We start from the raw sequence: 144,179 nt of genomic DNA on the forward strand, positions 1-144,179 counted from the left end.
AGGAACTGAAGAATACAATTTTTTAATTAAAGAACATAGTAGAAAGAATCAAAAGTAGGCTAGATGAAGCAGAACATTGAATCAGAAAGCTAGAGGACAAGGTAGGAAAAAAAACTGAGAATGAGCAAGAAAAGGAAAACAGGCTCATAAAGAATGAAGAAATAGTAAGGGAAGCAAAAGACAGCATGAAATGTAAAAATATATATGCAATAGGCATACAAAAAGAAGAAGAACAAGGGACAGAAAATCTATTTGAAAAAGTAAAGATGGAAAACTCCACCATTTGATGAAAGAAAAAGTCACACAAGTCCAGGAAACACAGAGAGGCCCAATAAAGAGGCCCAAAGAGGTCCACTTAAAGACTATTCATAATTAAAATGGGAAAATTCCAAGAAAAAAGGAAAACCTTAAAGGTAGCAAGGGAGAAACAGGAAGTAATATACAAGGGAGCCCCAACAAGGCTAGCAGCTGACTTCTAAAAGAACCATGCTAAGCCAGAAGGGATTGGCAACAAATATTCCAAGTAATGAAAATCAAAACCCTGTAGCAGAGACTATTCTATCCATCAAGGCTCTCAATTAAAAGGGAAGGTAAAATAAGGAGCATCCCAGACAAAACAAGCCTTGAAGAATACTCCTCCTCCAAACAAGCTCTGCAAGAGATGCTAAAGGGTCTGCTTCAATAACAGGAAGAAAAACAGTGAGAGAAAGGAACACAAGTGCAATAAAAAGGCAATGAATAAGTACCTGTCAAAAATAATCTTAAATGTAAATGGATTAAATGCTCTAATCAAAAGACATAGAATAGCTGAATGGATAAAAAAAATCATGACTCCCATATAGGCTGCCTACAAGAGACCCACCTCAGAACAAAAGACCTACACAGACTGAAAGTGAAGCTCTGGAAACAAATATTCCAAGAAAATGGACAGGAGAAAAAAAAGCCTGGTACCAATACTCATATCGGACAAAATAGCCTTCAAGTGATGGCCCATAAAAGGAGACCCAGAAGGTCACTTCATAATACTCAGGGGAAGAATTCACCAAGAAGATATATACATTGTAAATATATATGCACCCAACAGAGGAGCACCCAAATACATGAAAATCTTAGAGGACTTCAAGAAGGATATTGACAGCAAAACAATTATAGTAGGGGATTTTAACACCATAGTGTCAAAAATAGATACATCTTCAAAACAAAGATATTGCAACATTGAACAATGCCTTAGATCAAATGGACTTAACAAATATACACAGAGTTTCTCATCCCAAAGAAGCAAAATACACATTCATTTCAAATGCCCATGGGAAATTGTCAAAGATATACCACATGATAGGACAAAAAACAATCCTCAACAAATAAAAGAAAACAGAAATCATATCAAGCATTCCATCCAACCACAAGGGACTGAAACTAGAAACCAACCTCAAAGGAAAAACTCCAAAACACTCAAACTCATGAAGACTGAATAGCATGCTATTAAACAATGAATGTGTCAAGAAAAAGATTAAAGAAGAGATTAAATGAAAAAGTTTCTGGAAACACATGAAAATGAACTCACAAGAATCCAAAACTTATAAGACACGGTAAAGGAAGTCCTGAGAGGGAAGTTCATAGCAATACAGGCCTACCTAAAAAAGACAGAATCAAATAAACAACCCAAAGCTATACCTAGAAGAACTCAAGGAATAACAACAAAGACAGCCCAGATCATGTGAAATGAAGGAAATAACCAAGATCAGAGTGAACTGATTGACATAGAGACTTAAAGCACAATTCTAAGGATCAATAAATCCAGGAGCTAGTTCTTTGAAAAGATAAATGATATCAATGAGCCTTTAAGCAGACTCATCAAGAAAAAAAAAGAGAGGACCCAAATAAACACAACTGGAAATGAAAGAGGAGAAATTACAACTGATACCACAGAAATATTAAGGATTGTAAGAAATTACCACGAAGAAATAAATGCCAAGAAATTTGAAAACCTAAGTGAAATAGACAAATTTTTAGAAAAATATAGCCTTTCAGAATTAAATGAAGAAGATGCAGAAAGCCTGAACAAACCAATAACAGCTGACAAAATAGAAGCAGTAATAATAATAATAAAAAAAAACTCCCAACACACAAAAGCCCTGGACCAGACAGTTTCACAGGAGAACTTCACAAAGCATTTAAGGATGCTTCACAGATTATTCCAAAAATCCAAAAAGATGGAAAGCTCTCAAACTCTTTTTATGAAGCCAGCATCATCCTAATCCCAAACACAAATAGACATAACAAAGAAAGAATATTTTAGGCCAGTATAGCTGATGAACATAGATACTAAAATTCTCAACAAAACATTGGTAAACCACATCCAGCAATAAGTAAATAAGATCATACACCTTGATCAAGTGGGGTTCATCCCAGGACTCAAGGATACTACAATATTTGCAAATCAATAAATGTAATGTATCACATAAACAAAATGTATGAAAAAAATCACATGATCATATAAATAAATGCAGAAAGAGCATTTGAAAATGTACAGCACCCATTTATGATAAAAATACTCAACAGGGTGGGAGTAGAGGGAACATTCCTTAACATAAAAAAGCTCATATATGATAGACCTACAGTCAACCTCATATTCAATGGACAAAAACTAAAATCTTCCCCACTAAAAGCAGGAACACAAGGTTGTCTGCTTTTACCATTCTTATTCAACATAGTATTGACAGTCTAGCTACAACAATCAAAAAGGAAACAGAATAAAAGGCATCCAAATTGGAGAGGAGGAAGCTAAATTGTCATTGTTTGCAGATTACATGATAGTGTACATAGAAAATCCTATATACTCCACCAAAAAACTACTGGACCTAATAAGTGAATTCAGCAAAACAGTGGGATACAAATTCAATATCCAGAAATCAAAGGCATTTTGGTACTCCAACAATGAAATACCTGAAACACTAATCAGGAAAAATTTCATTTGAAATAGTAACAAGAAAAATAAAGTACAGAAAATAAACCTAACCAAGGAGATTCAAGACTTGTATTTAGAAAACTATACAACACTGAAGAAAAAAATTAAGGAAGACACAAATAGAGACATGTACCATCGTCATGGACTGGGAGTGTTAATATCATCAAAATGTCCATACTACCCAAAGGAATTTATAGATTCATTACAATGCCTATTAAAGTATCATGGCATATTTCACAGATATAGAACAAACACTTCAAAAATTTATATGGAACCATAAATGATACCTAATAGCTGCAGCAATATTGAGAAAGAAGAACAAAGTAGGATGGATCAGAACACCTGATATCAAACTATATTACAAGACCACTGTAATCAAAACAGCATAGTACTGGGATAAGAGCAGACACATAGATGAACAGAACAGAATAGAGAGCCCATAAATAAGCCCAAGTCTCCATGGTCAATTAATATTTATCAAAGAGGGAAGAAGAAGCATAAAATGGAGTAAAAATAGTCTCTTCAACAAATGGTGTTGGGAGGTCTAGAGATCTTGTGAGCAGAGGGATACCCACTGTGAGGGTAGGAAAAGGGAGAACATTGGTCCAGGTTAGTGTCTTCCTAAGGAGACCCCAGAATGAAACATGACCAATTTTTTAAATTTTATTTATCGATTTGAGAGAGAGAGAGAGAGAGAGAGAGAGAGAGAGAGAGAGAGAGAGAGAGAGAGAGGAGAAAGAGGGAGAGGGAGAGAGGGGGAGAAAGAGAGAGAGAGATGATGATGATGATGATGATGATGATGATGATGATGATGATGATGGTGGTGGTGGTGGTGGTGATGTTGTTTCTCTTATTTATGTATTCATTGGTTGATTCTTGTATATGCCCTGACCATGGAACCCACAGCCTTGACTGGGACAATGCTCTGACCAACTGAACAACCTGGGCAGGGCTAAATGATATTATTTTGTCACTTAAACTTTAGGTTATTGAGATGATACTAAAAGGAAAAAAAGATAATTCCCTTGGAAAGCTGATTTACATGCACATAATCTTACATTTCAGAGCTAATGCTAAGATCCATATTCTATTACAGAATTTTGGGATGAATTTTAGAGAAAGAAGTTCTCTTTCTCCACATTGAATTCCCACTTTTTATATACCTTCCTATCACTGACACACAAACACCCATTATCTTCGAAGACTGATACATTGAAAGGTGTAATACTGTCTTATGACTTTTCAAAGACTGAATTTTCAAAACAAATTACAAGTTCTTAATAACAATTTAGAAAAATTCCAGACAATAGGAGCCACATGTAGAATTAGTTTCACTATTCCCTAAGCACTTTGTTGGGAAAAAAAAAAAAAAACAACAAAACAAAACAGAACTTTCTCCCTGTTCCACAGATTGTATATCTGAGAATTTGTTTTTTGATTAAAATTTTGTTTATTGTTGTACAAGTACCTTGTCTCCATTCCTCCCCCACCACTCCAAAACTGACCCACATATCCAAGCCTCCCAATTGCAAAGTCCCCTTTGTCTTTGTCCATGTGTCCTTTCTTTCTACATGTTCTTTGATGATCCTTCCCCAATTTCCCCTATTATCTTTCTCCCCACTGCCTCTTGTTACTATCAGTTTGTTCTTTATTTCAATATTTCTTGTCATATTTTGCTTGCTTCTTGATTAGGTTCCACTTATAGATGGGATTATATGGTATTAGGCTTTCAAAGCCTGGTTTATTTTATTTCACTTAACATAATGTTCTCCAGATCCATCCATGCTGTTGCAAAGGGTAGGAACTCCTGTCTTTCTGCTGTGTGTATTCTACTGTGTAAATGTATCACGCTCTTTGATCCACTCATTTACTGATGGGTATTTAGGTTGCTTCCAACACTTGGCTATTGTAAATAGTGCTGCTATGAACTTTGGGGTGCATAGGTTATTTTGAATTGATGTTTCAGAATTCTTAGGGTATAATCCCAAGAGTGGAACTGCTGGGTCAAAACATAGTTCCACTTTTAGTTTTTTGATGAAATTCCATACTATTTTCCATGTGGCTGCACCAGTCTGCATTCTCCCAACCATGTGCAAGGGTGTCCTTTTGTCCACAACCTCACCAGCACTTGTTTGTTTATTTGTTTATGAGGGCCAGTCCATCTGGTGTGAAGTAGTACCTCATTGTGGTTTTAATTTGCACATCTCTGATAGCTAGTGATACTAGGCATCCTTTCATATGTCTCTGGGCCCTCTGTATGTCCTCCTTAGAGAAGTGTCCATTCAGGTCCTTTGCCCATTTAATTGGGTTGTTTATCTTCCTGGAGTGGAGTTGTGTGAGTTCTGTACATACTTTGTAGATCAAACCCTTGTCCAAGTTATCTTTTGCCAATATATTTTCCCATACAGTTGGTTCCCTTTTCATTTTGCTGATGTTTTCTTTAGCTGTGCAGACACTTTGCATTTTGATGAAATCCCATTTTTTTATTCTTTCCTATATACCCCTTGCACTAGAGGACATATTGGTGAAAACATTGCTATGTGGAATATCTTAGATTTAGCTGCCCATGTCCTCCTCTAGATCTTTTATGGTTTCATGACTAATATTTAAGTCTTTCATCCATTTTGAGTTTATTTTGGGGTATGGTGTAAGTTGGTGGTCAAGTTTCACATTTTTGTATGTAGCTGTCCAGATCTCCCAATACCATTTGTTGAATGGGCTACATTTACTCCATTTTACCCTTCTGATCCCTTTGTCTACTATTAATTGATGGTAAAGACTTGGGTTTATTTCTGATCTCTCATTCTGTCCCATTGATATATGTGTCTGTTCTTATGCCAGTACCAGGCTGTTTTGATTACAGTGGCTTTGTAATATAGTATCATGTCCAGTATTTTGATGCCTACTACATTGTTCTGGTTTTGAAAAATTACTGCAGCTATTCAGGGTCATTTATGGTTCCATATCAATTTTTGAAGTGTTTGTTCTTTACCTGTGAAATATGTCATTGGTATTTCAATAGGGGTTGCATTGACTCTGTTAATTGCTTTGGGTAGTATGGACATTTTGATGATGTTAATTTTTCCAATCCATGAACATGTTATATGCTTCCATTTTTTGTGTCTTCCTTAATTTCTTCGGTGTTGTGTAGTGTTCTGAGTACAGGTCTTTTACCTTGTCGGTAAGGTTTATTCCTAGGTATTTCATTTTTTCTTGGTGCTCTAATAAATGGATTTTTTTTCCTGATTTCTGTTTCTGATATTTCATTCTTGGTATAGAAACATGCCTTCAACTTCTGAATATTGACTTTGTATCCCATTGTTTTGCTGAATTCACTTATTAGGTCGGGTAGTTTTTTGGTGGAGTCTATAGGATTTTCTATGTACACTCTCATGTCATCTGCAAACAATGATAGTTCTGCTTCCTCCTTTACAATTTGGATGTCTTTTATTCTTTTTCTTGTCTGATTGCTGTGGCTAGGACTTCCAATACTATGTTGAACTGAAGGGATGAAAGCGGACATCCTTGTCTTGTTCTTGATCTTAGTGGGAAAGATTTAGTTTTTGATCATTGAGTATGATATTGGCTATAGGTTTCTAATATGTGGCCTTTATTATATAGAGGTATGTTCCCTCTAATCCCACTTTGGTGAGCCTTTTTATGATAAATGTGTGCTGTACCTAATCAAATGCTTTTTCCATATCTATTGATATAATCTTGTGATTTGTATCTTTCATTTTGTTTATGTGATGAATTATGTTTATTGATTTGTGAATATTGTACCATCCTTGCATCCCTGGGATGAATCCCACTTGATCACAGTGTATGATCTTTTTAATGTATTGCTGGATGCAGTTTGCCAATATTTGGCTGAGGATTTTCGTGTCTGTGTTCATCAGTCATATTGGCCTGTAGTTTTCTTTCTTTGTATGTCTTCATCTAGTTTTGGGATTAGAATGATGCTAGATTCATAAAAAGAGTTTAGGAGTCTTTCTACTTCTTGGATTTTTTGAAAATTCTGAGTGGATAAGGGTTAGCTCTTCCTTAAAAGTATTGTGAAATTCTCCTGTAATACTGTTCAGACCAGGGCTTTTGTGTGCCACTAGTTTTTCTATTATATCTTCAATTTAACCAGCTGTTATTGATATGTTTAGACTTTCTTCTTGTTCTTCATTTAGTTTTGGAAGATTATATTTTTCTAGAAATTTGTCTACTTCATTCAGATTTTCAAATTTCTTGGCATACTTGTTCATAGTAATATCTTACAATCTTCTGTATTTCTGTAATATCAGTTGTAATCTCTCTTCTTTCATTTCTGTATTTATTTACCTGAGTCTCCTCTCTTTTTCTCTTGAAGAGTCTGCTTAAAGGCTTGTCAGTTTTGTTTATCTTTTCAAAGACCAGCTCCTGGATTTATTGTTCTTTTCAATTGTTCTTTAGTGTTATTTAATTTTGCTCTGATCTTGGTTATTTCCTTCTGTCTGCTCTCTGGGTTATGTTTGTTGCTGTTCCTCCAGTTCTTGTATATTTAGGATTAAATTGTATATTTGAAATATATATATATATATATATATATATATATATATATATATATATATATATATATATATATACATTAGGTAGGCCTGCATTCCTATGAACTTCCCTCTCAATCATACCTTTACAGTGTCCCATAAGTTTTGGACTGATCCGTGTTCATTTTCCTTTGTTCCCAGAAACATTTTTATTTCTTCCTTGATCTCCTTATGAACCCATTCATTGTTTGTTAGCAATATATTCAATCTCCATGACTTTGAGTGCTTTTGAGTTTTTTCCTCGAGGTTGATTTCTAGTTTTAGGCCCTTGTGGTCTGAGAAAATACTTGATATGATTTAGATTTTCTTAAATGGGATGAGGTTTGTTTGGTGTCCTATCACGTGGTCTATCTTTGAAAATGTACCATGTGCATTTGAAAAGAATGTGTATTTTGCTTCTTTGGGATGAAAGGTTCTATATATATATATATATATATATATATATATATATATATATCAGTTAAATCCATTTGATCTAAGGCTTTGATCAATGTTGCAATATCCTTGTTGATATTTTATTTGGAAGATCTATCCATTTTTTACAGTGGGGTGTTTAAATCCCATACTGTAAGTGTGTTGCTGTCTATATCTTTTTTGAAATGCTCCATGATTTTCCTTCAGTATTTGGGTGCTCCTGTGTTGGGTACACATATATTTATAATAATTATGCCTTGATAAATTCTTCCCTTGGGTATTATGAATTGTCCTTCTGCGTCTGTATTTATGGCCTTTGTTTTGAAGTGTATTTTGTCTGATATAAACATTGCTATTCCAGATTTTTTTCCTGCCCTTTTCCTTGGACTTTTTTCTTTTTTCAGCCCTTTACCTTCTGACTGTGTAGGTGTTTTTTTCTGAGGTGGGTCTCTGGTTGGCAGCATATGTTCAGGTTCTGTTTTCTTATCCATTCAGCTACTCTATGTCTTTTGATTGGAGAATTTAATCCAGAAACACTTAAGTTTATTATTGATAGGTACCTATGCCTTGGTACCTGTGTTCCTCTCTTTTGCACATTTTTCTTCCTCTTCTTAAAGCAGTCGCTTAAGCATATCTTGCAATGATGGTTTGGTTGAGTTGTATTCATTAAATCTATTTTTGTCTGGGAAAGTCCTTATTTCGGCCTCCATTTTCATTAAAAGCCTTTATGGGTAGCATCGTCTTTGTTGCAGGCATTTGCTTTTCATTACTTGGAATATTTTTTTTGCCATTCCCTTCTGGCATGTAGTATTTCTGTTGGGAAATAAGCTGCTAGTCTTTCAGAGTTCCTTTGTATGTTCCTTCTTATTCTCCCTTCTCCCTTTTAAGATTCCCTCTTTGTCTTCAAAACTTGGCATTTTAATTATGATGTGTCTTGGAGGAGGCCTTTGAGTTCATCTTGATTGGGACCTTCTGTGATTCCTGAACTTGAGCGGCTGTTCCCCTCTCCAGGTTCAGGAAGTTTTCTGTTATTATTTTTTTCAAACAGAGTTTCTATCCCTTGCTCCTCTTCTTATCCTTCTGGTATTCCTATGATTTGAATGTTATTGTGTTTCATGTTGTCTTACAGTTCCCTTAAGCTGTCTTCATATTTTTTTAGTCTTTTTGTGTGTGTGTGTGTGTGTAGCTGCTCTTCCTTGGTATGTCTTCATACCTCAACTTCCAGCTCATTCTTTTGTTTCTTTGCTTTATGCCACCTGCCTAGTATTCCTTCTAGTGTTTTAGTTTTATTTCAGAAATTGTATTCTTCATTTGTTCCCTTTTCTTCTTTATAGGTTAGATTTCTTTTTTCACACTGTTGTAGTTCCCACTGAGTTCCATGTTCTTGTCTGTGAGTTCCTTGAGCATCCTTATCACCATTCTTTTGAATTCTATATCTGATAAATTGCTTGCCTCCATTTCATTTATATTTTTTACTGGGAAGTCGTCCATTCCTTTCAGTTGTGGGTTTTTTCTTTTTCTCCCCATTTTAGTGACTCTTTTTGTTTGTTTCTGTGATTCCTGATGCTCTGCTTTGCCAGATGTCTTCTTAGGGTAAATTTCTGTGGTAGCTGTTGTGTGGGACTGAGAGGCACCCTGTCTTTGATCTCTCTGTATGGATGCTCAAGGATTGCCCTTTCTTCCTTTTGTGTGGGTTCTCATGTTGTTATTGGGCTTTACCTATTGGTGAATCCTTTGTTAGTGGATTCTCCCCTTCCACTGGCTTTGCTGGTATTCACAACTTCCACTTTACTTTATATGTGATCAGTGGCAGGGTTAAGGGGAAATAGAGTAAGACAGTGGGAGATTATTCTATGGGCTTGAAAATACCAACAAGTAGCAAACAGGTAGGAGATCCTTGAGAAATACAATGATAACCATGATATTTCACCCAACTAGCCACTTTTTATAAAAGTTGAGAAACAGTTAAGACTCTTATTAGGAGGGAAAAATGTGAGCTGACTTTAGGAAGCAAAGCACTTATGTGGGGTTAAATAGTGCAATACAGTGAAAGTAAGGTCTAGAAACCTGGTGTAGTGTGTGAGAAAATAAAATTAGTCACGACAGTAATAAAGCTTAGGAAGATGGTGAAATGGATTAAGTTCAGGGAAGGGTACTGTGTGGGATTTGGAATAACAATAATATGATAGAAAAGATATAATCTGGGTGTGTTCACAGTGGCATGGCTACAGAGAACACACATATAAAGTGAATAAAAAATAAAATTAAAAGACAAAGAGTAGTGGGTTATTAGGATATGAGTGAAGTGAATGAAGAAAGATTAAAATATAATATGAAAGGGAGACTAAAGAAACCCAAACAATGAACTTAAACAAATAAACAAAACAAAAATAAACAGAAAGAAGAGCATTTTAAAATACCAAAACAGTGAAACACAACTTCTGAAGGATAGTAAGGTGAAATTTGCCTCAGCTGTTGATGTTTACCTTCTGACTTCTTCCCTGATTTTAAACCTGCCAAGTGGGTGTTCGTGGATGCTGCTGGCAGAGGGGGAATGGGCTCCATTTTTTCCTTTCCCATGGTTCCACAAGAATGGGGGCTCAATCTGGGCTACAATATTCACAGATGCCCAGTTTTAGGCCCACAACCTCAGAGCATTGTGCAGACCACACTGTCCACTCTGTGCATATGCACCAGACCAGCACATATAATCCACCTCTTTTTGCAACCTTTTGATTTGTCCATGCGGTACACTGTGTGGGAGCAAATTGCACCCCTTACACTTCTCTCTTCATTGGCCTGGGTGCTACTCACTTGCAAAGGTTCATTCAGGGCAATTTAGTGCCCCTATTGAATTAAGTCTCTTTGGATGCTGCTACCTCTCTGAATCTTTGCTGCTGCCTTTGACCAATCAGTGAGGTGCCCTGAGTGTCAGAAAATCATGCCCTCCCTCCTTCCTCTTCACTGGCCTGGCCACTATGCTCTAGAGGTGCTTGCACAATGGCTGGGGGCCTTTTTGGAGACAATTCCTGTTTGTTGTGGCCAGCCATTCCAAACAAGCACTCAGCTTTCCACTCAAACCAACTCTCTCACCAGCCCACAAGTATATGGGTCATAGCCAGTTGCTGCCCATGTCTTCTCCCATCTCCAGGAGTGACCCAGCTCCCAAATTTCTCTGATACTTTCCCAGCAGTTGACCACAGTCCCAACCACACCCAACCACAGCACACCTCCAGCTATGTGTCTATTACTGCATCTTTATCTTCCTTGTGACTTTAAGTGCCCAGGTCTCTCCTGGTGCATGTCTGTGATTTCCCCGCTCTGGGAGGGGAGGGAACTGTTAAGTTACAAGCCCTGATCCAGCTCTCCTCAAAAACTCCTGAGGTGCAAGGCCCCAGGATCTTCCCATCAGCCAATAAAATCTCCTTACTGTTTTTTTTTAAGATTTTATTTATTCATTTTTTAGAGAGGGAAGGGAGTGAGAAAGAGAGAGAGAGAGAAATATCAATGTGTGGTTGTGTGGTTGTGCAGTTGCTGGGGCTCATGGCCTGCAACCTAGGCATGTGCCCTGACTAGGAATCAAACCTGTGATGCCTGGTTCGCAGCCCGTGATCAATCCACTGAGCTACGCCAGCCAGGGCTACTGTTGGTTTTTAAGCATCCTCTGCAACCTTTGGCTTCTAGACTTCATTATCAGCTGGGATTCTATTGGCTGTTCACTCTGTTCTTCAGAAGAGCAACTAGTTTTCCCAATTGGGTGCACAAGCAAGTTGGTTCAGATCCCATCTACCTCGTTGTCATCTTCCAGACCTCTAATTACAATACATTTTAAAATGTATGGATAATTATCCAAGTGAACATAATCTGTCAACCAAAATACCAAGCCATGTACTGTGGATGGCATGGGAAAAATTATTATTTTATATAGGTACAAAAAATCAATTCTTGTCAACATGGTCAATATAATATTTGGACTGTAGCTGAATTGACAAAAAAATTACTTTTGATTGCTGCTTGACATTTGTTGGGTTTTGAAATAGAGGGGAAGGAGAAGGCTCTGGGTAGAGATTCCAACTCACATGACAGGCAGACACTGAGATGAACAATCATTTGCTTAGCCTCAGCCCAGGAAGATACCAATTCCTGTTGTCAGTTTGTCCATGTTTCATGCAGGCAGTACAGGCCATGGGATGGAAGTAATTTAATTGATTTTGTTGTTTAAAGAATTGTTCCTTACTCTTTACTTATAGCTGCATTCTCAGCTGTGAGCACTTCAAATGACAACCTCAGTTTTAAGCATTTTAGATAGATCAGCTCAGCTTGTCTGACCAAAATGCTTTCAGGAGGAAGACTTTCAGTAAACTGTTTGACCCTATTCATTAATGTGATTGTATTAGATTTTGTGTTTGCCCTTAGGGTAAATGATGGAATTACTCCTTGAGTTTTTAACTGTGAGTATTACTTATGTATCTCCTTATGTAATGAGCAGTTCTCTATGACATTTCTCTCCCCAGGTCCTGGAAGCCACCAAGACTTTCAGGACAACCAAATTGTTCCATGGCCAACACGGGAACAGAAGCACACAGGTCTCCTCCTGATGGTCATTCTTATCTTCATGGATGTGTTCCCTGTCACCTGACTTTCTCCCTCAAGTCACATTCCATTCCTTCTCTAACAGTAAATTTCTGTTTTTCTCAACCATGTCCCCATCTTTTCTCTGCTAAACCATATGGTCACAACTGGACCAAATAATTAACTGACCGCTTTGTGGTTTACAAATTGTCCCATTAGAACTAAGAGAATCACTGGCTTCCACCCCCCAGATCTGTTTTTCCTTTGAAATCATAGAATAAATGGTTTTCCTTTTCCACAACAGCCTACCAATTAGAAAAAGGTTTTAGAATCTGACTGTTCAAATTCCATCTCCCCTCAGTAGGTGTTGAACCTTGGGACAAGTTGCTTTGTTGCGGAAAATTACTCACGCGCGGGGGGATGGCGAAGCACAATCCTTTATTACGCACATGGGCTCAGAGGGGTTAAATTCCCAAATACTGAGCAAAGGAGCTAAAGCTGGAGTTTCCTTTATATGCTTGCTACAATGCAAAAAGGGAGGGGGAACCAACTGCGGAAAGCAAGCATACAGAAGCAGAAGCGAAGGTCAGTATTTCGGCCTTAAGAAAACAGGTCCTTACCCTAGGAACGGCCACTGGCCAGCTTCTACCTAAAAATAGCTACTGTCACATTAAAACAAAAAGGCACTGTGAAATTTTGCAGGTGTTACAGAGAGCACCACCCATTAATGAAGCTGCAGGGCATAGAAGCTTTTTATGGGGTTTTCTTTTCCTGCCACATTCCCCCCTTTGATGCTATAAGGTGTTTTATCCCTTTTAGCATCACTATATACCTAGCTATAAGGCTGAGGTCCTTGGGAGGGTTACAACTGCTGATACTGGTGTTGGTACTGCTGGAGGGCTAGCACTTTGGCAGCTGCCCTATGAGTCACTGTGGCCCTAGGTTTTGGACCAAGGTCTGGAGGATGCAGGGTCCCATATGCCTGACACCTCCGGGTCTGGTATTCTATGGTCCTGGATGTTACTCCAGTCTGGTATACCTTCCCTCCCTAAGTGCAGAGGGATTGCTGTGGCTGAACGCAACCCGATGGCATGTCAGTGAAGGAGCTGAAAGCTGACCCTGGGAGATAGTAAGAGACCACTCTACCTTTGAGCATAATTCTATGCCCGGGGGTATTACAGTTGCAGGCTTGGGCTGAGAGAGGGGTTGCATTTGTTAAGCAAAGCATACAATAAATCCAAATGCAGAGACCAAACAGAGACAAACTATTTCTAGGGTGACCCGCTCCATGGGGATTCCATTCTGCAGGGGCCACAGTCACTAGTTTAATTCCCAATGCTCCTGCGAAGGTGCCAATTAAAGTCAGGTACCCTGCAGAACAATGGTCTATTCCTTGGTGTTTTCTATACTGGCTGGCATCCTCCGGTGCCTCAGCATGGGTATTCTAGGTGCAGGCCTAGTCCTCGGGTCTTCAGGATCTGCTGCTGTCTTTGGCTGGGCTGTAGTGGATCCAAAGGGTGACTCCTGCAACCTAGGCAATGCTAGCAGCAGTAAGTTTGTCTAGGGCAGTCCAGTTTCCTGGTGTCCGTACCTGGAGACTCTCCTGCCCTTAACTATATAGCTGCTTCCATCCATGTAGTGGGTGACATTAGGTTGAGCCAGGGGCTGGTCCTGGAGGTCCGGCCAGCTGACGTGGACCTTTTTAGTTACTTCAAGACAGTCATGGTTCAGCTCTCCAAGTTCTGCCGGTAAGTAGGTGGCTGGATTGACTTGTTTTATGGTCTTAACATGCACCCTCGGGTTTCCTTGGAGGATGCCTTGGTACTGAGTCAGTCTAGGGTTAGACAGCCACTTATGCCCCTGCCCAACAAAGAGGCTATTCACTGCATGTGGTACATGAAGACTGACTTCTTGGCCTAGAGTTAACTTGTCTGCCTCTTGCAAGAGGGTTACAGCAGCAGCGACTGCCCTCAGACAAGGTGGCCAGCCGGTGGCGACATGGTCTAACTGCTTTGACAAGTGAGCCACCGGGTGTTGCCATGGTCTGACAGGCTGGGTCAGGACCCAGGGGCTACCTTGTCTCTCTTGTGGGTATACAGATCAAAAGGCCACCTCGACTCTAACAGTCCAAGGGCAGGAACATCACTGAGGCAATCCTTGATATCTTGGAAGGCTTTTTCTTCATTTTTTCCCATTTTAGGGGCTTAATGTCTGGACCCTTTAAAGCCTGGCAGTAGGGCAGAGTTCCACAGCAGCAGGGTGTAGGCTGGCTTTTCCTCAGGAGAATGAGCATTTTTTCTCAGAAATTAGACAAGGTTCTGGAGGGTGTTGGCAACTCTGCCATTTTCTGTCTGTGCCCCTGATCACACCATGAGTACTTCCAACAAGCCTGGTTGTTGAGCTCTGCGCCTGGTGACACTGCCAGAGCTCTTGAGGGAGCTTGCAGGCCAATGGGGCAGGCGAACCTGACGGAGCACCATGAAGGGCCATGACAAAGGACTGCACAGACGGCTGTAGGGGCACTTCAGATACACAGCGCATGCCCTCTGCAACTTGACATGAAGAGTAGGAGTGTGTTCAGGATGTGCTTTTGGTGTTCTTTCCTTAATTCAGCCAGGTGCTTTAGCAGCATGTGCGTTCCCTCCTGGCACCATTCCTGGGATGGGCCGCCAGGAAGAGGTGGTCCATGTACTGTAGAGTTGTTAGGTCCGCCCCCCCTTAGCGAGGGGCTTCAGGTTTCCTGCTAGGGCTTCCCCAAATAAGGTTGGGGAGTTTTTAAACCCCTGGAGCAGTTCAGTCCAGGTCAACTGAGTCTTGACCTCTGGGTGCAGATTTTTCCATTTAATGGCAAAAATGGGTTGGCTGGAAGGTGCCACAGGAATGCAGGAGAAGGCATCCTTCATATCAAGGCAGGTAAACCATGTTGCTGTTGGGGGAAGCTGGCTCAGGAGGGTGTACGGGTTCAGGACGACTGGTGTAGGGTGATGGCTGCTTTGTTGACAGCCCACAGATCCTGGATGGGCCAGTACCCGCTCCTGTCTGACTGCCATCATGGGTCTGGGCAGGTGTGGCCCCATGTTATGGAGGCAATCTTCTTTAAGCTCCCACACAGGTGCTGTAACTTGGGGGACCTGCCTCCCAGTCACATTTTGGATGGGGGAGTCTTTCTTTATCTCTTTGGCCCAGAGCATGGCCACAGCTATTCAGCATATCTAAGTTACCAGCCGAAGGCTATAGGTATGTTAAATGACTATGCCATGGGTTAGCTGTAAAGCTGTTGCTGTACAAAACAGCCCTGCATGTTCTTGCTCTGTGTGTCCCTCCCACAACTCACACCTGGAGGCAAAGGGGTGAAGACATCTTAAAATCTCCTGGATGCCTTGAGCTCTGGACCCATTTTAAATGCCCATTTGGAGTCCCCCCTCTTGGCTGCACCCTGTAACAATTTCTCATTTTAGATATATACCCACTTTAAATTCTTTTAAAGGACAATGGATGAAGGTCTTATCTTCTTGTAACTACTTCCAGTTGGAAATGGACGTTGTCCTACCTACCCGTGGGAAAGGGGTGCCATGAAGGTGAGGTGCAACACGGAGGGAGCCCTTCCTGTAAGGGGAAGGACCTTACAGAATCCTGGTCAGTTGGCTGTCACCAGAAAGTTGCAGGCTTGTCCAAAGACTGGCATTACTGGTCCATTGGCATCCTGGTCATATTCTGAGGGCAGACTCCGAAAGATGACTGGAGCTGGACAACAACTGGAAATAGCTAAAACACCTATGTTTACAATACTTTTTGGTGGGAGAATAGATTCCTGGCACAATCTTGAACTAAGCTGGCAGAGGATGATGGGGCAATTTTTATTTGGGTGTCTTAGAGGGAGATGGGCTTTAAGGAACAAGTTTGCTGTTACTTCCAAAGATCTTGGTGATAATAGTCATCAGTGTAAATAGATTTTTGTTCCTGTGTTATTTTCTGTTCATGAACCTATATAGTAGTTATAATAAAAAATATTTAAATAGTTATTTTTTATGTTATACTCTGACCTTTCCTTTCCCCTTCCTTTTGCTACCCAGATATTTTAGGCAGAAACTTGCATTAAATAAAAAAAATCCCTTTCTTTTCCACTGAACTCCATCTTTGAAGATTTGCATGGTAGGCAGTGAGCAATAGGGCCCCCCTCCCCCACTGGTTTGGGTTCAGTAACGCTAATATAACATACTTTCAAGTTCAGTCATTCCTGTTCTTACCTGCCAATATCCCATTTGAATCTTACTTTTTCCTCTTGCTTGTGAAACTTTCCTATTGCTGCTGGAACAACTTACCACAAACCCAGTGGCTTAAAAGTCACAACTTTATTATCTCACAATTCTATAGGTTGCAGTTTTCAGTGGGTCTCACTAACCTAAGAGCAAGTTGGAGATAGGGCTGCATTCCTCTCTGAAGGCTCTAAGCAGAATCTACTTTCTTGCCTTTTTATCTTTGGGACACTACCTCTTTTCTTTGACTTCTGGTCTCCGTCTATTTTCTAAGCTGGCAGTGGCTGGTGAAGTCTTACTCTTTTGTTCTGATTCTTCTGCCTCCCTATCATATCATTTATGGACTATTGTTACTACATTGCACTCAACTGGATCAACCAGGTAATGTTTCTGTCTTGATTAGCAACCTTAATTCCATCTACAACCCAAATTTCCTTTTGCTGTGTAACCTAATATATTCACAGGTTCCAAGGATGATAATGGGGACATATTTAGAGAGCCATTATTTTGTCTACCACAGAACTCAATCTTATATGCCATTTTTGTCCCTTTTTGTCATGATTCCATGTTGTCTTTGAACCCATTAGTGTAATTCACTACATCCATTTATAATTATTTAACTCATGATGAATTTGACAAATACTTTATTGAAGTATACAACAGGGCTCAATCTGAGTACAAAAAAAATGAGAAGGATTTAAATAGACAGAATAGAGAAAAAAAGTCACCGGAGACAAAATTTATGGAAGAATAGTGATAAGAATGAATAAACTAAGCATAGAGTACTTCAATTAGAAAGCAATGAATTATAGAAGAAGGTGGGTGAGGTGAGGCTGGACCACAGATTTATAGATGATACTACATTGGAAAGATAATACATAGTGTCCGAGTGACAACCAAACTTAACAATAGGTAGAATAAGAACTTGTGTGTGTGTGAAATATTTTATTTGTGAGATGATAGGAAGGCTTTGTTACCAAGTTGTCTCTGCTAAGCAAATTAAAAATGCTTACAATTCTCTCACTAACAATGTATTTCTTTGAATCTTTTAAAATAGAACTACTTTTTTCTTAAATAGAAGTATTCCTGATATTAAAGAACATGGAAAACAAACCATGAATACAGTAAAAGAAAATGAAAATTACTCTACTAACTGACTTGTTTTTTCAGTTGTATCATGAATGAGGCCAGGGATGGGCATGTGGGCTGCAAGAATTTCATAAACAAGCTGTCAAGGGGAGTGAACACAGAGGTGGAGAGTGTCCAAGAAAAACTAACTTCTTCACAATTTTGCTGAAGTCTTTTCAGTTCTCATTCAGTAAGGAGTTTCCATTGTTATAAATTGAGCACTGATGTGTTAAGAATGATGTTATTCACCCTGACCAAAGTACTCAGTTGGTTAAAACATTGTTCCAATATGCCAAGGTTGAGGGCTTGGGACACAAACAAGAATCAACAAATGAATGAATCAATAAGTGGAACAACAAATCAGTGTTTCTCTCTCTCTCCTTTCCTATCTAAAATTTAATAAATAAATTTAAAAATGACAATATTCAGACAGCCCAGATTGAAGCATAGTGAGTCTGAGATTACACAAAGAAAAAGTTAACAGTGTTGTCTCCTCATTCTTTCTGCATTATCACCAGAGTCTCATTGCAAATGAGCCTTGTGGCCAGAGGAGGGAACATCTTCAAGTGAAGGAGAAAAAAATCTATCAGTCCTTTGATAATATCTTTAAACTGTTCAAATGAAAATAGCAATTTGAAACTTTTAATATCCCAATGATTAAGATAAGATAATTTGGAGTAAAAAATATTAAGAGAAAAACTATAGTAAGGATTATAAATAAGAATTATTTCACAGGTAGAGAATGTCCTCCAGAGCCCTGACAACTGTCCTCCATCTGTGCCCATAAGAGACAGACTTCAGGGTCCACCAAAGTATCTGCGTTGAAGCCAGGGCCTCATTACATCTCAGGCAATGCTCCCAAGGAATACTTTGAATTCATAAAAATTCACATAAGAAAAAAAGTCTAATATTTGTTGTGCTAGGTTCAATGGAAGTTACTTTCACAAGTTCTATCATACTGTATTGCTTTTTAATTCACTCAATAATCCTATGAATTAAAAATTGACATTTATAAGTGAAAAACTTCTGTGACTCCTAGATCACCTAAATCTGTCTTTACTCAGTCAATTATATAAATCTGCAGCCTTGGGGCTGGTTGTACAATTATGAATGAGAAGCAGTGGGGTAACACATTTTCTAGATGAGCTTGACTTTTCAGGCTTTCATGTATTTTCCAACCTGTTAGAGACAATATGCTTTGTTTATGGTTGGATGAGAATAAAGACTATTTCTATTTTAAAAGTTATGCCCAGATTATCGCCCTGGCTGGCATAGCTCAGCAGATTGAGTGTGGGCTGCGAACCAAAGTGTCACAGGTTCGATTCCCAGTCAGGGCACATGCCTGGGTTGCAGGCCACAGCCCCCAGCAACTGCACATTGATGTTTCTCTCTCTCTCTCTTTCTCCCTCCCTTCCCTCTCTAAAAAATGGAGAAATAAAATCTAAAAAAAAGTTATGCCCAGATTATCACAAGAGTAGATAGCAGCTTACATTTTAAAAATATTCAAATTGTGAATGTGTCCACAAATGTAATGTGGTTCAACAATAAAATGAGACTACAATATAGCACTAACTTCTAATATGATTTAACAGAGCTCCCTGAGCTAAAGTAGAAAGTTTGGTTCATCAAATTTCATTCCTTTCTTCTGGTTCACTAGACTCAACCACAAGGCCATATGAGTCTTAGCCAGGCAAAAGATTCCAAGTGACAGGTGCCATGTCCACATCTGACACATAAAGGCCTCCCTTCCTTTTCCTCTGTTCCATTCTATCATTTTCTCACTAACTGGGTGTTCATCCATGGTGACCCTGGAAGCCCCTGTTAAACAAAGATAATGGGTTCCATTAACCTCAGTCCATGAAACTCTATAGGATTTTGGCCTGTCTTAGTCCATCCAAGCTATAAAGTACCATAGCTTCAGGGTGGGAGTGGGTGTTGCTTAAACAACAGAAATTTATTTAGCAGAGTTCTGGAGACTTGGAGTTCAATATCAAGGTGCCAGAAGATGTGATGTCTGGTGAAGATCTACTTCCTTGTCCATAGATTCTGTCTTTTTGCTGTGTCCTTACATGAGAGAAAGAGTGAGAGCTCTATGGAGTCTCTTTGTTAGGACACTAATCCCATTCATGAGGGCTCCATCTTCATGACTTAATCATCTCCCAAATGCCCCTCCTACTTATACTATCATATCATGAATTAGATTTTAACATATTGAATTTTGGAGGACACACATATTCAATCCATAGTCCTAAAACCCTACCCCACCCATGTGGAACTTCTTGGGTGGCTATGTGAATAACACCCATATTTCTTTCACTCTGTGTTACTACATATATTAGGTCTATGACAGCAGTTAATTGAACACATACTTTACTCTAGATCACCTGCAGAGATTCCACATATATTACTTTCAATCATCATCATCTCAATTTCACACACTAAAAAAAACACCAGTTCACAGAAAGTGATAGACATCTCAGATGGCACTTCTAACCACACAAGGGCTAAGTACAGACTGGAACCCAAGTCTTCTTGAATTCAAGTTAATGCTAACAATGTCCCACGGTGTTGCCATAATTTAAAAAGAATCAAAGCAAACTTAGTTGAATCGATGGAGAAGACACAGGAATTGGCCTATTTGGAAAATCTAAAATACTTCTCTGTACAGCACTACTTGGCTAATGAAATGTTTGCTAGTCCAGAATAAAATAAGATCAGCAAAAATCATAGCTTGACATTTTCCAATGGCAAAATTATTATGTTATGGAATTTATGATATTCTTCCTATTTGTTGTTAAAATATAATCTTTTATGAAATGATGAGATTGTAGCTGGTGGGTTGTTTGTTACTTGCTTTTTAAAAATTTTCTGTTAATATCTTTACAAAATAAAACTTTCACTACCCTCCACTGCCCTCACATTATTAAAATAAAATTTTGTTAGACCATTATACACTGTAGTCTGATAACCTAATGATTGTGGACTGGACATAGAAAGCTAAATTTACCAGGTAGACATAAGCTTTCCATGTAGAGGTGTATACTCAGCACTGATAAGAGGCATAGGGTTCCAGCACTGTCTGGCTTCTTTGTGATTCCTAAGTGATTGAGTCTGGCTAGAATATTGGATATCTCCGGGAAGTGGCAGAAAGTTCTGGCTGCAGAAACTTAAAAGGACCATGTCCTACTATTTTAAAGTATTAGCTTTTTGTGCCATGCTAGGGACTCTGATGTGACTCATTAGGCAGTAGAAACCGATTTCTGATATGTATCCTCAGAGTGCCATTCTGTGCTATTCATTTGTCATTATACATAGTGTTTAAGTTCTGTGATTATTACGTTTTTGGACCTGTAAGTTCTGCACATTGAGACAGTACTAACATTAGATAACTCTTCTGCCTATGGAAAAAAAATACACTTCAGGGTGGTTCTTTTTTATTTATTTTATCATAACAGGAGAAAATAGCTTGGTCCTGTGTATGTTTTAGGAAGAGCAAAGCCTGTGTGGAAGTGAAAGGAGAAAGACCCATGTGTGACATGGAGTCCTGACATAGGGCAGGTGGGCAGCAGAAAATCTGCTTTCACTGCAGTCCACCTAATGAAATGACCTGTAGCTTTAAGGGGACACATTCCTTTCCTTTGTGAAGAAACACAGACTCAAAAAATCTGAAAGAATGCTCTTGCGAACCACAACCTTGGTCATGGCTGCCCGTTTTTTCTGGTCACACAAATACCTTATTTTCCTGCTTTCCCCCCTAATTTGAACTTTTAAAAAAGAGGCTTAGAACCCTGCCTTGACATTGTGTCTTAAAAATGTGTAGCATATTCATAAATAAACCACTGCACATAATGCCCCCATTCCTGTGCAAAACTGATGACACTTAACTGTGTACTAATGTCTTCCTCTCAGCTTTTGTCCTTCAGGAACACCCATACTTTGAGCTTACTAAAATTTCACCAGCAAAATAAACTATAAATGAGATAAAACTGAAGATTATCACAAATTATCATTTCAAAATAATACTTGATTTTAAAGCCTCAGAAGGATATGATTTGGATGGAATGAAGCACAGCAGAGCTATTTGAACTGATTCTCACTTAATACTTTCATACCCTAAGATCCTTGTAAAACCACCCATCCCAGACACCAGATAGGTCACCCTCCCTCAACCATCACTCTTCAGTTCTAGATCTAACAGTTAAGAGGGCACTATAATTATTTTTTAACAGTTAAAATTTCAGTTCCTAGAAATTGCTGCTAATTTTTCTATATTCTATGATAATGAGCATTAATCTCTGTCTTTTCATCTGTTGATTGTTTGGTTCACTTGAGAATATGCAAAAACTATAGCTGATATGAGAAACTATAAATTTTTTCAACATAATGAATCAAGCTTAAAAAGACACCAAAATATTGTGTAAATAAGAGAGTTTCTCAGCAGTGACCACTTCATTCTCTCTTCACTTGAGTTTTAGTCTGTGATTATTACCTTTTTAGACCTCGCAGATCCCTGCAATGAAAACAGCATGTATTATATATCTCCACCCAGTCTACAAGAGCAATAGTCTTCCAGTGTGTCTTTCTTTCTATTTCTATGTGGAAAAGACATCATAAATCTTGATAGAAAAAAAATGAAAATCAATAAAAAAGCAGATGTGAAGCAGGGACTCAGCTGTGTACTGAGTTCAGCCATGAAGATGCCACCCACACAGAGTTCACTTCCTACCTAATACATTCTCTTGAATCTCACATTACCATTCTGTTCCATCAGTAAGTGTTATTTTGCTTGGTGTTTAGTCTAATTAAATAAAGAAGAAATGCACACCAGGTTTGGTACCACACCCCAAGACAATTTTCTCATGGGAGCATAAACCCATTTTGCAGTTTTCAAGATCTTGAACTTCAAGGTGTGGGTAAAACTTTTATGTGTGCTTGAATCTGGTTTCAGTATTTCCATAACACAATCACCAGCAACCACATGATAGGCTACATACGTGAGGTGTTAAGTTGAAGTCAAAACTTTAACATGATTTAAAACAAAACTTTCATTTACATTTAAGCAGGGCAAGTGAAGGTGTGTGATCTCAGGTGCATACTTAAGGAGGCTTCCATTCCAAAGAGATGCCAGCAACGGAGTTCACCGCTTTGCCTAATTCAACAGCTTTCCCTTCTGAATTCACTGTGGCAATGGTATTAGCTAGCACATGTAGTCTGCAAAGTCACATACCACCAGTCTCAATTGCTGTTGTAGCCCCATGGTGTCAAGCTGCACTTTATCTGTTTTTAACCTAATGGGCCCACATTATGCCATTTTGTGAGACACATGGTTCATTAGACCTTCTGTTCAAGTGCCTACAGGCCAAAATTCACTCTGACTCTGCAATTACTGATGACAATTTTTATATGCAGCCAAATTTTTCAGTTGCAGTGGGAAGGTTTGCATAATTTGTGACTTTTTGTTATCCTGTCTTCTCATCTCACTGTGGAAAACATATTAAAGATGAATTTGAGAAAAGCATTAATGTCAAAAGTGCCATCTTACTATTTTTTCAAAGAATTGACTCCAGGCAAAGGAATATGGGCAAATAAAATACCTGAGTGCATCTGGGTTCTCATCAATGATGCCTCCTGATAGAAAATAATCTCCAAGAGGAAAGGATGGCTTGGGGCCTTTCTTGTTGATCAGAGTATGGGGAAACCCCATGGTCAAAGATACTTAATTCTTTGAAATTTTTTCATTATAATTTACACCTTTATGCGAGGTCTACAGTGCTTTTCAAATTAATCTTGAAACCAAGCAACCATAATTTACTGTCACTGGACCTCTTCCAAAAATTTAAAAGATGCCAAGTAGAAGTCTATCAGGCCAACTTTAAATTACTGGTGGCCAAAACCTTGAAGCAAACCCATTGCAAATCTGTGGATACACAGAGAAGCTAACTGAAATACAAAAGCAGCACTATTTCTATGTAGGATCCTGGACTGATGTGCAGGTTATTGGTACATGATGGCCTGGACTAGATTGTACAAAACAGAAAGAGTATGTATTTAAGTAAACAATGTGAAATCCTAGCCACTGATTATTGTTTCCAAAGACTAAAGGCTGACACCAGTTTATTTTAACATGAATGCTCAAGAGAGGTCATTTCTGCCCAGGAATGTCATTGATGTTTGGATTGGTTTAGAAGGTCAGAGAGGAACCTGAAGAAATAGGTTTAGAGATCACAATATTACACCTAAGCTGTGGAAGAAAATAGAAGGGTAGGGGGAAGTATTCCAGTAACAGAGCAGGAATGGTGCAGGTTACCTTGAGAAGTGAATTATACCAGGTTTGAGCAAAGGTCACACATCCTTTAGCCTGGAGAAGGCTGAGTGTGTTAACAATCTAGAATTCTCCTACAAACTCAGAAAAGAAGAGACCTGTTTTTGTTTGTTTGTTTGTTTGTTTGTTTGTCTGTTTGTTTGTGAATACCACATTCCTCTCCACTCTGATGCCTGCCTGAGACCTGGGTTCTAATCCCCATCAAGCTGCCAATGAATACACATTTGGGGCCAACCCCTTGGACTCTGTGAGCACGCATTTCCTGAAATGTTATTACTAATTTGAATGAGTGTGGGAATATTTAAACAATATAACTTATGTAACTGTTCTAGCTTTGTAGTAAATATTCACTATACATTTGTCAACTCCTTGTTGATTTGGAATGGGAACAGCATTGACCAAAACTCTGGCAATCTTACATTCATTAGAGGAAGCAAAGTTGAAGTAGTGAGCCCCTGACAAACCACCACTGCCTAGAAGGTAATAATCATCACCTCTCCCCTACTCTTGCCCCTAGCACTGGCTATTGCTACAAATTCCTGGGATTAATGCAGCACACAAGCTGTTTTCCAAACTGCAAGTAAGTTGCTCGGATACTACTGGGACCTTTTAACACCGTATTTTCCTTTTCTGAATATACTACTCAAGAGGTGGGTTCTTTCATAAATTGGAAAATAATATGCTGCTCAACTTGACACAGAGCAGTCCACAAAGCTGAGTTGCGTATAAGGAGCCATATTAAATTGCACAGTGCTAAGCCTGGGACATGACCATTGTGGGTCACTTGAGACCTGTGTTCCTTAATAGTTCAGCCTCTGGTCCATGCTTCAAACACTTCATCTCAGTTGTAGTCACATCCTCAAACACTGTCCATCAGTGAGAGCAAAAATGTGATACAGGAAGAAAATGACTGGGTAAAATTGGTGTCAAGTTCATGGAGCTGTGCTCCATATAGGTTAATTGTGTTTCATTATAGATCCTATAGTGGATCTATAATGGAGGAATTTTCTAGTTTCTTCCCAAACTGAATAAATAACCATCTACAGAAAATCTAGGCACTAGGGTCTTCCAGGTTCTGTGAAGGGAGAGAATGAGGTATTTTACTGAGCTGTCCAAAGAGTGCATTGCTTATCAACAAGAATCAAGGTTAAAAGATTAGATCAGTGATATCCAGTTAACCCCAGTCACAGTCAGAGAGCAGGGAAGTTCAAATATGTTGTCTTCACAATGTATTTTCAATAATATCAATTTATTTAAAATTGAATTTAACATAGAAAGGCATACCAAAATTATTAAATGACAATAACCCATGGTAAACTCTTTCCCATAGAACCTCAATATTATGGATTTGTCCCCAATATTCAGGATCAAACTGACCTAGGTCTGTTTCTGGTATACTTACTATTATAGGAGAAGAATTAACAGGAGGTAAATTAGGGAAGTCTGTTGCTTTTATGTAAAGTAAGCTTTCCTTTCATCTAGGTAACTGAAAGAGTTAGAAAGAGCTAACTCTTTCTAACTTTGGGTCAGCTGGTATGTGTGCAGATCATTTGGTAAATTTTACCATTCCATCCATTTTTAAAGGTATAGATCAGTGGCATTAAGCACATTCACATTTTTGTACAGACATCACAGCCTCCATCTCTACAACTATTTCAGGTTTCCAAACAGAAATTCTGTACCTGTTAACCTTAACTCCCTATTCCTTCTCCCTCTAGGCCATGGCACCCACCATTCTATTCTCTGTGTCTGTGAATCTGAACACTCTAGAATCCTCATATAAGAGGAATCATACAGTTTTTGTCCTTTTTTGACTGATTACTCAGCATAATGTCCTTGAAGTTCATCCACACTGTACTATCACAGGATTTCCTTCCTTCTAAAGGCAGAATGATTTTCTATTGTTTGTAGGTGCCACATTGTGTCTCTCCATTCTTCTGTCAGTGAACATTTGGGTTCTTTCCAATTTCTGGCTTTTGAGAATAATACTGCTATGGGTGTTGGTGTATAAGTAAAAAAAATATTTTTAAAGGAAGTCTATGAAGTTCAAATATCTTAAGAAGCTCCTGGATTTCAATTCACAAAAGATTTTATGGATGAGGTAGAACTGGTTCACACCCCATACCTGACATTGACAGCACTAAGAAATCTTCTGTTCAATTTTGTCTCCCACACTGTCTCTTTGCTGCCCTTAGAGGTCCCAGCATTTGTCCTCTGATGTCCCTCAGCCTCTGAGGTATAGTACCCTCATCTAGGAAGTCAGCATGGCCAGGGGCCCCACATGGATTCTAGGGAAGGGGGGTGATGCCATTCACTCTAAGTTGGGTTTTAGTACCATTTCTCCAAGAAAAGTCTCAAATACAAAAGATACAAAAGGTGGGACAAGTCTAAAGATGAGGGTGTTGGTCAATGTCAGATTTGATGTTATTGATGTCTCCCAAATGCCCATCCTTCCACACTGAGTCCCAATGAAAAAGTCAGCCATTCTTTTCCTTTTTTTCCTCTGATCAAAAGAAAAGAGAAAGAGCAGACCAATGGAAATTAATTTGCTGAGTAACTGTGATCACACATTGCAACACAGTTACATGATCAGATCCCCATTGGCTACTGTGCTGGTGGCACTCACTGGTAGCTGGTCCCTGGGAGCTCCTGGGACAGCTCCCCACCCTCTTTCTTTCTCACTTCCCTTGCCCTCTCCTGCCTTCACAAGCTCATAGACCACAGAAGTTCTCTTGTGGACTCATGTTTTAACTTTATCCCATACTTGAGATCCACACTTGAGAAACCAGACCATCCTGGCTTTTCCTTCACCTTTTGCTCACCTTCGTGACCACACAGGTCACTGTCTCTCTTGGTTATCTCACAAGTGGCCCAGGCTAAAATTAAGAAATCCATTTCCCCAAAACACTTTAATTAAAGTAACTTGCAGGAAACCACATTATCTTCAATTTCCTGTAACCCCTTGACACTTAACATAGATGAGAAGACTAGAATGATTTGCTTCATTTTGTATCATCCTCTTTGGTTTTGCAATAAAGATATGCAAGCACTTCAATAATAAAACAAGAGTTGTTCTTCAAGATGGTCATGTCTGGAGGTTGGGTATTTTTCCAACAAAACTCCCATTATTCAAAATGTTTTCTGGAAGTAACTTCACTGCCAACTCACAGGAAATATAATGAACAACTCATTACCCTATTAACATGTCTCACAAAGGTTATAACTTTCTCGAAGAAAATAAAATATATTTTAAACATACTCAAGGTTGCAAGCCTCCATGAGCTGTGACCCAACATTCAAGACAAAGGCTGTGGAAATCTTAGACTAGAATTTTGAGTCAAAACAAAACAAAAAAAAAAAAAAGGAAACTATGTCTTCCATATATGCCTGAAGCTGTGTCTACAAAAATTTCCCATTGAGGAGTAAAATAACCAGCCAATTACTTTCTTATGCACCATCAAAAATCTGATTCGATCTGGTTGTTTATATTGTTCATTTATTTTCTTTCTTTTATGGCTAATTGCTTAAACGAATTGACCCAATCAACTGTTATAATATCATTTTAATGGACTCTGTTTTAGAATGATCCCTTCTTCAGGTTTAAGCAATAATCGTTAAGCTATTAGCACAATCAAAATTCTTTTTAATAATCTTTATGACTTAAAGAGGATAATTATTCTAAAATAAATCCTTCATAACCGTGATGATTTATATCATCTCTCTTCAAAACCTGTAATAAGTAATATAACATTAAACTTGAGGTGGTTTAGCACCTATTATATGTAGAATTTCCTACAATAACAAACTATGAAACATTAGTTCTTTTTCTTTTTGTACTTTGTTTTTTACTGTTGTTCAAGAACAGTTGTCTCCATTTTCACCACACCACACCCCCGCCCCACCCATCCCTCCCTCTCACCCTTGAAACTACCCCCTTTGTCCTTATGTCCTTTATACATGTTTCTTGATGGCTCTTCCCCTGTTATCCCCTATTATCCCTCTTCCCCTTCCTCTCTGGTTACTGTCAGTTTGTTCTTTATTTCAATGTCTCTGGTTGTATTTTTTTCCTGGTTTGTCTTAGTGATTATGTTCCACTTATAGGTGAAATCATTCACTATTTGACTTTCACCTGGCTTATTTCACTTAGCATAATGCTCTCCAGTTTCATCCATGCAGTCATGAGGTATAGGAACTCCTTCTTTCTTTCTGTTGTCTAGCATTCCATTGTGGAAATGCACCACAGTTTTTTGATCCATTGATTTACTAATGGGCACTTAGGTTGCTTCCAGGACTTGGTTATTGTAAATTGCGCTGCTATGAACATTGAGGTGCATAGATTCTTTTGAATTAGTATTTCAGGATCCTTAGGGTATAATCCCAGCAGTGATAGTGTTGGGTCAAGAGGTAATTCCATTTTTAGTTTAATGAGGAAATTCCATACTGTTTTCCACAGTGGCTGCACCAGTCTGCATTCCCACCTACACTGCACTAGAGTTCCCTTTTCTCTCCAACCTCTCCAACCTTTGTTTGTTGATTTGTTTATAATGGGCATTCTGACCAGTGTGAAGTGATATCTCATTGTGGTTTTAATTTGCATCTCTCTGATGGCTAGTGATGCTGAGCATCATTTCATATGTCTCTGGGCCCTCTGTATGTCCTCTTTGGAGAAGTGCTTGCTTAAGTTATTTGCCCACTTTTTAACTGGAATGTTTGTCTTCCTGGAGTGGAATCATGTGCATTCTTTATATATATTGTAGATAAAATTCTTGTCCAAGGTATCATTTATAAATGATACCTTGTTCTCCCATATGGTTGGTTCCCTTTTCCTTTTAATGTTGTTTTCTTTAGCTACACAGAAACTTTTCATTTTGATGAAGTCCCATTTGTTTATTGGTTCTCTTTTTCAAGTATTTAAATGTTCACATGTTTGGGGTGTATCAATATAACTTATCATGATAATCTAGGGAAGTTACAATAAAATACAGTTTGTAGAAAAGCCAGGATGATATAGAATTGAATGTCAAGGTCTCAGCTTTACATGAATGGAACAGGAGGCTGTGTGCTGATTGCCTGAAACACAGGGGAGCAGCAAAAAAGCTCAACTGAGAAAGTCACCCATTTGTTATTGCAATTTCAAGACTATTCTGCTATTCTATATAGTTAGTGTGAAATTAATTACTTTCTTTTTTATAAATTTTTAATTTTAATTATTGTTCAAGTACAGTTTTCTGACTTTTACTACCATTCCAGCCCACCCACTCATCCGTCCCCACCTGCCTCCCATTTCCACCCCTACCCTAGATTTTGTCTATGTGTCCTTTACATTTGTTCCTGTAAACCCTTCCCATTCTCCCCTGAGATTCCATTCCCTCTCCCTTCTGGTCACTGTCAGCCTGTCCTCTATTTCAGTGTCTTTGACTATATTTTGCTTGTTGCTTTGTTTTGTTGGTTAGGTTTCTGTTAAACGTAAAATCATATGGTATTTGTCTTTCACCACCTGGCTTATTTCACTTAGCATAATGCTTTCCAGCTCCATCCAGGCTGTTGCAAAGGGTTGGAGTTCCTTCTTTTTTTTCTGCTGCATAGAATTCCATTCTGTAAATGTACCATTCTTTTTTGATCCGTTCATTACTGATGGGCACCTAGATTGCTTCCAGCACTTAGCTATTGTAAACCTTAACTTGGGTTTATTTCTGTGCTGCTATGAACATTGGGGTGCATAGGTTCTTTTGGATTGGTGTTTCAGGGTTCTTAGGATATAGTCCCAGAAGTGGAATTGCTGAGTCAAAGGGAAGATCCATTTTTAGTTTTCTGAGGAAGTTCCATACTGTTTTCCATAGTGGTTGTACCAGTCTACAATCCCAACAACAGTGCACTAGGGTCCCCTTTTCTCCACAGCCTCTCCAACACTTGTTGTTTGTTGCTTTGTTTATGAGGGCCATTCTGACTAGTGTAAAGTGGTATCTCATTGTGGTTTTAATTTGCATCTCTGTGATAGCAAGTAATATTGAACATCTTTCCATGTGTCTCTGGATCTTCTGTATGTCCTCCTTGGAGAAGTGACTGTTCAAGTCCTTTGCCCATTTTTTAATTGGGTTGCTTGTGTTCTTAGAGTGGAGTGGTGTAAGTTCTTTATATATTTTGGAGATTAAACCCTTGTCTGAGGTATCACTGGCAAATATGTGTTCCACACAGTTACTTCTCTTTTTATTTTAATACTGTTTTCTTTAGCTGTGCAGAAGCTTTTTCTTTTGATGAGATCCCATTTGTTTATTCTTTCCTTTATGTCCCTTGGTCTAGGGGACATGCCACTAAAAATGTTTCTGTGTGAAATATCTGAGATTGTCCTGCCTACCTTCTCCTCTAGGACTTTAATGGTATCATGTTTTATATTTAAGTCTTTTATCCACCTTGAATTTATTTTTGTGTGTGGTGTAAGTTGATGCTCGAGTTTCATTTTTTTGCACATATCTGTTCAGTTCTGCCAACACCATTTTTTGAAGAGGCTATTTTTACTCCATTTTATGTTGCTGCCCCCTTTGTCAAATATTAACTGACCATAGAGACTTGGGTTTATTTTTGGGCTCTCTGTTCTGTTCCATTGGTCCATGTGCCTGTTTTTGTGCCAGTACGAGGCTTTTTTTTTTTTTTATTACAGTGGCCTTATAATACAGTTTGATATCAGGTATTGCGATCCCTCCTATTTTGCTCTTCTTTCTTAAAATTGGGGCAGCTACTAGGGGTTGTTTATGGTTTCATATAAATTTTTGAAGTGTTTGTTCTATATCTGTGAAATATGCCATTGGTACTTTAGTAGTTATTGCATTAAATGTGTAAATGGCTTTGAGTAGTATGGACATTTTGATGATGTTAATTCTTTTACTCCATGAACATGGTATAGGTTTCCATTTGTTTGTGTTTTCCTTGACCTGTTTCCCTAGTGTTATGTTGTTTTCTGAATACAGGTCTTTTACCGCTTTCATTAGGTTTATTCCTAGGTATTTTATTTTTCTTTTTGTTATATCAAATGGGATTTTTTCTTGATTTCTGCTTCTGCTGCTTCATTGTTGGTGTACAGAAATGTTTTTGATTTCTGGATATTGGCATTTTATCCCACTGTTTTTCCAATTTTATTTATTAGGTCAAGCACTTTCTTGGCCGAGTCTATAGGATTTTCTATGTACACTATCATGTCATCTGAAAACAGTGACATTTTTGTTTACTCCTTTCCCATTTGGCAGCCTTTTATTTCCTTTTCTTGTCTGATTGCTGTGGCTAAAACTTCCAGTACTATATTGAATAGAAATGGTGAAAGTGGACAGCCTTGTCTTGTTCCTGATCTTAGTAGAAAATATTTTAGTTTTGCCCATTGAGTATGATATTGGCTGTAGGTCACTCATATATGGCTTTTATTATGTTGAGGAATGTTCCCTCTTTTCCCACTTTGCTGAGTATTTTTATCATAAATGGGTGCAGGACCACATCAAATGCTTTTTCTGCATCTATTGATATGATCATGTGATTTTTGTCCTTGCCTTTGTTTATGTGATGTATTACATTTACTGATTTGTGAATATTGTCCCATCCTTGCATCGCTGGAATGAATCATACTTGGTCATGGTGTATGATCTTTTGAGCAGATTGCTGGATGTGGTTTGCCAATATTCTGTTGAGGATTTTAGAGTCTATGTTCATTAGCGATATTGGCCTGAAGTTTTCTTTCTTTGTTCTGTCTTTATCTGGTTTTGGGATTAGGATGATGCTGGCCTCATAAAAAGAGATTGAGAGTCTTTCATTTTTTTGGATTGTTTGGAATAGTCTGTGAAGGATAGGGGTTAGCTCTTCCTTATATGATTTGCAGAATTCTACTGTGAAACCGTCTGGTCCAGGGCTTTTGTGTGCTGGGAGTTTTTTGATTACTGCTTCAATTTCTTTTGCTGTTATTTGTCTGTTTAGGCTTTCTGCTTCTTCTTCATTGAGTTTTGAAAGATTATATCTTTGTAGAAATTTGTCCATTTCACCTAGGTTTTCAAATTTGTTGGCATACAGTTCCTTGTAGTAATTTCTTACAATCTGTTCCTGTGGTATTCCTGTGGTATCAGTTGTAACCTCTACTCTTTCATTTATGATTGTGTTTATTTAGGTCTTCTCTCTTTTTTTCTTGATGAGTCTGCTTAAAGGCTTATAGATTTTGTTTATCTTTTCAAAGAACCAGCTCCTGGATTTATTGATCCTTAGAATTGTGCTTTTAGTCTCTATGTCATTCAATTCTGCTCTGATCTTGGTTATTTCCTTCATTCTACTAGCTCTGGGCTGTCTTTGTTATTGTTCCTCGAGTTCTTGTAGATGTAGGGTTAGGTTGTTTGTTTGACATGTTTCTATTTTTTTTTTTTTTTAGGTATGCCCGTAACTCTATGAACTTCCATTCAGGACTGCCTTAGCTGTCCTATAAGTTTTGGGTTGTTGTGAGTTAATTTTCATTTGTTTCCAAAAATTTTTTGATTCCTTCCCTAATTTCATTCTTGACCCGTTCATTGTTTAATAGCATGTTATTTAATCTCTATGATTTTGAGTGTTTTGGGTTTTTTTGGTGGGGATTGGTTTCTAGTTTCAGTCCCTTGTGATCTGACAAAACCCTTAGTATGATTTCAGTTTTCTTGAATTTTCTGAGTTCTGCTTTGTGTCCTATCATGTGGTCTATCTTTGAAAATATTCCATGTACATTTGTAAAGATTGTGTATTTAGCTTCTTTGAGATTGAGGGCTATGTATATATCAGTTAAGTCTATTTCATCTAGGGTATTGTTCAACGCCACAATATTTTTGTTGATATTTTGTTTGAAAGATCTGTCCATTTTTCAAAGTGCAGTGTTAAAATCTCCCACTATAACTGTGTTGCTGTCCATATCTTTCTTGAAGTCCTCTAAGATTTTCTTTATGTATTTGGGTGCTCCTATGTTGGGTGCATATATATTTACAATGTTTATGTCTTCTTGGTGGATTCTTCCCTTGAGTATTATGAAGTGACCTTCTGGGTCTCTCTTTATGGCCCTTTTTTTTTTGAGGCTATTTTGTCTGATATGAGATTTGCACCCTGGATTTTTTTTTCCTGTCCATTTGCTTGGAAAATTTGTTTCCAGCCCTTCACTTTCAGCCTGTGCAGATCTTTTATCCTGAGGTGGGTCTCTTGTAGGCAGCATATGTGTGGATCATGCGTTCTTATTCATTCAGCTATTTTATGTCTTTTCATTGGAGCATTTATTCCATTTACCTTAAGGTTATTACTGATAGGTACTTATTTATTGCCTTCTGAGCCTGTGTTCTTCCCTCCCTCCCTCCCTCTCTCTCTCTCTCTCTCTCTCTCTCTCTCTCTCCCCCCGCCCTCTCCCTCTCCCTCTCTCTCTTCCTTTCCTTAAAGCAGTTTCTTTAGCATCTGTTGCAGAGCTGGTTTGGTGGAGGTGTATTCTTTTAGACTTCTTCTGTCTGGGAAGCTCCTTATTTTGCCTTCTATCTTGATCGAGAGCCTTGCTGCGTAAAGTAGCCTTGGTTGCAGGCATCTGGTTCTCATTACTTGGAATATTTCTTGCCATTCTCTTCTGGCTTGGAGTATTTCTATTGATAAGTCAGCTGCTAGCATTATTGGGGCTCCTTTGTATGTTACTTTCTTTTTCTCCCTTGCTGCCTTTAAGATTCTCTTTTTGTCTTGAAATTTTGCCATTTTATTTATGATGTGTCTTGAGGTGATCCTCTTTGGGTTCTTCTTGATTGGGACTCTCTGTGTTTCTTGGATTTGTGTGACTTTTTCTCTCCTCAAATTAGGGAAGTTTTCCACCTTTACTTTTTCAAATAGGTTTTCGATCCTTTGCTCTTCTTCTTCTCCTTCTGGTATCCCTATTATACGGATATTATTACATTTAATATTGTCTTGCATTTATCTTAATCCCTCTTCATTCTTTCTGAGCCTCTTTTCTTTTTCTTGCTCTTTCTGGGTGTGTTGTTTTCTACTTTGTCCTCCAATTCACTTTTCTGATCTTCTATTTTATTGATCCTGCTTTTCATTCCTTCTACTATGTTCTTCAGTTTAGAAATTGTAATCTTAATTTTCTCTTTGCCCTTGTTGATAGTTTCTATTTCCTTTTTCATTTTGATATAGTTTTCAGTGAGCTCGTTATAGCTTCCCTGTAGTTTCTGGTAGCTCATTGTGAGCTCATTGAGCTTCCTGATAATCATTTCTTTGAACTCAATATTTGATAGTTTAGTTGCCTCTATTTCATTTAGCATTCTTTCTGAGGGTTCCTCCTTTCCCTTTATTTGGGGATTGTTTCTTTGTCTTCTCATTGCTCGTGATACTCTTCTTGTTAGCCTATGTTTCTTAAATTGATCTGTTCTGATTCCCTGGGTGTATGGTGCTAACTTCTGTGGTAGAATACCTGTGAGATTCAGTGGTGCAGTCTCCTTCAGGTATCCTGGTGTTCACAGCTTCCCCGTCCTCTTTTTTTGTGATCAGTTCGAGGAGTAAGGCAAAATGGTTTAAGACAGCATGATAGTATTCTATGATATTTTCAGTAGCAGCCAGTACAGAAGAGATAGGAGATCCTTTGGCTACGTATAGTGTTATCTGTGATCTTCCACGTCACTAGCCACATTTTAGAAAGGATAGAAAGAAGATAAGACTCTTATTGTGGAGGAAAGGATTGTGAGTTTGATCTACAAAGCATTGAGGCGTGGGAGGTCAGATTCTTGGTAGGGTGAGAGTAAAGAATAGTAAATAGGTATAGTGTGTGAGAGAATAGAGTTAACCACTACAGTAATGGAGTTCAGGAAACCATGAAGTGGGCTGAGATCTGGGAGGAGTGTTGTGTAGTATTTACAATTGTATGGAATAGATCTTATTTACAGTAATATTAGGGCAACAATCATATGGCAGAATCTATGAGACCTAGATAACAAGAATAGGGAGTATAGAACCTTGAGTAGTGTTCTAGTGGAACACAAATGAAGGACAGTAAATTAACAATACACTATGAATGAGATAACAGGGGAAACCTATCAAATGATATAGTATAATCAGCCAAACAAAGAAAACTATACAGAAAGAACAGGAATACAAAAATACTATTAAAAAATGTAACAATAATGAAAAAAAGATAATACAATTTTGCAGTAACTTGCAGGTTCAAAAAAAAAGGAAATAAAGCCAAAGATGGAATGAAGAAGAGATAAATTTAGAAAGAAAGGAATAACACTAGGATGAAAGGAAGAGAAGCATAAGGAATTGAGATATATAAAAATAATAATTAAAAAATAAAAAGTTACTTAAGAAAAAAGATAAAATCAAACAACAACAACAACAACAAAACCTCTTGTTGGTTTCTAACTGATCAAACCAGTTTTTCTGGTCTTGCTCCTTCTTCAGCAGGCTGAGGGGTGATTGGAATGCTTTTCAACCTTCCCAGTCAACACTCAGTGAGTCTCTTGGATACTGTCCCTAGGGCTAGCCGCACACTCTCCCCAGAACCAGTCTGGTGACTCTCTGCCGGGCCCTGGGTGTGGGTCTGGGTGCTACCAACCATGCTCTCCAGAGCTCAGTGCTGCAGGGTCCCGGGCTCCAGGATACCATAGAGCACCTCGTGTTTTCCAGGTTCACAGTGCAAGCTCTGGGGATCCCGAGGGGTCACACACTTCCCCGGAGTTCACTGCCATCAGCTCTAGGATCCTGCCATTGCCTGTGCCTTTTTCGTGTTCAAGGTTGTGGGGTCTGGGTCTTCCACAAAACCACACTATGTCTGGGTTGGGGGTGAGGGCACATGGCCAGGCTGCCCTTGGTTGCACAGGCTGGGGCATACACTCTTTCCAGGGCTATGTGTTGGTGCTCACCACCCCTGTGTGATTGTCTGTCAGTCCTCACTCCCCTCTCTGTGCCTTCAAACAACAAGGCCTCCCCCAGTGCTGCTCAATCCTTGTTTGGCCAGGGAGTGAGCAGCTGACCCTGCTCTCTCCCGAGTGCACTGAGGCAGGCCCAGGAGCACAGGGCCTGGGGTCTGCAACCTCTCTGGTCCCTGAGCTGATCCCTGGGCTCTTATTGTCCTGAAGCACTCTCCTTTTCATCTGTTTTTTCAATGTCCACTATAATTTTTGATGTCTTACTTTCATAAATGTTGTAATATTGTTGGCCCATTGCTTTGTTCCTCCGCAGATTGGTTAGTTTCTCTCCCTTGCATAGGGAGAAATGGAATCTGCTCCCTCCTACCACTCCACCATCTTCCTCCCAAAATTAATTGCTTTCTATTTTAGGTTTAACAATAAGAAGGCAATACAGCAGAAGTGGAGATAAAGATACATAGTTTGGTAAACAACACTGTAATAAATTGTGACACGGTCACAATTTGACTGTACTATTAACCATCTTATCATACAAATCCATATATTCATAAAGTGTCCCACTTACCAAGGATTGACTGTAATTTAGAACCTGTCAAGTATGTTTGTGTGTCATATTTCTTTTAGAAATACTAATTAAAAACACTTCTCAGAAGGAAATAACCTTTCACATAACAATTTTTTTCTTGCAAATTGGACAGATTATTGCAGACCTTCGAGTTAGAATTCCATTCATGCTATGTTACTGATGAGTAACAATTCATGGTGAATTCATGGTGAGCACTGTAAGTTTTCCTGGCCAGAGTAATGAAATGTATCATATAATTATTAACATCACTGTTTTACCATTACTTGTATATAACATGATAGCAGATATCCTGTTAAAATTAACATTAATTGATTTTTTTCTGCAAAGTATTGAAAAATTTACTGTTTTCAAAAATACTAGTAATGAGGGTATATTTTTGTTTTTAGTGCCTTGATTTATTACAGAATGTGTAGAGTATCCTTTACACACTGAAATGTAAATCATTCCTAAAAATCATATTAATTTCAGGTGTGCACTACCCTTGCTTAGCTTCCTGGGGAAGAGCTAAGTCAGTGTTCTTTTGGGAAATTATTTTTCCTGAAAAGTCCCATTGCATGAAACCTCTGGGTAGTCACCAAGAATGATAAAGTACATGCTCTATCTAGTGTCCCAGTGGAAACCTGGCTGACAAAATCTGCTACAGTTTTTAATGTCTTGAACTTTTATTTTCTAACTAAACATGAGCCTTGAGTAAAGTTTGGTCTATTCTTCCATTGTGAAGACTGCCACTGTTTGTAGATTTCATCATCTGCTTGGAAACCAGTGATTGTCTAGTTAAAGTTCAGTCATCCTTTAGTGATTGTCCAGTGGTTCTCCAGTGGTCCTCCAGTGACCATCCCATCATAGTCCAGTGATTGTCCAATGTTCTGCACTCTAATGGATGCTGTATAAGGAGGCAGGACACCAGTTAAAATTCCAAATATGCAACATTCTAGCCATTTGACTTACAGTAACTCATATTTCTGACCTTCTATTTACTTCCCCATTTGAAAAATGGAGATTTCCACTGTGGCTGCACCAGTCCAATCCAAAAGAACCTATGCACTCCAACATTCATAGTAGCACAATGTACAATAGCCAAGTGCTGGAAGCAACCTAAGTGCCCATCAACAAATGAGTGGATCATGAAACTATGGTACATTTACACAATGGAATTCTGTGCAGGAGAGAGAAAGAAGGAGTTTATACACTTTGCAACAACATGGGTGGAACTAGAGAGCATTATGTCAAGCAAAATAACCCAGGCAGTGAGAGACAAATACCATATGATCTCACCTTTAATTGGAACATAATCAACAAAAGTAAAAAGTAAACAAAATATAACCAGAGGCATTGAAATTAAGAACAATCTAACAATAGCCAAAAGGGAGGGGGAGAAGGGTTTTCATGAACTACTATAAAGGACATATAGACAAGACCAAGGGGGAGGGTAGAAGCAAGGGAGAGAGGTGGATTTGGATGGGGTGGGAGGAGTAGTGGGGGAAAATGCAGACAACTGTAATTGAACAACAATAATTTATGAAAAAGTAAAAATAAAAAAATAGGAAATAAATAAACACATTAATTAATTAGTTAACTCAATAAATAACAAATAAATAATAAACTCCATAATTAGTTAATTAATGGAGTTTTCATCTTGCGACCATAAATCTAGGCCAATATGTGGCATAAAGAAGAGATTTGAAGTGATAGTTGCCTTTTATAAAGCCATATAGATTGATAATCCTTGAAAGAAGAATCTTGAACTACAAAGAAGAAACTTAAATCTGTTCAACAAAATTTGGAAAATGAAGAAGTGGATAAATAAAGCCAAAAACAATGGAAAAATAATCTAAAGATAAAATTACCTTTAAGAATTCAGAAGAAATAACATTAAGTTAAAAACATCTGGAAAATGTAATATTAAATGAATGAAAGTGTATGTTATTATCTCATGAGAGAATGTCTCATCCATATGTCAAACATATTAGCAAATAAAACTGAATCATAAAATAAATAATTTCAGTTATGCAATGTAAAACAGTGGTTTTGAGTGTGTAAAATGAACCATATTTTCTTTTGGAATATAAAAATTCAAATAGTAAAACTAATGTTTTCAATCTTCCTTCTATTTTTAAGCTTTCTTTAGAAATGTTTGTGATAGAAATGTATATTTTCCTCTGTTTTTTCCATTTTAATAATTAAATAGTTGTGTGTTTCTGTTATGTATTACTGGGTATATGAGGCTTGTCCTTTAACAATGGATGTAAAATATTATGGAATACAGACCTCAAAACACTGAATAGAAGCAATCTGACCTCAGAAACGTTTTCCGCAACCCAAAATGAGGATTGATACAGAAATTGCTAATCCAGTAACCTCATTGGTGTATCTACTTTCAGTCCCATGAAAAATAACCACATGCAATAAATAATCTTGTTCACAGAAAAGTGCCTTAACTAAAATTTGCCAGATGTTGACAATCACTCATTCTGAGCCCATATCACATATTAGGGACCCAAGAGGAGAGTGCCCCAGCCCTTGCACCTTTTGGAACACCTGTGTACCTGCCTTCAGTGGTTACGAGGAGAAAAATGGTCATACCTTCTGAACATGTCAGGTGTTTTAACCTATCAGTTCCTACTTCTTCTTTTCTTATTTCTGTCGAGATGTTCACAGTTCCTTCTCTTCCCAGTGGCAAAGTCACAGTTCCATGTAATAACTTCATCCCCTTGGGTTCTACAGCCAGTGGTGGATTTCTCCCCCTCCACTTACCCTCTACATATACTCAGGTGGTATCCCTGTTACAATGAAGTACCAATGTTCACATTGCTTTTCACGTGAACTACAAAAAAGTCTTGTATAAGTGTTCTACAATGCTCTACATACAACAATCCCTTGGGTTCATTTTATTTCATTATTTCAAAGGGTTCTAGGTCTGCATGGCATTAAATTTTACATGTAGTGTAACGTAGTAGCTGATGTTACTGTTTTCCATAAGACTATCAGTTGACTGACAGTTTATTGAAAAGAATTTGCTTTTCCAAGTGGATTGTCCTATTGTCATTATCATGAAATGGAATGCCTGTGGAAGCATTGCTGGGCCCCATCTCCTCTTCCGTCAAACTACTTGTTAATTCTGATTTCAACACTATAGTATGTTCACAATTGAATTTTGACTTCTAAATCTTTACATTCAGTCTTGAAGATAGGAAGTCCACCAACTGCTATTTTCTTCACCATTTTTTAATTTTAAGTGTTTTTATTGGTTATGCTATTATAGTTTTCCCAATTTTCCCCCTTTATCCCCCACCCACTCTGCCCCCCCAACCCTGCAGCATTCCCTCCCCTTAGTTCATGTCCATTGGTTGTACATATAAGTTCTTTGAGTCCTCTGTTTCCTATACCATTTTTTACTCTCCCCATCTATTTTATGCCTACTAATTGTGCTTCTTCTTCCCTGTACCTTTTCCCCTCATTCCTCCCTTCCCTCTTCCCCCTCCCCAATGAACTCCCTCTGGGTGATGTCTATTTCTCTGATTCTGTTCCTGTTCTGGTTGCTTGCTTAGTTCTTGTTTTCATTTTTTTGTTTGTTTGTTTTAGGTTCATTTGTTGATACTTGTGAGTTCATTTTCATTTAGTTGTTCATATCTTTTATCTTCTTTTTCTTAGATAAGTCCCTTTAACATTTCATATAATAAGGGCTTGGTGATGATGAACTCCTTTAATTTGACCTTATCTGGGAAGCACTTTATCTGCCCTTCCATTCTAAATGAAAGCATTGCTGGATAGAGCAATCTTGGATATAGGTCCTTGCCTTTCATGACTTTAAATACTTCTTTCCAGCGACTTCTTGCCTGTAAGATTTCTTTTGAGAAATCAGCTGTTAGCCTTATGGAAACTCCTTTGTAGGTAACTGTCTCCTTTTCTCTTGCTGCTTTTAAGATTTTCTCTTTGTCTTTAATTTTGGGTAAGTTAATGATGATGTGCTTTGGTGTCTTCCTCTTTGGGTCCAACTACCTTGGGACTCTGAGCTTCCTGGAATTTGTGGAAGTCTATTTCCTTTGCCAGATTGGGGAGGTTTCCCTTCATTATTTGTTCAAATAAGTTTTAAATTTTTTGCTGCTGTTCTTCTCCTTCTGGCACCCCTATAATTTGGATATTAGAACATTTCAGGTTGCCCCAGAGAATCCTCAATCTCTCTTCATTTTTTTAAAATTCTTGTTTCTTTGTTCTGGTCCAGTCGGATGTTTATTTCTTCCTTTTGTTCCAAATTGTTGTTTTAAATCCTGATTTCCTTCTTGTAACTGTTGGTTCCCTGAACATTTTGCTTTATTTCACTTTGGGTATCCTTCATTTGTTCTTTCATTTTGTGACCAAGCTCAATCAGTTCTGTGAACATTTTGATTACCAGAGCTTTAAATTCTACATCAAATAGGTTGGCAAACTCCTCATCTGTTAGTTCTCTTTCTGAGGTTTTGCTGTGTTCTTTCATTTGGGCCATGTGTCTTTGTTTTGGAGCAGGTGATAGGTTGTAAGGGGGTGGGGCCTTAGATATTCACCCAGGCAAGGCAAACCTCCTTGCTGCTCTTCAGCACTGCATGTGGGGACAGGGCCAGAGAGGAAACAGTGCAGCTCACCTGTTCATCTCTAGTACACTTTCCAAAAGACTCTCATGTCAGACTGAAAGTATCTCCCACCATGGCAACCCTAGCCTTAGCCCCAGTCTGCCCTGAGTCTTAGTTTTCCCCTTAATTTAGTCCCTCCCTTGCAACTCTGTGGAGCTCAGCAATCAGCCCCACCCCTCAGCCCACTTGCAGCAGTTTTTCTGAGTGGTCCACTCTACTAGTGGTGATTCTGGTTGATTTTTTCTTTAATTGCTTGGTTGTCTGAGTTCCATGCCACTTGATTTTCTGGCCATTTTGGCCATAAATGGATTTTAGATTGGTTGTTATCCTCCTTTTGGTTGTGCAAAGAAGTGAAGGGTTTCTACCTAAGCTTCCATTTTGGCTGGAACTCCATCAAGTCTTATTTCACAAAATAGTTTTAGGTTTTTGCTATGTACATGTAAATTTTAAAAACATTTGGTCAATATATAGGTATATATGGAAGTAAGAACCCATCAAACTGTATGCTTTAAATATGTGTAGTTTATCATACACAATGATGTTCTTAAAATATTATTGTAGTATTTCACTTCCAGGAAGAGGAAATAGACATACTTTCAGAAATCAAAAGTAGAAAAATAAAAATTTTAAATAAAAACCATGCAAAAGACATAAAGAGACATTTCACCAGAGAAAAAGATATGCACAGATGGCAGATGTGCATGTCAAAGAAACTCAAATTAAACCCAGTCTGAGTTATTATGCACCTAACAGAATGGCTGAAATAAAAGATAGTGACAACACCCAAAGCTAGCGAAGATGAGGAGAAATTGGATCACTCATGCAATGCTGGTGGAGAAGTTAAATTTTAAAGCCAACCTGGAAATCCATCTGGCATTTTTTAAAAACAAAATTTGCAACTGCTATGTGACTTAGTGATTGCACGTAGGACATTTTTCTCTAAGAAATGAAGATATATGATCACAGAAAACCTGTACAGGAGTGATTATTCTAGCTTTATTCATAATAGCCCAGAACTAGAATCATCCCAACTGTCTTTGTAGTAGGGGAATCGGTAGGTATACCTACACCACCAAATACTGCTCAGCAGTAAAAAGTGTCAAACTAGTGATTACATGCACTCTGGAAAAGACTTGAGAGAATGCCAAGTGAGAAAAGCCAGTCCCAAAAGTTTATGTACTGTATGATTTCATTTATATTGCATTATACTTGGTTATGAAAATAAAACAAATTACCAAGTCTGGGACTGCTTTTCAGAAGTACTCCTTGGGAAGGTTTGGAGATAAATCAGCATTATGAGTCCTCAGCTATAGCTCTGGATTCATCTGTTTTTGTTTGTTTGTTTCATCTTTTAAAACATGGGGGGTGCACCATTCTCCAGGGGTCAGCTATCACAGGGACACATAAAAGGTGAAATTGCTTTATGCAGATAGTCACAGAGGCACAAGGGTAACAAATTCAGATCCATAAATGCAAAGGATAAAAAACATAGAACTGGCATGATTATCTTGCATCAAACTGCCCAAGTGGATTTCCAGCATAGCAATATTAGTGTCCTGAACTGGATCAGCTCCTCTTGTTAGATTCATAATCCATAGAAAGAATGTTATAAATCCTATTAAATTCTTCCTAATTGATAATAGCATTATGTAGGTCCCCACCTCTAATTTCACATAGTTACCACATAGAAAAATGGGGGTTCCATTTGGAGAGATATTTAGCTATTTGGAAAGATACATTAACATGCCACTGTATGTGTCAAGTAACTAGTTGGGCATGTGAAAAATGTATTTTAAATTAAGACCATACAGACAATTTTGTAATTTCACTCACTATTATCTTTGAAATAATAGCAATTGAATGCTGCTTTCTGTCCCTTCCAACACTTCTGTCTACCTCTTAAAAAGGTTTCTTTGGCATTTCATTACACTAGTAGAAGCATATTCACCATTACTGAGTCATGTAATAATGCCCCCTTTAGGCCCTTCATACACTCTAAGTGATTTCCTAAGAAAAGGAAGCTCCCTGTTAGCCTTTCTTCTGTTTAGAGAGAGTAGTATTTAACTGCAGGAAGGTTGTAGGGAAGAAGTTTTGCTAAAAAGGACTGTTGGGAGAGATTAAATTGTGGAGTCAGGGGTTTTCACCCTCACGGTTGGTTTAGGGCTCTTCATAGTTGGCAGATGTTTGGAGATCATCTATTTCTGGATGTGTTCTCATGAAAGTAGGTACCCAAAATGTCTAAAAATATGAGAACATTTTTATATACAAATCCTTTCCAAAACAATGCTAGTGAGGTCACCAGACTTGAATATTTCTTCTCTCACCAGTGAATTCTAAGGAATGTGAATTGTGAAAATGTCAGGTACTGTCCCCAAGTCCACCAAAATCTCATCTTACAAACAGGTGTGAATGTTAGTCTTTGCCCATGGAAATAACATTTTATCTTGTTTAATTTTCTCTAGATAAATGGCAATTTGACTGCAAATAAATAATAAACATAGCATACCAAAACTTAAGTTTAGTTGAAACTTCAGCTACAAGTATTTGAATTAAATTCATCTCTACTATTTGTACAAGAAAATACCTTATGTTTTCCAAAAGACTGAAATAAAGAAAAACATAATCATGAAATTGTTTTATTGAATGTATTGGGGTGATATTGGTTCACAAAGCCATATAGGTTTCAAATGTACAACTCAATAACACATTATCTATACATGGCATCATGTGCCTATCACCCTAAGTGGTCTCTTTCAGTCCCCATTCCCACTTTCCCCTTTGCCTACCTCCACCTAGTCCTCACCACCCTTTCCCTCTGGCTATCACCACACTGTTGTTCATCTCCATGTATCAGTCATGAAATATTTCAACAGCAATATGTGATCCAAGATTATATTAATGTGACTCACTCTTTAAAAATTGAATATTTATGGGAAAATGAGATGAGATACAAGTTACCCAGCATCAATTCTCCATTGTTTTTCTTGTTTTGCTTGTAGTGCTTGTTTTTCTATTTATAAATAAAAGCTTCTGCAAAAAACTATGAATGTAGGAGGTAAATTGTAGCAAGGTTCATCAGCCATAGTATTTTGAATATTTATTTTGAAGATAGCACTGATAAAGCCTCTGTCACAGAATCTTTAAAAAAGAAAATAACAGAAGTCACTGTACCCCAAGAATCATGGCCATGTAGACACCAGAGCATCCACATGGTAAAACAACACCCAGAGAACCATGTATCTACTTAAATGAAAATCATCATGGTGGTGAGGAGGACTTTTAACAAATGAATAAATTATCTCCTGAGATAGTAAATTCCCACAAAAGTCATTGGAAGTTAAAATTCAGACATTTTATTACCAACTTCCTTGACTTTTCACTGAGATGTTGAACTATGAGATTGCAAATGCATTGAGCAACTCTGAACTCAGTGACTGTAGGAGTACATTAATATTAATGATTCAGATGCTGGAGATACTACTTTTACTGTTTAATTTTCCACCAGCCTTCTTAATCACAAGAGCTGGCGTTCATCCAGTAGGTGTATGTGAAATGGACACTGAGGATCTTGTTTAAAATCAATAGTTATTTCCCCACTTCATCCTTCTGACCTCTCTGCTGCATTTATTACTGACCATCTAATCTTGAAGCCCCCTTCCCAAGACATCCTGATATACAATCTCCTTGATCTCCTTCAGTTGTCAGTAACTTTTTTCCTGTATTTTTTTCCACTGGTTCATATTCTCTAGCTCCTCTCAGGAGTGCAAATCACCTGCATACTCACTTTATATTATGTCATGTTCTCATTTATTCCAACCTCTATTCCACTGATGTGCTGGTGGGGTAAATTTTTCAAAGCTTTTGAAATTTTTGACCCCTTCCCTGAGTCATTTGATGAGTTCCCATAATGCATTATATTTCCAGTTTCTCACTGAAAAGTTCCACAAGGTTATTCTGCCATGACCTCAAGGTCTACCTGCCCCAATGAATCAAATCACATCCCCTTTTCTTCAACTTCTTGTTCTAATGGTGTTAACCACCGCTTACCAAATGACCTGTGGGGTGGTTGTTGTCTCATGTCCCTTTATGTTTTTCTATCATAACATTTTATACTTCATCTTGAATATTCTCATCTTCTTTTTTCCAACTCTCACAGTCTTCATCAAGCCCTGTTTCCCAGAAAAGTCTCTGTGTTTATTTTTCTACCCTCTAACTGAGAGGATCTGTTCCCTTCCAACAGGCCCAATCCTCCTCTCTTTCTCTAGAACCAATCCTGGTTTTGTAACTGATACCATTAGGCAGCCTGCCAAGACCTTTGGGAGAAGGCTGAGGTTGAATAATAGGGGGGGTTGCAGGGAGAGTTGGAGGAAGTTGGGCCATGGGAATGAAACCTGGGAGTCACTTGTGCACTGAGCCAGGCACCTCAGTGATGGAGGTCGGAGGTCAGAGGTTCCAGCACTTCAGGCATGGCAAGCAGCCAGACAATACCTTCATGAACCTCTTGTGGCCATGTGAGGACACTGAGTCTTTGCTTCTGTGGCAAGGCTGCATTGCCTGGGTAACCAAGTGCATTCCTTGCAGTGCTCCATCCTGGTACAGAAGTTCTGCCCCTCCTGTTGGGGCCTCTCTCAGAGCTGCCTGAGAGGCTGTGTGGTGTTTCCAGGGTCCCTTTACTTAGACTTTTGGTTTGGTGGCTCCCTGTCAGTGAGCCCCAAGAGTGGGTAACTCATTTCATACAGGGATCAGAGCATAGGGAAGCACCCAGATGATGGAGTGTGCCAAGGGAGTCTCCCCCGCCTTCAGGCAAGATAGTAGCAGGGATAGGTTCTTACACTGAGAATGCATGAAGCTAGAAAGATACTTGGGAAAAGCCCTTCCTGTACTAGATTGGGGTGGGGCTAGGGGAAGGCAAGCATGTGTGCAATACAGTTAAAATGGTGGCAGGGGAGGTGCTAAACCAAAGAAGCCTGTCAGTCTAGCCAGGGGAAAGAAGGGATTGATTGGGAAGTGGACACACCCAAAGTGTACAAAAGATTAGGAAGTTAATTGTCCTTCTGAGAAAGCACCTGGCCTGCCCCACAACCAAAGCTAGTACAAACCCAGGGTAACAAAGAAACACCCTCATCTAGCTCCTGGTTTGCTGCTCAGGACCTGCACTCAAAGATGTACTGCCCTGTCCTCTCCATGGGCCATGTGACCTTAGCAGCAGTCAGATGGCCCATGGCCTCTAAGTGAGAGTTTCTTTCCTCTTTCTTTCTCTCCCTCTCTTTCTCTCCCTCTCTTTCCCCCCTCCCTTTCTCTCTCTCTCTCTCTCCCTTCCTTTCTCCCTCCCTCCCTCCCTCCCTCCCTCCCTCCCTTCCTTCCTTCCTTCCTTCCTCCCTCCTTTTCTCCCTCCCTCCCTCCCTCTCTCTGTCCCTCCCTCCCTCCCTCTCTATCTCTCTTTCTCTCTTTTTCTTTCTTTCTTTCTTTCTTTCTTTCTTTCTTTCTTTCTTTCTTTCTTTCTTTCTTTCTTTCTTTCTTTCTTTCTTTCTTTTCCTTCTTTCCGTCTTTCTTTTCTCTTCTCACTGACCTGGTATAACATTAATTGGTGTATTTTTCTGCACTCTGGCACAGGAGTATGGAAACTTGTGGCCCTAGAAGCCACATGGCTAATAGTGGTGCCAGCTCCACACACCACCTCCAGGAAGGTGCTTGAAACCAGACAAAAGCTGGGAACAAGCTAAACCACCTGAATGACCTCTTAGCAGCTGCCTTGGGCTCCAGAGAATAGAATTGTAAAATGAAGCAGGAAATCTGTGTACTGCCTTTTGTTTGGTCTTGCTGAGGATGGCTGGGCTTTGTCTGAATTTGTAGAGGAGATGCGCTTTGAGATGAGAAGTCCCCCATTCTCCCAGATTGTTCAGAATCTGAGTAAAAACCTCTTTCCTTTCTCACTAGGCTCTGCTTCTAGAGTTTGTCTTTTATGGCAGTGGGCAGCTGAACACCCCTTTTTATTCAGTAACATAACCACAGAACCAGCTCCAAATGGTCCTGTCCTGTTTAACAAAACATCAGTTTGCTTTTCAGAGACTACAGACCAAAACTACAAGTAATGCAGCCTAGGCACACAGGGGAAAGAACTTTGACCTCTAGCTGCACTGGAACCAAAGTTTACCCCTCCTACAAAAGAACCAAATAACCAGGACAGGACAAGAACTGGAACACCAGAACCTTTCAGAAACTCAGGGTTGGCTGTCCAGGAAGATCTGGAGTTGACATCCCTTTACCAAATGGCCAATTTCCAAGGTCTCCAATTAAAAGTTCCTTTCCAGGCTTCTTTCCAGGCCCCATAGGCCATTTATATACATTTTTAATATCTGGATACTCACTTTCAAATATGGTTTAACATTTTAGAAGTAGCATGGAGTGAAATCATCTTTGTGTGTTTATATTTTGAAATTTGACAAGTTGTATAAAATATAAATTATATTTACTATTGCAAGATTGTGATATATTCTAACTTTATGTATGGAAACACTTGTGAAGAAACTTCAAAATAAAGAGAGGAAAACAGTCACAGTTAATATAATTATCATATGAGAGTCTATTAGCTCAATAGTGTATGAAAATCATTTTGAGTCAATACATTTATAAATATTAAATAATAACCTGAGAAAGAATAATAGAGATAAGATTATAGTATATTTTTAATACTTATGGAATTGTTATAAACTATATGTTAATTAAATATTAAATAATAACTAGCATTCATAACATTGAACAAAAAGACTTTGATTTTTTAATTATCTTATTTAGGCCATGAGTCTTTCATGTAAAATAGTCCTGCTTGAGAATTCTTCACTTCTTGTCAAGATGAATTGAAAACAATCTAAAAATTATATGAAGAAGAAAACCTCCCAAATACTGTAACTATGCTATAGCTTACAACTCAGACAGAACGGTGTGTATAAAAGTTTAAAGAAAATAAGAAAAAAATTAGAGTAAAAAAGTCCCCTCAAACATATTTGTTCTTTTAAAACAATTAAGAAGTGAACTTTAAAGAAAACTCCAGGAGAAAAATTTCTTAGAGATTTGAAACTGTAGATATTAGAAATCTGAACAAATTATTGTTGAAATAGTTGCCACTGACAGCCACAACTTTTCAGCAGTTGAGAGTGAAAGATTCTGGGGACTTGCCAGGCTGACGCTGTACATTTACTCTTCCATTGTAACTCTAGGGCAGCCAGTGGGCTGTATGTGATATTATGAGTAGGGTAATAAAAAGGCTATTGCTATTAAATGGAGTAAATGTAACAATGTGCATTCAGTGTTTCCGTGAGCATTGTGTCATATCTGCGATGGCAAGGAAGCTTACTCTTTCACTTGGGAAGTCAGGCTGGAAGTCCAAGAGCAATTATAAGACTAGAGAAGACCACTGATATTTGTCCTTTAGGGCCAAAAATTAAGAACAGCTTATAAAATCAATGGAAATGAGGATGTATCTTGTTTGAAATGTGCTCCATTCTGCAGGCAGCATCTGCTTGTTTGGTGTGCTTCCTAAAATCTGTAACTCAAATTATAGAAATTTCAGCACTTCCTTGGGGGGTGGGTCATTTCATGTTCTAGTACACACATTTTTTCCTAATATTAAAGAGTGAATTCTTGGCCCTGGCTGGCGTAGTTCAGTGGATTGAGCGCGGGCTGGGAACCAAAGTGTCCCAGGTTCGATTCCCAGCCAGGGTACATTCCTGGGTTGCAGGCCATAACCCCCGGCAACCTCACATTGATGTTTCTCTCTCTTTCTCTATCTCCCTCCCTTCCCTCTCTAAAGAATAAATAAATAAAATATAAAAAAATAGAGTTAAAAAAGAGAGTGAATTCTCTTTTTAAAAATTGTATCCAAGCAATAATAAGTGGATTCAAGATTTAATGAGACCAGTTTTCTCCCTGTGCAGTGAAAAGTTCCCCTGAATAAACACTCTGGAGCTGCCAGGATTCTGTGGGGAGGAAGAGGAAAGAAGGAAGAATCATCTTTCTTGTTTCTGGCCCCACAGGATCCGTGGCCCCAGGAAGTGACTGTGCTTCATCACAGGGGCCATGAGAGTCGGCAGAATAAAAAAAAATAAAACAAAGGGAAAGGAAGCATGCACTATTATAAGCAGGCAACAATGATTTGACAAAGCAATAGGAATCTCAAAAAATACCAGATGAACAAATTTTACTTAAATATAATATTTTAAATAAATAGGAAAGGATGCCAAGTTACAGGAATCATACAATTCTGTTATAAATTACTGATAGGTCATTAAATGATCTTGGATAAAATGCCTAAATTTTGAGTTTTAATTTTGTTATCTGTAAATATTCTGAGGGGAGGTACATTGGGGAACTAGATGAAAAAAGGTGAAGGGATTTACCAAAACATATTTATAAATAACATATAGACTTAGACAATGGTGAGGTGATAGCCAGAACGAAAGGGAAAACAGAGGCTTGGTGGAGGTGGGCAAAAGGGGTGAAAATGAGGACAGAAAAAGACATTTCTTTGGGTAATGGGTGCACAATGCCATGTGCAGAGGAATTTTTATTCTATTGTACACTTGAAAAATGTGTGGTTTTGCAAACCAGTGTTACTCTGATAAATTAAATTTAAAAAGAAAAGAAACTCCCTAGTCATTCCCCCTACTCCCTCCCCCAAACCTAGACACCAGTAATCTATTTTTTGTCTTCATGGATTTACCTATTCTAGACTTTTCCTACAAACTGAATCATACAATAAAAAAAAGAAAAAATAAATAACCCTTCAAAAAGCTGTCTTGAAGGAAAATTTTTAAATAGTTCTTCCCAGTAATGATTTCTGACCTTCAATCTTTTTCCCCAAATATTTTCTGGTAAGGTACAAAATTAAGAAGCAAAAATACATGTTTAGATCCTGTTTTGAATCGTATTTATTAACTTATCCCCTCAGTTCCATATTTATTTAATATGCATGGCCCTGGGGAAGGTTTGCTGATACAAAAGTAGAGAACACTTTTAATCCAGAATACAGGCACAAAAATAAAACACAGTTTTAGTAAATGACTAAGCTTCACTGGAAAGGAAGAGGAAAGTGGAGATAGTTCTAAAAGAACACAGAGAAAAGAAAATTCCATGCAAGGGGATCCAGAGAACAGGGGTATTTATAAATTTTACTCCATAAAGGCAGAGAAATGTCACTTAAGTGCTTCTCAAGCCTTCCTCTTGTTGCATTGCAGAAAATCATGTCTCAAGGGTTATTAGGTTGCCTGTGCCTTCATTAAGATTTATGGAGACGTAAACAGGTTCCTTTGCCACCTATAAGACAAGACAGAAGATGGAAGGGTAGGTAGACACACTGTGCTTCCTTGCACAACCAAAAGAAGGACAACAACAAATTTAAAAACAAAAAATAACCAGAACTAACAGAAAATAGAACTGTATGGAAGTCCAACAACCAAGGAGTTAAATAAGAAACATTCAATCAGACCAGTAGGAGGGACGGAGATGGGCAGCTAGGTGGAGAGGACTCAGAGGGCAGCAAGGTGGTGGCTTATGGACTGGGAAATCCCACATTCACATGCAGATAAACTGGGAGGAACAACTGGGTAGCAAGATAGACCAAGCAAACCAGGGATCCATTATGGGGCAATAAAGCCTCAAAGCCTCTGACTGAAAACACCTGTAGGGGTTGAGGTGGCTGGAGAAACTCCCAGCCTCACAGGAGAATTTATTAGAGAGACCCACAAGGTCCTAGAACATACACAAACCCACCCACATGGGAATCAGCACCAGAAGGGCCCAATTTGCTTGTGGGTAGCAGGGGAAGTGACTGAAAACAAGCAGAACAAGCAGCACTATTCCCTCTCAGATCCCTCCCCTAAAGACAGCATCACAATAGCAGCAACTTGGGTTGCCCTGTTCTGGTGAAAACCTAAGGCTCTGTCCCTTACTATTTAACAGATGAGCTGAAACAAACAAAAAAAAATGGCCCTAAAGAAAGAACAGATCAAAGCTCCAGAAAAAAATACAACTAAGTGACGAAGAGATAGCCAACCTATCAGATGCATTCAAAACACTGGTAATCAGAATGCTCACAGAACTGGTTGAAAATGATTGTAAATTAGAGTGAAAAAAATGAAGGCTATGAAGAGTGAAATAAAAGAAAATGTATAGGGAATCAAGAGTCACTGGAAGAAAACCGGGACTCAGAACAATGGTTTGGAGCAGAAGGAAGATATAAACATTCAACAAGAACAGAATGAAGAAACGAGAATTCAAAAAGATGAGGAGAGGCTTAGGAACCTCCAAGACATCTTTAAACGTTTCAACATCCAAATCATATGGGTGCCACAAGGAGAAGAGGAAGAGCAAGAAACTGAAAAGTTATTTAAACAAATAATGAAGGAGAACTTCCCCAATCTGTCAAAGGAAATAGACTTCCAGAAAGTCCAGGAAGCTCAGAGAGTCCCAAAGAAGTTGGACCCAAATAATAACACACCAAGGCACATCATAATTACATTGGCCAAGATTAAAGATAAGGTAAGAATCTTAAAAGCAGCAAGAGAAAAGGAGACAGTTATCTACAAAGAGTTCCCATTAGACTGTTAGCTGATTTCTCAAAAGAAACCATGCAGGAAAGAAGGGGGTGGAAAGAAGTATTCAAAGTCATGAAATGCAATCACTTAACATCCAAGATTACTCTCTCCAGCAAAGCTATCATTTAGAATGGAAGGGCAGAATAAGTGCTTCCCAGATATGACCAAGTTAAAGGAGTTTATCATCACTCAGTCCTTATTATATGAAATGTTAAAGGGACTTATCTAAGAAAAAGAAGGTAAAAAATATGAACAGTAAAATGACAACAATCTCACAGCTATTAACAACTGAACCTAAAAACAAACTAAGCAAACAACTAGAACAGGCACAGAATCACAAAAATGGAGATCACATGGAGAGTTCAGTGGGGGAGGTGGAGGGGGAGACGGGGGAAAAGGAACAGAGAATAAGTAGCATAAATGGTAGGTTGAAAACAGACAGGGGGAGGTTAAGAATAGTATAGGAAATGTAGAAGCCAAAGAACTTATATGTATGACCCATGGACCTGAACTAAAACGGGGGAATGCAAGTGGGAGGGGGTGTGCAGAGTGGAGGGGAATAAAGGGGAGAAAATGGGACAACTGCAATATGCATAATCAATAAAATATATATATTTTTAAAAATAACACAGGTGTTATCCATTATAGTCCAAACCCACATAACATTTTATTTGGCAATCATATGCTTTGTAGGAGGCTGAGTAATGGCCCCAAAAGGTGCCCCATTCCAGTGAGTGGGACCTGTGGGTGTTACTGTACATGGCAAAGGGGACTTGCAGATATGGCTAAGGATCCTGAGGTGGGAAGTTATCCTATATTATCCAGGTGGACCCTACATGTAATCACAAGTGTTCTTACAAGAGTTCAAGGGCAGATATGCCAACAGAAGCAAGAGGCTAAATTTATTTCAGGAAGAGGTCATGAGCCAAGGAATGTAGATGTCCTCCAAGCTGAAACAGGCCAAGAGATGGATTCTCCTAGAACCTCTAGAGAGAACTGGCCCTTCTGACACACTGGCATTAACCCAATGAAACTAATTTCAGATTTCCAGCCTCTACACACCATGTTTGTGGTCATTGTTACACCAACAACAAGAACCTAATAAGTGTTTTATGCCAAGCTTGGGTCCCAGGACAGTTTGCCAAGGTTGGGCCATAAAAGTTCCGGGCCCTTTTCCAGAGTAGAGTGGAGTTTAGGTCAATTATTTCCTCCATGACAGCTCCCAACAGTGGCCAACTTTTTCCATCATGATCTACTGGGTCATTAGGGGAAAGGCCATAAATGAGTGAATTGTGGGCTGAAATTTTCCCATAAATTTGGTTTTAAGTAGTATGTTTTCAAATGGTTATTTAAAATTTATATTTCAGACTAGAATGCTGATTTCTGTCTAATTTTGAAAAATTGGACTGTCTGGCAAATATGGTATTCTGTGTGGACTGCATTGTTTAGAGTTATCTCCTTTAGTCAGGGAGTCTGTGGCAGTGAGAAGTCTACAGTGACACTCCCTCACTCATTTAATAGACATTGGGGTTTGTCATCAATACTTAACACCATTAAAATTCAGGAAATGTAGCATCTTCAGTCAACCGCTGCTTGGTACCTTGGAACCCTATCTTCCCTGAGGAAAGAGAGAGAGAAAAAAAAGCAGTTCTGGAGAAACACAAACAGTGTGAACAAAATCAACCCTAAAAATAAATAATAAAAGACAAGATGGTAAATTATCATGGGTTGTGACTCCTCCATAGACCCAAACCCTGAGATGTTGAAGGAGTAAGAGAAACATCTGGAGCTGGAGAACTAAGGAAAGGCTGTGCTGGAGGTCCTGGAAGTGACAGAGACAATCACTCAGATGCAGGGAGGCTGGAGGCTCTGGTCCAAGGAGAAGCTGGAGGACAAACTGGGAGGAAGAGTTTGAGTCGTATTTTCTTTTTTTCTTTCTGTGGCATTGTCTGGGTCATTGGTCATATCATCAGCCTCAAGAACTGTGAGACAGAATCTATTAAGGGAGTTTGGGTTTAACAACAGATATACATTTGGTTCATAATCACTGATCTGTACAGTTATTTCTTGCTGTCCTGTTAAAAAAAATGGCTACACTAAAAAAGTGAGAATTGTTTCCAAGTCATCTGTAATATTCTGTAGAATACCTCCTTTTAGTCATGAATGTGCATGATCCCAGCTTCCTGGACCAGTATGAAGGATCAGGTTCAAGGGACTGTAGAGAGTATGATTGGTTAATGATCATGATACTGTTCTGTGCACCTATAACAAGAATGAATAGAGTAAATCCCACAGTCTGTGTAAGTGTAGGCACAGTCTGTGCTTTGTATCATCCATAAACATGTTAATATGGCTGAACAGTGGCTACAAACATGTGCAAACATGCATGTTCACACATATGCACACATGTATACATACACACACATATTAAGAGGCAGTTAGAGAAACTGGGGCTACAAAGGTTGTAATGGGGAGAATGGAGATGCTGAACTTACTGGATAGTTGGATGTCAGCCATTAATTCAAGTTTGACAAGGAAAGAAAGTCTTAAGCACAGTCTTGCAGACAGAATTAAATAAAGCAAATGCGATTTATTTACCAGCCAGAGCACAATCCATGAGTAAAGGTATGGGGTTCATTAAAAGCTATAATCTGGTAGCACACTCAGTGAGGAACACTTGTGAAGGGCTATGGTGGAAATGCACTCTTGCACAAACCTGCAGGTATGACTGAAGCTTGGAAACAAGGAGCCCCTAATTGCAAACTTGAATTTGTTAAACAATAAGACAAAAGACACTGAGGACACCAGGAAGAAGCCACCCTCCAGAGGTGATCATATTTCCATTCTTGCCCCAAACTGTGAGACTGTGCAGGGGGCATCTTTCTCTTCAAACGCTCTGGGAAAGAGCTTTAGAAGCTGTACTTGGACATACCTGTGAGGGGTTCCACACTACTGTCATGACATAATGGGAGGGTTAATTTCTTTTTTTTTTTTATTTTGTTGTTCAAGTGCAGTTTTCTGTCTTTTACTCCCAGCCCAGCCCACCACCAGACCTTCCCACCTCCCTCCCATTTCCAACCCTCCTAGTTTTTGTCCATGTGTCCTTGATACTTGTTCCTGTAAACCTTTCCCCCTGAAATTCCCTCCCTCTCCCCTCTGGTCACTGTCAGCCTGTTCTCTATTTCAGTGTCTTTGGTTATATTTTGCTTGTTTGTTTGTTTTGTTGTTTAGGTTCCTGTAAAGGTGAGATCATATGGTATTTGTCTTTCACCATCTGTCTTATTTCACTTAGCATAATTCTCTCCAGATCCATCCAAGCTGTCCCAAAGGGTAGGATCTCCTTCTTTCTACCTGCTGCATAGAACTCCACAAAAGAAGGTTCATTTCTGTATTTGCCAGAGAGTATCCAGAAACCACTTCCTTCTGTGACCACAGGGATTCCTGGCCTTCTAGACTGGGAATTGGAAAGGTTTTCAGTTGTGCAGAGTCTGGGGGTTTGGAGAAGATGGTCAGAGTTCCTGTCCCTGAACTGTCTTCTGTACTAGAAAATTAGCAGCATTTTGGTTCTTGAGAAGTAAAGGCGAATTGCCAAATAAAACTGTATGTGTTCTTATGTTAGTGGCTGCCTGGAATATGTCTTTATCATCCTCAGTGACTATCAATCATTTTTTTCTTCAACCACATGGAAACGTAATTCAGCTGGACTTCCCATTAGGGATTTCAAATCTCACAAGTAAGAAAAATGTCTCCTTCTATAATATGCTATGTTCCCAGGACCGGGTAATCTGTCTTATTTTACAAAGGAACTGGTAGAGGGTAGGGGAATCCAGGAGAAATAAGATGAAAAATTTTAATATGAAGGTTGTGGTCAGCATTACATGTAACACATTTTCTCAGAAATAAATGATCTCTATGATTTGTTTTTCTCCATTAAATGTGACTAGAAATGTTCAAGCAGTTTCTGGGAAATAATCTTTATTAATGGCACTTTGGAATATTCCACTAAATCTTCGCTTCTGCTACAGTTTTCTCACTCTTTCTTAGACAGTGCCAAAGCCTCCCTCTAATGCCTCAGTGTGAAGTTTTCAATTTTTAATTTTTCTGGGCTGATGAACAAGCTTCCCTGGGCTTTATCTCAGTCACTTCCTGCAAGTGCCCATCAGGCAGATCTAAGCAGTCCTTCTCTTTCTGAAAGATTTTTATTTATATACAAAATTCAACCTCAATCAGTTAAGGTTGAATTTGTGCTTCAAATTCTGCCATTCTCTGTCTCACACATTTTGCTCAATTTATTGGGTTGGCCAAAAAGTTTCCTTCCTTCCTTCCTTCCTTCCTTCCTTCCTTCCTTCCTTCCTTCCTTCCTTCCTTCCTTCCTTTGTATTTTTTGGTAAGATAGCTATAGCAGCACTTATTTATCTTAACTTCATTTGAAATAATTTTGTTAGATTGTATGGGGACATCTGTCATATCAGTGTGCATTAAAAAAAAAAAACCTTTACTCAGATCTGAAGATGGTGGTGAGGTAAGTAGGAGTGTATCCTACTTGCTCATGTACACAATTGGGACACCTAGCCAATCTTCTAAACAACAGAGTGAACAACCAGTGGAATCCCAGCTTATATAAAGTTTTGAAGCCAAAGATCGCAGAAGACATTGGAAAACAGACAGTAAGGAGTTTGTGCAGGGACAGTAAAGTCCCTGGGACCTGCATGGGGACCAGGGCTGCTGTGGTTTCCAGCCTGGAGCCTGGCGTTGGGGTTGGAGTCTGCCATATAAGCTTTGGAAGAGAGTCTGGAAAGTGATTGTAACTTTGCAGCTCCTTCCCCTCCCAGAGCAGGGAAAGCAGTCTTGTACCAGGAGAGACCTGGATGCTTGAAGTCATTGGAGGGAATAAAGACACAGTGGGAGATGCACAGAGGTGGTGTTCCCCCACTGGACTGTGGTCACTGGGTGGGACAAGACCAGAGAAATTGGGGAGCCAGATAATATTTGGTGTTGGGCCATGGTTTGCCCTGACGCAGATAGTCTCTGGATTGGTTGGGCTGTGAGTTTGGCTGTGAGAAAAGCCAGGTGTTTGTTAACAATGACAGGTGCAAGCAAGAGGAATTTACTTTAAAAAAGTCTCTCACAGCTGTTTATGGAACTCCCATGCTGTGGCCCAGCCAGAAAAGAAAGGAGGAGGAAGGGCAAACTTTCCTCCAAATCAGGGTCATGGATTGATCAAAGCTGGGGATCAGGGTCTCAGAAGGGTAGCAGTCTCAAGACAGACTTAATTTATTAGGGGAACTAAAATGCCCTGAAGGGTAATTGCAAGTATGATGCACCAGACCGGCAAAGGGGGAGGAGGGGTACAAGTTGCTTCCACTCGGTGAACGTCATGGACTAATCAAAGAATGGCACATTCAGGTGGATTAAAGGGGCTAGCCTGGTGCACATGGACAATGGAAGTTGCACAGACCTTGGAGTCCTTGGTCTTGAGGTTGGATGCCTGTGAATATTGTAGCCCAGACTGAGCCCCCAGAGCAGAACCACAGGAAAGGAAAAATAACAGAGCCAAGCCCCACTCTGCCTGTAAAATCCAGAAAGACCCACAGAACTCCCCTGGAGGGTTTAAAGTTAGCAGCAGGTGTTATTTTTTTGTTGGTGGTGGTTTTTAGTTATTTTTTTCTCTCTTTTTTCCTTTTTCTTCCAAATGCAAGACAATAGTACCTGGAGCTGTTAAAGAATCAAAGACAGACCTAGAGAGACATCAGAAGGCTAATGCCAACAACTGAGACAAAATTCACTTCACTATCCTATAGAACTAGCATTTCATTTCTTACTTTTTATTTTTATTTTTGTTACTATTTTTATACTTATTATTTTATTTTTCTTCCTTCCATGTAGTTTTCTTTGTTTAGTTTGAGTTCATTGTTTGATTGGTTTTCTTTGTTATCCCTTTCATATTATATTTTAATTTATTTTCCTTCACTTCACTTGTATTCCTATAACACACTATTCTTGGTCTTTTACGTGTTATTCTTTTTATTCAGATTGTGTATTTCTTTTCATATTATTGCTGTTCCCATTCTCACACAGTAGCATTCCCTGATATTGCTCCATTTACTATCTTTCTGAGCTTTATTCTTGTTGTGGAAAACTTCATTCTCTCACACACTATGCCAAGTTTTTATCCTTTACTCTCACTATATCTACCATTTAACCTAGCATAAGTCCTCCATTTTCTAGAGTCAGCTCACATTCTTTTTCTTCTCTTACAAAAGTCTTATCTCTTTTTCTCCTTTTTTTTTTTTAAAAAAGTGACTTCTTGTTGTACTTCTCCAAAGGATTCCCAATGTGTTCTCCATTTGTTGGTATTTTAAATCCCATAGAAACTCCCCCACTGTCATAACCTTCTCTGCATTCACCCTGTCCCAGGTCACATACAAGATAAGGTGGGAGTTGTGAATACCAATAAATGTGCTGGATGAGAGAACCAACCAATGGGTCCACTCAAATGAAAATGGAAAAGGCAACCCTAGAGCATCCAGACAAGGAGATCAAAGAGACCACCCTTCTGAGTCCCTTGAATGCCTACTGTAGAAGTTCACTCTACAAAGACACCCAGAAAAGGAGAGCATCTGTAATCACAGAAATACACAAAGACAGTTACCAAAAATGGGGAGACGAAGAAATAACCTGAAATTTAAAGAAATAGAAGACTCCCTACTAAAAGAGCTATGAAATGGAGGCAAGTAAACTATCAGATATAGAATTCAAAAGGATGGTTATAAGGATGCTCAAGGAACTCACAGACAACTACAAATAACTGAGTGAGAACTACAACAGTATGAAAAAAGAAACAGAAAGTATAAACAAGAACCAGGGAGAAGTGAAGAATACAAGTTCTGAAAAACACTAGAAAGAATTACAAGCAGGCTGAATGAAAAAAAGAACCAAATAAGTGAACTGGAGGACAAAGTAGAAATAAATACCCAAGTAGAACAGACCCATGAAAAAAAGACTCAAAATATGAAAATAGTTTAAGGGAACTGCAAGACAACATGAAATGCCACAACGTTCAAATCATAGGAATATCAGAAGGTGAAGAAAAGGAGCAAGGGATAGAAACTGTGTTTGAAAAAATAATGACCAGAATTTTCCCAAGCTTGGAGAGGGCAAAAACCATGAAAGTTCAGGAAACACAGAGGGTCCAAATCAAAACGAATCCAAAGAAGCCTATTCCAAGACACATTGTAATTAAAAAGACAAGTTTTAAAAACAAAGAGAGAATCTTAAAAGCAGCAAGGGAAAAACAAGAAGTAGCATACAAAGGGCTGTGATAAGGCTAGCAGCTGGTTTCTCAACAGAAACATTCCGAGCCAGGCAAGAATGGCAAGAAATATTCCAAGTAATGAAAAATAAAAGCCTGAAAACAACATTCCTCTACTCAGCAAGGCTCTCAGTTAAAATGGAGGGCTTTATAAGGAATTACCAAGGCAAACAAAAGCTGAAAGAATACACCTCCAACAAACCAGTACTGTGAGGTATGCTAAAGAGACTGCTATAAGAAGATGAAGGAAAAGAGTGAGAAAGAGAGGAACACAGGTACAAAGGGGAAAAATGAATAAGTACCTATAAATAATAACCTTCAATGTTAATCAATTAAATGGTCCAGTCAAAAGACATAGGGTAGATGAATGGATGCAAAATATGACCTGCACATATGCTGACTCCAAAAAATCCACCTCATTAAAAAAAGACCTACACAGAGTGAAAATGAAGGGTTAGAAAAAAAAATTCTGAGAAAATGGACAGAAAAAAAAAACAACCCTGGGATAACAGTACTTATTCAGACAAAACAAACTTCAAACAAGAACCATAAAAAGAGACCCAAAATGTCACTTCATAATGCTCAAGGGAATAACCATCAAGAAGACATAAACATTGTAAATATATGTGCATACAATATAGCAGCACCCAAATACATAAGGAAAATCTTAGAGAACTTCAAGAAAGATATTGACAACAACACAATTATACTGTTGGTATTTTGGTATTCCATACAAAATATCAACAAAGATATTAGGGCATTGAAAAATGTCCTAGATCAAATGGACTTAACTGATATATATATAGAGAGAGTTTTTCATCTCAAAGAAGCAAATAAACATTTAAAAATAAACATTCTCTTCAAATGCACATGGAACATTTTCAAAGATAGACCACATTATAGGACATAAAAAAAGTCTCAACAAATTCAAGAATATTGAAATCACATCAAGTATCTTCTCTGACCACAACAGACTGAGACTAGAAACCAACCCCAAGGAAAAAACTCAAAAACATTCAAACTCCAGGAGATTGAATAACATGCTATTAAGCAATGAATAGGTCAAGAGAAGATCAAAGAAGAAATCAACAAGTTGCTGGTAACAAATAAAAATGAACTAACAACAATCCAAAATTTATGGGACATGGTGAAGGAAGTCCTCAGATGCAAGTACATAGCAATACAGGTCTGCTTAAAAAAGATAGAAACATTTCAAGTAAACAAGTGAACCCCACACCAGAATACCTGGAGGAACAACAACAAAGAGAGCCAGAGCAAGTAGAAGGAAAGAAATAACCAAGATCAGGCACAATTAAATGACATTGAGACTAAAACCACAATTCTAAGGATCAATAAATCCAGGAGCTGGTTCTTTGAAAAGATAAACAAAATCGACAAGCCTTTAAGCAGACTCATCAAGAAAAAAAGAGAGAAGACTCAAATAAACACAATCAGAAATGAAAGAGGAGAGATTACAACTGATACCATAAACATACAAAGAATGATAACAAATTATTATGAACAAGTATATGCCAAGAAATTGGAAACCTAGGTGAAATGGACAAATTTCTAAAAATATATAATCTTCCAAAACTGAATGAAGAAGCAGAAAGCCTGAACAGACCAATAACAGCTGACAAAATGGAAGCAGTAATAAAAAACCTCCAGGCAAACAAAAGCCCCGGATTGGATGGAGATGTGGACCCTGCCTCATAGGGTTCATCACATTGTGGATGAAATATGAGACATTCACACAGACTACCGAGTTCTGTGGAGGAAAAGGGCAAGCATGGCTTTTCTCTCAAGGGGAGCAAAAGCTGTGGCCTCTGCCGCAACAGGCCTTTATTTCTTTTTCTGGTCACATTACTTGATGGTCCTCATTTACTATATACAGGTTCACTTTAGGTGGTTACCTTTTACAGAAAACAAAGGAGCTCATGCCACTAATCACATCACAGAAGAAGGATATTTGCAAATGAAAAGGGCAAAGTAGTTGGACTGGTTACACTCCACACTTGGAAGGTTTAGCATGGATTTTAGGAAGTTACTTTGCAGTAAACATTTTCAGCCTCAATTCAGGATAAGGGAGTTTTAGCAAAAGCAAGTCTCAAAGTGACCTAGGTATATTGCAGGCTTGATTCTCCACGGAAGAACCTATCCATGGGCGTGGGTCCTGTGCATCTCTGAGTGGGCACTGGGCCCACATCACGAAGCATGGTCTCCTACAGGATGGTTTCACAGGAGAATTTTACAAAACAATTAATGAAGAGCTAACCCCTATCATTCACAGACTTTTCCAAAAAATCCAAGAAGAGGAAAGATTCCCAAACTCTTTTTATGAAGCCGGTATCATCCTAATCTCAAAACCAGATAAAGACACAACAACAACAAAAAACTTCAGGCCAATATCATTGATGAACATAGACACTAAAATCTTCAACAAAATATTCACAAACCATATCCAGTAATATGTTAAAAATATCATACACCATGATCAAGTGGGATTCATTCAAAGGGTGCAAAGATGGTACAATATTCACAAAGCAATAAACATAATGTATCACATAAATAAAAGGATGGTACAAAATCCTCAAAGCAATAAACATAATGTATCACACAAACATATGATCAAAAGTCACATGATCATACCAGTAGATGCAGGGAAAGCATTTGATAATGTATAGCACTAATTTATGATAAAACACACAAAAAGTGGGAATAGAGGGAGAATTCTTCAACATAATAAAGGCCATCTATATACAAAAAAGGCCAACATCATATTCAATGGGCAAAAATTAAAAGCTTTCCCACTAAGGTCAGCAACAAGACAAGGATGTCAGCTTTTACCACTTCTATTTATCATACAATTGGAAGTCCTAGTCACAGCAATCAGACAAGAAAATCAAATATAAGTCATCCAAATTGGCAAGGAGGAAGCAAACTGCCATTGTTTGCAGATGATGTGACAGTGTACACAGAAAAAAAACTATAGACTCCACCAAAAATCTACTTGATCTAATAAGTGACTTTTGCAAAACAATGGGTTACAAAGTCAATATTCAGAAGTCAGAGGCATTTTTGGAAACCAACAATGAAAAATCAGAAAGAAATCAGGAAAAAATCCCATTTGATATAGCAACAAGAAAAACAAAGTATCTAGGAGCAAACCTAACCAAAGATGTAAAAGACCTGTACTCACAACACTGAAGAACAAAATTAAGGACAACTGAAAAAAATGGAAGCACTTACCATGTACAGGAATTAAAAGTATTAACATCTTTAAAATGTCCATACTACCCAAAGCAGTTGATATACTCAATGCAATCCCTACCAAAGTACCAATGACATATGTCACAAATATAGAACAAACATTTCAAAAATTTTATGGAACCATGAATGACCCTGAATAGCTGCAGCAATTTAGAGAAAGAGGAACAAAATAGGAGGGATCACAATACCTGATATCAAACTGTATTACAAGGCCACTATAATCAAAACAGCCTGGTACTGGCATAAGAACAGACACATAGACCAATGAAACAGAACAGAACACCCAGAAATAAACCCAAGTCTCTATGATCAATTAATATTTGATAAAGGGCAAAAAAGCATAAAATGGAGTAAAAGTAGCCTCTTCAACAAATTGTGTTGGGAGATTTAGACAACTAAATAAAAATAATGAAGCTCAATCACCAACTTCCCCTATACACAAAAATAAATTCAATATAGATAAAAGATTTAAATATAAGTCGTGACACAATAAAAGTCCTAGAGAAGAACATAGGTAGAAAAAGCTCAGATATTCCAAGCAGCAGTATTTTCATTGATATGTTCCCTAGAGCAAGGGACATAAAGGAAAGAACAAACAAATAAGATATCTTCAATGTAAAAAGCTTCTGTATAGCTAAAGAAGATATCAGTAAAATGAAAAGGGGATCAACTGCATGGTAAATATATTTGCCAATGACACCTTGGACAACGGTTCAATCTCCAACATATATAAAGAACTCACAGGACTCTACTCCAGGAAGACAAACAACCTGATTAAAAAATGGGCAAAGGGCTTGAATAGACACTTCTCCAAAAAGGACATACACAGAGCCCAGAGTCATATGAAGGGATACTCAGCATCACTAGCCATCAGAGAGATGCAAATTAAAACCACAATGAAATACCACCACACCAGTACGAATGCTAATCATAAACAAATCAATAAACAGCAAGTACAGAGAGGTTGCAGAAAAAAAGAAACACTAATACATGGTTGATGGGAAAATAGACTGGTGCAGTGTGGAAAACAATATGGAATTTCCTCAGAAAACTAAAAATGGATCTGCTTTTTGACCCAGCAATACCACTGCTGGGATTTTACATTAAGAATCCTTAAGCATCAATTCAAAAGAACCTGTGCAACCCAATGTTCATAGCATAATTTGTGATAGCCAAGTGGTGGAAGCAACCTAAGTGACTATCAGTAAATAAGTGGATCAAAATAGTATGGTGCATTTACACAGTGGAATACTACATAGAAGAAAGAAAGAAAGAGTTCCTAACCTTTGTGACAGCATGAATGGAACTGGAGAGCATTATGCTAATTGAAAAAACCAGGCAGTGAAAGACAAATACCTCATGATCTCACCTATAAGTGGAACCTAATCAACAAAACAAACAAGCAAGCAAAATATATCACAGACACTGACATAAAGACAAGCTGACAGTATCCAGTGGGGAGGGGAGAGAGGGATAATGGGGGGGTAATAGAGGAATGTTCATCAAGAAACATGTGTAAAGGACACATGGACAAAGCCAAAGCAGGTAGGCTGAAGTGGCAGAGGAGGGTTGGGTGGAGCTGGGGGCTGTTGTGGAGTGAAAATGGAGACAACTGTACTTGAACAACAATTTTTTTAAAAAATCAAAATTGGTGAATTTTTGTGTAGTCACTTTAATATTGAAGGTGGAAGAAAATATGCAACATTTTTAGCATATGCTTATTTCAAGAAAGGTAAAAATGCAACTGAAAAGCCACAAAGATTTGGGCAGGGTATCAGGAAGGTGCTCTGACTGAGCAAACTCGCCAAGAGTGGTTTGCAAAATTTCATGCTGGATATTTCTCACTGGATGATGGTTCATGATCAGGTTGACCAGTAGACGTTAATAACAATTAAATTTAGAAATTAATTGAAAACAATCAACATTATACCACTCACAAGATAGCTGATATACTGAAAATATCCAAATCAATAAAGTTATTGGTGAAAATGAAAAATGTGTCTTTATTTTATGGAAAAAGCTAAATGGACTTTTGACCAACCCAATAGATGGTTTCTTTTTCAAGGGGTAAATAATCAGTATCCCTGAAGGGTGGTATTCTATTCCTTACAGACTTGTTTGCACCCTGTGGATCTCAAGTTTCTGGGCCCCTGTCTGAGCTCATTCTGCTTGAACCCTGATTTCTTCCTTGAATCCTGGTCTTTTTCTGAAACCCTGGTCTTTGATTTTTGGTAACTACTTTGTCCTCCAAAGCAGTTAAAGATCCACTTTGTTTAAAGATCCACTTTGAAGAGCCCATCTTCCAGGAGGTCTTCTCTGGTGGCTCTGTACTGTGCCCATGAACCGAGCTGGACTGCTGTTTCTAGAATTCCCTCTCCTATATTATTCAAACACAGGGTGAGCATGAGGATTTATGTAGGGTCCAGATGGTGGAGATGAAACAGAAGCTGCATTTGGTTCCAAAGGTCAGTGTGGGTGCTCTGAAGCTCAGAGCAGGCTGACCAGCTTCTACTGCTATCCTCCCTCAGCTCCTCTCAGTCCTGGCATGCACATCTCTAACAGGAAATACCAGCTCCTCTCCACATCTCCTGTGGCACTGACATTAGCCATGGTTCCAATTCCTTCTCACAGGATCCAGTTTGTTTTCATGGTTTCTGTGTTTCCCTGTGGACTCCAGTTGTCCTTGCCTCCCCATCTATGTCCCTCTCTTTCCTAAATCATGTCCTAGGTGACCTGTAGCCATTGCAGACCCAACACTAAATTCAGAGGTAAAGTCTTGCATAGATTTTTCCACCAACAAACACAATCATGTAGTTTAATTTCTAATTGAATATCTTATTCAGTGTCACTCACAGTGATTCCACTTTTCAGATTGAAACCAGACTGATGCAGAAATTGTTACCTGCAACAAGGTGTCTCTGTAATAGGACCCTAAGATGATGGTTTAGAGGCAATGGGAGGGCATACAAGGGAACTGGGGTCAGTTAGCAGAATGTGACAGGTCCCAGAAAATTATTGGTGAAGCTTAAAGGGGAGTAGAAAATCCTAACTAGAACTTAGAGGAAAGGATGACTTTGTCACATACTGGGGGAAGTTTTAGTGAAAGTGTTACCTCCTATAAGGTAGAAAATAGAAAATCCCTTAAGGAAGTGAAGGTGTTGACTAAGGACACCTCTGCAGGATGATTGGATCAATTAGTTCTTTCTAGCTAGTGGTATGTCATAAATTACAGAGAAAGGAAATGATGAACTTGAGAAGGAAATAGTTTTTTAGAAGAAATTATAAAATATCTAGGAATCCAAGACCTGCTGAATTTGATAAAACTACTTCTTATCTTGTTTACCTCTCCCCAAGCAAACTATTCTCCACTGAAAACATGCTTCAGGAAAAATAAATAAATCCAGGAAGCAGTTATAAAAGTGTGACCTCAGGGCAGGTCAGAGAAGAGGTCAAGATGCCACTGGAGAACCATTTTTAGGACTTCAGATAGATTTAAATTGTTGGTTCACACCTCTTTTGATATAAAAGACAAAGATACCCTAAGGAATGAACATATTCTCTCCACTTAGTCCCAAGTTTTTCAGGAATCTGAAGGGCATTGTCCCACTGCAGCCAAGTAGAGGAAGGCTGACTTCAGAAACACTCATAGGTGTGTCTTCACCTAATGTAAAGTAAAATTTAAAAATATGGAATTCGATTTTCTTGGACTAAAAGTTTCAGAGTCAGTAAAAAATAAGATGTAAATTATAGAACCCTAGATTTCTGTAGATAGAAGAAAATTGAGAAAATTGAGAAAACTCATGTCAGAAACTAAGACTTTGTAAAATGCTCAAACATGGATTGCATTCATGGAAAAGGAAGAATGACTCAAAGTAGATGTTAAGATCAGAGGACAAAGATCAGAGTCTACATAAAGGATTTATGACATGTCCACTGTTGGGTATCAGAATCATTGTAAACCAGTGACTTTCTTTTTCTTGTAACTGTACAAGCATCTCAAAATTATCCTGTTCTGTTTAACAAAATATTGACTTGTTTTTCAGAGACCACAGACCAAAACTCTGAATCATGCTGCCTGGGCATGCACAGAGAACTTTGAGCTCCAGCTGCACCAGGAAAAACTCTTGGCCTTCTCGCCCACAGAATCAAAGGACTGGGACATAAGTAGGATGTGAACACTGGCACATTTCAGAAGCCAAGGGTCAGCTGTCCAGGAAGATTCCATGTTAATGCTCCTTTCCCATAAATGGCCAAGCTCCAAGTTCCATCAGTTAAAATTTTCCCACCAGCACTTCCACAATACTTGTCCTCCTTAAACCATAAAAACTCTTGAACTGGTCCAGTGAGTGAGATAAATCTGAGACACCACTAGGTCTCTCATCTTCTCAGATGGTGACTTCTTGATCAATAAACATTTCCTTAAACCCAACTCTGATGTTTTGATGTTTTGCCTTTCAAAGCATCAGGCACATGACTTGGGTTCAGTAACATTCCCTTTCTCACCTTATATCACTGAAAGAGGGCTACCCTCGTGGAGGTGTGAATTGTGCATATGTTAAGAGCCATGTGGTTAGAAGTGTCCCGGGCTTTATTTAATTCTCAGCTATCACTGTCTCAAAATTCTTAATATTTGAATAAAGGGCTTTGCATTTTAATTTTACACTGGAACCCACAAATATGCAGGTATCTTAGGACTCGCTTACCTTTTTGTATTTGTGTGGGTGTATAAGGGGCAGATAAGTTGCCTCTGTGTCACTAGTCTTCAGACTGAAAGGAAACTATGGAAGCACATCCAAACAGCTTCATCCACAGTGGACCAGGTGATGAGATCTTGCACTGTGAGCCTGAGCTAAAGATTTCTACTTGTATGAGACATTTAAGGGGCTTAAAAGGGGGCCAAACTACTTTACATATTGCCCAACAGGCAGTGGCAGTTTTAAAAATGTTTAATAAATATTAACTATTCTTCTCTGCAAACAGTTTCAGGCTTAGCATCAAGTTTTCACCACACTGTGTCTATCCTCAGCTCTAAAATTGGTATCACTGCAACTTCTGTAGGTCTCAGTTCCCTATTGGTTCTTTAATTGGGCCATTTTTCTTGATCCCCTTTTTGTCCTGAGTGGTTTTCTTCTTTCTTCCTATTTACTTTGCTATTTCCTACCAACTCACACCTATTGGTACCCCATCCAGTGCTGTGACTTGAATTCCTACTCCTATTTTCCCAAGGTTTGGACTCATCTCTGGATCACAGTCCTGAAGATATTCCCTGGTACTCAGCCACCCTGCTGGTTCCTGACTTAGAGTCCTTGACTCCATGAACTACATTTGACCCCTGATGTTCTACTTTTCCACTGCTCACACCCAGCCTAGATCAACTGCATGGTCTGATACTGCAGAGTCCCACATGCTTTAAACTCTCTCAACAGGCAGATAGAATCTTTTCCATCAGGATCATCCTCCCCAACCTGTATGTCTTCAATCTTGCTTAGTGGGAACCAAGATGATTCAAAATAATTGCTGAGTAGTTTCTGGAGAACTTACAGATCTCCTACCTCAGGCTGTTACCAAATTCTGTCCATGTGCCCCATGCTTCGAAAGGCCAAAACACTAATCATCAGAGTTCGGAGTAAGAAAAGGTTTATTGATCAAGAACTTGCCAACCAAGAAGATGGAAAACTTAATGGTGACTCAAATCATCTCAATCACTGGACCAGTTTAAGGGTTTTAAGGGGCTGGGAGACAGGTACACAAAAGTGTCGGTTGGCAAGTTTTAATCAGGGGAACTTGGAGCTTGGCCATTTATAGTAAAGAGATGTCAACACAGATCTTCCTCGACAGCCAACACTTGACTTCTGAAAGGTTCTGGAGTTCAGATTGTGGTTATGTCCTGGTCCTTTGGTTGTGCAGAGGAGGGGTGAAATTTTGGTTCTGCTGCAACTAGAGGTCAAAGTACTCTCCTATGAACATGCCCAGGCTGCATGACTCTGGGTTTTGGTCTCTGAAAAGCAACTCAATGTCATGTTGAACAAAACAGAACCATTCTGAGCTGGTTCTGCAGTTACGGTTTCACCCCATTTTGCAGTTCAACCCTCAGTCTTGAGGAAGATAGGACAACTGGGTCCAGGTTCAATCAAGAGGGAGGATGAGCTTTCTGATAGAGTCAGATTGGTCTGCTCATCCTGCCCCTCTTAACTGGCTCTTACAATCCTCCATGCCCACCTTTTCCACTATGTCCATACAGGGGGCACTTTGGGTGTTCTGTTCACAAGTACAGCCCATGACACTGGCAGACGTAGAAGCAGGCCAGGACCCCTGTACCCAAATGTGAGACAAATGATAATGCTCATGTCAGATGTTAAGTGAGTTTCCATGTCTTGATTCATGTCAGCTTCTCTCTGTGTAAAATGAAAATACTTAATGGTAACCCGTGTTGCAAGTTTACAGTGAGGAGTCAAGATAATACATTTTCTGATGTATTATACATATGTAAAATACATGTAATGCTCTTTTAAAAATGATAGAAATGTGTTACAGAGTTTAATATTAATAATTCAGTAAGGAAAAAAAGACAAAATTCACAGAACACTTATTATATGGCAGGCACTCTCCTGAACATTCCACACACATCAAATAGTTCAATTTCATAAAATACCTTATAATGTATGATTTATTATGATAATTTTGCAGATGAGAAAAGTGAGGCAGAGAGCTGTTGAATTGCCCAAGGCCCCCAGCTGGTACATGAAAGCACTAATTTTGAATGCAGTAGGGAGGCTTTGGGCCATGCAGTCACTTCTATGCTGTCCTATTGATGAGGTAGAATCCTATTTCCCCCTTGAGTCAGGCATTCATATATTCCTTATTCACTGAAGAAAGAATGAGCATCCAGACAAAGAAAAAGGGACTTCATAACAATTTTATATCTCATATAGTATATGAAAATTGAATAGTGCCTCTCTTCTATTGGGTCAGTTAACTGAAAACCCAGGCTTTCAGGTTGATTCTCTATAAATCATTTAACAAAACAGAACAGAACCTCTGCATGGTCACTACCTTCCAAGATGACCCAAGTGACTCTTCCCTGCTCATGTCTCACAGAGCTACCTGTAACCACTGAAATACTGCAAGAATTACAGTGTTTGGATTCTGACCACAGGTCATGAAAACACTGCTCCTCCTGCTGCTCTCTTGGGGACTACAGTTTGAGAAGGCCTAGTAGCCCCTTTCAGGAGCCTGAGTGGCAGCAACTGGGATTCTACAAATTTCCAGCACCCCAGCTGAGCCAGGTTATCAGTGACTGTAGCCCTGGTGGATAATTCTGTGACAACTTCATGACAGGCTCCACACTAGAACCACCTGGCTAAGCCTCTTCCAAATGTGTGATCCACAGGAATTACACTATTAATGTAGGCTGCTAATGTTTGGAAAATATATTCTGTAACTAATATATTCTATTTGATAAATAATAGTAACAATAATTAATAATGATAGTGATAACAAGGCCCAGAATAGTTACTGGATCATCAAGAGCTAACCCCTCACAAAATAAAGTAAATGAGGATTAGGGTCTTCAAAGGAAAACCCTTGTAAATTGTAGCTGATAGCTCACTACTCATGATATTGTCTTGTTTTATGAAATGTTTTTATTGAAACTTTCATAATAGCATGGCCTTGACATAATAAAGTAACTGGTTTGAATTACAGAATAAGATGTTTTACTGGCATAAAGTATGTATACATCATGGGGTTAGTGACATCACATTTTAGTATAAGTTCAACAAAAGTAAGCTGAATACAAATTATATGGGTCAAGTGGTCCCTTGGTTTTGCATCAGTTTTTATAATTTTCAAAATCAACTCCAAAGCATGCCAGCATCCATATCCCATACTAAGCAATAAACATTTATTAGGAGAGTATGGAAATGAGGAAGAATTGGGGAACTATATGACCCTGATATATATGTTGCCTTCATAGCAGATTCTCTAGTGATGAAAAGTGCTTCCTCATGGTGAGAGATGAACAGAAATATGGTTCTATACTTGAACAAACAGGACTCGTGAGAGCCATCATAAGAGCTTGCATAGTTTCTACCATGGACCTGAGTGGTGCTCTGGTGTTGGCTCCTGCTGAGGCACAAGAGCTAATCGTTAAAACAAAACAAAACAACAAAAAAAACCCACTATGAATTGTTGTGAGAAGACATTGAACCATTGTGAACTTCAAATCTGCTACATTGGGAATATTTCTATCATGCACACTACAAATCAGGGCTTGTGTTTTGTTGTGGTGGTCATTTTTGTCTTTTTCCCAGAAAGCCATTTTATCAACACACCACCAGCTACAACCTCAGAATTGAATTCAGATCTTTAAAAAACTAGACAGAAACTTGATTTTGAATTCCTATTTTTATAATTTTATAAAACTCATAGATCAAGCATTGATTTGTTTTTTTATCGTTGCATGTATAAGTTTTTCTCTGTGGCCTTTGTCTGAAAAAGCAAGTAGCTTTTCTTCTCTCAAGTATAGATTTCATTAGACTATTTAGAGTGTAACAAAGGCAAAACAACGTTCTCTCAAAAGAAAAACCTTTTAATGCTCAACACAACAGATGTTCCCAAACACCAGTATATCTGGGTGACCTCAGACAAACACCAATACCATCTGAGGGACCTATCACCATATGCAAATGGGAAATTGCTACTTGATGGTTTCTGTGACAAGGACAGTACAAAATATAATATTTAAAATTAAGTGATGTTTGCATATCCAAAGTAGATACTATTTTAGATGATCCTCAATTCACCAATTATTATGATTTATTTCAGAAATTATTTGAAAGTAAAAGTAAATTATCTAAAGATTTTTTATTGTAATCTTAAACATTTTTATTGTAGTTGCTGAATTTTGCTATATAGTGACATAATCCCATCCATGAAAAAGATGTAAAATATTAATGCAGATTAAACAAAATAGAACCCCATTGAATAATAAGATTTGAATAATGATAATAATAATAATGAACAATAAAATTCATAATTTATTTAAACTGCCACATAATTTTCACTAAAATCTCTTGATCTGGATTCTGAGTTGTGATAAAAGGGTATAATTGTTCACAGTGAGAAAATTCTCTGTTTCAATATTCAGCTGTCCATCTTCCCACTTTATATTCTTCATTTATTTGTCCTTGTACCAATAAATAAATTCCTATTGATGAGAAATAATTTTTAAAACTGGAAGAATCTTACTATGAGTCAGCAAAGGGTAACAGGACATGTAACAAATGTACAGAGCTTTCAACTCAGGTAAGATTTTCAGGTGGATCTGTGCAAAACTGTGTATGATAACTAATGTATCATTTCCTATGTAAGAGCCATTCAGAAAACTCAGAACAATAAGAAATAGCCTGAAGATGGTGGCGAGGTAGGTGGGAGCTGAGTCCACTTCACCCTGAACACAGGTGGAACACCTAGCCAATCTTATGAGCAACAGAGTGAACAGCCAGTGGAATCCCAGCTTACATGAAGATTGGAGGCCAAAATTGTAGGGGACATTGAAAAACAGACAGGAAGGGGATTGTATTAGGATGGTAAGTTCCCTGGGAGAAGCACAAGGAAGAGGGCTGCTGTGGACCCCTGCCCAGTGCCTGTCACCAGATCCTTGGATGAGAACCAATTCAATAGCTCCCTCCCTTGCCAAACAGGGAGGACAGGGTGGCACTAGGATCAACCTGGATGCTTGAAGTTGCTGGGGGGCAATAAAGACAAAGGGGGAGATACACAAGGGCAACATTCACCTACTGGGACTGTGGACAATGGATGGGTCATTACCAGAGAAACTAGGAAGCTGGGTGACACATGGAGAAGGGAGAAGAGTTGGGCTGTGATGAACCCTTACCCAGAAAGTCTCTGCTCTGGTTAGAAAGTTGGGCTGTGTCAGAAGCGAGGGGCTTATTAAGAGTGGCAGGCTTAAACAGGAGGATTTTATTTTAAAAAAAAACAAACAGGCTTTTAGTCACTGTTTAAGGAACTTGCACTCAGTGGCCACCCTCTCAATGACCTACACTGCTGCTGTCACTCACTGGGGTGTGGCCGTTTCCCTAAGAGAAAGAAGGAGGTGACTTGCAGAGGAGAAAAGCAGGGCTCAGGGAGTTACCAGTCCCCAGAAACATTTAACTCAGTGGGGGGAGCTTAACTACCCTGAAGAGACTTTAAGAGTGTCCAGCACCTAGGACAGCAAAGAGGGAGTAAATGGTGTGTGATTGGCCCCTAATTAGTGTACCTTATGGATGGCACAACAGATGGATTGAAGGTGTCAGCGTGGCATAGATGGACATTGGGGGCAAAGCAGTGCACAGAGGACCTGGGCTGGAGTCTGGGCAACTGTGAAGACTGTGACCCAGACTGGCCCCTATCCTTGAAAAACCACAGGAAGAGGAAAAAGTGAAACCCAACCTCCCTCAGCCTGAAGCATCAAGGAAGACCAGCAGAACTCACCTGGCTGATTTAAAGTCAGCCGTAAGCTTTTTTTTATTTTTCCCCAAGTGAAATAATAAGACCTGGAGCTGTGAAAGGTCCAGAGTCAGACCCAAAGAGGGATCACCAGGCTAATCCCAATTATTGAAAAACTGAGATGAATTTCACTTTGTTATTCTAGAGAACTTGCATGTTATTGTTTATTTGTATTATTATTTTTCATTATTTTCACTTCCTTTTATTATTAGCATTTTTAATTTCTCTTATTTCTGTTTAGCTTTCTTAATTTTATTTGTTTGTTTAATTGCATTGTTTGACTGATTTTCCTTGTTCTCTCTTTCATAGTGAATTTTAATATTACTTCTTTCACTTAATTTGTGTTCCTTTAGCACACTGCTCTAGGTTGTGTACTTTCTATTCTTCTTATTCAGATCATAAATTACTTGTCATATTATCGTTGTTTCAGTTTTATTGTAAATAATTTTTGTTCCATATGATTGTAAATACTACACAGTACCCCTCCTGGATCTTAGCCCATTTTACTATCTTCTGGAGCTTTATTACTGTTGTGGTTAACTCTATTCTCTCACACATGATGCCCATTTTCTATCCTTTACTCTCACTATATCTCATAACCTCTACTCCCACAAGCACTCTGTTCCCTGAATTCAGCTCACAATTCTTGCCCCTCTAACAAAAGTCTTATCTCTTTTCCACCTCTTATAAAAAGTGGCTAGTTGGGTGAAATGTCATGGTTAATGCTATACTTATCCAAAGGACCGCCTATCTCTTTTCTATGCGTTGGCACTTTAAATCCCAGAGTGCACTCCTGCTGTCTTAATCCATTTTGCCTTCCCCCTCCAACTGATCACATACAACAGTAGGTGGAAGCTGTGAACACCAATATACTTGCCTGAAGAAAGAACACACCAACAAAGGAACCACCAAGAGATAATAAAAGAAAAGAGTGGAGGAGTGAGTGGAAGCCACACTAATCTCCTCCCAGGACCAATCTGGAAGTGCAACTAAACTGTGGATAAATTATCAAGAATAAACAACTGAGCAATAGCAAGAAAGAAGCCTTAGACAAACAAAAAGACCAGCTTCACCACAATCTCTCTGCATCTCCACAGTACATGCAAGATGTGATGGGTGGAGTCACCCTCAGTCAACCAGCTGGAGTGAAGGACCCAATAAAGAACAACTCAACAACAATCAAAATCCAAAGACATCTAAAGAGCCAACATGTATGTCATCCCAAGAGAAGCAAATTTAGGAGATCAAAGGGAGTGTACCACTAAATCTCATAGGTCTCTTATCATACAAGTTCACACCACAAACTCAGGGAGATAGAATAGATCAATTTAAGAAGCAGAGGATAACCAGAAGAGTCTCACAATAAAGAGGGAGACAAAGAGACAAACCCAAGATGAAAGGAAAGGAGGAAGCCTCAGAAAGAATGCTAAATGAAATAGAGGCAAGTCAACTATCAATATTGAGGTCAAAGCAATGGTTATCAGGAAGCTCAATGTGATCACAGAGAGTTCCTGGAAACTACAGGGTAACTATGATAAACTCACTGCAAATGATATCAACATGAAAAAGGATAGAAACTATCAACAAGGGCCAAGAGGAAATGAAGAATACAATGTCTGAACCAAAGAACACAGTAGAAGGAATCGAAACCAGGGTAGATGAAGCAGAAGATAAAATCAGTGAGCTGGAGGACAAGGTAGAAAAACCTTCCAAAAAGATCAAGAAAAAAAAAGAGAGACTCAGAAAGAATGAACAGGTGTTATGGGAACTGCAGGACAACTTAAAATGTAATAATATCCTTATACCAGGGATACCAGAAAGAGAAGAAGAAAATGTAAGGGATAGAAAGCCTGTTTGAAAAAGTAATGATGGAAAACTTCCCTAATTTGATAAGGGAAAAAGTCACACAAACCCAGGAAGTATAGAAGGTCAAAATCAAGAGGAACTGAAAGAGGTTCACTCCAAGACACATCATAATTTAAATGAAAAATTCCAAGAAAAAGAGAAAATCTTAAAGGCAGCAAGGGAGAAACAGTAAGTAACATACAAGAGAACATTGATAAGACTAGCAGCTGACTTCTCAATGGAAATGCTACAAGCCAGAAGGAATTGGCAAGGGACATTTCAACTAATGAAAAATATAGGCCTGCAACTAAAACTGCTCTATCCAGCAAGACTCTCAATTAAAATGGAAAGCAAAATAAGGATTTTCCAGACAAAAAAGGCTCAAAAGATACACCTCATCAAACCAGCACTGCAAGACATGCTGAAGGGACTGCTGTAAGAAAAGGAAAGAAAAGAGTGAGACAGAGAGAAAAACAGGTATGAAGGAACTAAAATGTCAATGAATAAATACCTATCAAAAATAACCTTAAATATTATTGGATTAAATGCTTCAATCAAAAACATAGGATAGTTGAATGGATAAGAAATCATGACCCACACATATTGTACACACAAGACATCCACCTAAAAGCAAAAACCTGCATAGACTGTAAGGGAAGGGCTGGAAAAAATATTACAAGCAGATAAACAGGAAAAAAAGCTGAGATAGCAATACTCATATCAGACAAAATAGACTTCAAAACAAAGGCCATGAAAAGAGACCCAGAAGGTCACTTCATAATACTCAAGGGAAGAATCCATCAAGAAGACATAAACACTGTAAATATTTATGCACCCAACATGGAAGCATAAAAATATATAAGAAATATACTGGAGGACTTAAGAAATATTGACAGCAACACAATTGCAGTAGGGGATTTCAACACCCCACTATCAAAAATGGATAGAACTTCCAAACAAAAAATCAACAAAGATATTGAAGCATTGAACAATGTCCTAGGTGCAATGGACTTAACTGATTATATATTTTATATATATATATATATGTGTGTGTGTGTGTGTGTGTGTGTGTGTGTTTGTATGTGTATATATATCTTTGTGTGTGTGTGTGTATATATATATATCCTTGTATATATATAAAACCTTATATATATATAAAACTTTTTATATACATGTGTGTGTATGTATATGTATATAAAATCGTTCATTCCAAAGAAGCAAAATACACATTGTTTTCAAATGTACATGGCATTTTCAAAGTAAAAACACTCAAACTCATGGAGATTGAACAGCATGCTGTTAAATAATGAATGGGTTCACAATGAGATCAAGGAAGAAATGAAAAATCTCTTCAAACAAATAAAAATGAAATCACAACAATCCAAAACTTTTGGAACACAGCAAAGGAAGTCCTGAGAGGGAAATTCATAGCAACACAAGCCTACCTAAAAAAGATAAAATCACTTCAAATAAACAGCTTAACCCTATACCTACAAGAACTCAAGGAACAACAGCAAAGGCAGGTCAGACAAGAAGAAGGAAGACAATAATCAAAATGAGAGCAGAATTAAAAGACATAGGGACTAAAAAAACAATCCAAAGGGTCAATAAATCCAAAAGCTGTTTCTTTCAAAAGATAAACAAAATAGTCAAGCTTTTAAGCAGACTCATCAAGAAAAAAGAGAAAGGACCCAAATAAACACAATCAGAAATGAAAGAGAAGAATTACAAATGATACTACAGAAATACAAAGGATTATAAAAAGTATTATAAAGAACTATATGCCAAGAAATTTGAAAACCTAGGGGAAATGGACAAATTCCAAGAAAAATATAATCTTCCCGAACTGAATGAAGAAGTAGAAAGCCTGAACAGACCAATAACAGCTGATGAAGTTGAAGCAGTAATCAAAAAGCTTCTGACACAAAAAGCCCTGAACCAGATTGTTTCACAGGATAATTTTACAAAACATTTAAAGAAGAGCTAACCCCCATTCTTCACAGATTATTCCAAAAAAATCCAAGAAGATGGAAGACGCCCAAACTCATTTTATGAAGCCAGCATCATCCTAATCCCAAAACCAGATAAAGACACAACAAAGAAAGAGAACTTCAGGCCAATATCGCTGATGAACATATATGCAAAAATCATCAACAAAATATTGGCAAACCACATTCAGCAATACATTAAAAGAATCATAAACAGTGATTAAGTGGAATAAATTCCAGGGATGCAAGGATGGTACAATATTCACAAATTATAAACATAAGACAGTGCATAAACAAAAGGAAAGACAAAAATCACATGATTATATCAATAGATACAGAAAAAATATTTGATAAAGTACCACACTCATTTATGATAGGAAGACTTAGTGAAGTGGGAATAGAAGGTTTATTCTTCAACATAATAAAGGATGTATACAAGAGACCTACAGCCAACATCATACTCAGTAAAGTAAGTAAAAACTAAAAGCTTTCCAGCCCTGGCTGGTGTAGCTCAGTGGATTGAGCGCGGACTGCGAACCAAAGTGTCGCAGGTTCGATTCCCAGTCAGGGTACATTCCTGGGTTGCAGGCCATGACCCCCAGCAACCGCACATTGATGTTTCTCTCTCTCTCTCTCTTTCTCCCTCCTTTCCCTCTCTGAAAATAAATAAATAAAATCTTTAAAAAAAAAAAAAACTAAAAGCTTTCCCATGAAGATCAGAAACAAGACAAGTATTCCACTTTCACCCGTCCTATTCAACATAGGATTGGAAGTCAGAGCCACAGAAATCAGACAAGAAAAAGAAATAAAAATCATTCAAATTAAAGGAGGAAGCAAAACTGTCATTGTTTGCAGGTGACATGTTAGTGTACATAGAAAACCTATAGACTCAACCAAAAAAGTACCAGACCTAAGTGAATTTGGCAAAACTGCAAGATACAATTTCAATATTCAGAAATCAAAGGCATTTTTTTGTACACCAACAATGAAACATCAGAAGCAGAAACCATGAAAAAAAATTGATATAGCAACAAGAAAAATAAAATGCCTAGGAATAAACCTAACCAAGGAGGTAAACAAACTGTACTCAGAAATCTACACAACACTGAAGAAAGAAATTAAGGAAGACATAAACAAATGGAAGGATGTACCATGTTCATGGAATGGAAAAATTAACATCATCAAAATGTTCATACCACCCATACCAATTTATAGATTCAATACATTTCCTATTAAAGTACCAATGACATATTTCACAGATATAGAACAAACATTTCAAAAATGTATATGGAATCATAACCCTGAATAACCACAGCAATTTTGAGAAGAACAAAGTCAGAGGGATGACAATATCTGATATCAAACTGTATTACAAGGCCACTGTAATCAAAACAGCCTTGTACTGGCATAAGAGCAGATACATAGACAATGGAACAGAATAGAGATTCCAGAAATAAACCCAAGTCTCTATGTTAAAATAATATCTGACAAAGTGTGAAGCAGCATAAAATTAAGCAAAAAAATAGCCTCTTTAACAAATGTTGTTGTGAGATCTGGACAACTACAGCAAAAAAAAAAAAATGAAAGTTGATCACCAACTTACACCATACACAAGAATAAATACAAGTTGGACACAATAAAAGTCCTAGAGGAGAACATAGGCAAGGAAGTCTCAGATATTTCGTGCAGCAATATTTTCACAGATATGTCTCCTAGAGCAAGGGACATAAAGAAAAGAATAAACAAATGGGATCTCATCAATATAAAAAACTTCTGCATGGCTTAAGAAAACAGCATTAAAATTAAAAGAGAACCAACTATATGGGAAAACATATGTGCCAATGATATTGTGGACAAGGTTTTGATCTCAAAATATATAAAGAACTCACAGGACTCCACTCCAGGAAAACAAAGAAACCAATTATAAAATAAGCAAAGGACTAGAACAGACTTTTCCCTAAGGAGTATATCCAGAGGGCCCAGAGATATTTAAAAAGATGCTCAGCATCACTAGCCATCAGAGAGATGCAAATTAAAACCACAGTGAGTACCACTTCACACTGGTGAGAATGCCCATCAAAAACAAAGTAAGAAACTGCAAGTGTTGGAGAGGATGTGAAGAAAAGGGAACCCTAGTTCACTGTTGGTGGTAATGCAGACTGGTGCAGCCACTGTGTAAAACAGTATGGAATTTCCTCATTAAACTAAACAGGAAGCTGCCTTTTCACCCAGCAATTCCACTGCTGGGATTATACCCTAAGGAGCCTGAAACACCAGTTCAAAAGAACCTATGGAAAAAAAAAAACACACACAAAAAACTTATGCCCCCTACTGTTCATAGCAGCACAATTTGCAATAGCCAAGTGTTGGAAGCATCCTGAGTGCCCATCAGTAAATGCAATGAATGGATCAAAAAACTATGGTACATTTACACAGTGGAATACTATTCAGCAGAAAGAAAGAAGGGGCTCATACCCTTTGCAACAGCATGGATGGAACTGGAGAGCATTATGCTAAGTGAAATAAGCCTGGCAGTGAAAGACAATAGCCATATAATATCACCCATAATTGGAACCAAATCAACAAAACAAACAAGCAAGTGAAATATAACCAGAGACATTGAAATAAAGAACAAACTGACAGTAACCAGTTGGGAGATGTGAGGTGATAATGGGTGGGGAAAGGGGGAAGGGTTTTCAGCAACAAGTATAAAGGACACATGGACAAAACCAAGTGTGGGGTTGATCAAGGGAGGGAGGTGGGTGTAACTAGGGTGGGAGGGAGTGGTAATGGAAAAACGGAGACAACTGTACTTGAACAACAATAAAAACGTTAAAAAAATAAAATTACATTAAAAAAGAAATGCCAATTATATGTATATATGTTTTACTATCATTAAAAGTGTTCTTTATAGAAAGAAGCCAATCTATTACTTTGCTAGGAGTTTCCAAATGATTTTGAGCATTCAAAAACATCTAATCTGCGAACTTTGTTTCTCAGTAATACCAGCATAAGAAATGACATGTAAGGTAGTTTAAAAGTATATTTGGATACCCTTTATAATATGTAATTAATATGCAATAACAGGTATAGGATAGCATGTGATGTTCAGTGTGTTTGCACACGCAAATGTACAGGAAAACTACAGAAGCACACATTTAAGTTTTCTCTCACTGATAAGCATTTGAGACAGTATACCATGCATTTGATATAGTATACCATATCTAATGTCTTCAGCCTTCTCACATATCCTTCCCAATTTTGTGCATAGTTTCTAGATAAGGATTTTATGAAAGAAGGGTCAATAAATAAGCAGTGGAGGAAAGCTATTCAGTGTTTAAATTTTTACCATGAAAAACACACTCCCATACACAAAACTATACATTGCAGATGTTCCACTATATTTCATATTTTGAAATGCCTCTCTCACCCCAGTACAGCATTAATAGCTACATTCGTGAAGTTGAATATCCAAACATTAGCCTATACAAAGTGATTCATTACATTGTGCTGTTACTCTGCAAGATCTCTAGCTTGGGCTTGGCTTCATGGACAATGGGGGCATCTACCTGACCAGGTCTCTGTCCCGACACCACTCTGGAGGGAAGGGAAGGGTAAACTGCTCTTGGCTGCAAGATTTTTATCATCTGATGTATGAAGGAACCTCAGTGTTGCAGCCTGAACAGTGCTTTCTTGTAAAACCTGTGAAAACACTACTATGTTCTGTAGGAACTGAATCAAAATGTACTTTTTAGGCCATAGGATGTCATTTTAGTTAACTACAGTGTCTCTTTCCATACATTACACACTGTTTTGGTCTTCATGGTCTTCAGCCACACAGATGAAGTTGTACAAGTCAGAACCCTTGGTTTTTGTTTGTTTGTTTGTTCGTTTGTTTTTGCGAGCTGATCTGAAGTACTCTATTCCAGAGAGTCCAGAAGTATTTAAGTTAATCAATTAGTAGGTCAGTCTGTCAAAATACTTTTACCCTATATTTATAGTCAGTAACTATATTCAGATAAAAAAATTAATCAAAAGATGCAAACTCATTTAAGGAGATGGAATTTAAGTTATGGACTTATAATTTATATGATTTGTTTTTAAATTAAGGATATTTGTTTAGAAATACTAATCTGCCTCTGCTTAACAAAAGGCAGCTCCAGTAGGCTTAAGACTCAAATAGAAATGAGAGACATGGAAAACAACTGTCTTAAGAATCTTATCATAAAATATAGTAATGGAAGTAACAAAAGCAGCAAACATTGATCAAATGCTCATGTTTCCTAAGAAATGTCAGTTGTCATTCCAACAATTTTACACCAAATGGGTTATTAAATCCTCACAGTAATACTATAGATGTAACTTTATAGACACTTAATTTCTTTAATATGAACTTTTTTATTCAAACTGGCCTCATCCAGTACACTGACTCACCTGCTTCCTTCTCCCTTGCATGTCCACTCCCTTAATCATTAAGCCCTCAGGACAATGAGGTGCTGGTCAGGATTAAACAACCTTTGGAACAAAGCCTCAAATCTATTGACCCCAGTGACAGAGTTTCAGTCAAACTAGATGTAACATCTTAGTTGTGTTTCAGCTCCAGGTGCAAAAAAACCAGATGACATGATTTAGGGGTTGACATCAGGACCACATGCAATGACTAATGAACCCTCCCCTAGTGCCAACCAATTAGTAGAGACCATGACCTTAATTTAGCTCTGTTAGCCACCATGATCAATGTTTTTTCCCCTATATAACCCATCCCCTGGAAGCCATTAGGGGGCCATGTCTTAGAGAATTTGCTCACACGTGTCTGGGCATGGGCCACTTCCTAAAACTAAACCCTTACTTTCTTTGCTGCAAGCTCACTGAGCTTTGACGTACTAGCCAACAGACTGTTTTAGTCCAGTAACATAGAGAAATGCTATCATAATCCCCCAACTACAGATGAGAACACAGTACTAAAGAATGCACAGGCTGAGTAATTCACCCCCCAAAAAAGAAAACTGGTACCAGCTGAAGTCAAGGTACAAACTTGGGCAGTAGGTCAAGAACATTATGCCCGCTTGGCTGTACTTAGTACCTCATGGCTCAGAGTCACCAGCCACCTTGGTTGAAAACTATTTATATCACTTAAAATCCATCCTGAGGGATTCTTGATCTGAGCATTACCTTCCCACCCAATTAAGTTGTAATTTTTTTTGCCTTTTTAACATTTCAAATACTTACTTAAGCTATCTCTGTATCCACCAAAGAATTTCTCAAAGCAAGTTTACCCTAATTCATTTCAGACCCTTCCTCTGTACCATATACAGATTATGTAAATTGATGATATTATTTCTACTATTGTGACAGCTAGCACCATTCTCATTGAAGTTGTCCTACAAAAATTTCCCTTTGGTGTCTTTAAAACAAGCATCCTATGGAAAAAAAAAACCTAGGTGAGCCTATTTTACAGTTAAATCTCTTCATGAGAGACAACTTCTATTTGAATCATATGTGATGAATGTGAAATTACATGGTGTGGAGGTAAGCACAGGCTTTGGAGTCCAATCAACCCAATGCTACTACCTCCTAAGAGACTTCAGGTAGATCTTATCCAATTAGACAGACAACTGTCATCTCTATTAAAAAAATCCCCTGGCTGGCATAGCTCAGTGGATTGAGCATGGGCCACGAACCAGGCATCACAGGTTCGATTTCTAGTCAGGGCACATGCCTAGGTTGCAGGCCATGGCCCCCAGCAACTGCACATTGATGGTTCTCTCTCTTTCTCTCTCTCTCTCTCTATCTTCCTCCCTTCCCCCTCTAAAAAATAAATAAATAAATAAAATCTTTAAAAAAACCCTTTGTATAAAAAAATATCCTATACAGCCATGGTTTGTTTGGCTCAGTGGATTGAGCATCAGCCTGTGAACCAAAGGGTCACTGGTTAAATTCCCAGCCAGGGTACATGCCTGGGTTGCCGGCCAGGTCCCCAGTTGGGGTTGCATGAGAGGCAACCACATATTGATGTTTCTCTCCCTCTCTTTATCACTCCCTTTCTCCAAAAAATAAATAAAATATTAAAGAATATATCCTATACATACTTCATACATAAGGCTGTAAATATTGTAAAATGTAAATCACCAGGAACAGGATCTGCAGCTTTTATGCAGTATTCCACTTGTGTGAAATTGAATTACATTAAATGGAGTTATATGTGTTATTTCTGCCTTATACTGAGAACATTCATAGGCAGTATCTCTCAATCAGGACAAGAGCTCAACAAGCTGAGTCCCATTGTACAGATGAATATATTAAGGCTCGGGGAAGTTACCGTACTTTTTGGACCATAAGACACACTTAGGTTTTAGAGGAGGAAAATAGAAAAAATGTGGTAAAATATTTAATAACATAAATAACACAATATTTCACCAATGTAAGTGTAAACAGAACTCAACAGAAGCATCAACAGCCATTATTCCTTCCAAATTGGGGTGGGGAAGGGGTGCATCTTATAGTCCAAAAACACGGTAAGTGACTTACTCTAGTTGATTCCAGGAAGCTTGAAATTAACCCTGAATGACTCTCATGGTAATGGCAGAGTTAGCTTCAAATTATTGGTAAAATCTCTGAAAAAAACAAAAGCAAAATCAAAGCCTGAATATCTATATATAAACCATTCAAATGTATTAATTTTGAATGCATCATATGTGTACAGATTTAAGTTTTTTTCTATAACTACACTTCTTGGCAAACTCTGAAAATCCATTAAAATATCTTACTAGTTCAAACACTTTTCGATATAAATATGAAATTACACTTCTCAAAATTACACTTATAAAATGTTTTGCAGAAGAAACAGCCCAATTATTTTCTGCTTTTCTCAAATAGTTGAGTATTATAGCATTTCTTACAATGTGCAATCCTTCTGTGTAGTTGAAAATTAATATTAATAAAGCTATTTTGAATGTACTTTTTGGATCTACGCCCTTAATCATTGATTTGTCTTCACTTCAATAATCACAAAACTTTTCCGTTTATTAGCTTTAATGTTTATTATTGGCCAGTGAAAAAAATAGATTGTCTTTTATTTAAACAGAATTTATTAAAGCAGAATTCTGTATTTTGAGGTTTTGTAAATTCATTTTATGATGCCTAAATACTTTTCTCAGTGAGCAATACATTCTATGTTTTGCTGTTTCTCATTACTTTAGGAAAGGACTCTCTTTGCTTTAAAAAGAAAAGGTTTATGTATGTAATAGAACTAGTGATCATAAAGCTGCCTCAAAACAAAACAAATTCCACCCAAATAGCCACAAATACTTCTTTAATATTACAATTATGTCCAGTTTTTCTACAAAGAAAACCATCTATGTAAAAATCCAGTCACCTCAATTAACAACATTATCCATTTGCATTAACCCTAATACAGTTGCCTAAAGGAGACAAAATCTGTGCCTCTTTTCTGGTGTAAAAAGTTTAGAAGTTATCTCATGTTTATGGGGAAATAGAAAACCCTGAGCATTTCCTGCCCAAATTGTTTTCCTACCTTTACCAAGATTATTTTTAAAGGACTCCAGTTTTTTTAATTTTCTGAATATCTTGAATTGTCCAAATCACACTCTATCTGCATTTCTGTGTTTCTGTGTCCTATGCATTTGACAGAACTGTTTCTTGGTCACTGGTACCAAAAACATTATCTCAGCTAAGCTCCTCTCCAAAGAGTTCTTCCCTAAGAGCTTACTGACTGGCACTCAACCTGGATACCAGCAGGACTTCGTGAGCACATGTGCTCCTGTCTGTTTCTGGGAATAGACTGATTTCATAGGCAATGTCATCATTACAACTGGAAAACTCTAGTGATTAGGATCTTGTTGACACTTTGGCTGCCACACTGAGCCTTCTGATATCATGGGATCATACCATCTGTTCTCCAGGGAGAATTCTACATCCTGGTAAAGGCTAGTGGTAGCCTTTGTAAAAATAGAAAAAGGAACTCCCAGTGGGGGGCAGAATAAACAGAAAACTGTGTTTCCTGAAGACCAGAGGCAATGATTAGAAAATGGTACCTGTATGTGGTTTCTATTCATCCCCTCAGCCAGGTGCCCTTGCACAGTAATCAACCTGAAAAAGCACACATGAACTTTCAAAATCATGTTACTCTATGCAGGGGTATCCAACCTGTAGCCCTGCTGGCTGCAATGTAGTAAAGCATGGCTGTGAATGTGGCCCAACACAAAATCATAAATTTACTTAAAATGTTATGAATTTTTTTGTGTGTGATTATGTGTTGCAATATATTTAACATGTGGCCCAAGACAACTCTTCTTCTTCCAGTTAGGCCCAAAGATGCCAAAAGTTTGGACACTCCTGCTGATTGCAAATGCTTTTCTCAAAACCAGAAAAGTGATAGATTTTGTTTTCCTAAAACATATGATGTTGATTCAAAACATTCTCTTTTTTCAAATCTTCATTGAATAAAATAATAGAGCATAGTTTTCAACATTATTGGTAAAGTCTTATTTTCCCACGTAAATAATGTTCTGTGTCATCATTGAATCACATTCAATTCTAGATGTAATATTAGTCCTGGTGACCCTGGGCAAGTGTCTTTACATCTGTGACCTTCTGTGCCCTACAAGAGTAGAATGTTTTTCAGGAAGAATTATTGAGAAGATTAAATAAACAAGGGTGGAAAACTAGGTAGCAGAGGGTTAAGGTATGAAGCAGAGACTTAGCCAGGCTCTTCTATCAGGTGGTTCACCTGGGGACATGGGTTCTTGGAAGCTCCTTCCCTTTGTACTCTGATGCTAATATCATTGTTGTCATTATATCTTTAGTGTCAACTTGGTACAAAGCTCTTCATTATGTGTTTTAGTGCAGATCTGCTGAAGCTAGACTGTCAGCAAATGACTTTCATTATTAACAGGAAGGAGGAAAGAAAAAGGAAGAAATACAACAAAGAGAAGACAAGAAAAAGTGAGAAATGTCCTCAATTTCTAGGAATATGCTTCTTTTAGCCATTTTTGTACTAAGTATCTCTGGAAGCTCTGAGCTGCTACATCCAAAACGTCTGTTTTAGATAACATTTTTCCCTGTATTTCATTTTACATTGTTTTATGCCTTCTTTTATGCCTTTTCCCCTAACTCTGCAATATTAGTCTTGGTGCTACTTTAAGCCCCTCACTAACATGTTCCAGAGAACCCTTTCCCTATGTCTGACTTTTGCCCAGCTCTTTAAGATGATATCACAATAATGAAAGCCCTCATCCTGTCTAAAAGTTGGTTTCAGTGAGGTTTCAAAGGTTTCAAAGGAACCTCACTTCTAAGGAATTCACTTATTGAACTGATTTATGTGAATATATGATAGCCTATAGTTTCCTCACCCTACTGTGGTTACTGGTTATACTAGAAAGAGAAGAAAGAAGTGCACAAAAATAGTTTCAATTGATAAAGTTTCAGAGACTTACAATACAACAAAAAAGAAAGACACATTCAATGTCAGGAAGAAATCATGGGTGAGGGCAGAGAATAGTAATCTTTAATTGAGCCAGGAAATCTATCCCCTACCCCATACTTCGTACTTTCCAGATAAAATCACTGTCATTGTCATCATCATTGCCTATGTCAAAAAATGTGGCTTTTTAAAAAAATCCTCACCTGAGGATATGTTTATTGACTTTAGAGAGAGAGAGGAAGGGCGGGGCGGGGGAAGAGAGAGAAAATAGAGAGAGAGAGAGAAACATCATTGTGAGTGACAAACATCCATTTTTGCCTCTCCTACATGCTCCAGCTGAGGATCAAACCTGAAACCTAGATATGTGCCTGGCCCAGGAACAGAACCCACAACCTTTGGGTGTATGGGATGACACCCCAATCAACTGGAGCCACCTGGCCAGAGAAAACCTGTGGCTTTTTGTTTTTTAAAAGCTCTGAGTATAGGTCATATTTTATATGCTGATTCCTACTGAACTGAAGGGAGAGATAAGCAGGGCCAGAGCTACCTGTGGTCTGTGTCATTTGTAAAGTAGATGTTTAGTTACCTAAGAACCCTGCTTATTCAAAGGCAATGTTCACTAACAGCAAATTAAACCCAGGAACTGATGAGTTGTGAGAAGCAAAAGCACTGTCTACTCTTGGCAGGTCCACACCAGTCTGTAGCATTTCTCTAAGCTGCTCCCTCATCCATTTCTGATCCTGGAAAACTTTGTGATATTTTCACTGTCACTCCTAGGCTGGTATAATTTGCTCACCCAGGGCTTTTGCCATAAAAAAGAAACCAAACATCTTGGATATGATGCTCAATTGGCAGAGATGATTCATGAATTTGTTAACCATGCAAACAAGAATAATTAACATTATATAAATATGGCTAGCGGATGTTTTAGTAAACCCCACTCAAACTGATTAGCAAATTGACTTTTAACAGGGAGTTCAGCTTGAAGGGGACCTGCCATGATTGAATGTCAGCTTATAGTTGTTTTCCTAGCTTCTTTTCCCTGAAGGACAACTATGCCCCATGTACTCTCAAAGCCCTATTGATTTGCTGGGCCAAATGTGCATTCTCAACTATCTAATCCAAATACAATCAACTGGAAAGAAAGAAGTGACTTAACAGACTGTCATTTTGAGCTGGTGCACAAAGGTGAATGGATCATAGCAATTCATTTAAATTCACTGCTTCAATGTGCATGTAAATGATAGCTCAGAAGCACCCTGCGACACTCCCAGTATGTCAATCACAATGGATTTGTTCGATCAGTTTCACCAGTGAGCTAGCATTTCAAGGACTGGCTAGTGACCAGGAGGCCTGAGCACCTGGCCTCCTCTGTAGCCACCTGCTTTCCTTTCCTCAGATTCCACAGAAGTCACTTTGTTTCAGGGATATGGGCACATGCTCAGACTGTTTAGGACAAGATTAACTCTGCTGCCTGACATGGTGAGTCTAGTAGTCTTTGTCTTGTCTTTTCTTTCACACTCTCCACTCACTTCCTAGAAAATCACAGAATAGGGGAAAAGTTACTTTCTGTCTTTATGCCACACTTCATCTGAAAATCCCATGATGACTGAAAATTTCATCACTTTTGAGATACCTACTATAGTTTTTAAAATCATGGCACTACTCCAACTATTTGATGGAAAGAAAAATCTTGAAGTGGCCCATTCTCCACCCCCCCCCAAACACTCTATTTTATCAATCTATAAAATACTAGATCTTCCATTTGGCAGACTGCTTTTTAAATAAAAATATATATTTCATTCTTTAGACCATTTTAACCTGTGATAACTGAAGTGAAATGTTATGCATGATGCAAGTGGTTTATGGGGTTGGATAGAGGTGATTCCTAGTTACCTAGAGAAGGAGCCACAGTGACTGTCCAGGGATTAATGGCTTCTCTGCAGTTTTCTCTAGCCTGTAGAATAGGTGGATGTAATCTTGCAAATCATCTCATTATTGGCTCTCTACTAGAATGGACATTTACAAATCAAAGAAACATTAAGCTGACACAGAGTTGATTGAAAAATTCAGAAAAGCAAAATCTCTCAGTCATTTTGACCTAGAATGGAGAAAATTGGGGAAATGGCACTCATGTTGATCTCCTTTGGGTTCAGGGAGCATTAGCTCAGACCAGAAGAGCATGAAGAAAGAACTGCCTCACTAACAAGTGGCAATAACTCATCAGGCAACCCCAGCTATTCAAGAGGAGCTTTAAAACATCCATATTTTGACCCCTAACTCAGAAATTCAAATTTAATTGGAATGAGCTCTCCTTTGGTGGGACGTAGCTGAAAGTGATTATAAAACTGCCCCAAAGATGTGAATGTGCACTCAAGGTTGAGAATTAAAGATCAAGCCTGCTTACAGGACTTCTGCGGGGACTGATAATAATTGTTCCAATTAATAAATGCCCATTTGCACAAAAGTTCCCCTCTACCAGTGATAGATACATGTTAAATGAATGAATGTATAAACAGTGGTATGAAAACAATACTGGAGTAACTCTTTTTTGACAAAGTATGAAATCTTTCTTAAATTTGTTGCACATGTATGACAGTATCCTTTCTGCAGAACTAGGGTAAGCAACAAGTTAGGTTATTTGAATAATCAAACTAATAATCTCAGACTTTTAGGAGATATTCCTTTCAACATAGAAGTCAAAAACAGGAATGAATTCAAGATATACTATCCAGAAAATCACCATCTCAATCCTGTAGTCTTCTTTTTAGTAAAAAGCCTTGATTACATTATCCTTCCCAAAATACAAGTTTCCATGGAAATATTCCTAATGGATTTGCTGTTTAGGACAGTAGGTGTTTGTTTCTTCTCTTCCCCATGGTTTGAATCCACAGGTTTTACTTATAATGTAAGCTTCTGTACATCGTTGTAACAGATTTGTCCCTGGATACATGTTTATTGGGAGCCTGGAACTTACATAAAAGGAAATACGTTCTAATTTATATGGCATGTTCCTAAGTGTTATTTGTATTTCTCTGAACAACCATCATCCTCTTAACTCTATAACAGTAATTTTAAATGTGCATATTATTTAAAGCCATTATTTTTAGGGGTCCTGGGGATACAGTTCTGAAAAATATAGTCAGAGAGCCCACTGTCAGGAAGCTTACATTGAACTAGAGTAGAGAGATAATTAACAAGCTAACCACCAACAAGTGAGTGAAAGTAATCTAAAAACAATCTAAATGAAGTCAGTAGTGTCCCTTTTTCCTTTGGAAAGCCATTTTTTCTATGTTCAACATGTATATTCTTTCCTTTTTCCAACCAATAAACAGATTCACTTCATCATGAAGATATACCAGCATAGCTAGTTCAAAAAAAAATCAAGGAACATATTGTCTCTTATTATTCAAAGAGATTGTGTATTTTTGTCCTTCTTAAAGGGTGTAAGTTGAACAAAAGTGGAACTTTTGCAAATCATTGCAATTCTAAGAACCAACTTATTTATCCCTATAGGAATGCTCACTATCTATCATGTATCTGTCATCTGTCTATCTAATGCATCTTTCCAACTCTTTTTCAGCAAATCTACCTTCATTAAATATGACAATTTCTCTTGTTTACACTCTAATTAGTTGAGCATAGATGTATTGGGTACATATTATGTGCAAGCACACCTTATGTGCTTACCAAGCAGATAATGTCCCCTGTCCACATGGACTGACAGTTTATGGGGAAAGACAAGTAATCATAAAAGTAAACACGGGCTATAAAATGTACAAAGTCTCTGAAGGTTGCTGTAGGAGGAGATAACAGGGAAGACTAGTTTGGACTGGGCAGTGAGGGAAGGATCCTTTAAGGAAATGTCCTTTGAACACAGAGGATGGCTGAGTGAAAAGATGCTTTGGAATGGCCCGGAGGTGGAACAGAGCTTGTTGTATTCTATGCCCAACAGAAACTCTCTCAATCATTTTAGGCAAAGATGTAACTTGGAACAATTTACATTTTATAAAGATCATTTAGTTGACTTTGTGGAAAATGGAAAGAAAAGACATAAACACAGAAATCAGAAAGCACTTAGGTTGTCTACAGCTTTTGTTGCCCAGTGGAGACAAGATGGAAACCTGGATGAGGAGCTGGTAAGCAATACAGGGGAAGTGTAGTCATATTTGAAATATGTCCTGGAAGTAGGATTTCCAGGACTTGGTAATTGTTTGGACTCAGAAGTAAGAGAGATAACATTTTTCACTTGATTTACACATAAGGAAGAAGAATATGTCAAATATGTTGTTATGATGAGTGCAAGGAGGGCAAGTTCATTCTAGATTCTAGGCAAGATATTTAATCCAAGTGAAGGTGAAGGAAGACCTCCATGAGAAATTCCAGTTTGTGCTGAAATTTGCATGACAAGAGAGTTTTTTTGCAAATATGTGATCTTGTAATCACACAACTAGTAGGGCCCCACCATCTGCCACACATATGTAATAATTATGGAGACAGAATCTGGTGGAAAGGAAAGTGGAACGTTTTATTTACTTAAAAATATACAAAGCAAATCTCTTGATGCCCACCCCCCGCCACCAGAGGAGCATCCGTCTAGCTGGCAGGTGGCCACGGCAGCAGCTTTGTGTGACTTCACGTATGGGGGAGGAGCACAGGGCTGGTTGCCCAGCCATACCATCTCCTGGAACCTGCCTCATGAGACCTGCCAGCCAAAATCTACTCTACCAATTGCTGCCCTCTTCTTACTGGCCTTGAGCCCAGCACACCCAGTACTTCTGATCAGGCCCAAAACACTTAGAGAGAGATGCAGGGACTGATATCCCCTCAGCTGCACTGGGGCCACAGCCAACATGTCCACACTGGTGTGGACCACAAGGGGCAGCGGCCCCCATGCCTTCTCACCTAGAAAGAGGCATGGGGCTTGCTGGCCAAAGCCTCCCTGAATGCCCTGCCCCAATCCTCCCCCCATGGCCTCCTACCCAAAACTTTCCAGACAAGCAAGTTCCGGAATGCTACGGCAGCGGCACTAGTAATCCCTCTGGCTAGTCTCAGGAACCTCAGTCCCCAACTGTGGACCCACCAGGGTATGATGAAGGAAAAGCATGCAGCATTTACACATTCTTCACTCTTAAAGAACCCCCCAGGGTCCCCTGTGTTGTGATAGTAGATGGGAAGGTATGTCCCTCCAATCCAATCACTTCCTAGCTTTGGCACCAGCCTTACACACCTCTGTTTTGCTGTGTCACGTGCACATTGTGCTGGTTGCTGGGGCACTGTATGCATGTGTTGTCTTCATCAATCCTCTCCCACTCCTCATTTCTGGGGGAGGAGTTCCCTCATAACAATTACTCCCTTTAACATTCTGGACACTTGTAATCTTACAAGGGCAGATGGATGAAGGTTTCATTCTTCTGTAACTACTTCCTGCTATTCAAGGAGCATAGTCCTATCTGTTCCTTGGTCTAGAGTTCCCTAATAAAGGTGGTCTGGAGTGGAGGAGAGCCTTCATGTGAGGGTGAAGGATATTGCAAAGTCTAAGTCAGTTGGTTGTGCCTGGAAAGCAGAGTGTGAAATGTCCAACAGATGGCATTACTGAATGAGTTGGCATCCATGTTGTATTCTAGAGGCAACAAATTTGGCAAGAGGGTTAAAAGGAACAATCAAAACTTTAGCAACTAAATAAAAAAGGTAGGGACAAATTCTACAGTGCCCCTGAGTTTTTAAAAAATGGCTTCTTTGGAGGAAGATGTGCAAAGCATCTCACATCTACTTAAAGCCTTACTGCCTACTATACTCAACTTCATTTAGGCTTAGAGGAATATCCTGAGATCCCCCTCCTTTAACACTAAGCCCATTTTGTTCAAACTAATAAGGCAGAAAAGAAAGCGTTTTTAAAACAAAGCCAATAGGCCACCCCATACTTCATGAACTCAACTGTTTAGATCAGCACAACCATTGAGCCCCAGGAGACAGAGATGCAGGTGGCCTTCTCAAGTGAGGCCTATGCATTTTCTGAGTCCACAAGACCATCTTTTGTGAAAATGTTCTGTTGTAAGACCTTTGCTGGAATGATACTAAGCAGTGACAATTTTATATCATCAGATTATTCCAGTTCAACTCCCAAGTGAAACAAACTTTCAAGAAAATTAGCTGCACTAGAGTCCAGTATTCATGACTGAACATTGTGATTTTCTTTAAGATCACCCTTAATGGCTTCAAAACGACTGCCATTTTTCGATTTTGTCTCATTATTTGGATAAAAACAGCAAGAGCAAAACTGAACACATAGACTTTTTAAGTTGGCTTTGTCGGAACTTCCACAATGAACCTCCAGATTGACTCTTAGACAGCCCTTCAAGGCATGGAAGCCAATCCCCACAACTTTCATATAGCTTCATCTGCAGTACCTCAAGTCCTTGAGGTTCTGTTTCAAGGTTCCTTCTCACCATCTTTCAGGAAAGCAACTTTCACTCTTTCCCTAGAAAGACTACTATGAGCCACATGGCCAAATAAGGTACAAGACCATTTTTCCAGAGGGCATTAGTTAGCTTCCAAAGTCAATATTAGTTCCTCAAGGCTTTCTGGTAACAACCAGAGTACAAGCATGCCTCCTTCAGGCATGAAATTTCAGTCAAAGTCTTGGTTATTAAGACCATAATTTAAAATTAGTCTTATTGATTTCATGCAAAAGAAATTTTATATCATTACTCATTAAGAATGCTAAATTCTAGAAGGATTAGGTAGGGAGTAAAATATAAAACAAAAAGGAAAATTCTTGTCCTTCCAATAGCCACAAAAATTCCATTTCCATGCCTTAAATCTTTCTTTACTTTTCTTTCTAAGCAAATGTGAAGTTTTAATCCTTAGGATCCTCAATTTCATTTCAAGACAGAAACAAAACAAAAATACAAAGGAAAAGCAGAGTTCCAAAACAAGATATGAGGAGATGAAATCTAGCACTAGAATTTTGTCTTCCACCAACTGTCACACTAATCTGTCACACAGATGACCTTCCTCAGGTCAATGGCACAAAACTCTGATAGTAAAGACATTCTCTCACCTCACATAGCTCTAATCAGCACCAGATGATGTTTTTTAGGTCCATATGGAATGAAGCCCCAAATGGAAGAGGCATGTTATCACCTCAGTCAGATCCTACCCTGCACCAATGGCATGAAGCACCAATGGTAGTAACATTCCCTCACCTACCAGTGCATCCACTGGTTCCCTGGTAGAGACATGACCTCTCACCAATTGGTCTCATGGCAGAGATAAACTCTCTTGACCCAGCCAGCTCTAACCAACACCATACAACTTTTCCAAGGTCCAAATGGCATGAAACCACAAATGTCAGAAATAGAAGATTCCCAGTGTAATCAGCTAAGTTCCCCAAGTCTCCAAAAGATCAGAAATCAAGAAACAAAACAAAACCTAAAGTGAATAACTCAACCCAAGCACTTAGGTTTCTTTCCTTTCAAAAAAAATTATACTGTTCATGGCTTCTACAACTTACACAAACCTTTGTACTTACTCAAGAATAACCATAACTCACTTTCAATCCTTGTCCTTTTTAACAATAGAATAGACCAAACTCAAACTCAGTATCTAGCAGATAAAAATCCCTACATTTGCAAATGCATAAAAGTGAGTTATAAAGTAAAGGAATCTTGTCACTCTGCATTTGGGCCCACTCTCTTCTTCTTAGAGAGAAATTCCAAATCTCCTTCTGGGGTACATATCCAGTTTTCCTTTCCAGCATCAACTACAGTAGCAATATTCAAATTCTTCTCAGGTGGTCCTCATTTCACTCCTGTATGGTTGGATCCAAGGCTTAATTCCCATGAGCTTTAGAGAAGAATGTGTTGTCAGTAGGATGTCACAGGAACCAGTCCATTGCCCAGCTAACTGCTGTTCATGTCATTGAGTTTTCCAAGTCTTTAGTAAGACTAGGTACCCTAGCTAGAATTGGTGTCAGGGCTCATCAGATGGGTAGGTGGACCAGCAATAAGCAAATTTGTATGGAATGGTTAGTATTTGCCCTAAATGTTGTATATATTGCATAATGTCCCACTCATGCTCCAAATCTGGTTGGGGGGGGTGCTCTCCCAGTACTGAGATTTGGGTCTCCCATAAGCTATTTCAAAAGGGGCTTAATTTAATCCCATTTTGAGTGCTACCCTACTCTGGAACAAAGCAATGGGAAGTACCTAGTCCCATTTCAAATGTATTTCCTGGCATATTTTCACCATGGTTATCTTTATCATGCGATTCATTTACTGTGTCTTTCCTGTATATTGAAGTCTCCAATGCACCTACTTTCTATCTTATTTGCAGTGCCTGTCCAACCTTCTGGGAGGTCTCCAAAGTGAATGATGGTCCATTGTCACTCTGAATACTGTACAGGAGTCCAAACTTAAGAATTATGTATTTAAGAAGATTTGTTACCTCAGTTGCCTTCTTAGTTCGAGTGGGGCATACCTCTACCCATCTGGAGAAAGTGTCCACAAAAACTAATAAAAATTGAAATTCCCTTTGGTTTTAGGTATTTACATAAAGCTTACTTGTTAGTCCTCAAATAAGCATAACCTATTAAGCTGTACTCCCTTTTTTGCTGGGTTGTGTTGTGTCTTAGGATTGTTTTTGGCACATATCTGCTGGGCTTGGGTAATCCTTTGAACAATCTTTTGCAAATGGGGGTACTTCAAATGTGACCTAATGAGATCCATCTAAGCATCCTTTCCACAATGGGTCTTTTTATGTAGGTGTTTGAGGATGTCTTGGAAGTAAGATCATTCCAATGGGTGTTAATTTTCCATATGGAACTGGGATCAGCATCAGTGAATTTTGGTCCCCGTGTTAGAATTTCCCAGTTTGTGGGATCATTCCTCATCTCATTCTGTGTAATGAGTTTTAAATTTTGACAAGTCTAAGCAGGGGATGAAAACCCCTAAGCATGGTGCCCCTCCAGCTGCTTGGCTTGTTGCTTTATCAACAGTTTGGCTCACTGGCTTATTTGGGAACCATCCCTTCAGTGTTCTGGGCAGTGCATTTTGACAACATGGTCTGGTAAACTCACTGCCTCTAGCAATTGTAAAATCTCCTCTGCTTGTTCAACATCCTTGTTCCACGAGGTTAAAAGTCCTCTCTTTTTTTTATTGCTCCATGGGCATGCACTACCATAAAGCCATATTTGGAGTTCATGTAGATGTTAACCTTCTTTCTCTGGGACAGAACTAAAGCTCTCATGAGGGCTATCAACTCAGGTTTTTGTGTTGAAGTCCCTGGCACAAGGGCTTGGTCTTCTAGTACCTTGTCTACAGTGACTACCACATACCTGGCTTGTCATTGACTGTTGTCTATGAAGTTGCTCCTGTCGGTGTACAGCTCCCAGTCTGGTGCTGTCAATGGTTGATGTAGGAGACCATTTTGCATGGTGTGGGCCCAACTTCCATTCAGAGATGCACAGGAACCACGCTCACAGATAGGTTCTCCTGTGGGGAATCAGGCCTGCAATGTGCCTAGGCCGCTTTGAGTCTTGCCTTTGATAAAAACTCCCTCACCCTGATTTGCAGCAAACATTTACTGCAAAGTAACTTCCTAAAATCCATGCTAAACCTTCCAAGGACAGGTGCAACTGGTTCAACCACTTTTGCCTTTTCATTTGCAAAATATCCTTCTTCTGTGATGTGATTAGCAGCATGGGCTCCTTTGTTTTCTGTAAAAAAGTAACCACCTAAAGTGAACCTGTGCATAGTAAATGAGGACCATCATGTAATGTGACCAGAAAAAGAAATAAAGACCTGTCATGGTGGAGGCCAAGGCTTTTGGCTCCTCTTGAGAGTGAAGCCACCCACCCTTTTCTTCCACAGGACTCGGTAGTCCATGTGAATGTCTCTCCCCCATCCACAATGTTGTGGCCCCCACAATCCTGGGTCCACATCAGGCTGGCACAGAAGATCTGACCTGCTAGACTAACTTTCATCAATAATTTCCAAGCAGTCATGCTGGAGGACTGAGTCTCCCTCTGTGTGTGGGAATATAGTGGCCAGATTCAAGGTTATAGTAGTCTGCAAGGTAATATTTGTGTTTTCCAAGAGAATGGCCTGTTATTTCCTTATGTACCCTGCCATCAGTCAACACCCTCCCTTCTGTAGAATTAGGACCCAGTGTAATACTGATACCATAGTAGGCTGTCCCAAAGTGAACTTCTCAGCTTCCTGTAAGATGTCACAGATAGCTGCCACTGCTCAAGAAATGGTGGCCATCCCTTTCTTTTGTGATACAGCTTCTTTAAGAGATAGGCTATGCATCTGGAGATGTTTTCCAGAGTTTGGGTTAGTGAATCCAATCAAATCCTCTGCCTTTCATGAATGTACAGTTTGAAAGGCTTCTGTAAATTGGACAATCCTAGCATGGGAGCCAAAAACAGCTTTTCCTTCAAGGTATTAAATAATACCTGACAATCCCTTGTCCATCCAAAAGGTTTAAAATTCAGTCCTTTAAAGGAATCATACAATGGTTTTGCTATGAGTCTAAAGTTTATAATAAAAATTCAGCAGAATCCTATAGTCCTTAAGATCCATGAAGCTGCCATCTGTTTTCTGGGATTTTTAGTGTAGCAATCAATATCTTGTTTACTATATACCATCAAGCTCCCAGTGCCCTGTTTTAGTGAAAATCTCAGATATGTCATCTCCTGTTTGCAAATCTGAGCCTTGTGAGAATACCTTATACCTCCATTTTTGCCAAATGATTTAGGACTATGATGATGTTGAGCAAACATTCCTGATAGGTGCTGCTAGCTAACAATATGTTAACTATGTATTGCATATCTACTCCTGATTTCCACTGAGTATCCTTTAAGTCTTTTGCCAGTATTTTCCCAAATGTAATTGGGGAGGTCTTAAATTCTTGTGGCAGCAGTCAAGTAGTGTTGGAACATGACTTTGTTTCTGCATCCTGCCATTCAAAGGCAAACAGTAGTTCAGCCTGTTCATCTATTGGGATGCTGAAGAAGAAATCCTTCAAGCCTAGGACTGAAAATTATGTGTTATCTCTGGGCTCTATGGTTGACAGAGTATAGGGGTTGGGCACCATAGGATGAATGTCCTGAACAATGTCACTTATGGCTCTACGATCCTGTACAAGTCAATATTCAGCAGAGTGAAGCTTTTAGACTGGCAAACAGGAGTGTTCATTATTTTTGAATATATTTTATCGAATATGCTATTACAGCTTTTCCATTTTTTCTCCCCTTTATTCCTCTATACCCTGTACCAACCCACCATCATTCCCCCACTTTAGTTCATGTCTGTGCACCATACATATAAGTTCTTCGGCTTCTCCATTTCTCATACAATTTTTAACCTTCCCCTGTCTATTTTATGCCTACCATTTATGCTCATTCCCTGCACCTTTTTCCCCATCTCCCCCTTCCCCCTTCCCACTGATAAGCCTCCAGGTAATCTTTACTTCTGTGAATCTGTTCCTGTTCTAGTTGTTTGTTTAATTCATTTTTGTTTTGTTTTGTTTTTTTTTAGGTTTGGTTTTTGATAGTTGTGAGTTTGTTCTCATTTTACTGTTAATAGTTTTGATCTCCTTCTTTTTCTTAAAGAAGTCCCTTTAACATTTTGTATAATAAGGGCTTAGTGATGATGAACTCCTTTAACTTGACCTTATCTGGGAAGCAAGTTATCTTCCCTTCTGTTCTAAATGATAGCTTAGCTGGTAGAGTAAGCTTGGATTTTGGTCCCTGCCTTTCATGATTTTGAATACTTCTTTCCAACCCCTTCTTGCCTGTAATATTTCTTTTGTGAAGTCAGTTGATAGTCTTATGGGAACTCCTTTGAAGATAACTGTCACCTTTTCTCTTGCTGCTTTTAAGATTCTCCCCTTCTCTTTAATCTTGGCTAATGTAATTACGAAATGCCTTGGTGTGTGCTTCCTTGGTTCCAAGTTCTTTGGGGTTCTCTGGGCTTCCTGGTCTTCCTAGAAGTCTATTTTCTTGGGAAGATTGGGGATGTTAGTCTTCATTATTTTTTCAAATAAGTTTTTAAGGTCTTGCTGTTCCTCTTCTCCTTCTGGAATCCCTGTGATTCATATGTTGAAATGCCTAATGTTGTCCTGAAGGCTCCTAAGCCTCTCCTAGTTTTTTTTAAAAATTCTTATTTCTTCATTCTGTTCTGGTTGAATGTTTATTTCTTCCTTCTGCTCTGAACCATTGATCTGAATCCTGATTCCCTTCCCTTCACTATTGGCTCCCTTTAATTCACTTTGCATAGCCTTCACTTTTTCCTCTATTTTGTGACCATACTTAACCACTTCTGTTAGCATCTTGGTTACCAGTGTTTTGAACTCTGCATCTGATAGGTTGGCTATCTTTTCATCACTTAGTTGTATTTTTTCTTGAGCTTTGAATTGTTCTTTCATTTGGGCCATATTTTTGTTTGTTTGTTTCGGAGTACCTGTTATGTAGTAAGGGGTGGAGCTTTATGTATTTCCCAGGGCAGGGCAACCCACATCACTGCATTTTGGTGCCATATGTGGGGGAGGGGTCCAAGAGGAAATAATACTGTTTGCTCAGCTCTTGCAGGCTTTCAGACAATTACTCCTCTACCCACAATCAAATTGGGCCCTGCTAGTGCTGATTCCAAGGTGGGTGGTTTTGTGTATGTTTTAGGACCCTATGGATCTTTTCAACAAACTCTCTTGTGAGACGGACTTTTTCCTATTGCCTCAATCCCCACAGGTTTTTTCAGTCAAAGGTTTTGAGGCTTTGTTTCCCCACAATTGAACCCTGGGTTGTGGAGTCTATCTTGCTCCCCAGATGTTCCTCCTGACTTATCTGCCTGCAAATGTGGGACCACCCACTCCATCAGCCATCACCTTGCCTGGTCCAGCAGCCAACACCTTGCTGTGAGTTCTCTCCACCCCAGGTCCCCATCTCCACCCCTCCTACCAGTCTAGATGAATATTTCTTCTTTAACTCTTTGGTTGTCAGACTTCCATACAGTTTGATTTTCTGGTAGTTATCGTTATTTCATGTTTTAAAATTTGTTGTTGTCCTTCTTTTGGTTGTGTGAGAAGGCAAAGTATAACTACTTATGCCTCCATCTTGGCTGAAGTCTCATAATTGGGAGTTTTCTGAGAGACTGGTGTGACCAAATTAGTCTCTATTTTAATAATTTCTGCAATACTGGCTGAATACCTTCTAAAGACTCCTTTATGAAGGGGTACGATTTCTTCCATGGGATCCATACTCTCTCTTTGGATTAACTTTTATGTGTTGATCGTTAACTACTTTACCTGGGGTTCTATCAACCTAGAGAGTTTGATTAACTTGTTTATAGATCTCATGTGTGAGTGTTCACCTCTGGGATCTTCTGAGCAAGTCAGGAGTGCCTGGAGCAGGACAGCATGTTCCAGCTGGATCTTTATACATTTGCTGCTTTTAAGGAGAAGGAGCTATTATGTGTGCAGTTTGCAAAGTAAGTTTTGGCCCAGCAGTGGGATAGAGCAGTATGGCATATACAGAAAGTTATATGTGATCTTTTGATTGCCAAGCTGGCATTCTAAGTGTTGAAGAAACATCTCTTTTTGTAATTGTTCAGTTACTCCAGTAACTCTTATTATATCCAAACTTTCTTTGGTTACTTTGTATTCAGCACTGAGTACGTAGCTCCCATATCTACAAGAAAATTGCTTTGTGGGATGGTACCAAGCCAACTTAGCCACACTGATCTAGGCTTCGTATCAACAAGAAAATCAATTGGCTCATTCCTTACCATCAGCTGTACCTAGGGCTCCTGTAGGGAAATAGCAATAGGCCAGGAGATGTCAAAGGGAGACCCTGGGCCTCATCATTATTCATCAGACTCCTCTCACCTTTTTAACATTTCCTGGTGATGTTTTCCATCCTTACTTTCCCTTTTGAATATCAGGTATTCCTTTCTCCACTGACCCTCCTCTTTGCAATAAGCGCATTGATTGGCACCTAGGGGCCTCTCTTTTTCTCTAGGGTCCTGCCTCTTCTGGTCTTACTACTCTGTTTCCAAGAACACTATGGCCTGCTTTGTCCTTCTTGTTTCCTGGACATTGTAGAGTTTAAAGGCTATGGCTACCTTCTGAGAAGGACTCATTCCCATTGCCCCATCTAAACTCTGTAGACTTTTTCTCATATCCAGGGCACTTGGCCTAATGAAAGTCATGTTTACCATCCACACATTCTCTGGTGCCTGCAGATCAGCATCAGTGTGTTTCCTATAGGCCGGATGGATCCTCTCTAAAAATCCAGAAGAGGTTTCACCAGGCTTTTGCTGAAGAGCTGTCTCATTCAGGTTCTTATGTTTGGGCACCCCTTTCTTAAGCCCTCCCAGTATGTATTTTCTGTAATGCTCCAGGAAGTCTAGGACCCCACAATTTGGGTTCCAGTCAGACTCTTTCAAGGGAATTGCCCCAAGTGGGGTGGGGGCCCCATTAGTATTCTCTTGGTGGCAACATATGACTTCTTCATTAGCCTTATCTGTAACAAGCCATCTCCCATCCACAGTTAACAAGGTATTAAGGAGAGCCTTTACATCTGCAAAAGTGGAAGTGAAAAGATCTGCCATTCTCTGAAGATCATCTCTATGAATGTTTGGAATTTTTCCAATTCAGTAAGTCTGAAGTGGAGAATAGAGTAAGGGCCCAAAAGTAGCTAAGCTGCTGGCCTTCCTGATTTACTCCACCTATAGGGTATTGTCTCAAAGGAGGCTGACTTGCTCCAGATAGGAAGGCTTCTGGCCAAATTGGGTTCTCTGATGGGTCTTTGAAAAAGAGACCCATCCTTCATAATACTGGGGTGGGGCCATTGCTTCTTTGATCTCTATTTCAGGAGTATGTTGTGGTGGGTATGGTGATGAGGGCTCCTCCAGCTACAAATCTTGCGTCCCTTGAATTCTGGGCATTAATAAAGCTTATTTCCTCATTCTTGTTTTCTTCCTGTATACTATCATGAAGGTATTTCAAGTCCCCTTCCCTTTTCTGCATAATTGAGTGGACCTCTGTTTCTGGTGAAATCCTATTATGTAATGACATAAAAGTCTTGACATAACAGATTTAATTTCATTTATGTAACTACTGGCAATACTGCTCCAGTTGCATAACAGTACAGTAATATAGGGAACCATCCTTAGGCCCCCTTTCCCCACAATCCAAAAGGTACATGGCTCACAGTATTACACTAATAGATCAATACTTCCTTGGACATTAGATAATGGCTAAAGGAAGGGCACTAAAATTCTACCAGTGGGCTCTGTCCAAGAACCAACCCAGGCCCCTCCTGGCCCAGATACACAATAACACTAACCTTATGACCAAAAAAGCCAGGCAACCTGGAAGCATACAGAGAAAAGTAGAAAACTAGCACACACAACTCCATTATTCTAATAAATATTCACAGGCAAGTTTCTGCCAACTAATCTCACAACACAGTGAACCCAAGCAATGGCCTCCCTAGAACTTGGTCAGGTCTCACCTGGATCCCAGTTCACAGCCCTAAAACTCAGGTGATCCTTCCTCCTTCCCAGAGTCTGCTCCTTCCCAGACCTATTTCCTTTCTACCTGCCACCTGTGTTTAAGTGATAAAAGCCCCTAGTGGTGTGCAGAGAAATTCCCAGCAACTGGAAAGCACCACAGTCCCATTTAATGTGAGGTTCAACCTGCCACAAGTGGCTAGGGGCCCATGTTTGGCCCCATTACTGTAACCAAACAATTATTGGAATACTACCACATGCCACCCAAAGGCAATAACTCCAGGGACACGGTCCAGTGGAAAGGAAAATGGAGTTTATTATTTACTTAAAAATATACACTACATATTTTTTTAAATTATTTTGTTATTGTTGTTCAATTACAGTTGTTTCCATTTTCCTTCCACCACTCCGTGACACCCCTCCCCATCCCCACCTCCCACCCTCCTTCCTATCCACCTTAGGCTTTGTCCATGTGTCCTTTATATATGTTCCTTGATGAACTTTCTCTTCCTCCCCCCTTACCCCCTCCCTACTTCCCGCTGGTTACTGCCAGATTCTTCTTTATTTCCATGTCTCTGGTTATATTTTGCCTGCTTGTTTGTTTTGTTGATTAGGTTCCACTTATATGTGAGATCACAGAGTATTTATCTTCCACTGTCTGGCTTATTTCAATCAGCATAATGCTCTCCAGATTCATCCATGCTGTTGTGAAAGGTAAGAGCTCCTTCTTTCTTTCTGCTACATAGAATTCCATTGTGTAAATGTACCACAGTTTTTTGATCCACTCATTTACTGATGGACACTTAGGTTGCTATTTCAACACTTGGCTATTGTAAATTGTGCTGCTATGAACATTGGGGTGCATAGGTTCTTTTGAATTGGTATTTCAACATTCTTAAGGTATAACCCAGCAGTGGAAATGCTGTGTCAAAAGGTAGTTCCCTTTTTAGTTTTCTGAGGAAATTCCATACTGTTTTCCACAGTGGCTACACACGTCTTCATTCCCACCAATAGTAAACTAGGGTTGTCTTTTTTCCATAGCCTTTGCAGCACTTCTTGCTTATTGATTTGTTTATGAAGGCCATTCTGACTGGGGTTAAGTGGTATCTCATTGTGGTTTTAATTTGCATCTCTCTGATGGCTATATGTGCTGAGCATCCTTTCATATGTCACTGGACCCTCTTGTATATCCTCCTTGAACAAATGTCTATGTAGGTACCTTGTCAATATTTTAATTTGGTTGTTTGTCCTCATGAAGTGGAGTTGTGTGAGTTCTTTATATATATTGGAGATCAAACCCTTGTTCAAGTTATTATTTGTAAATATATTTTCCCATATGGCTTGTTCCCTTTTCATTTTGTTCTTGTTTTCTTTAGCCATGCAAGAACTTTTTATTTTGATGTAATCCAATTTGTTTATTCTTTCTTTTATGTCCTTTGCTCTATTCTTTCCCTTTTCCCTTGGGGGAGAGGTGTGGTGATTGTTGCTTGGAAGGGGACATATGGGTGAACATATTGCTGCATGGAATATCTGAGATTTTCCTGTCTATGTTTTCCTCTAGGACTTTTATGATGCCATGACTCATATTTAAGTCTTTTATCCATCTTGAGTTTATTTTTGTATATAATGTAAGTTGGTGGTTGAGTTTCACATTTTTACATGTAGTTGTCTTAGTCTCCCAATGCCATTTGTTGAAGAGGCTATTTTTATTCCATTTTATGCTCTGTACTATCTGTGGAATGTCAGTTGACCATAGAGACTTGGGTATATTTCTGGACTCTCTGTCCTGTTCCATTGGTCTCTGTGTCTGTTCTTATTCCAGTACCAGACTTTTGATTACAGTGGCCTTGCCATAGAGTTTGATGTCATGTACTGTGGTCCCTCTTATTTTGTTCTTCTTTCCCAAAATTGCTGTGGCTTTTCGGGGTTGTTTAGGTTCCATATAAATTTTTGAAATGTTTTTTTTTCTGTGTGAAATATGCCATTGGTACTTTAATAGGGATTGTGTAGAATATATAAATTGCTATGGGTAGTATGGGCATTTTGATGATGTTAATTCTTCCAATCCATGAGCATGGTACATGCTTCCATTTGTTTTTTCTTCCTTAATTTCTTTCTTCAGCCTTATGTAGTTTTCCGAGTATGGGTCTTTTACCCCCTTGGTTAGGTTTATTCCTAGGTATTTTATTTTACTTGTTGCTATATCAAATGTTTTTGCCTCTGATTTCTGCTTCTTATATTTCCTTGTTGTTGTACAAAAATGCCTTTGATTTCTGAATATTGACTTTGTATCCCACTGTCTTGCCAAATTCACTTATTAGGTCAAGTAGTTTTTCAGTGAAGTTTATAGGAATTTCTATGTACACTATCACATCATCTGCAAACAATGAGAGTTTTGCTTGCTCTTTTCCAATTTATTGCCTTTTATTTCTTTTTCTTGTCTGATTGCTGTGGCTAGACCTTCCAATACTATGTTGAATAGAAGTGGTGAAGGTGGACATCTTTGTCTTGTTTCTGATCTTAATGGGAAAGCTTTTAGTTTTTGTCCATTGTGTATGATGTTGGCCGTAGGTTTCTCATATATGAACTTTATTATATTGAGATGTGCTTTCTCTACTCCCACTTCATTGAGTGTTTTTATCACAAATGAGTGCTTTACCTTATCATCTCATGCAGCAGTATTTTCACTGATATGTCTCCTAAAGCAAGGGACATAAAGGAATGAATAAGCAAATGGGATCTCATCAAAATAAAAAGCTTCTGTATGGCTAAAGAAAACAGTATTAAAATTAAAAAAAAACGGAACAAACCATATGGGAAAACTTATATTCCAATGATACCACAGACAAGGATTTAATCTCCAAAATATATAAAAAACTCACATGACTCCACTCTAAGAAGAAAAGCAAACCAATTAAAAAAAATGGGCAAAGGACTTGAACAAACACTTCTCCAAGGAGGACATGCAGAGGGTCCAGAGACACATGAAAAGATGCTTAGTATTGCTAGCTTTCAGAGAGATGAAAATTAAAACCACAATGAGATACCACCTCACACCGGTCAGAATGGCCATCATAAACAAAGCAACAAACAACAAGTGTTGGAGAGGTAGTGGAGAAAAGGGGACCCTAGTGCACTGTTGATGGGATTGCATACTGGTGCAACCACTATGGACAACAGTATGGAATTTCCTCAGAAAACTAAAAATGGATCTTCTTTTTGACCCAGCAATTTGACTGCTAGGATTATACTTTAAGAATCCTGAACACCAATCCAAAAGAACCTATGCACCCCAATGTTCATACCAGCACAATTTACAATAGCCAAGTGCTGGAATCAACCTAGGTACCCATCAGTAAATGAGTAGCTCAAAAATCCATGGTATATTTACACAATGGAATTCTATGTAGCAGAAAGAAAGAAGAAGCTCCTAACCTTTGCAACAGAATGTGTGGAATTGGAAAGCATTATGCTAATTGAAATAAACCAGGAGGTGAAAGACAAATACCATATGATCTCACCTTTAACAGGAACCTAATCAACAAAATAAACAAACAAACAAGCAAAATATAACCAAAGACACTGAAACCGAGAACTGGCTGACAAAGACCAGAGGGGATAGGGGAGGGAATTTCAGGGGAAAAGGTGAAGGGTTTTCAGGAACAAGTGTAAAGGACACAGGGACGATAACAAGTGGGGTAGAAATGGGAGGGAGATAGGGAGGGTAGGGAGGTGGGCTGAGGTGGTGGGAAAAGGCAGAAAATTGTACTTGGACAATAATTAAAATTAAAAGACATAAAAAATGATTACTGTACCTTATCAAATGCTATTTCTGCATCTATTGATATGATCATGTCATTTTTGTCTTTGCTTTTCTTTATGTGATTTTACATATTAATTTGTGAATATTGTAACATCCTTGAAACCCTGGGATGAATCCCACTTGATCATGGTATATGATCTTTTTAATGTATTGCTAGATGTGGTTTGCCAATATCTTTTTGAAGATTTTAGCATCTATATTCATCAGTGATAATGGCCTGTAATTTTCTTTCTTTGTTACTTCTCTATCTGGTTTTTGGATTAGGATGATACTGGCTTCATCAAAAGAGTTTGGGAGTCTCCTTTCTCTTTGGATTTTTGAAATAATCTATGAAGGATATGGGTGAGGTCTCCCTTAAATGTTTTGTAAAATATTCTATAGCAAATGTCTTGATGCTCACCTACCCTCCACCTCCCCACCCCGACACTGCCAGAGGAATGCACAGATGGCTGGATATTGGCTGCCGCAGCAGCTTGCAAGGCCTTGTGTGTATGGGAGATGTGTGGTGATTGTCATTTTAAAGTGCTGTCTCCTGGAACCTACCTCCAGGGACCTACCAGCTCAAATCTCATGTACCCCCTGTCACCCCCTTCTTGTCAGCTTTGTTTCCATCACCCTCAGTACTCCTGGTCAGGTCTGAAGTACTCAGTGAGGGATGTGGGGCCTAACCTCCATGGCTGCACTGGGGCCATAGCTGACAGTCCTGCACTAGTGTGGGCCCCAGGTACATGGAAGCCACTGTGGCTTTGCACCTAGGGATGGAGTGTGAGGCTTGCCAGCCTGAATGTTCTCTCTGCTCTCCTACCCAAAATCTGCTCTGTTTCCAGACAGGCAGATCCTGGAGTTCTATGGCATGGGCACTGGGAATCTTTCAAGCTGGGTTCCCAGCTCAGGAACTTCAACTCCAAGCCTCAGACCCACCAGGTAGGGGATGGGGAAGTATAAGCATGGGTCATTTGGGAGTGCTCCACTTTTAAAGACCATCCCATAATCCACTGTGTAGTGGAAGTAGATGGAGGGTATGTCCCTCCCATCTAATCACCTCCTTAACTTTTGGTGCCAGCCCTAAGGGCCTCTTTTTGGCTGTGTCATGCATGTGACAGCCTGGTGGTTGAGGCAATACACCCATGTGCCCTCTTCAGTGCTTCTCCACCCATCCCTATTTCCAGAGGGTAGTTTCTCCTATTAGTCTCTCTCTTTATACTCTGACTTTGCTTCTTCAATACCTATCATGAAGGAGTTCATTTGCCTTATATTTCTTCCTTATAGTTCTTGGATTGGACACCTAATTGACCCATCTTATCCTTTCTAATATAAGCTGTATACCCTAGATCCATGGCAGCCTGTTCAATTTCTCTTGCATCATGTATCTACATTAAGAGCCACAGTCAAGAATCCATTGAGATGGGAAGATATATATTGGTAGGTCAGATGACCAACCCCAGAAAAGGAGTCTTCTGGCTCTATGTCCTATAACATTACTTAATGTGTCACAGGATAACTTACTTCTGTACTCTACCTCCCACTCTCCAAGTTGGAAGGATTTTCTTTTTCATGATTAATAAGGGCCTGAAGAGAAGGTGTGGTCCTCCTCAAATTGAGTCACATTTAAATTCCAGACAGCAAAGAAACCATTAGTCACAGATGTGCAGAGTCCTCTGAGACCTAGGGAGTCCAGGTGGTTGGAAAGTAACCTCCTGAGTTATCATTCCCTTGAGGAGATGACTGAGTAGGCAAAGGTACTAGGACCTCATCATCCTGTTTGCCAAACCATTCTTACTCTATGCTTTAACATCTGTAAATGGTTAAGTGTTCCAAGCAAGGAATCATTAAATCAGCCTTGTTTATGACTGACTCCAAGAACCTCTGATCCTGAATAAATTGAAAAGGCAGCTAGAAATGTCCTCTTGCTCTTGGCCCAAGGAGTTACATTAAATGTTTTTGTGACAGGCTTATCTACCACTCTTGTTAATGTTAAGAGCATGGTAACCCAGCATTCACGTTTAAGGACAGGCAGAAATAACAACTTGAATTTTCTCAAATGACTCTCACATGGGGATTTATTACTTTGGAAAACTGATCCAAGAATGCAGGCAATGTGGCTTTTGTGGTGAAGCCAGTGTGTGCTGATCCCAGTAACTCCCTGTTTCCAACTCAGGCTCACCCTTGCTGTGTCCTTCCCAGGAGAACCCAGAAGAATCAAGGGGGATTCAGGAAAACAGAGGCTGGAGCTGCCAGCTGCCCTCATACCTTCTCAGGCTGGTGGTGGCTTAGGGCTGAGAGGCCAGATCTCATTACTATAAAAGGAAACCCTGCTGGCCAATTTTCACATAGCATGATCACTCCTGTGTTCTCACTTGCTGTTATACTGGGCATTCTTGAGATTTCAGTCCAGTGGGCTCCACATGACCTAAGACAGTAAGACTCTGTATTGATGAGGATGTTAATTCCCAGTGCTTCCAATGTCAGCACATACATAGAAAAAGGTTAAACAAAACAGCTCTTTGAGAAGGCGGTGACTAGCTTAAGAGTCCTAGCAGCCTCAGGCTCTACCCAACATCCAGAGGGCTGAGGTGGTCAATATCTAGGTGCTTTTGAAACCCATTTGTGGCACACCCATATTGATAGTGCAGCCCCACACTAAAATGAATTGAACAAGATAGCAGTTTATTTTCCTTAAGAGATAAGATGGTGATCCAGGAACTGTATGGTAGCTGGTAACTCAGCCCACTTCTGGCTCCAACTCGGTTAACCTCAGAGTTGTCTCTTTGTCCAAGTGACACAAACTGCTTCCTCACCAACTTTGTAGTTCCAGAAGTTGGTTGAAGGATGGAGAGGGAAAGCATGACCTTTCCATCTAAGGCCATAACCCGAAGGGTCCCACATCACAAAAACGTCCCCATTGCTACACTTAGTGAAAGAGATAGGGTCCTAGGGAAGGTCGTATTCGGCTGAGAAAATCATGTAACATTTATTAAAGTTGACGCTATGGAAGAGACTGTCTTTTTATGGCCTGCCCTTCAATCAGCTAAGTATTATGTGCCTGTCTTTGAACCCACAGGCTACAGTCATCTCCTCTCCAAAAGATGTAATTCCACATCTCCAGTCATTTCATGTGTTCAGATCAAATGACAGGATCTTGATATATATACATGCATCTCTATGAGACCCTCATAACCTTTTTGGTGTGTCTGGTGACCTCTAAATAGAAACAAATCATCCAAACCTTCCTCAGCACATACAAATGAAAATGACTAGTACACAATTGTGGAGTCAGAACAAGATAATACCACCAAAAAATCACATTCAGAAAAAGGTAGAATGGCAAATTCATCACACTCCCAGGTCTGCTGTGCTTATCAGATCCCAATGTATGTACATTGCAGACCTGTCCAGCCTGGGGGTGAAGCTAGCTCAGAACTACTGGTCTGCTCCCTTACAGGGACACCCTCACACATTGACTCCATTTGTCTCTGAATTTCCCCCAGAAAGTTCTTCCTGTCCATTACCATCATGACCACACCTGAAATGATCAAGGAGAGTTTGCTCACTACTGACTGGTGTCAGCATGATCCCTGCCATTCCTCTGAAGGCACAGGAATTGCAGGACTTACATAATCTTTGCATCCAGGCTTGAAGTCTCTGTCAACACAGCCCTCTAGAAACTTAGAAGATTCCTAGCATATTTACTTCCAATAAGTTCTTTGTGCATTTCATCACCACCAAAGATCTCATATATTTATAGTTTAAATGTGAAAAGTTATCTTGTCTGTCTAGCCTCTCTGCTCAATCCTCTTTCTTAACCCAATCAAGGCTACCTGAAGGGATCTAGATAATAGGTTTAGGTGAGAAATACAATCCCTTAATACAATTTCAGCAACAAGGATGACTTTCTTTGGCCTAAGGCTCTTAAATTGGATATGTGTGAGAACTACTTGAGGGCATTTCTCTCACCAGCATCATAGCCAAGTCACAGAAATGTTTTAAGTTAAGGTATATAAAAATTTGGTTTTGTATTTTGTAACGGAAGTTGAATGAGGTCAGAATGGAATGTAAGCTGAGAAGCCCCGAAACCCCTCACAAGCTTAGCTTAGGGGTTGGAAAGAGAGACAACACTGTTATTAAGAGTTATTTTTTTTTGAAGTGGAACCTCATTGTGCTTTTAATTTTCATCTCTCTAATGGCCAGTGATGTCAAGCATCCTTTCATATGTCTACGTGTTCTCTGTATGTCCTCCTTGGAGAAGTGTCTATTCAGGTCCTTTGCTCATTTTTTAATTGGATTATTTGTCTTCTTGGTGTAGAGTCATATGAGTTCTTTATATATTTTGGAGAAACATATATATATTTTGGACATATTGGTGACAATAGTGCCACTTTCACACCAGTCAGAATGACCATCATTAACAAATCAACAAACAACAAGTGCTGACAAGGTTGTGTAGAAAAGGGAACTATTGGTGGGAATGCAGACTGGTTCAGCCACTGTGGAAAACAGCATGGAATTTCCTCAAAAAACTAAAAACAGAACTTCCTTTGGTTCCACTGGTGGGATTATACCCTAAACTGAAACACCAATTCAAAAGAATATATGCACCTCTATGTTCATAGAAACATTATTTACAATAGTCAAGGGCTGGTAGCAGCCTAAGTGGCCATCAGTAAATGAGCGGATCAAAAAAAAACTGTGGTACATTCACACAATGGAATACTACTGAGAAGAAAGAAAGAAGGGATTTCTACCTTTCATGACAGCATTGGTGGAACTGGAGAGTATTATGCTAAATGAAATAAGCCAGATAGTAAAAGACAGATACCATATGATCTCAAATATAAGGGGAACCTAATAAACAAAACAAATACTCAAGCAAAAAGAACAAGAGACATAGAAATAAAGGACAAACTCATAGGGACCAGAGGGAGATGGGGAGGGGGATATTGGGAGGGAACAAAGTGACCCTCTGGTCTGACCTTGCATAGAGGCACTCAAGCCAGCAAGACAGGATATTGGAAAAAACAGACCAGGCTGGGACAACACCCACATAATTGGTCAGGGAGAGGATAGTTCCAGGTACTAGAAAGCTATGGGAGCAAGTCCCAGGAACTAGGGACCCATGGGAAAGAAATACCCAATAAGAGGAGGAAAGTAGGACAGTTCCAAGTAACTGATTACAAGACCACTTCCCCATAGTGCCACTATTTTTTTTAATTTAAAAACTCTGGGCCCTGGCTGACATAGCTCAGTGGATTGAGTGCGGGCTGCGAACCAAAGCATTGAAGGTTCGATTCCCAGTCAGGGTAAATTCCTGGGTTGCAGGCCACGGCGCCCAGCAACCACACATTGATGTTTCTCTCTCTCTCTCTCCTTCTCCCCCCCTTCCCTCTATAAAAATAAATAAATAAACTCTTAAAAAAAAAAAAGAAAATAACTCTGTGCAGCACACCCAGACAAGAACTGGTCTGAGCTGGGAACTGTTCTCAGCTCAACTGCTTCCTTTCCCTTGCTCCTGAAAGACCCTGCTTTCAACAAACTCCTTGCTTTACTATTAGCACCCTGTCTTCTCATGGTTCCTCAATGGCTCCAATTTCACACAAAAGACCCATGGACAAAGACAATGGGGAGGGGATTGTCTCTGAGAGCAGTGGTTGGGTGAGGCACAAGAAAGCAACTGAGGGTAGGAGGAATGTGAACAACTGTAACCAAACAACAATAAGAAAATTTTTGAAGTGCATAGGCTCTTTTAGATTTGTATTTCAGAGTTCTTAGGGTATAATCCCAGCAGTGGAAATGTTGGGTCAAAAGGCAGTTCCATTTTTAGTTTTCTGAGGAAATTCCATACTGTTATCCACAGTGGCTGCAACAGTCTGCATTCCCACCAACAGTACACTAGGGTTGCCTTTTCTCTACATCCTCTCCAACACTTGTTTGTTGATTTGTTTATGATGGCCACAATGTTTATAGTAACACAATTTACAATAGCCAAGTGCTGGAAGCAACCTAAGTGCCCATCAGTAAATGAGTGGATCAAAAAACTATGATACATTCATACAATGGAATACTACACAGCAGAGAGAAAGAAGGAGCTCCTACCCTTTGCGACAGCATGGGTGCAACTGGAGAGCATTATGCTAAGTGAAATAAGACAGGCAGTGAGTGACAAATACCATATGATCTCACCTTTAATGGGAACATAATCAACAAAAGAGAAAAGTATGCAAAATATAACCAGAGACATTGAAATTAAGAACAATCTGACAGTAACCAGAAGGGAGGGGGAAGGGGATAATGTGGGGAAGGGTTTTCAGGAACAAAAATAAAGAACACGGACAAAACCAAGAGGGCAGGGGTAGAAGCAAGGAAGGAAGATGGGTTTGGCTGGGGTGGGGAAGAGTGTTGGGGGGTAAATGGGACAACTGTAATTGAAAAACAGTTAAATAATTAAAAAAATAAATTTTTGAATAAAAAGAAATACATATTCTATACTTTTGCATATAAATGACAGCTGGTCAGTTTTATAGAAATGCTACTTGCTAGTTGTTGTGCCACCAGAGGTGGGCTTAACTTCAACTTTTACCTCTTTGCCAGAGGCAGAACACCCTGCCCAAAGAGGCAAGAGGGAATTAGGTCCAGAGGCACCAGACCACACCTGCTAGGACTGATAAGATGGGAAAACATTACTAGGCCTGCATGAAAATGCAAGGATCTTGCATAGGATGGAAGAAAACCTGTGAGACATAGAAGATTTGGCATGAGTATTTAACTGGGCACACATAAGTGATTTGTTCTGTTGGATGTATGGTTTGGGATTAAGAACTGGGAACCACAGAGACACAGCTGATGGTGTTGGAAACTGTGGGAGCTTCGCAGAGCATGAATGACTGGGAGAAGCCGGAATGTTGAATGGGAATCTATCTGGCTAAACTGCAGACTTCCATTTTTTTCTGAGAGACCATACCTTTGACTGGCCTGATTTGGCAAAGGGAGGCAGGACTGTGTGGGTTTAAGGGGATTTGGGGAAACTGGGACATAAAAACAGAATTCTGCCATCATTCTAAATCTCTATAAATTTTAATAAATAATTTCCTTTAATAAATAATTTCCTTTCCTTTTCACCTAACTCTGGCATTGGTAGTTACATTTTCAGAAATTGACAATAGAACCACAAATCTGTTTCAGAACCACATAACCTGATATTCTGTTACATTTTGTTTTGATTTTCAAGGCTCCTAGTTACCAGCCACTCAGCCACCCTGGAGTTGGGTGCAGCCTATGAGAGAGCCCCATCCTAGGTGGACATACATTCACTTCTCCTGCAAGCTAATAGCCAATCACCTGAACTCATTTTTCCTTTGACCTGTTAAAAGCATCATTATGTACCAATGTATATTGGTGCTCACTTCTTTTTTCAACATTTTTTTCTGGAGCTATGTTACTGGTCAGAGTTTGGTCTGACTTCCAGGATATCATGAAAAAAGTTTTACCAAATACTTTGGAATAGCACTGCAGCTTTCCAGCCAGGAACATCTGTATTTCCATGGCCTAACTCCACACAGTTCAGGCACCAAACATTACATATTTCAAGATGTGTGATATGAAGACATTACTTTTGTGTGTCAAACTTTATGGCAGTTGGGATATAGTTCAGCTGTTTATAACAGAAACTCAAAATAAAGTCACTTAAATAAGACAGAATTTTCTTTCTTTCTAAATAACAATCTAGGTAGATATAGGCTGTTTCACTTTCGGCACCCATAACTGCAAATCCTGGGAAAACAATACATCTCTCTAAGCCCAGGAAATAGTACTGTAACAGGGTGCAGCCCAGAGGGGGTCCACAAATAGGGATTTGGAATGGGGTTCAGAGCTCAAGGTGTCCAGGAAATATTAAAAAGATATATTGGATGTGAGTTGGGGGAAGGGACACATGGAGCAGGAACATGCAGAGCTATTTTGTACAGCCACAGCTTTGCAGCTAACCTCTGGCATGGTCATTTAACATATCTGTAACCTTTAACTGGTTTCATAGATATGTTAAATAGCTGTGGCAATGCTTTGAGCCAAGGGGATGGAAGTGACTTCCATCTGAGATGTAACTGGGGGCAGCTCCCCCTGGTTACAGCACCTGTGTGACAGCTTGGAGAAGATTGGCTCCATGACATGGGGCCACACCTGCCCAGACTTAAGATGGCAGTCCAGTAAACCTAGAATAATACAGAAATGTTGGCAGGTATAACTGATTGTAGGAGGAGTTGGAAATGAGGGTGCAGAGGAAGGTTAGCATGGGGATTTAAACCCAGACTCTCTAGCCATGCAAGGGGAGAACCACAAATCTTTGGCAGAGTGGGGACCCCTGCAGCTTTGGTGAGAGTGAGAACCATGTGGCTTTGGGGTGCTCCCTTTTGCCACATGTCTTAGGAAGCAGGAGAGACTTGGCCTGGAAGAAAAGGGGTGAAAGGAATCTTGCTGGTGGGCCATGAGAAGGTGCCACATGGCTTTGGATTAACTGGAGATCATAGTGGCAACACAGCTGATGGTGCCAGGAGCCTGAATCACAGACTTCTACTTCTATTTCTGAGATAGGTACCCCAGATTAGGTCAGAGGGGGAAGGGAGGACTGTGTGCAGCTGTGGGTATCCTAAAAGACTTTAATATTTTAATGAAGACATTAGGTCACTACTCTAAGTCGGTATAGCTTTAAATACACATTTCCTTTCCTTTTCACAAATCTCTGGCATTGAAAGACATCTTTCCTCTGGTGGTGGACATAGTGAACCTAGTGGGGGTTCCTTTCAGTAAAAGTATATCGTAACCTTCCTTGGGCCTGCTCTGTAACAATACTACCTACTTTTCAGGTTAACATCATGATTAAATAAGGTTATTCAGCCTCTAGCACATGATGAATATGCAGTACTTGATTGTAACCCCAATGGGTAGTCTCATATATATTTGTGTGGAGAAAAAAATTCAAAATATTGTATTAAATGAGCTAGACATAGCTCATAGAAGAATACATACCAAATGAGCCTCTTTATGTGTGGTTCAAAAAGCAAGCAAACATTCCATGATGTCTGAAGTGAAAATGAAGATTACCCTTGCAGTGGGGTAACCTACAGAGAGCATAAGAAGGCTTTGGAACTTTCTGGTGACATTCTGATTCTACATGAGTGTGCTGAATAAAATAGTGTACTAAATTTTTTGTGAAAATTTATTAAGCTGCAGTCTTCTGACCTGTTCTATGTATCTGTTACACTTCAATGAAAAGGTATTTTGGGGGTTTTGAGCCTTTTTACAGACAAAGATAACCACTGACTAGAAACCCTTTCAGTCTGTTATTAAAACAAATAATCTGACTTCCCAGCAAAAGAAAAAAAAGGCAGTAAGAGTTCTATGAGAATCATGTATTTTTTAAGACTTTGTACTATTCAAAACTCATCAAATCAAAGATTAATTATCTGATGGTTGTAAGTGCAAATGAGCACTCGCAATATTTTTTTTTAATTTGGTTCATAAATTGAAATTTCATTAATATTTTGTACTGTACTATTTTAAGCTAGTATAATCTGGATCAACAAAAAATGCACAGCATTTATAATCATCAAACTTTCAATAGTAGCTAGAAATGATTACATCTTACTATCTCCTCAGCCTACTAGATATCCCTCATCTAACAGAATATTTAGTAAATGCTCAAGAAGTATATATGGAAGGACTGATTCTTGAAAACTGGCTGCATTCTACTATATATAAGGGTTTTGTTCCTGAAAGTTCTGCAACAAAAATTCAGTTTATGTCTTCTATTTTGCTTTCAGTATGTTAAAGTCCACACAATGGAGAACAAAGTAAGAGGTGCTTGTTTTAAATATTGGTAAACTCCAGGTAAGCATACATGTTTCAAAGGAAGACTTCCTTGATCAGTCATAAAAATATTTCTCCTGAAACTTAAGATAACCTTCTTAAGTTAAAATAATTAACCAAACAATAACATTAGTGAATTTAATGTAGGTTGCACCTTTGAAATTGTTGTAGAGGTTTTCTAAAAGCATGACTTAATTGGTATAATGTTTAAAATATGAATCGAGTATGTTTTTTGAACATGAAATGTTCAAAAAATATCTTAATAACCCACCTTTGTTTCCTTACATGTGGACATACAACCGGTTGACTGACAATGGTTTTTCACTTTTCAGCTGGTTGTTCCAACTTTTCACAGTCAGAGCCTATAGCCAATTACTTTATGAGTTCATATCCCCTGAGATTCTCACACCAACCCTTAATGCTACGACCATTTCTCTAAAAGGCTTGTCTACCCCAAATAAAGAAATATGGCCATTTTCAGTTTAAATTTTCTTTCCTCTGCCACTGTTAATTACTGTTCTGCCCTTTCAAATCTACCAGCTGCTGCTACTACAATTAATAAACAAATCCGCTTACAAGGTATTTAAAAGAGATTTTAATGAGATCCTCAGAATGCAAAGCAACACGATAAGCAATGATAACATCTTGTCTAATTCAAATAATTGGTTCAGATGTTTAGAAACAAAGTTAGGAGAGTTTAGGAAAAATTAGGAAAGTGATTAAAACTGAGGTGGCTCTGATACCTTGGTCACTTACACAAGCAATACAGAACCTAAGCCAGAATCAATGCACTTGAATATGAGAGAATGAAACTTAAGAAAAACCAACCACAAAAAAAAACCACCCAGGCTTTCTCAAATAAGGCAATAACTTAAGCTACAGCCAGTCAATCAAATGATTTTCTTATTTTCTAAAATATTCCTTTACATAAAAAAGGAATGAAAACTTACCATTTGCAACAGTATAGATGGACCTAGATAGTATTATGCTTACTGAGATAGGTAATATGTCAGTCAGAGAGAGATAAATACCATATGATTTCACTTATGTGAGGCATCTAAAGAACAATATAAATGAACAAACAGAAATAAACTCATCAAAACAGAAAACAGACTGGTGATTGCCAGAGGGAAGAGGGACTGAGGGACTGGGTAAAAATGTCAAGGGATTAAGATGTACAAATTAGTAGTTACAGAACAGTCACAAGGATGTAAAGTACAGCATAGGAAATATAGTTGATAATATTGTAATAACTATGTAGTGTTAGATGGGTAGTTGAAATATCAGGGGAATACTAACTACTATGCTGTACACCTGAAACTAACACAAAATAAAATTGAATGTCAACTGTAATTTAAAAAATAAAATAATTGCATACAAATAATTATCTTGTTTTCCTTCCCATCTTTATAGATACTTCTCCCCTTGCTCCTGTCAGTGGAGCCTCCTAACCACTTTTAGTTTGATACTACCTGATTCCAATAAAAGTTTGCTCCAATGAACTTTTGTAAATGTTAATGTGCCTCAGTTTATTTTAACAAGGTAAACTGAGTAATATTAATTGAGTTATATCAGCTAAAGGATTGATGGTGTTATTTTAAAATCTGAAGAATTGATCTTTAATTCTGAACCCTGCCAAAACTATACCTTATAATCATGAAGATATTACTTTAAAATGGGAAATACCATCAATTATTACTCATCTGGAATGTGACAATTTGGATATCTGAAAATATTTCAAGGTTATTTCCTATTTTATAGTATTCTATACATAGACTTAGCAGTGCCTAGGGCATGACATATAATTACACAAAAATTTATGGTCAGAAATCTATTTAAGTTGGAGTTGGGAGGGCCTGTAGGGGGAACACTTACCCCAAGCATTCCTTGTCAATCACCCTAAAATGGAAGAGACTCTCTATATCTAAAAGGAAGATCTGTTCTACTCTATTTATTCCAACAGGGAGAAGAAAGATCTCCTCAGTTACAATTCACTCAATGAAAAGCCACATACTTCAGACTCCCAGTTTACTTCAATGAACTCCTTGTTTACCACAGCCCCTCATACTATCCTTTCCTCTATAACAGAGTTTTCTCTCCTTTGTTCTCTGGACTTGTACTGGTTTGCTATTAGGCAGGAGTCCTGAATTGCAATTCTTTGTTGTTTCTTAATAAACCCATTTTACTGAAGCAGTATCTGGCTATTTGTTTAAGGTCAAAAAGTACAACTATTAGTTGTCTAGGAAGCACTTATACTTGATCAAGTGACCTTAAAAGCCTTCCACACTCCATAAACCTAATGGTAACTACAGTTCTTGGTCCAAATGAAATAATAGAAACATTATAACTCATCTGTGCAGTTTTAAGATTTTGTGTGCTGAAAACATTTTAAAATGTTAATTTTTGTTTGATGAGCCTAATTATTAAAAAAAAAAGCTTCATTCCACATCCAGTCTGAAGAAGCAAATGCCATATTTTGATCTCCCTTTGAAGGCACTTCTCAAAATAAAACTAAAAAAAAAAATCAAACATTTAATAGTAAGTCTGAGGTTTTTACACTCCTGTTCTCTTTTCTTTTTCAGAATAAGACTGAGTCACAGGTATCATCCTTTCCTGTTATCCTGGGAGGGAAATCAGAAGTAAAGTTTGAGGTTGTATAAACTTCCTAACTGTAGACTTAGAGAGCCTGATGGACCCAGGCTTCTCAGCTCCACGTGCACGCAAAGCTGCTACTGCCTCAAGTGCACATAACAGATATTGCTAACTGAGCTCAGCATTTGGCTCTGAGCATCCACTGTCCCAGAATCTCATCTCATCTCATCTCATCTCATCTCATCTCATCTCATCTCATCTCACCTCACCTCACCTCACCTCACCTCACCTCACCTCACCTCACCTCACCTCTCCTTCCCTCCACTCTCCTCCCCTCCCCACCCTCACCCCTATTCTTACCCCTCTTTTGTTTTTTCTGCCACACACTTCTGAAAGTCGTCATCAATCCGTCAGTGCCAGGTGGCACGTGGACAGTGTTTTCCTCCCTGTTCCTGCGATATCCCCCTGGGCGTCTGCCCAGGAAAATGAAGAAGCATTTCTCCTTCCCACTTGCTTGGAGGTTCCAGATATTAAGCCCTGGCCACGATTGGCTGAGCACTATTGGCCAGAGTTAGGATGGCATGCTGGGGCTCTCCTGGCTGTGTCACCGTAGATTTGGGCACGTGGACCATTCACAGAGGTGGTACATAAATGTCAGTTGTCATTCCCTGGTTCTTCCAGCTTCTGGCACACTGGTCGTTAAAGTACAGCAAAGTAGGAGGCTGCAAAGTGTCCCAGAATGGGGTGGGGGGTCTGCGTGCACACATCTATACCGAGAAATGGGCTTGGAAAGTGCTGATTCAGAATTTCAACATTTCTGTTTTTCTTGAGGCAGAAATAAACACACTTCTTTTTTTTTTTTTTGTCCACACAGATGGTCACAGATTCCAGAACATTAAAGCTGACAATTAAAAATAAAAATATCTGGAATAACAAGAAAACACCATTTTGAGTGACATCCATCTAACTTTTTATACTTTGCTTCTGTCCAATGGCTCACTTTTTATGATCTGAGAAACTTTGTTGTCAACACATTGTCTGAATGAAGTCAGGTATGTGGAGCTTTCAGACACTTTGCCGGAACAAACTGTGTAACAAAGCGCTGGAGTCCTTATCATAGAATGAATAATTCACTTAAACAAAGCTTTCGTTAACTCTGTGATTTCATATTGCAGACTCTTGTGTGACCAAATAATGGACCGTTTGCTTGGTGGCTTCCCTTTTCAAATCTTTGTATGTGATTTGAAATTTGTGGGATTCTTTTATGTTTAAAAAATATTAATACAACATTATGGAAAACATAAAGCACCAGAACTGTGCGTGGCACACCCTGGAGATGGGGATGCAGTGTGGGACACAGAACTGCTGATGTTGTCCTCCTGACCAATAGCCAGATGCAGCTGGATGCCTGTAGTCTATGCATGTAACACAAAGTTGATTTAATAAACAATTAAATCCCTTTCAAATGATGACTTCCAGGTAAGACAACAAGAGACAGTTTCATCAGCTGCCCATGACATTATGAGCTCAAACTTTCCTTCAAACTTTCAGGAAACTGCCTGGTGAGGGGCTGCCAGTGTTCTATCCAGGAGAGACTCCTTCCTAACAAAACTGTTATTTTGAGGATATGAAATACTGTGTACAACTAAATACAGATGTCTGCATTGGTCTGATGTCTTACATCCTGTATGGTACTGGTTTCTCTCTTCACAGGCCTGCCTCTCCACCTTTAGAGAAATGAATGTGCTCCCTTCACAGCCAAATCATACAAGTTCTTTATAAATGGTGATCTTACCTAGGAAGTCTGTGCTCTTCTACATTTAAGTAACCTACCAGTCTTCAAATAATCAATCAATTAACACTCTTCAATCTAAGCACAGAATATTTTTAAAACTGGCAAATATTTCCGTATTCTTATGTTAAACATGGGGCTGCAAATATTTGTAGCTCTCCTTTCCTCTAATTCAACCAGTAAAATAATTGTGTCTATTTCTAAAAAAAATGTAGTTTTATAAAGGCTTAGATATTCATATGTACACAAAAGCCTAGATAATGATCACAAATTAAAAGTTAATAAGACCAAGCATGATTGTACCCATTAGTTTACAACTGTACATGCTGGCTCAGTTTTGTTATAAAAGTGAGTCAGGAATTAGAAATATATCTCTAGACAGTCATAGAAATGCTAGTTCTCCACTTGAACATGTTTGCCATCCATAAAATATGGGCCAGCTAAGCATATTGTAATCCCAGAAATCATTTCATACAGAATTGAAGATCAGCACTGGATGCCTTATAATAACTCCAGAAAAAACACAAATGCTGCTCTACATCAGGGTACAGACATGGGACTGGAATTGTGGTTTGTCTAATTCCAGAGAAGACACTTGAATGTAGCACTTGGTTGAGAAGGTGGGGATCTTGCTCTAAGTTATCAAATACATGAAGTGGAGTTTACTCTCAGCAAGTGGTCAGAAATCATGGCTACTGGAACCTGCTGCTAATACATCCATTTAAATATGTGGCATACTTTGATCTAAAGTGTCCAAGAAAACTACATATGAATAAATACACTTGAATACTGAGTGGGTAATTTCTCACTGGGTGGACTTGTCAAGAAACAGCCAAACTAAACTTGCTAACTAGTAACTTAATTTTAAAACACTCATCCTATCCTAAGGAACTGTTTTTAAAAACAATAAAGAGGTTTACAAAGGTATAAACTACAAGTTTTCTTTTTTCTGTAATGTCAAAGGTAGAACACATGGAGAAGGAACACTTTCTAACAACAGAGGCTAATGCAGTCATTAAATTTCCATTGACAGTGTAATATATTTTCAGATATTAAAATAGGAATGTTGTGAAGACTATAGCAATATGAGGTACTGTTTAAAATTATATATGGATTTGGGCAAGGAAGATCTTGAACATTACATTGCAATGATATAATGGTGAATGTATTATAGTGCTATGGAGAGATGGGATACATTCTTTCTTTAAAAATGTTCCTTTCACCCTGGCTGGCATAGCTCAGTGGATTGAGTGTGGGCTGCGAACCAAAGCATTGCTGGTTCGATTCCCAGTCAGGGCACATGCCTGGGTTGCAGATCACGGCCCCCAGCAACTGCATATTGATGTTTCTCTCTCTCTCTTTCTCCCTCCTTTTCTTCTCTAAAAGTAAATAAATAAAATCTTTAGAAAAAAAATGTTCCTTTCAAGTGTTGTCAATTTTGAAATGTATTGGTTGGAAAAAATACTATTGGCATCTAGCCTTTCAATTGCAAAAGGCATGCACAAAATTTACTTTGATTTTTTTCATGTGCTTACAATGTACATTTACTCCATGTAATCATGAATAAGTAAAATAATAGAAAAACATGGGAGAATTGGAGGCAGTGTCTCTTTATACCATATTCTACCTGTCATCCTGGAAGATATGCTGACCAAAACAATTGTGTAGGGATTTATGTGGTTAGATAAATCACTTGCCTACTTACTAGAATGATCCAGATCAGACTTAAACTTAAAGGAACACATATACATATAAATATAAACATTTTCTTCACTATGTAAAAATATTTGTGTATAATAAAGAATATCTAAATCACATTGTTTTAAAATAGCTGCCTTAGGTGAGGTTTTTCCATATCCCTATTGATATATAAAATCAGTTATTAACATGCTTGTATTCTGCTTAAAATCAAATCCACAAAATCCCAATAAACTCACTAAAATATCCCCAAAATAAAGTTACACTTGAATTCATTATAAAAGGATGTTGAATTTTCTAAGGCAATCTAAAATCCTAGTGTCTTCCTCCAACTCTTCCTCAGAGTTCTTGTCTGTCAATACTAGAGTTGAAAACTTAGAATGTTACAGCTGACCGTCCCCCTGCATTTGGACATGGCTGATGTGGGGCAGCATCTGCGGTATTATGGATGAGATGAGACAAATTCACATGGACTACTGACTACTGTGGAGGAAAAGGGATGGCCCGGCCACTCTCTCAAGAGGAGAGCATGCCGACCCTTGCCTTGACAAACTTTTATTGGCTATCTAATAGCATACATCAAATAAGGTTTTCATTCATTATACTTAGGTTTGCTTTAGGTAATTACTTTGTACAGATAGCAACAGAAGGGATGTTACTGATTACTTCTTACAGATTAACAAGGAAAAACTGTTGCAAATGCAAGGGAATAATAAGAGTAATAGGTGTGGTTACACTTCAGTCCTTGGGAGAATTGGCACAGACTTCAGGAAGTTACTTTGGAGATATGTAGTAAACATTTGTCACCTGAACTCAGGATGAGGGAGTTTAGCAAGAGCAAGTCACAAAGCAGTTATAAGGCAGGCCTGATTTCCTATGGGAGAACTGATCTGTGGGTTTGATTCCTGTGTGCCACAATGTGCCTATTGGGTTTTTCAATAGGGCTGAGCTACATTTGCCATTCCATGCAGATCAGTTCCCTACATGTGGCCAATGGGCACAGGTTTCTTTCCTCTGATTTTTCTCTAGTATTTACCACATAGTCATTGATCCTCTAACACATCTCAGTGACCACAGAGAATTTTTAAAACATAATCTCTCGGTTTATAAAAGGTTTTCTGAAACTTCAGAAAACCCATTTTTTCAAATTTTAGACATATAGGTCCTATAATAGCTTCCAGAAATATCGGGGGGGGGGGATTTCTCCAACTGTGGGATATGAATATTTCCTGTGACTCTGATATCTGTGGAGAGGTCTTCAATTTATATTTTTTTCAGGGACATTCTAAAATTATGGACTTTGAAGGTATAATACTAAGTGAAATAAGTCAGAAATATAAATACCAAATAGTTTCACTTAAAAATACAGAACAAAACCATGGCCAACTTGGAGAAACAGAGAACAAACTGCTGGTTGCCAGAGGAGATAGGCTGGGGAATGGATAAAAGAGGAAGGGGAATATAGTCAATATGTGGTAAGTTTGCATGGTGAAAGATTATTACTAGAATTAGCGGGGTGATCACATTAATGTGGTATAAAGATCACTACATTGTACACCTGAAACTTATATAATATTGTAGATCAACTATATTTAAATTTAAAAAATAACAAAATAGAAATACACCATATATATATTTATGTGTATATATATATGCATATACTATGTATATAGTTGCTTGTCATTATTCACATACTCTGTATTTGTGAATTTGTTCATGCACAAAATTTATTTGTTACTCAACCCCAAAATCAATATGGATGTCCCATACTATATTTGAAATATTTTAATTTCTGTCTTATTTTGAAAAAGAAAGATGATGTGAGAACTCTCAAACTCATTGTCGTTCCTGTTTATTGGGTGCAAAGCTCCTTTTCACATACACGATCTGATGCCATGTGTTGGTTCCCCTCACAAAGAGAATTAGACTGTAAATAAGACTCAAAACTACTTTGTATAGTTTCTATCTTGGTTAATCTGTCTTCAAAGGAAATATTTACTTTCCCTCCTTTTCTAAATAATAATAAAGGCCAATAAAGGGAAGAACAACTGATACAAGGCCTAAAATATGTAAAAAAGCAGACTTGAAGAAACTATTCCACTCCCTGATGGTATCATCCATAAGTGAAATGACAGACAGTTTTGTGAGACACTCCACGGTCAAGACCACTTTATATTAGCAACTGTGTCTCCTCTTATATAGTTGATTTTATAAATGTGACAGATATTTAGTTAGCTTTACTAAATGATTCTTTTTTTCAGTAAATGATTAATTCACATCTATTAAGGCCTATCAACACATTCAACATATTAAAAATAAATTTAAATCCACATTTTTACACAAGGGACAAGGTAACTTCAGTAGGAAAATTGCTGAACACTCTGAAGGTCTACTCTTGACCATGATCATCTCATGGGTGAACTGAGCAGGAGAAAATTACCAATGTAATTCAGTAAAGAAATATTATTTTCCCAACCATAAGCAATGTTTTCATATCCCCTCTTTCCAAAAATAACATGCTCTAAATGGAGTCAGCATGTACTCAGGGCTGAAACCACAGAGAGTTACAAACTTCACTTGTGGCTCTGTGATATGTACCTGCACATGAGATTGTTCACTTGATGGATTGATGCAAAATGATACCTCAAAATCAAGATAGTCTCACAGAATCCAGCCAAATTGCAGTATTAGGGTTGTTTCTACTTTCCAGACTCAAACAATGCCCTGGGTAGATTTACTTTAGCAAGGAAGATAATAACCTAATTGCTTATGTGTTGTGATTCAAAGTTTTAATAAAAAAAAGCCTATTGGGGGCAGAATCAAAATTTGAGCTGTATGTATAGTTATTTGAAATGATACTTCTTTCTATTCATAGAACTCAAACAAGAAAACTGACTTGTAAAAAATGTTTTCAAACTTACATTATAAATAAAGTAACCTGAGCTAGCAAGATTAGTTTCTCATTTTAGGACAAATCCTTAAGGTTAGATTATTCATTTAAAGCAAAGAATGATGCTGAATTTTCATGAAAAGACCAATTTATTATTATAATTAGTGATCTCTATGGTCTGATATAGCAGTGCATATTGAGATGGACTAAATCAAGGAATTAACAAACTTCTTCATGTCTCAGAATCAGAATATCTTGGAACTAGAAAAGCCTGTGGTCCATTTTGAATACTTCTATTTTTTAGGTGTAGGAAGCCAGTCAGCCTATTGGCTAGAAGCAAAGATTCTGGACCAATACAGAAGTAACACTGAATCAGCTCTGCAACTTCTTGGCCCATTTCCCTGGATAAATTATTAATATCATTAGTAGCATGTAGCTAACATTTACTTTATCCTTCCCACATCAAGTACCATTCTAAATACCTTGTATACCTGCTCTTACTTAATTCTCACAACTGCAGAGGCCACTGTTATTATTACCCCCAATTTAAGGAAAGGAGATAAGGCTTAGGGAGGTTGGATAAATTGCTGAAGTTGTAGAAGCTCTGATACAAAACTAGTATTGGCTTGACACTAAAGACCATGCTATTATGTTCTACCCTATCTTGTACTGTTTTTCTTATAGAATGTTCTGAACCTCATTTTTCCCAACTGTAATATTGTGCAACAATAGCTTATTATTGATAATTAAATGAATAAATTTGTTAAAGTAACTGCCAGTGGTCAATCCAAACTCTCAAGGATAACAATTCCTATTTCTCATTATGTAAATAGCGATTTGTTCTTGCTGTTAATCAGAGTGCATCGCTTGGGCTTCATGTTCATTTCAAGCTAATTACTGTATAAAAATAATGACTTTTATCAGTGGACATTGTATTGATTCACAAATCTACCTTTTCCCATTTCTCAGGGCAAACCAAATTAGTTTCACACCACTTCATGTTGTTACTGTTGGTGTTTAGCTAGATGTTGAAACAGGAAGCAGAAAGGGACTTAGACATTGACCTTAATGAACTGGGAAGCATAAGCCTACTTGCTGAGCCAGGAAGCCACAGCTTCACATTCCAGGGGAGCACTGCCAAGGGAATTAACACTGTTCCCTTTCCTTTTTCAGTACCAGATTTTTGAGGGGTGCAGAAGGAGGTGTTGTAAGTCTAACTAGGGGGTGTAAAACCTATCCAAAGCCTACAGAAACTTGAGAAGTTGATTGGTCATTTTTGAGAAAGCACCTAGTCCATCCTAAATTCAAGCTCCTGGTTATAACCCCAGGAGAACAAGGTAGCTCTCTCTTGCTTGTTACCTACATTCTTCACAGAACACACTTGTTCTCTCCATGGCCTCCAGGAGGGAACCTGGATACAGAAGCACAGAAATGGACTATGGCTGAAAACACACGCTATACTATTTGGAAGCTGTACTGTACTGTACTTAGATATGGAACAGAAACTTGGGACAGTGGTCTTCATCTTGGCCCTACTGAAGACATGGTTTGACTTTTCCCATGTTGAGATGGATGGAAATGGGACATTGGAAGTCAGGAGGGGAACCCCTTTAATTTGTACATCATACTACATACTACAGAGCCACATTCTCTCATTCAGGTCTCAAGAAATTTTTTTTTCATTAGACACCATAAGAACTCATACCAATAACAATGCTATTTAGGAAATAAAATAATTTGAAACCTTAGAAAATAAGTAAAGAGCCTGCTTCTGTAAGTTGGACAAGCTGAAGTTTAAGGAAGTTAGAATTTCTTGAGCAAAATGTGAACAGAAACTTGCTGGATCTGATTTGTTCCTCTTATTTTGTGTTCTGAAATGGTCATTTGGAGATTTTAGTAGGAATCCTCTCACTGGTAAAGCTGGGAAATGAGGGCATATTCATATGTTGTTACAATAACTGGTGAAGTAGTAATGTACTCTGTTACTGCATTTCTCTATGTAATGGAGCAGGGACTGCTGATGAGGTCAATGGCTCCATGAGCTCCCAGCAGTTGGATGAGCAGGGTATGAGTGCTGCTCTTAGCATGACTCAGAGTGACATGGGCTATGGTGCAGGCATTTCACATCTCACCATAAGCGATAGATACATGAGGAAGTTTGAACCATTGTTCAGCTGAGTCACTATGGCTTGTGCCAATCCAATGCCCTGTCTTCAGTTCTGCAGTAAATAATAGGGCACAGAAGTAAATGTAGTGACTTATGAATGTATAATAAGAATGTACCAATGAACTTTGTGTTCTTCATTTCCATTTGATAAATGTACTCAGCAAATATTTACTCAGTGCCTGAATGCTTTAGGAAATTAATATATTTCATTTGCATGGCCAATGAAACATTCAGAGAGAATGGGACCAACTATATGTTTATCCAGTGCCTCAACCAGGTCTTGATTGTTGTCCTCATCCCCAACCTGCCCTCATTCCTCAGTTCTCCTAGAATTCCCAGAAAGTAGCAGGTTATTATTGCAAAACTAGCCTCAAGTGTGCCTTGATCCCTACTCCCTGTTTTTTTTCTCACAGACATGTTTGCTTTTAGAGAGGGGTGACCAAGTAGAGTTGTGAAAAATGTTTTTTTGTTTTTTTTTTAAGATTTTATTTATTTATTTTTTAGAGAGGGAAGGGAGGGAAAAAGAGAGAGAGAGAGAGAGACATCAATGTGTGGTTGCTGGGGGTCATGGCCTGCAACCGAGGCAAGTGCCCTGACTGGGGATTGAACCTGCGACACTTTGGTTCTCAGCCCAAGCTCAATCCACTGAGCTGCGCCAGCCAGGGCTGAAAAATGATTTTTAAATTACTGTCTATGAGATTAAAATATAGCAACTGTCCAAAGACAACAAGTTTTTAAGTATATTTTCTGAGTTACTTAGAATCATTTCCTGAAAAGAATGGAAAGAAATGAAAGGTAAGCCTTCTTGTCTGCCTTGAGTTCCATTCAAATTTCACAAGTTTTTAAACCATTTTTTTAAATAGGCTATGAAAGTTTCCAAAACTAATCTCAGATACTCACAGACTTTCCTTGTAGAACTTTCTTTTCATTGCCAAGCTTGGAGAGAATTGGAGTTTTGCTTAACTGCTTTGCTCACTTGTTTGCAACTGAAAGGTTTCAAAGCAATTAGAACAGAACACATTTCCTTGGTGTCTGAGCATTCACTCTCCACGATGTCATTCAGCATAAAAATTAGGCCCAGTGAGCTGCAATGCTTTCTTGGGGTCTGTTACTGAAGTTGTAATGCTAATGTCAGTTTGTGAATAAGACTTTGAAATACAAAAGGAAGAATGTGCTTCTGAACTGAACACCAACACAGTAATATCAGAGACTAAAAGGGCAATTGATTTGTCATTTACTATCTGCTGTCCAAGAAAGTTGGTTTGCTGACAGTGGGCTCATTAGAAGCTCTCTCATATTGCCAACAGGCATAGGAAAAAAAAGAAAATCCTTGGCAGTCCCCAGGGTTGGTGGAGAAATCAAAGTGGCCTCCAATGGCTCCTCCTGAAAGGAGAACTTTGTTTGAAGTTCCATTAGGCTTAAAAATGCTGATTTTGGAACTCAAAGAAGGTATGTGTTCTAAGAAGTCAGGAGTGGTTGGTGAGCACAGTGGGCTTCAACAGCAGAAGCTGGGGAAGTATATCACTAGAAACTTTATGATGAGGCAAGAGGCCTCCTGATTCAGGTCCTTGAGGCATTCCACATCAACAGAAAAATTTCAGACAGAAAAGCTTTGACTGAGCCACACAATGACATGACTGTATGAATATTAGAATTGATTTGGGGTAAAGCTTTTCAAGATTAAGTGTACTTAATTTTTTTTAGAAATGCTCTAATTATGTAATCACCTATTGCAAGTAAATTCTGGGGCAAAGGGAGTGTGTATATTTTCTACCAATCTCATATAAAACCTTTTTGCTAATTGAACTTGACCAGTTCAGTTCCTCTCATTAGAGGAAGCTATCCATCTCCATTGAAATAGGTTGCTTCCATGTGGCCACAAAATGTTACCATACAATCACTTCCAACATCACTGTATCTTTTGGTTCTGTACCTTTTAATTATGAGTTGTAGATGGTTCAAGAAACCTAGAGAAAAATCTATAACTACATAGCACAGAAGCCTTAGGTTGTTTAAACACAAGAATCCACTCTCATAATCATCCCACATCTTTATTGATACAAGGCAGCCTTGAAGTTTGTTCTGAATATTTTTCAAAATGGTTAGAAAATTATTTGTTGAGGATTAAATTTATCGGTATGTTGCAAAGTGAAATTATTGCAAGATCTGAAAAGTAGTCATATGATCAATTTTGATGGATAGTACTAATTTATAATGAGAATTAAATTTATTCATCTATCAATTTTCAACCCTAAAAAAGGTCAAACTTGAATTCACAAGCACTTTGTAGAGTAAAGACAAAATTAGATTTTCAGTAATAACTGAGATATTGTCTAAGCTGGGCACACGGAAGACTCTTCTTGCTACATGTTATCAATGTACAACTGAGTGTCCTCAAGGTAGTCATGTGAATCAGGCATCTCGGATGTATTTTCACCCCATGGGCCATCAAGGTGCCAAAACTGCTCCATTTTTCTACTGAAAAATAAGGCTGTTTCTTCCCTTAGATGTGATGCTGAATGTGAGGGCTCCCAACACATAGCTGCTGTGACTCTAAATTGTAATGCCACAGATATGCATATTATACATATGCACATACATATATATTATATATATGAGTCAGCATATTTCAAGACAAACTTGTTTTGTATTTCACTCATTATCCACTTTCTTTCTTATCATGAAGAATTGTACATGGTTTTAATGTTATTAAAAATGTAAACATAACATTTGCTCCTTATTTCTTTGCAAAGTTGTTCAAATTAATTTAAGCCTATCAGAAAACCATGTCCTATTTCTTCAAAATGAAAGACATCTGTATCTCTTGGTGCTCAGGCCACAATCCAGGCAATCACCCTTGGCTGAAGTTTTCCTTTTACTACATCCTGTACGTCAGCTGATTCTGTAGGCTTCGTCCTCAGACTCCAACCTGATAAAACATCTGTGCCATGTCCATGGCTTACTCTGTTCCACCATCATTATGACAGTGTGGTCATTGTAACATCCCTCTAACTGGTCTTCTGGTCCTGTCTCCATTTGAGAATTGAGAACAAGGAGTGATCCTCCTGAACTGCAAGTCAATCCTGTCAGTCACTCAGACCAAACACCAGAGGTTGCCATGGCTCCCTGTCCACCTTCCTCCTCTTAATGAATCTGTACCCTCTTCTTCCTCTCCAGTTCTTGTAGGACAGCATGTTTGCTCCCATCACACTGGCATCAAGCCTTTAAAACCACCTTTTAGGAATCTGCTCACAACCCCCACATATGTACTTTGTGCCTGTCATCTACTCTATTTGTTATGCCATTCACTAAACACTCATATTCCAAGCACTAAGGTAGGTGCGGGTAATACAACAGGCAACAAAAAGAGTCAAAAACTCTGTTCTCATGGAGTCTACATGCCGTAGAGCTTACAGTTTCCACAGTAGTTTACTTGTTGAAATTTTAGCTATTTTTTAAATTAAATTTCCCAGAAGAATAAGGTTTTACAAAAGTAGGGAGTTTGCTTTGTTCAACACTAAGTCCTCTGGTTCCTGTATGTAATTGAATACCACGCAAAGATTAAAATCACATGTTATATTTAGTAATACTGAAAAATGTTCATCCTCCAGCATTAGGAGAAAAAGAATGTCATAAAAGCATATAAACAGTACGATGTCAATGTTCAAATTACCTCATAAGACAATAATTAAAATAATGATAGTGTTTACTTATAGGTGGTAGAATAATGGATACTTTTTATTTTGGATTTTATTTAATGGAATACACTTTATTTTATCTTTTATGTTTTTTACATTTCTAAATATAGCCTATGGTGAGCATGTATTATTTTATAAGAAAAAATATTATAAAGTTATTTAGTTTTTGAACTACCTGAAAAGAGAATTTAAATATCAGGTCATCTTGGACCGCTGGCTGGTGTGGCTCGGTGAATTGAGTGTTGGCTTATGAACTGAAAGGTCACTGGTTTGACTCCTGGTAAGGGCACATGCCTGGGTTGCAGGCCAGGTCCCTATTTGGGAGCATGTAAGAGGCAACCAGTTGGTGTTTTTCTTATATGTCCATGTTTCTCTCTCTTTTTCTCTGTGCCTCCCCTCTATATAAAAATAAATAGATATTTAAAATCTTAAAAAAATACAGTATCTGCAGCACCAACCATTATGTCCACCACTTTAATGTTTCAGTCTTTTTTTCAACATTCATTATTTCCTGACATATTATGTAATTGTTCATTTGTATTTGGCTTTTCTTCCTCAGCACAAAGATCTTGAATGTATGTTCATCATTACACTTCACCAGTACCTAGGACAGTGTTGGACACATAATAAGTACATGATAAATATCTGTTGATTAAATAAACAAATAAATGGATGAATCAATGAATGACTTTACATTATGAAATGTTGGGCAAATCCTTTAACTCTGGGTCTCATTTTCCTTACACAGAAAACAAGGACAATACTAGTGTCTTTCTCATAAAGTATGAAGAAAAATTAAAAAATAAATATAGAGCATTTAATACAGTACCCAGCACATATAACTTCCCAAAATGTTAACTGTTATTTATTAACCATGATTTGTCCATTATTATTTATATGACTCCACCACCTGACCCCTAATCTTGCTGGGTGATCAGATGTTTCCATCATTTTCATGCTTCAAACAGCCTTTTACAGAGTTTTGCACATAGTAGGTACTATGAGACTACTAATCATAAGTATAAAATACATTAGTTACCTAAATATTTAATTTTCTAATAATGATTTAGAATTAGAATTTTTCTGGATATTCCTCTCAATTATCTATTTAACATACTTCAGTGCTTATGGCCACAGTTGTAGACTGAAAGAGAATGTTACAGTATGTGCACACATACACATCACTAGTTCAACTCTATTGAATGCGCAGTTACTGTTGTGGAGATAAGTGAAAGGATCTTTCATAAATCAGCCGAGAGCTTCCAAATATGATGCAATGTCTTGTCACCTTCCTGTCCAGGATGTCCCTATTAAGAATATATATCTTGGCAACTTTCAACATGCTATATGAAAGTGTGAATAAACAGATGGGGTTTGAAATTAAATCTTCCAGGAAAAATAAGGAAACATTTAGTGTTTTCAAGTACTGCCTGATAATTTTTTTTGAGACTGTGAACCCACAGATGGGACTCAGGCTTTGGGACTCAGGCTTTGAGAGCTGGTTGCCTGTAACCAGACTCTTTGATGGCCTTGGACTTGCATCGTAGAGCCAACATGAGCCCAGGGCCACATGTTCCAATTCCAGTGTCCTAACTTCAGACACTGTCACCGTTGCCTTCTGTAATGACCATGCATTTGATTGTACGACTTTTGCAGGGAGGGTTCAATATGCTGTTATAATTTTTAAAAAGGCAAATTTACTTATACTGCTGCTTGGATAGAACTTTGAAGTCATGGTACAGTTCACAAATGAACTCTGCTAGAACCAGATGTTTATTTAGCCAGAACAACAATTTGATGGCCTCATGGCTAGCTGCTTACCTCCTCCACTGGCATTAATTGAATCTGTAAGAAAATTCTGTTTATGTCTCCTAAAGTCAAGAATTCTGACAAGTCGTGGGTGTTTCTTTATTTTTTCCCTTTGTTTTCATTTTTGGAGGTAGCCATAGTGAAAGAGACAGGAAAGGGCACTGAGAGTACATTTTTATTTTGTGGTGACTTTTCTTCCATAGCTACTTTATTTTGTATAATGTATAGTTATGCTAACAGAACCGATCTTTATTCTTTTTATTTCCACATTTGGAAAAGCTCATGAAAACACCAGGCTAGGTTCTTTAGATTTCATTCAAATAAGTTCTCTTAGCCTGTTTTTAAACTTGTTCTTTCTCTTTTCAAACTTTGTTGACAGAGCCTATTTTGTTAGATATAAAACTATGCAATTCAGTACCTGGGTCTCATCATCTTTGTCCTTAGCATTTCAAGAGAAATTTTAAACTAAATATCATGAAATAGCAATGAACTATATGAAGGGCCAGCTGTCTAGCTAAACCTTATACATTCCACTGATGAAAAGTGAATTTGCATCCAAAGCAAGAGCAGCTGGGACCTGCGGTGTTTTCTTTCTAATAATGATGAAAACCCCTTAAAAACTACTCTGGAGGACTCATGTGCTGCTCTGTTTGGTGACATCTCCTAAAAATAATAAAGTCTCTGAGCCACACTTTGGTCTGCCTAACAGCATAGAAAGGGACATGGCTTCAACCCACTATAAGAAGGAGTTCCAGACACAAAAACACTGTCCTTTCTCCATCGGAATCTCTGCTTTCCTGACTGGTTTCTGAGGTTTGGGGATTGTTTTGGCTTTAGGCTGATGGAATACTGAGTGGGGACTAAGGATGTGTGACAGTTACTACCTGATGGCAGAAAAGATGAGGAAACTGGCTGGCCATGTGGAGCAGGCTGCCTCCCATTCCCAATCAGTGAACTCACTAAAAGAGGCCGTGCATCAAGAAAAGGGACTATATTTTAGAAAGGAGCTCATAAAAGCCCAGACTTGGCTTTGCAAATGAGCAATATAATTAGTATAACAAAATGCTATTCGTTTCATGGGATAGGACCTACATCTCAGGTGGTTAAATCAAAGGATTTTGAGCTAATGTTGTGTGACTGGGTTTTACCTGTAGTTTTTCTGGTCTTACATTAAAAACAATACTCTTATCTGCCCAGGGCCCTGGAAACAAGGCATACAAGTTCTTTGTCAAAGATAGGTGCTTACACAGGGGTTGGGATCCCATGTGCAGATGCTTGAGTCCTTCTCACCACATATGGCACAGATGGCAGCATCTGGGGACAGTGGACACCTGCCTGTCGGTGTTCCCACAGACATCTCTTTGTCTCTCTATCATAGCACTTGGCCTGTTGTTATAATGATTTGTCTTCTTGGAAACCTGGAAGAATCACACTATGTTTACTGACTGTGAGATATATATCCTGATACCCATCAGTTCTATCATCACATAATATTCCCATTGTTGGGGTGAGTACCTTAAAATGGAATTTGAAGAGTGAGTTCCTTGAGAGAGATGTACCCCAACATTTATGGATTTTGTTTACTGACCAATTAATGTGCCAGATGGATGATCTTCATGCATGACCTCCTTGAAAGACTATATAACATTGTGCAGTAAGGATAATTGCTCACTTCAGGAACATAAACATTGAGACTCCAGGAATTATGCACTTTGCCAATGATCTCTTTTCAAAAATGGCCAAGTCAGGATTAGTACTAGAAGTTGTGGTTGGGAGGTGAGGACAAGGAGAGATAAGACAGCATTTTCCTCCTCTGGATACATCATTCGATATGATGACTTCAGTATGTTGCAGGTAGCATGTTAGCAGGAAGTTCTTGAGGCCCAAGGACAACAGGTTCTTGAAGAACCAAGGGCAGAAGATTTGAAGAATTGATGTAACTATGGCACCTTCTTGTTGCTATTTTGTATCCACTAGTGTTCATCCAGTACCACATCAGGTTGGAATCATGTCTTTCTAACACAAAGCCACACTGACTGACTGCATTGTGTTGTTTCTGATATCTTCAATCCAACTGTGGTGTGTTTGGCGGGGCGGGGGGTCACTTTCCATCCCAGTAACCACCTGACCCTCAGAAATTTTAATCCAAATAATATAAAGGGAAGAGAGAGTAGATGTCAGCTATCTTGCTCCATATATATGTTTTGAGACGTGTCCATCTAAAGACAACAACATCCTATCCCTGGACCTGTAAATATGTTATACAGTAAATGAGTATTTGCAAATGCAATCCAGTTGAGGATTTTTAGATGAGGAAAATTGTTCTAAATTATCTCAGTGGATCATATAATTATAAGAGTAGGGGCAGTAGAGTCCAAGTCTGTGATGAGATGTGACCATTAAGAGGCTGGCATTGCTGGTGCATAAAGGAACCAATAGCCAAAGAATACAGGTGGCCTCTAGAAGCTTTCAAAACAAGGAGATGGATTTTGCCTTAGAGCCTCCAGGAGGACTGATACAAGGATTTTAGGACACTTGACCTTCAAAACTCTAAGAGAACTCATGTGCATTGTTTTAATCCACTGTTTGTGGTAATTTGCTACTACAGCAATAAGAAACTAACATAAGTGATTACTACAAAGCAACCTCTTCTGTGAGCTATTGAAAAGAAAGGGAACACTATCTAGGCTTCATCTCTTCCCAAGTTCCGTACAATCCAAACTGGCAAATGATCTCAAGTTTGTTGTGAGTAATTGATGGAACATACTGTAAATGGTTCATGATGTAGATGAACATTAAGATGCATGGCCTTCTACTTTTCTTGTTATTATGATACTGAGATCCTGAATCTTGGTTTCTATTAATCTGTCTATAAATGATGGTAAAGTAATGGGCTTGTCAGTCTCAGGGTAGGGCTTTTTAACCTCAGCTGTTACTTGTAAAATGCTGTGAAGATAACAAACACTAATCTTTATTTAATCAACTACTCAAGAGAACAATTAAATGAAAGATCAAGAATGTGCCTCACAGCAATACATCTAATGGAATTCTTGAAGCTCAAACCAATGGAGATCTATATTTAAAATACAGTTTCCATAATCTGCCCTATCATAGTGATAAATTAAGGCTTAGGGCTTCCAATTCTTTGTTTATCTCAAATTCAGTTGCTTTAATTAAAATTATACCAAGAATGTGTTTTCCAAGTTAGACTTTCAGAGACCATTGGGGTTTTTATTACATCCCTTTCAAGTTGTAATGTTTGAAAACTCATCACCTAATTTTCTCAACAGTAAAAATACATTTTTCTTCTTAAATCAATAGTTATTGTTTCAACTAACAAATCATAGAGCTGGTCACAAAATTATCAGCTGCTAAGTATCTAGTGGGTAGAGATATTTTATAATAATTACAGCTCTGAAATCTGCACTTACCTTTTTCTTGTGACTTATAATGACACTATATTGCAAAAAAAAAGACATATTCCAATTCAATAAAAAGAGTAATAAAAATACCAACTGGGTCAATTTAGCATTTCCATAGTGGCCAAAGAAGTAACCTGTATGCTATTGTATTTTAAGGGTCCTAAGTAAGGAATAGGGCAGCAGAGAATCCCAAACCTGGTAACTAGCCCCATGGGAATAAATGTGGGTGGTTTTGATATGAGTCCCACACGTGCTTTCTTTACCCTATCATTCTAGACATGGAAAACCATCAAACCAAGGGAGACCCATTCTACCTCAAGGCCATGGCTACCTTCCCTTTCTGCCTCCTTCTCTTTTTACTCCTTCCTTTCCTCCCTCTCTTTTTTCTTTCTTTCTTCCTTTTATATTTTAATATCATTTCAGACTTACAGAAAAATTCAAGAATAATAAAAAGAACTCCGACATACCCTTGATGAGGACTGGGGAGGGGATTTTCTGACATTTTTCATACCAGACATTAAAAGTGTGGATGCTCCTTTCTGTTAACAAAGTCCATATGCTTGAAATATTAGTAGCTTTTATTAACATTAATTGCAATGCTGTATAGTAATGGCACTGTGAAAATATAGGCCAAAATAGTTCCTGCTGTGCTATTTTCTGTAATTAAGATTACACAAAATATCACCCTTTTAAAATACTAATTTGTTTCCTTTCAAGTAATTTAATTTTAAACATAAGAACAGGTTTCGATGGGAGTGCAAGTTAGAGATCAGCCTAGTTTTTCCTAATTAGATATCAGAAATATTCTGTCCCTCTGTGGAATGCATTATTTCTCCATAAGAATAAATATGAGTGCTCTACATTGAAAATATTATCAGAGTAGATAGAACCTTCAAAATAATTTCACTGATGGTGAAATCAACATTAGTTTAATTTATAAATGTATTCTACTTAACAGACTTTGGGATTTTTAAATTGCAAAACTCCAGAAAGAAAGTAAAGGAAGAACATCTTATTGCAAGTTGGGAGCACAGAAAATACAAAAAACGAAATGTCTGTGACATCCAGGGTATTTAACACAAAACTACAAACATTTATAAACAATAAGGGAGAGAGGGGGTGCAGAGAGAGAGAGAGAGTCTTAGAAGTTCTCAGACCAGGTAAAAACTATTCACTTATATTGTTATGACCAAGGAAAGAACCAAAAGATGGGTCAGTTCTCTCTCCCATCTTTTACGGAAACAATATTGAAAGTGAAGGGCCCTCAAGAAGGGATGGAGCAGAACAGTCTTTAGCTAAGTCCAGTACCATTCCTAGGCCTGAAACTGGTGCTCTGCTTTGGGTGTGCTTTTGAGCAAGTCTGGCCTCAGTCGTCCTCACACTTTATGCAGTGCAGGTCTCTGAGAGTGGCCCATCAGAGAGGATACATACACATGTGTATACATGCACATATACCTACACACATGCACATACTTGAAAACACAATATATATCACATGCACACCCACATACAAAACTGAGACAATTCACAAGGCACACACTCACAACACAACGCACATGCATGCTCTGGCACCTGGATAACAAGAATTCTCTCTCTTAGGAACCTGCTTTCATAGCTCTGGTGAGCTGTGCTTTCATCAGAGTTGTGCTTCCAGCAGAGCTTCCATCAAGCTCTGCCTCCATCAGAGCTGTGTCTGTCCTTGGAAGAATAGACTGTGTCATCGGGGCATGTGAGGAGTGGTCATGAGATGGGCGGTGGAAGCAGCTTGATGTATGGCTCTGTGAGATGAAAGACAGAGCTGGGGATGCAAAGAAAAGGGGGACTGTCTCTGGCTTGAATTCAAACTTCTGTTGTCCTGAACTAGGCAGATCTCTGAAAATTCTGGAGTCTATATTCCTAGTGGTTATTGGTGCATATTTATCAAGGTAGAGAACATAATACATTTTACCTTGGCCTGGTTTATACTGTTTAATATGTAGATAGTTGGCATGTGAGGTCCTTTTGCACTTTTGGCCAAGGGCCCATAAATATTTAGGTGGGGCATGACTAGTAAAGCCTGATTCTGAGTTTTACCAAGTCCCTAAATATATGTTTTAGATAATACAAAGACAAACTAAAAATTATTTGTAATCTGGCATATTGTATAGCTTTGTGTTTTGGCTTTGAGTGTAGGTTTGATTTGCGTATCTATATAATTGCTCAAGTTACAATTCACTAATATTACATTCTTTCTTGCAGAAAGAGCTTCACTCACTCTCAACTAATTACTTTTGTTGTCATTATAAAGTCCTTTACATATTGTTAAATATGGATGGTAAAACCAAAAAAATCCAAGCATAAAATGACATCAAGGTTCGTGTGCTCTGGTGATACTGATGGCCAGTCTCCTCTTACACACTGGAGGTTCCAAGTAACTATGTCCCATGTGACCCATAAGGAAGCATTATGTCTTCTTAAGACTGTGATATTTTGGAGCCAGAAGTGACTATGACTAATCTAGTTCAATAAATTTATTTTACAGGCTAGGAAACTGAACCCAGAAAGACATCATTTAACATTAACTGACAACCTCTGCTAAATCTGAATAAAAGTAATTAACTTGGCCTAAAAGATATAAAGCTCTTAGGAAGTGCTAGAATTTTAAAAAAGTAATTTTAAAGCTTTTTACTCCACAAATGTGTTCCAGTTTTGAAGATGAATGTGGAATAACTTTCAAGGTTGCTGTCAAAACACAGATAGATTCCTGGAGGAGAAACACAGACTTGTGAGTTTTAAGCTAAGCTGATTGACAGCTGAGATCTTGGAAAATGAACATAGTCTAGAAGCCTACAGCTTAGAAGGCAGGATGTTGGAACAGGGACCAGTGGGCTACCACTTAAGCTGAGCCAGCCAGAGCCTTGACCATTCATTGGATAATTGGCCCAAGGCCAGTCCTGGATGCAGAGACAGGCCAACTGAAGAGAAAGTGGCTCAGCTATTGGAACCACAGCACAGAACATGCTTTGTGGAAAACAGAAAATGACAAAAATTACTATCTTTTCAACAAAAGCAGCAGATCTAAATGGTGTGCAATTAACTCTTCATCCATCAATTAGAGTGAAGACTAGAAAGATATGGCTAACAAGGATGCTCTGTATGTCACTTCAGGGGCTGTTTAAAACATAGAAGACTGTTGAAGAGCTAGTAAAGCATAATCAATACTGTGATTAATAACAGTTATTTCACACAAATATCTGGGCAATTAAATATGCTTTTTTCAGGAGGTGTTTTTCCTCATGACTATAAAATGAGTCAATGAGGTTTAAGTCAAATTTCACTGTCAGGGTATTGAATAATTCACAGTCACAAACAAATTGAAATGGGAGTATTTCTAGTATCCAATCCATAAAAAGTCTTATTTTATTTAGAAGAAAATATACTCAGGGCCACCTCTTCATTCTGCCATCCTTGTTCATTAAGTTAAAAGTACCCTAACAAGCCCTGGCTGGCGTAGCTCAGTGGATTGAGTGCAGGCTGCGAACCAAAGTGTCGCAGGTTCAATTCCCAATCAGGGTACATGCCTGGGTTGCAGGCCATGACCCCCAGCAACCACACATTGATGTTTCTCTCTCTCTCTCTCTATCTCCCTCCCTTCCCTCTCTAAAAAAATAAATAAATAAAATATTAAAAAAGTACCCTAACAAGTGACACACATATGCACTGTTCATGTCCCTAGACTGACTGGACATTATGGGAAATGATGGGTTAAATTTTGTTGGCTAAGCAAAGAATATTCTCAGGAAAGGATTAGGCAGCAATTCAAATGGCTATTTGTAAACTTTGACTAAGCACCAAAAATATCTGAAGTATTTGTTAAATTTAATTCAACAAGTCTGAGTTGGAGCTCAGGAACCCGGATAGCCACTCACTTTCTTAAATGTTCATGGCAATCAGCATCTTTGAGAAACTCAATACTGTATTTAAGGACATATGATATAAAATCAATATCTGGAGTATATGATCTAAGAGATTAAACTATTTTATCCCTAAATAGTCCCACATTGATCTGTCATATTAACACCTTACATTGCCACATGAATTATTTAAATGGAACCTGGTCATCTTAATAATCTGCTCATTTCAATCATGTCTAAAATTTTGGGACAGAAAAACACGAGTAAAACAATAACTTTAGTACTATAGATTAAGGACAAAGGGTCAGAGAGGTGACTTGCCTGGTTTCCAAAATTTACTTAGTGATTCATTGGGCTCTTTACCTCACCTTCCCTTCTCAGTGAAAAAGTTTCTCTTAGTTAAAAATTTGCATAGCTTTGCTTCTAGTTTAAATACTTGAATATTTACCAACAAGCCAGGTGACAATGTCTCATCACTTAAATTTTTTGAGAAGAAAGTTTTCACATCTAAAGTACCCTAATATTTTATAGCCAGAAAATTCAAACCATGAGGAATGCTATCCATCAAGTAGATAATGATTTTAGTTGTGAGAAAGCATTATGGTGAAAATGACTACTTTTTTCCCCAAAACTGAGACAATGGTGACTATCTTCTGACAAGCTGGCAACTATGATTCCAGTCTTGTCCCTTTGACTCCCAGAATCTCCAGTGAAACTCTCAGCCATGGTCTGTGCATCAGTGTAGACAAGACACTCCAAACCTTCTCTCCATCCATCCAAAGTGGAGGTTTATCACTGGAAGAATATCTTTCCCCAATTTCCTTCAGAGCCACTCCTGAGTAAGATGTCATATTGCCACAGTTCTCTGTGTTGTCAACATCTTAAGGGACTCGTGAAGCAAGCTGGATATGTTCCCTTTTAGGTGACTACGGCAGCTTGAAGGTGGGTGGCCCTGCAGCTGACACAGGAACAGTGGGAATGTGCACCATGCTTTCATGCAATCTGTATTCTCAGGATACACCTGCATAGGTCATCCAGGATTCATTGGTCTATGGAGTATGGAGCCCTATGGGTATGCTTCAATTTGTGCCACGGTGGCCCAAACACTCAGTTCACAGCAAGGGCCAGCCAATTGTGGCTGGAGGTCCAACACCTAACAAGGCACAGTAGCAAGCCAGGAATTATTTTCAAAGTGAGAACAGTTACCTGATAAAAAGTGCATGATTTATCTTCCAGAGCTCTAAAGATTGCTCTGTGTTGAATCTGTCAAAGACAATGTGAACATATGTAGATCCATTGGGTAATGATAGCCTGAGAGCAAACTGTTTATGCCATGGACAAATCCCCCTTTCATGAAGCCCCTCATGTCTAGCTGTCTTTGACTATTGATAAATAAATTAAAGGGATGTGACCAAAGGTACTATGTATACCTCTTTCTTGATGAATATTACTTTGTAATATTAACTTATAGAGAATATTCTGGTATGTCCTAAATAATTAGAAATTTCACAGAGTTCCTGTAACATATTCATTCCCACATTGGCACACTGGCCTTGCAATTCCTTGCTCAGCTGCCCAATTCTACCACCATAATGTCCTCAGTGTAGTTGGGAGCAAGGATCCTATGTAGGAGTAAGCATGATTCAATTCCCTTCAAACTAAATGATAACACATATTTGACCTCACATAATGGCAGTATGGCAAAGGTGGACTGCAACCCCAGCCAAGGGAGGCAACTGTCTCTTATATTCTCTACTAATTAGAATAGAGTCTTTTCAAAAATTATCCATCAGATCAGTAGATGCAGATTAAGTGACAGGATGTGTGCAATTTATTTCAGAAAAGAAATCACATATAGAATACCTATGAGATTTAAATCAGCATCTAACTATCATTATGATAATCTCTCCATCATTCATTAAAATCCTTTCATATTCTTCACTGGATAACATGGGGGGTTAAGTGGCTATGTGATAGCAATGACAATCTTTGGATTTATGAAGTACTTCATAATAGCCCCAATTTTTCTGCATTATTCTAGGACATAAGTTTATTTTTGGTATAAAGAGGGAGCCCTGGGTTTTATTTGGTGTAGTCACTCTTTCATTAGGGAAATAACTACAGTGTATGTCAGAATCCTGTTTGGGTCCTCTGTAATTGAAACCTCTCTTCCTTAAGACCCATGCTGAAGACCTGAGTTGCCATTTATGTCCCTGGGAATTAGAGTTTAAGCAAATTGGGCATTAAATTATATCCTTAAAAGTCTGGCTATTTATCATACCCTAGAACAAGATTACCTTGAGAAACAGCCATAGATGTTTTGTGGAAGGGTCAAGGGGAAGGCACTGTTCCAGTTGTGATAACACTAAAAGACATTTCCTCAGCATTACCTGGATGCACCTTTTCTTTTTCCATAGATGCCAAGTATGCACACCACTTCAGGGCCAAGGTCTAGTTCAGATTGGCCGAGGAAGCTTCTGGTCACCAGTGAGGGATGGATGGATCATTTTTATCAGTTCTACAGTTCAGGTAGGACTTTATGGAATGCTCTGCTATTTTGGTCTTAGGGACTGTAATGACTTACTCCCTACCTCCAAACACCCTGGGGTTATAATGATAACCACATGCCCCCTGCCCTTGCCTGTAGTGGTCAATAATTGTGACTTGAGGTTACCTGTTCTTGGAATCTATCATTTAAATAGTGTTAGAACCCTTGTTGGAAATCAATCACACTTATTAGATACACAATTTCACCTGCAAGATCACCCATTTGCACCCTTGCTTTTCAAGGACAAGCATTGAAGTATTCTTTTTGGTGTGTGATGCTCATCTGCCATCAGAGGCACAGCCCCTGACCTTACCTGGGAACAGGGTCAGGTGCAGCTGAGTGAGTTAGGGGTAATATACCTACCCCTGCATTCCTTTTCCCTTAGTTTTTACATTCTTCTTTATTAGATTAATGAATGTTTGCACCTCCTCTTCAATTTCATGTTGATTCCAGTTTTCGGTAGCCCTGACTTCCCTCATTTGCTGCACAATCTCTGGTCATGAAACCCACACTGGTAAATTTAGCCAATTAAAAACATGTTCTTCTCTCTCCGTCTAGTCACTTCAGAATTCATGCCCTCACCCATTCCCCAGAACTTGGATGGCATAAGTCAGCTATAATCATAACTTGGGGTACATAACCTGTTTCATCCAATGTTTGACATTATAATTATGTCCTTCACTGGTTATATTGTGATATGACTCTAGCTTTTTGACAATTAAATATGTTAAGAATGAGGCAAGAATTTTATTAACTCCTCTTTTGTGAGCTACCTCCATTGAAGAAGTTACCATGGGGTCTTCAAAGATGATGGAAACAGTCTCATTGGATTGGGGAAAAGGAGATACCAAAGCTCGTAGTTGACCAGAAATCTGGAGCACTATGAATCCTATAATCTTCTCATTTCAATGGCTCTGGTTCTTCTCTTGCTCATTCCAAACCCTATGCTTCATAGAGGAGATCTAATGAGGCTGTCAATTAGTGGACATTGAAATTGGACAACACTGGATCAAATGAGGATTTTGTTCCTGGTTTGCTCAGATCTGTGGCTGCAAAAGCTAAGAAATTCACAATCCTTGGTTTTCAGTAAATGCTGAAGCCAACAAATATGAATTTAACTTATGATTTTTTTAAACTTCCACATGTTACTAGAGTAATTCCTTCATCCCCACAGCCTTTGAGGTCCTCATGTCTTTTTTTACTGCTATGTGCAAGCAGCACCTGGATCCTCTAAAACCTGGTCTTTAACTTCACCCTATTACAGGGGATGTGGGTGATAATTTATTCATTTGTGTGCCATCAGCTATTACATACCCACATCAAAATAGATGGATTTTCATCATTCATATTCTCATCAGGACAGACAGAGCATTTCTGATCCTCTCGTTCTACTTTGGTCAGGGGTCTCAGATGTATGCCCAAGAAAGCAACTCTGCCTGACTGTAATAAAAAACAAAAGCATTCAAGGGTAGTGAGTCACTCAGAATCATCACATGGACTGGTGAAAAACACTTAGAGGCATCAAATTTCTTCATGATTTCACCTTTGCTTATGTCTTTGAACTTACCTTTCAAAAGTCTCCTTCATGTACGTTGGCTGCTGGTCCTAGAATAACTCACATTTCCAAATGTGCTATGCACTCTCTCATTTATACACATTTTTATAAGCTTTACTTTTGCCTAAGACAATCCTTTCTTGCTGTTCAACAGTTAACATTTACTTTTTTTCTGTTACTAATTTTTTAAAAAGATTGTATTTATTTATTTTTAGAGAGGGAAGGGAGGGAGAAAAAGAGAGAGAAACATCAATGTGTAGTGCAGTTGCTGGGGGCTGTGGCCTGCAACCCAGGCAGGTGCCCTGACTGGGAATTGAACCTGTGATGCTTTGGTTCACAGCCCACGCTCAATCCACTGAGCTATGCCAGCCAGGGCATGTTACTAGTTTTTTTTTTATGTTGTTCAAGTACAGTTGACTCCATTTTCCTCCTCACCACTGCCTCAGCCCAACCCATCCGAACATTTCACCCTCTATCCTAACAACCTTTGGCTTTGTTCATTGGTCCTTTTTACATGTTCCTTGACAGCTTTTCCCCCATTTCCCCCTGTCATCCCCTCCCACATCCCCTCTGGTTACTGTCAGTTTGTTCTTCACTTCCATGTCTCTGATTATATTTTGCTTGCTTGTTTGTTTTGTTCCTTAGGTTCCAC

The sequence above is a fragment of the Phyllostomus hastatus genome, unplaced genomic scaffold, assembly GCF_019186645.2.
Source record: "Phyllostomus hastatus isolate PE091 unplaced genomic scaffold, TTU_PhHast_1.1 phas_contig_38, whole genome shotgun sequence".
Classification (NCBI taxonomy): Eukaryota; Metazoa; Chordata; class Mammalia; order Chiroptera; family Phyllostomidae; genus Phyllostomus; species Phyllostomus hastatus.